This window comes from Capra hircus, chromosome 20 (assembly GCF_001704415.2).
Source record: "Capra hircus breed San Clemente chromosome 20, ASM170441v1, whole genome shotgun sequence".
In the NCBI taxonomy this organism is placed as follows: Eukaryota; Metazoa; Chordata; class Mammalia; order Artiodactyla; family Bovidae; genus Capra; species Capra hircus.
This window is the reverse complement of record NC_030827.1, coordinates 71,057,287-71,185,814: the sequence shown is the minus strand read 5'-3', so window position 1 is coordinate 71,185,814 and position 128,528 is coordinate 71,057,287. Positions and strand designations below refer to the sequence as shown.

The 128,528-nt window shown below is 64.6% G+C and overlaps 2 protein-coding genes across 4 annotated transcripts; one reads left to right on the top strand and one right to left on the bottom strand.

The window, feature by feature from the left end:
• NKD2 (naked cuticle homolog 2) lies at positions 26,884 to 48,587 on the top strand. Of its 2 annotated transcripts, XM_018065638.1 has the most exons (11): positions 26,884 to 26,970; positions 27,067 to 27,102; positions 27,408 to 27,505; positions 40,983 to 41,030; positions 43,286 to 43,346; positions 43,761 to 43,888; positions 44,211 to 44,306; positions 44,901 to 45,048; positions 46,484 to 46,568; positions 46,939 to 47,066; positions 47,171 to 48,587. In XM_018065638.1, the coding sequence occupies exons 1-11, from the start codon at positions 26,946 to 26,948 to the stop codon at positions 47,719 to 47,721; spliced, it is 1,404 nt and encodes a 467-aa protein (XP_017921127.1). In that variant the 5' UTR covers positions 26,884 to 26,945; the 3' UTR covers positions 47,722 to 48,587. The 2 variants fall into 2 exon arrangements, with proteins under 2 accessions (XP_017921127.1, XP_017921128.1); XM_018065639.1 differs by lacking the exon at positions 40,983 to 41,030.
• SLC12A7 (solute carrier family 12 member 7) lies at positions 52,342 to 89,354 on the bottom strand. 2 transcript variants are annotated; one of them, XM_018065636.1, is made up of 25 exons: positions 89,163 to 89,354; positions 74,299 to 74,393; positions 73,844 to 73,966; positions 73,470 to 73,616; positions 72,328 to 72,382; positions 71,023 to 71,153; positions 70,303 to 70,544; positions 69,559 to 69,770; positions 68,516 to 68,683; positions 66,916 to 67,014; positions 66,022 to 66,079; positions 65,553 to 65,727; positions 64,989 to 65,107; positions 64,797 to 64,895; positions 64,417 to 64,536; positions 63,698 to 63,802; positions 63,221 to 63,389; positions 59,170 to 59,365; positions 58,776 to 58,945; positions 58,074 to 58,205; positions 57,448 to 57,555; positions 56,991 to 57,169; positions 56,423 to 56,437; positions 53,989 to 54,122; positions 52,342 to 53,693 (listed from the first exon to the last, which is right to left on the bottom strand). In XM_018065636.1, exons 1-25 carry the CDS (start codon positions 89,284 to 89,286, stop codon positions 53,602 to 53,604), a joined length of 3,267 nt encoding a protein of 1,088 aa, XP_017921125.1. In that variant the 5' UTR covers positions 89,287 to 89,354; the 3' UTR covers positions 52,342 to 53,601. The 2 variants fall into 2 exon arrangements, with proteins under 2 accessions (XP_017921125.1, XP_017921126.1); XM_018065637.1 differs by lacking the exon at positions 56,423 to 56,437 and having other exon boundaries at positions 89,163 to 89,286.

The window sequence follows — 128,528 nt, the reverse complement described above, 5'->3', positions numbered from 1 at the left end:
TCTGGGGCTGGACAGGGCAGGCGTGGGAGTGCCTGGGTCCTGGGTGGGCTACAGGGGAGCTGAGGGCATCTGCCGATGGGCGGAGCATGAGGGGGTGCCCTCACCAGCTGAGGGCGTCTGCCGATGGGCAGAGCGTGAGGGGGGCGGCCAGGACCATCCTGGGGTTTCATCCAGAGGCCCAGAAGGAGGTGGGGGCTGGTTCCTGGGAGCAGGGCGAGCTGTGTGTGTGCATGTCAGTGGACGTACCAGAGGGGCACCCACAGAGGATGTCAGAAAAATTCATGTCTGCGGCCCCAGGGAGAGGAGCCAAGGTCATCACATGGAGGACCTTGGAGAGGCTGGGCCCCGGGAGAAGCGGTCAGCAAGGTGATGGGAGCCGAGAGCCGGGCAGCCGGCAGGCCTGGAGGCGGGCGCAGCCCTGTCAGCCCACCCAGGTCTTCCGAGATCACTGACTATTTGGACATTTCCTGTCATCTCTTAAATTTCCATTCTGTTTCTCACTCGTTTTTCTTATTTCTGCCTTTATTCGGGCTCACCTGATCAGAGGAGGGTCTCGTGGCCTCTCAGAGCCCCTGGTCTCCGCGTCCTGGCCCCTCACCCGCCAACACTTTGGACACTTCTAGTTCTGGGCTCGAGCTTCTTTCTTTTCTTTGGTCTTAATTTTTTCCTAAGACAACAATAAACTTTATATAAAGGTGTAGTTCTAGCCTTTCTCTTTTTCTTATCTTACAGCTTTTCTGGGTTTGTTTCTTTTTATTTTGAGGTTTCCTCCAAAAATATTTTCACTGTGGGTTTCCTTGGCAAGTCTTTTGAAATCTTATGAGAATAGCTTTATTATGCCCTCAAAATAGTTTGTCCTTTCAAGTACTGTGTACCTACTATTTCTACTTTCTTCCTTTTTCCAGGTATTTTTCTTTTTCCTATTGCTAATGTCTTCCCTTACTTTTTGAGGATATTTGTCATGCTAATTTCAAATAATTTGTCTGTCCTAACACTTCTGTTTCAGATGTTATAAGCTCGCTGGTTTGCGGCTTTCCCTTTGTGATTTTTAAACTTCTCAAGTGTTTAGATTCCTTGATTCAGGGCTATGTCCCCCGAGAAGTAAACCAAACGGTCTTTGGAGGAAAGTACATCATCCAAGACCTCTGTTTCCGTGCACTGCACCCAAAATACACCCAGTGTTTCCAGCCATACCAAGGACCAAGTGGCCAAACACAGCAAGACAGAAAGACAGAGTAAGCAGAATCAGCCGTGGGCAGACGCTGGACTTGCCAGTTGTGGGTTTCAGTTAACTGTTTTTGCTCCTCCTGGACCAGTTTTTAGCAATTAACAGTTTACTAACATATACACAGAGATAAGACAAGATGGACAATTTAACAGGAGAACTGGAATCATATTTTTAATTAGTAGAAATTCTAGAACTAAAGTCTACATTGATTGAAATTAAATACTTGAAAGGTTGAGACCCTGATGCTGGGAAAGATGGAAGGCAAAAGGAGAAGGCGGCGACAGGGTGAGATGCTTAGATAGCAGCAGTGACTCAATAGATGTGAGTCTGAGCAAACCCAGGAAGGCAGTGGAGGACAGGGAAGCCTGGTGAGCTGCAGTCCATGGGGTTGAAAGAGTCAGACACGACTTAGAAAAACAGCGACACTTGAAATGTGGGTTCAGTGATGCCTCAGAGCACAGAACAGAGGCCAGCAAGCGGGCAAACAGGTTGGCAGGAAAAAATCAGTAACAGAGCAAAAACGCCTGAGATTTAGTGAGAAGCCATGCCATGCAAAGGAGAGCCGAGAGAACAAGAGAAAGATTTGCTGGTGAAGAAATTCTCAAGCCAGTGGAAGATATCAAGCCGTATATTTGTGAAAATGCACGAGAACGAAGCAAGTGGACACTAAGGAAAGCACACCTGAGCACACTGCAGTCCAGCTTCCAAAGCGCGAGCGAAGGGGGCATTGCACACGGCGACGGGCAGCTGGCTTTCCACAAGACGGTATAAAGGGGGTATTGTACACAGCGACAGGCAGCTGGCTTTCCACAAGTCGGTGTAAAGGGGGCGTTGCACACGGCGACGGGCAGCTGGCTTTCCACAAGTCGGTGTAAAGGGGGCGTTGCACACGGCGACAGGCAGCTGGCTTTCCACAAGACGGTGTAAAGGGGGTATTGTACACAGCGACAGGCAGCTGGCTTTCCACAAGTCGGTGTAAAGGGGGCGTTGCACACGGCGACAGGCAGCTGGCTTTCCACAAGTCGGTGTAAAGGGGGCGTTGCACACGGCGATGGGCAGCTGGCTTTCCACAAGTCGGTGTAAAGGGGGCGTTGCACACGGCGATGGGCAGCTGGCTTTCCACAAGTCGGTGTAAAGGGGGCATTGCACACGGCGACGGGCAGCTGGCTTTTCACAAGATGATGGAAGGTGGGAGACAATTGAAGGGTGTATTTACAATCCCAGGGAAATAACAGCTCACCCAGAACTCTCTATCCAGTTAAAATGTTTTTTTCTTTTTTTTAAATAAACATAAAATGAAGATGTATTAAAATAAATATTGAGAAAATTTGTCAATAGTGATTTTCATTAAAGATAATGTTAAAGGAAAACTTTTAGGTAGAAGGGAAATATTGATTTTTTTAAGTGAGAAATTTATGGAAAACTATAGAAAGAATAAATGTGGAGGGAAACCTAGATGGCTACTGCCTGACTGTAACAATAACAATATCATGTAGAATTTAAATATAAGTAAAATTAGGATACAGAAAAAAAAAAGAAGCTAGGATCAGTGAATGGGATTCAAGAGTTGAGGTGTGTTTGCTTTGTCCAGGAAGCTGGGAGTACTAACTCTAATATATCAAGGATACATGTGGGAAATCACTGAAAGAGAAATAGAAAACGTATCTGGGGAAAATAATAAACTAATTGATTAGCAAAAATCTGGCAGAGGAAGATCCCTACAAAGCAAACTGTAACGCAGGAAGTTTGACACAAATATATCATTTATTTCACCAAAATAACACGCCCATTCTTTTGTTAAATAATTAAAGTACACTAATACTCTAACTGAAGACAAAGGTGGTCAGGCTGGATTACAAAAATGAAAGGAAATGAACAATTGTTTCTCCAATAACGCATGAAACGTGAGCATGCATATAAGGATGAGTGGGCAAGGGGCCGCGCAGGCCGGCGAAAACTGGTAGGAATGGTGAAGAGCCGAAGATCACGATGAACGGCTCTGACCTGGTCAGCATGCACACAGCCCTGCGTCTAACGGACGGCCGCAGTACACACTTTTCCGAGTGAACAAGGAACGTTTGCCAAAGCGGATGGCCTTTTGTGTCATTAAATCCCTCAACGAATTCTTAAGTGTTGAGAACAACAATGATCAATGATCACATTGAAATTGATCTAGAAATCAATAACTCAAAGATAGCTGGGGAAAATCTGAGATGTTTGAAAATAACACGCCAAAGTCCTAAATGATCCATTAGTCTAAGAGAAGTCTCAGTGAAAATTGGGAAACCTTTTGAATTGGGCGATATGAAGACTTGTGTGACTGTACTAAAGCTGTGCTGGAGAGAGAGTGCTTCGACTTTCACTTGTGCGTATTAGACAAAATGCTGAATATCAAGGAACTAATTACTTTATTCAAGAACTTGAGAAAAGGACAGGAAAGTAAAAATTACACTCAATAAATCAGAAAGAATACAGCAATGATAAAATCAGTAATTAATGAAATATAGAACATATAAGAAAAAAATCAGTAGCCAAATGTTACTTGCTTGAAACAGAATGAGAAAAACAAAATTATAAGCTCCTGGGACCTTTAATCCAGGGAGGACGCAGAGGCACGATTAGCAGCGTCAGCGATGAGAAAGGAGCCGCCAGCGAGGACCTCACGGATGCTCAGTCAGGAGAGGGCCTGCTGAGTGATTCGTGCCAGTAATCCTGACAGCTTAGACAAGTGGAGCGAATTCTGGAAGACGCAACATGCCAGAACTGATACAGGAAAAAGATTAAGTCCATACAGTCCTACTAAATTGGAGCAGGAAGTGGCAGCCCGCTCCAGTGTCCTTGCCTGGAGAATCCCAGGGACGGGGGAGCCTGGTGGGCCGTCTGTGGGGTCGCACAGAGTCGGACACGGCTGAAGCGGCGTAGCAGCAGCAGCAGCAGCAGCAGGCCTACTGAAAATATTCCCACAAAAAGTCCAGATCCAGTTGGCTTTAGGAGTAAACTCTTCCAGATGCCGTGGAAGAAATCACAGCAGTCTTATACACACTGTTCTAGGGAAGAGGGAAGAAAAATGTGATACTTCACAACTTGATTTACAAGGCCAGAATAACTTCATAAATATCTGACCACAAGATAGGAACATTGCAGCAATCTCCGACATGGGCATGAACACGAAAGGGCTTTAAGATTAGCAAATCAAACGGAATACAGACGGCCGTGTGGCGTGTTCTATACGGAAATACACCACAGCCAGCTGAAATATAATCCAGAGACACAAGGATGGAAAAACAGTGAAAAAGGAAATCAATGCGTCATCACACGCGACCGAGCAAGACTGCTGCAGCCCAGGGGAGGCCTGAGGACGTAACACTGAGGGAAATGCCCCGTCACAGGAGGACAAACGCGGGCAGCGCCGCCCGCCCCAGGCGCTTAGAGCCGCCGGCGCCTGCAGATAGGAGCAGGTGGAGGGGCCAGAAACCGAGGGGGCAGAGGGGGCTACCGCGTAAGGGTAAAGGGTTCAGACGCACAAGGTGAACAGCGGTGGGGACGGGTGGACGTGAAGGTCGCACAGCCTTCTGAGCAGACAACACTCAGGGTCAGTCGACGGGCTGTCTGGACTGACCCAGGAGAGTCAGCTCTGCCAGGAACGAGGGGCAGGAGCAGGCTCTCTGGGGCAGCGGGGCCAGAGAAGGAGGCGTTCTTGCTGATACCGACCGGGAGACGAGGCGTGGCATGAGGCCCGGGGCTGGCCTGCAGCAGGGGCAGCCAGGTGCAGCCCCTCGTGGGGCCTGCTCTGTCCCAGCGCATGGCAGACATCCACGGGGGAGGCTGCCCCGGCCAGGCAGCAGTGCGAACACCAGCTGTCCCCGTAGGACCCCCGCCTCACACCCTGTGTGAGATGGGGAGTGCAGAAGCGCCCCAAAGGGGAAGGCACAGTCCCCGCAGCTAACAGGAGAAGACGTCAGCCTGTCTTCAGTGCCTGGAAGCCGCTGACGGCAATGTGGAAACCTACTGAGTTTGCCTGCATTAAGGTTAGGTACGTGTGTTCCATGGAGGAATGAATGAGCTGTTTCCAGCCTCAGAACCCTGCAGGGCTCTGCCCTCCAGACCTCTCCGGAGCTCCTGACACTGCCGGGCAAGGAGGCGCTGGGATGTGGGCAGAGGATGTGGGTGGGCACGGGCTTTCAGGAGGGTGAGCAGCCTCACCGGTGAGTGGGGGGTGGTGGTCACTTCATGCTCACTGGCTAGGGTGGGGAGGGGAGGAGGTGGGGGCGGGGAGGCCCTGCAGGGTGTGGGGAGCGTCGCCCAGTGGGGATGGGCATCACAGCTGCTGGAAGGCAGCTGAGCAGACCTGGGCAGAGGGGGCTCACCCTGCCAGGGGCACTGTCCAGGGTGCAGGCGTGGGGTTGGCTGGTATCACTGCCGCCTTCTCTGTGGGGGGAGGAGAGTGGGGTCCCCAGCTGAAGGGACAGGTGAGGCAGTGCCTAACCCACCCGCATAGGCAATGAAGAGGGGGTGCCCCAGCCTGTGTGAGGGGCAGCCCCAGGCCCTGCCAGCCACCATCTGCGGGCTCGGACCAGATGGGTTTGCTCTGAAAACCCCAGGCTGACCCAGACGCAGTGGTTTGAGAAATCAGTGAACCAGCTGAGTGGACGGCAGCACGAATCTGGACGTGGCTTTAAAATAGTGTCGACTTTAGAAAATTAGCCACTAAGAGTTAGATAAATCACAGACATCAGTCATGGCACTAGAATCAAGTCAGGAAACATCCGGTGTGTCCGCATGGTTCGAACACAAACAAGGGCTTGCTCGGTCTCAGGGTCGGGGCTGAGTGGGACTCGCTGGAGGGATGGATGTCGGGGGGCAAAGCAGTGTCACTGAGCCAGAGGTGACCCTCGAGGGGGACGGCGCACGGGCCAGACCCGAGCGGTTCAGTGAACTCTGCGTCCAAGCTTGGGAAGTAAGCAGAAGGCAGAAGCGAAACCACTGGGATTAGAGCAAAGTACAGATGTCATCGTCAACGGACTGGTTGTGGCAGAAGACGCGAAGAGGTCAGGGTTGCCTTCCCCCAAAACGGCGCCGAAAAGCTCCGTCTCTTCACGCGCAACCTGAAATGCCGCCTTTACCAACAGTGACTCCGGAAACCCTGGGATCCACTGCTGACTTCACAGTCCTGCCCCACAGAGTTTCTTATGTTTTAACACCTTTTAGGGAGTCACTCTTCTGACTATTTAGGATTCCTTGGCTATTATTGGATTCTTTATTTTTTCTTTTTTAACATAAACTTAAGAATTATTTTGTTACAAGTTTCCACAGTGCCCCTTGGGGTTCACTTTACTAGTTCTCTGAAGGGTGTTCAGCTGGACTCCCCTCCTTCCCATGACATCAAGGCCTCTGAAGGGTGGGCTTGCCATGGCCCAGCCTCTGCGGTGGACCCCGTGGCTGCAACTGTGGTCTCCTCTCCGGCAAATAGCAGCTCTTCACAGTGGGGGGCCATCGGGGCCCCTTGTCAGCTCAAGACCCCGTCCTTGTCCACACAGCCCCGGTGGAAGGCAGAAGGGGACACCACGGTCTTGAGTTGGGCGTGCGGGTGCCTGGGGGTGGGTGAGAGAGCACTCGGCTCAGAAGCGAGGAGCCTGCTTCCTGCTGGCGGGAGGCTGGGTCTCCTCCCCAGTTGGGCCTCTACAGTTGCCAGGAGCAGGAAATGGCAATCCACTCCAGTATTCTTGCCTAGAGAATTCTGTGGACAGAGGAGCCTGGTGGGCTGCCGTCTATGGGGTCGCACAGAGTCGGGCACGACTGAAGCGACTTAGTATGCGTGCACGCATTGGAGAAGGCAACGGCAACCCACTCCAGGGCTCTTGCCTGGAGAATCCCAGGGATGGGGGAGCCTGGTGGGCTGCCGTCCATAGGGTCACGCAGAGTCGGACACGACTGAAGCGACTCAGCAGCAGCAGCAGCAGCAGCAGGGCCAGGTGTGGCTGCTGGAGGGGAGGGACAGCTGGGGGAGGACCCGCCCTGTCGGCCCATCCGCAGGGACCCTGCGGGCCTTGGGGACCGGCGTTCTTGTGGCACAGCTGCTTTGGTTTCTGTTTCTCCATGCATCTGTCGACGCGTCGGGCATTCCTTCCCCTCAGCAGGGGTGACAAGGGCAGTTCTCAGGCCACCGTCCACTCTCCCCTGAATGGCTGCCAGCGGGGAAGCCGCGAGCTCTGTGGCCGGCCGGGTCGCCTGCTTGTTTTGTGGGCACGACCTGCTCGTGCTGCCTTTGAGAACAGGAATAAGTCAGGAGCGTCCTCCTCCTGACTCTGGTGGGAGTCGCTTCCTCACACCACCGACCAGCTGTAACAGACGTGCCGTCGGGGGAACCGCCGGCCACTCCCTGGGGAAGCCATGGCCACAGGTCTGTAAAAACTGCCGAGCGGGATGTTTTCAAACAAAGGGCCCGATTGTGCTCATCTACTTCTGTGCCGTCTTGGCTGGAGGGCCTCGTTACACACTTTTCCTGGAAAACAATGCATTCTTCTCTCTTCTCCCGGGAGCCCTACGGCCGCCCGGTGTGGCTTACAAAGGGCCCTCTGTGGGGCCGGACCCGCGGGTGGTGGGAGGCAGGTTGGGGGGGCACATCCATCTCCACACCCACCCCCCCCACCCCCCCCAGCTTCCGCAGGCAGCCCCGGGCGCACAGGGCCCTGACTCCCGCAGCAGACCCCGGGTGGGGGGTGCAGGGCAGTGGGCTGCCCAGGCCCCTCGGGGCAGGAGAAGCAGGAGTGGCACAGGCCCCGAGGGGATCTCAGCCCCAGGGGCCACGGTGTGGACGGGGAGTCAAGTCTTTCCCACCCAGCGGACTGGATGTGGGCCCCAGAGGGGACCGCAAACCTTGACCTGTACTTCATGTCAAAACAAAAATAAATTCAAAAGGGATCTGACTCACGAAAAGGCCCTCAAGGCCCAGAGGCACATCTCAAACCAGAGAAAGCACGACTCAGGAAAGAAAAGAGGCACGAACTGGGCTTTATGGGAACTGAGAGCTTCTGTCTGTCTGAGACCCCAGGGAGGAAGCCCAGCCCAGGCTGGAGGGACGTGTGACACGCGGTCTGAGGAGCAGCCGGAGCCCGTGGGCACACTCGTGGCTCATCCTGGGGTCTTTCCAGCCCACAGCGAGGGCCCCGTGTCCTAGTGACCCGAGGATGTGGCCTGGACCTCAGCGGTCCTCTCTGTAGAGGCTGCCGGCTGATGGAGCCCCAGGGGCAGGAATGGGGGGTTCCCGGATGGGACAGCTCGCATGCCTCCCCCGGGGGCTGCACCCGAAGATAGGGGCTGCACCCCCACATGGGGGCTGCAGCATGACCCCAGGTGGAAACCAGAGTGGAGGCCAGCCGGCCTGCCAGGGTGGAGGGACGGACAGAGCAGCACCGGGTCCGCGTCCCGGGGCCTGGCCCACAGTGACCCCCGACAGCGGGGCCCGGGAGCCCACACCACTTCCGAGCCCAGTTACCGAGACACCCGGGGGGCCGCAGGCGCGAACGTGCACGCTCTGCTGGTCCTCCCAGGGAGCGTCACTGCGTCCCAGCGGCACGGCCCGCTCCCGCTCTGTGTGTGGGGCTGCTTCTGGCTCTGAGCGGCTCCTGCAGGTGAGACGACTGGGAAACAAAAAAGCAAGGCATAGGTGTTCTCAAAGGCAGACCCCCCACCTGCCGTGTTCATATCGGGGCCCCCAGGGCCGCAGGGGCCGACCCACGCTGCCCGCTGCGCCAGGCTTCTGCACCCTGAGCCTGGGCCTCGGGGCCCCCTAAACAGAAGCTGGCAGCGTCTCTCCCCAGAAATGGCTCAGCCCCCGGGACGCTCACTGCATGTGCCCCTCTGTCTCTTTGCTCGTCTCTGTCTCTGTCTCTGTCTCTCTGTCTCTCTCTGTCTCTATCTGTCTCTGTCTCTCTCTATCTCTGTCTGCTCGTCTCTGTCTCTCTCTCTGTCTCTCTGTCTCTCTCTGTCTCTATCTGTCTCTGTCTCTCTCTATCTCTGTCTCTCTCTCTGTCTCTCTCTATCTCTGTCTCTCTCTCTGTCTCTCTGTCTATTTCTCTGTCTCTCTCTTTCTTTCTCTGTCTCTCTCTGTCTCCGTGTCTCTGTCTGTCTCTCTCTGTCTCTATCTCTGTCTCTCTGTGTCTCTGTGTCTCTCTCTCTGTCTGTCTGTCTCTCTCTCTGTCTCTCTCTGTCTCTATCTCTGTTTGTGTCTCTGTCTGTCTGTCTCTCTCTCTCTGTCTCTCTGTCTCTGTCTCTCTGTCTCTCTGTGTCTCTGTCTCTCTGTGTCTCTGTGTCTCTGTCTGTCTGTCTGTCTCTCTCTCTGTCTCTCTCTGTCTCTCTCTGTCTCTCTGTGTCTCTGTCTCTGTGTCTCTGTCTCTCTCTGTCTCTCTGTGTCTCTGTGCCTCTGTGTCTGTCTGTCTGTCTCTCTCTCTGTCTCTCTCTGTCTCTCTATCTGTCTGTCTCTCTATCTCTGCCTCTCTCTCTCTGCGGGGAGGTGGCCCTGGGTCATCTCGGTGGTCTGGTGCAGTCACAGGGGTCCGTGCGGGCAGTAGGGGGACAGGAGGCAGAGTCTAGGAGGCACTGGGCCGTGAGCCCTGGGCTGGGAGGGTGTCCAGAAGCTGCGGGGGGAGCCTCGGGGTCCAGCCAGCACACCCGGAACGGAGCCTGTGAGCCCTGTTTCCTGCAGCCTCCAGAGCTGCGGGGTAGAAGACGTGGCGTCTCACAGCGGCCCCGGGTGCTCACCGCTGGTCGCCACGAGCTGGCCCGACAGCCCACACGGATGGGGCCAGGCGGGCGGGGAGGCCCGGGGCAGCCCTGCGTGCCCTCGCCCCTTGGGAGCCGCCCCAGTCCGGCCTCGGTGCCCCTCCTGCCAGGCCAGCCCGGGGCTCACTGGGCTCCCGGGGCTCAGGGTCTCCATCTCCGGGGTCCGCCCGGCCCCACACCCGACTGATCCCTGGGGTCTGTCTGCCCGCAGCAGTCCTCACACGGCCCTGACGTGTCGCACACGCATCCACTCTGGGTCTAAAGCGCTCTGCAGGCGCCGCTGTGGGCAGGGAGCTGCTCTGCGGGGCTGCCCTCCAGGGGCCAGAGGCCCACTCCACCTGGCCTGGCCAACCCCTGACCCCGGCTTGCCCCTTCTCACGGGACTCGGAGGAGCCCACAGCTGCTGGGGGGCGTCCCGCAGGGCTGCCAGGAGGGCAGAGCCACACGGCGACCCACTCCAGGCCCCCTGTCCACCCTGTGCCCTGGGCTCCAGCTGGCGCAGGGGTGGGGGCGGCCCCAGGAGGAGCAGAGAGCAACAGATTCACTCAGCCAACTCGGCCGACAGCCCAGCGTCCGCCAGCTGATGCTTGGATAAGCACGGAGCGTTTTGCTGCAGAGAGGAGCAGGCTCTGGAGCGACCCCGTCAGGGACGAGCCTGAAGCCATCGTGAAACAAGCCGGGCACACACTCCCCACCTGTGAAGTGCCCGGAACAGCAGTCGCTGGGGGTGAGGGGGTGCAAGGGGCTGGGAGCCGCCCAGCTTCTCCCGGCTCAGACAGCATTCCAGACTCGCCCCGTCTGCTCTCCCAGCCTCTGGGCCGGGAGTCCCCATCCTCGGCATCTGCCTCTGGTCCTGGGGCCACGGTCCACTGCCCAGGCCCCTGGTTCCCCCGCCCCCACTGTGAACGAGGTGCCGTCTCAGCACATCTGCAGCTGAGAAGGAAATGACAGCTTTTCTTTCCCTCCCGCTTCTCTAGACCACTCGTGTCTTTAGAGCCAGAGAGAGGCTCTGCTTCTTTCCCTCTACTGAGAGAGGAAAACCCACCCTTCCCAGGCTGGCCTGCGTGGCTGGTTTACGGAACCACAGCTGAAGACAGAGGTCAGCCCTGGGCCGTCCCTGCGGACAGTACCCAGCCCAACTCCAGGGTTGTCCGGGGGCAGACCTCGGGCTGGGGGCCGAGTTCCAGCCCCCGAAGCTCAGGTGTGGTCGCCAGGCAAGGTGGGGGCTGGAGCCTGCTGCTGGGGAGAACGTTGGCCTGGCAGCCCGGCGTCAGGACCTCTGTGTCAGCACTCACCTCGCGCATCAGCGGGGAATCTCGGTGCTTCTTCTCTTTGGGACTTGAAACCAGGTGAATGATAACGCTGTCCCACCAAGGCCATCGCCTTCGGCCACACGTTAGTCTGGAGAAAGCGAAGCCCGAAGCGCTTCCCTGGGGTGTCTCTTTCAGGAACACCCCTCCCCTCGGGCCCCTGCTCTGCCCGGAGCTGCAGAACCGGTCGGTTCCCTTAGAACCACAGTGGACCGCTGAGTGTGAGTTAGCCAGTTCCCCTGCCCTCTGAGCAAGGCGCCCCCGCAGAGGGTCCTGCCCCCAGCCCTGTAGCCTCACGGCTTGCTCCCTGGAGAGAGGGGCCCCCACTCTGCACAGGCCTCTCCTCAAACTTGCGATTTTTAAAGTTTTTCTCCATCTATTAAAAGACATGTGTTTATTGTAGAGGAATAAAAAGTCCAGAACTGAAACAAAAGTCTCCCCCCAATTCCACAATAGGAGTAACTTCTGCTAACAACTTGCTGTGTGTCTTTCCAGACATTCCCCACGCAAACGCAGATAGAATTATTTCTGCACAAGTGGGATCATGACCTCTCGGTGCCCAAGGGTGAATGTGACGCCTGGAGCCGAACTCCGCCAGCCTCCCTCCAAGCGACGTCCCCATCAGGACGGCCACCGTGACCCCGGGGCAGGCCCACCAGGTCTGAGGGACCGGCCCCGGCCATCCGGGGGTCAGGAGGCCCCTCAGTGGGACCTACGTGGCCGTGGCCTGGGAACTCCTCCGAGGGGCTGGCCCCAGGGCTCGGCCGTCGAGAGGCAGGTGGCCTGACGGTCATGGAGCTGGGCAGTGTGTCCCCACCGGGGGTCACCCCGCTCCCTGTCCCGTGCAGGGAGGAGGGACGCTTCCCTGGGCCTCCTGGTCTCCGTGGTCATCCCCCTCTGCTTTCTGCCTCTTTCAGGAAATTCTTCTGGGCGGTGCTTGCTGAATAGTTCCCAGAAACCGGCCTCCAGGCGGTGAGAGCCCAGAGCAAGGCTTACCCCAGAGCCCCGGGGAGCGAGACTGCAGAGGAAGTCTGAGAGGCTCCCAGAGAGGCCGGCCTCCACCTGAGAAGGTCCTGCTCTCTCCAGGAGGACTCACCACAGGATGCAGCCCCTCGGCCAGGGGCGCCCAGCGGGAGCCCGAGGACCTTAGCAAGCAGAAGGCGGCACAAAGGAGCCTCCCCTCCCCGCTGACCTCAGGGCCAGGCCAGAGAAGACCAGCCTTTCCCTGGACGCACAGAGCCATGGGCCTTCGCAATCCCTCCAGCCCTGGCGCCCTGGTGTGTGGGGGAGACACGTGAGGAAGGCACACCTCTTGAGAGCCCCGTTCGTCACCCAAGGCGGGAACCGGTACAGTGGGACAGAGCACCCTCGCGGCCCCTGAGAGGATGCTTCAGGTCCAGAGACCATCAGCTGTGGTCTCACGCTGCCTAGCCCCTTATGAAGGCTGATGTCCACTTGGAAACCGCCCAGGACAGCTCCCTGCCCCGACCAGAATCAGCCTAGTGAGTCCAGGTGTCTCCCATGGAATCACATGGGGACCCTCCTCCAGGCTGGACTTGAAATACCCTCAGTGTCTCCCCCAGACCCCCACCTCTGGTATTTAACTGCTTGAATTATAACATTTCCATGACCACGTGCCGGGGACTGGGTGCCGTGCCCCCCCCTCCCCGGTTCACCCAGTCACTCGTCCACCCATCCAGCAAGTGATTTCTGAGAACATGTCCTGTCCAGGCCGAGGTCCAGACACTCAGATTCCAGGCTCCATGGATCTCAGAGTGGCCGGAGTGAGTGGTCAGGCGGCGAAGAAACACGCAGGGACAAGGGGCCTTCCCGGGACCAGGGATGCACCTCCTGAGGGGAAGAAGCGAGAGGGGCCGTGGAGGTGTGTGCAAGGAGCTTCCAGGCGCGGGACACCTGTGCAGACCCCCCGAGGCAGGACCACGCTCGGCACACACTCTGCCAGTGACGCAGCTGGTATTGCTGGAGTGGAGGGACCAAGGACGCGGCACGGGAGGGCCTGGGGGTGGGGGTTCTGGGACAGAGGAGGCTCTGAGAGCCTCGGGGGGCACAGAGCGGCCAGCCAGGCACTGGGGGGCCCTGAGCGGGACAGGGCTGCCAGCTGGGCGCTGGGGGGCCTGGGGGCGACGAGGCTTCCAGCGGCACTGGGGAGCCCTGGGGGGGGCACAGAGCAGCCAGCCAGGCACTGGGGGACCCTGAGGGGGACGGGGCTGCCAGCCAGGCATTGAGGGGCATGGGGTCAGCGGCACTGGGGCGGCGGAGGTTCTGGGGGCCTGGGGGGCACGGAGCTGCCAGCCAGGCACTGGGGGGCCCTGGGGGGTGTGGGGCTGCCAGCCGGGCACTGGGGGTCCTAGGGGGCAGCAGTGCTGGGGAGGTGGAGGCGCTGGGGGGCCCTGGGGTGACGGGGCTGCCATCTGGGCGCTAGGGGGCCTGAGGGGCAGCAGAGGCGCTGGGGGCTTTGGGGGGCTTTGGGGCTGCCAGCTGGGTGCTGAGGCTCCCCGGCCCTACACTTCCATGGACACACCCCGCTGGAGTGAGGGAGACCCTCTGTGCCCCGCCTCCCCCACAGCAAGGGGTCCTGCCTGCTGACGGCTGCCCCTTTATCCTCACGCCCGTCTCTGGCTGGAGGAGCCATGGTGATACCTGTCCCTGGGTGGCAAGGTCTGCCCAGCTGCCAGGGCCACGGGGAGTCCTGATCCGGGATGCCCCTCCTCACGCTTGGCCGCGCACAGCCCGGCACCCCAGGGCTGTGAGAAACGCAGTGTGTAGCCCCACACTGTGACCCACCGACTCCGAGTCCTGGGACTCTGGGGGCTCCCCTCCCCCTGGGGGACCCAGACACGGTGGCCTCGGGAGGGGGTCCCAGCAGCATGAGGGAGCCGCCACCTGGTGCCACCCTGGGGCGGCCTGCCCTTAACTCCACACGTCTGTGCGCTGTTCAGGCCGATGCTCTGGAAGACTGGAGGCCTGGAGCATGCTGCAGCAGGCTGACCGGCCTCAGGACCCCGTGCTCCTGACCTCGGGGCGAGGAGGCTTCGCCCCGTGCAGCTCATGCCCAGGACCCGCCCTGTCCTGCAGGGCCCACCCCCCACGGCCATCCACCCCCACCCCACCTCCCCAGGACCCGGCCAGCGATCCCCTCTGCTGCAGGGGCTTCCCACACCCTCTGGGCCCTGGGTGCTCTCTGAGTCCCCAGGGCGGCCTCAGTGTCCACTCAGCCAGCTCGCCCCCTTCTGCAGAGGCAGGGGAGGAGGGAGAGAGGGGGCCCCTGGCTGCAACTCTTGCTGCACCAGCCCCTCTGATCACGAGCGGAAAGCTGCTCGCGCCCCTCCTGCACCCCTTCAGGGGCGGCCCCCACCCCAGGTCATGCCCCCAGACTTCCGGCCACCTCCAGCCCGGGCCTGCCTGTCCTGCTGACCCCAGCACGCTGGCCTGAATGGCCCCCGCTCCGTCTCCAGCCCTGCTCTGACCTCGTACCTGAGACGTGCACCCAGTCTCCTGAGAGTAGGGGGCCCACAGGGGGCTCAGCCCGCGGCTGACCCGCAGACCAGGGGTGGGTCCAGCTGCTCCCCGGTTTACAGCGGGCTGGGGGGACAGTGGTCCGAAGTGTGTCTTCCACCTTCCCGCCCCTGGCCGCTCTCGGTGGTGAGTGGGGCTCAGTCAGCACCCCATTTCCTGGGCCTCATGGGCAGGGAGGGCGGCACCCGGCCCCAGCAGTCAGGCTGTGGCAGGTAAGGGCTGAAACCCCCTTCCTGGGGGCGCAGAGGGAGAAGCCCACCCACCCGGGGGTCCTTGTGCGGAGCCCTCAATGGAGGTCCTATCAGCAAGACCCGGGGGGCACAACGGCGACAGCTTGGCCAGGCCAGGACCTGGGAAGCCCGGGAGAGGCCAGGTCAGCCCCCAGGCCCCTGCTGTTGCCCTGAGTGACACCAGGCCCCGCCCTCGGGGGTGACAGTCACCAGGTGCCAGGGGTGGGCCCACAGAGGGGGCTGAGCGGCACCCCTGCCCAGGTCCCCACTGCCCCCTCCACCACCACCTGCCCCGCCACAGGCCACATGTCCCGTGGACTCCAGGCCTAGTGGCTGAGGACACTGCCCCCGCCCCTGCGAGAGACGCCTGGGTCTGGGGTCGAGGTCTGTGCTGCACCCGTGGAGGAACAAATTCTGGAGGCCCAGCCTGGCTGCCCAGCTGTTAGCAGCGGGCCGAGCACAGGGCTGCCTCCGCGCCCGAGTCCAGGCCGTTCCGGCAGGAAATCATTGACATAGCTCTGAGGGGACAGAGGGAGGTCAGAGTTCACCACCGCCCGCCCCCAGAGGCGGGACGGCGTAATTTGTGGTCATTTCCTAACAACCTTGCGCAAGCGAAAAGCAGCTGGACAGCGGTGCTGATGGCTTCAAACCTGCTTCGGTTTCTCGGTCGATTCCACGTTTCAGAGCCCTGTGGGCACGTCGGCAAGCCCCGTGGGCCCTGTGGGCAGGTGGCTGAAGATCCCGCCACGGACTCGAGACAGCGGCTGCAGAGCCCCGAACAAGCGGGGGCCAGGGCACCGGGGGACGTGCAGAGGGCGGGGGACCCTGCAGACGCCGGGGTGCCTGTTTCCACTTGTGCGCGAGCCTGTCTGTGAGCACCCGTGTGTGCCAGTGTACAGGCATGTGAACGCGTGTGTGCTCGTTTGGGTGTGTGCACGCATGTGTGCATGCGCGCGTCTTGGAGGGGTGGAAGGAGGAGGCCCTCCTCCAGCTCCCTTCTGCTCCTGGACCTTGAAGAGAACACGGTGAGCCCACTGTGTGGGCCCCCCCGGCAGTTGCCCGAGAGAAGGCGATGTGGGCCGCTGGGAGGCTTACTGAGGTTGCGCAGGCACTGCCATGGTTGGGGGGGGACACCAGGGAACCTCTGGGGATCACGTGAGCAGGTGGCGTCATGACCACCTGGCCATGAAGAGGCCCCGGAGCAGACACTCGAGAGGCGCGTGTGGGCCCTCTCGGCTGGGCAGCGGACCTGGTCCCGTCCAGAGGGCCTGAGCCCAGGCCGCCCACCTCTTCCCAGCAGCTCCAAGGGCATGGGCTGACCGGACCTCCTCCCCGGAGCCAGGAAGGGCGACTCGGACCAGTAGGGCTGTGACCACTCCCCACTGCCCTGGGGGAGGGAGCACGGGTCCCCACCCGTCACCCAGCCCTGGGAGCTTCTCCCCTGGAGTCGGGGGGCCGGGCCCCTGGCAGCACAGGAGCTGGGTGGGGGCTTCTAAGGGCATCTGGCATGCGGGTGGGTGGCAGGGTCTCCTTCCTTCAGGGAAACCATGGCTGGGCTGGCTCTGCGGATGGGAGAGGGTCCCTGCCAGGCAGTGCAGGGGAGGCCCCCGCTTCCCCGTCTCCTCTGTCGGGGCCTTTGCGGGAGGTGGGATCTGGGGGCTCCACCCACAAAGGTCCCCCTCCGGCTGGACATCCTGAGCCCCGGCTGCGGGTCCACTCTGAGCCAGCTCAGCCTCTGGGACCTCGGGAGACGCCCTCAGGACTCCTGCTGGCCGGGGCTGGGCAAGCACGTGCAGAAAGACGGGAGACCCCTCAACCAGGTGCCCTGCCCCGGGGACACGCTCCAGCCAGGCCCCTGGCCCTCCTGGCCAGATTTGAGCAGCAGGTGGCCACCCTCACCCGTCCTGCCGAGGCTGCCAGTCCAGGGGAGCAGAGGACCTGAGCGCCTGCACAGTACTGCCGCACCTCCGGCCGCTCCAGGGGTAGACAGGGGCTTGGGGATCCGGGCAGCTGCCGTTTACAGCAGACTAGAGCAGCCGCTCCAATGCGCTAAGACTCTCCAAGGATAGAACACCATCCAATCACATAAGAAGAGAAGGTGCAGGTATTTTTTTTCCTACATAGAAATATTAAACTTCCATAAATCAGAAACAAAAAGCAAGTCTGAGAGCAAACTGAGCGAATGCTTGCAGCAAGATGTCGGGGCAAACAGGCCCTTCACATGCAAAGAGCTCGTTTAGTTGCCGAATCAGGCCCGACTCTTTGCGACCCAGGGACTGCAGCCCGCCAGGCTCCTCTGTCCTTGGGATTTCCCAGCAAGAACAGTGGAGTGGGTTTCCATTTCCTCCTCCAGAGGATCTTCCTGACCCAGGGATCAAACCCACCTACACTGCCTTCTGCACTGACAGGCAGATTCTTTCCCACAGGGCCGCCAGGGAAGCCCAGCAGAAGCCCAGCAGCAAAGACTATTCCATAACAGCTACAGAAATGCAATCAACGTGAACAGCAATACCAGTCGATCTCGATCATAGCCAAAGAAATAGATACTAGACAAAATAAAACCAAGCAAAAATGAGGCTCTTCCAGTTTCCATTGGTTTTGGAATGCCAGGGGCTTGCCTGTAGGCTGCTAAGGGAAGTGTAAACTTCGAGGGCTTTCTGAGAAGCGGTGTCGCTCTGGACATCACCAGCGTGAGAGTGATTCCACACCTCGGCTGGGCAGCTCAGGGGACAGTTGGAACAGGGTCAGTGGCTTGTGACAAAGGCTGGCGTGACTCAGCACCTACAGTCGCAGAGCGGGAACGCTGTGGCCGAGGCAGGAGGGAACCAGTGCCCGTCCCGTGGTCCTGCCAAGCAGCCGCAGGCAGGAACGCAGATCTTGCTGTTAAGGAACCTCTGGCTGTTCAGAGAGTGATCATGAGAAATTTTCAGTAAAACGAGCAGACACAAAACCGGCTAATGAAGTGGTTATTTTGGGAGGCGGCACTGGGGAAATTTTCATTTCCTTCTTCTTATTTAATTTCTACATTTTCTAAATTTTCCGTGGTGGTCAGAACTTTTATAAGGAGAAAAGGTAATGAACCTTTCTTTTTACAAAAAATACAACCTGGAAAAATAATTCTGATGAATGTGTACAATGTGCTGTGAATATTAAGAAACTTATTGATCCACATGGGCAGATCTCAAACACCCCAGGCATTGCTGCCAACGCACTGGCCCTTGGGCACGGCTCGGGCCCTGGGTGGCTCTGGGTCCACTGCCCTTGCCCGGCCCCTGGTGACCAGGGCAGGAGGTGGGAACGTACCTGGGTGGGGGCAGCTGGCTATTCTGTGCTGGAAAAACACGTACCCTCCACTCCTCACCATCCTGCTTGCGTGGAAACACCCAGCTACACTCAGCTCTGCTGATTCCAATGCACTCGGCAGCTGTGGTGGGAATCCCGCCTCCAGGTCCCTGGTCCTCTCCCGTGTCATCCTTTCTGGACGAAAACATCCATGAGGCTGCGTTTGCAATAACTTGAGTCAGCTCTGTGGTGGTGACCACAGAGAAAAAGGGGGTCAGCCCCACGCAGAGGCAACACGGGGCGGGGGCCTGAGAACTGCAGCCTTGCCCCCTGCTCTCAAGGACACTGACCTCGACTCTGACCTCTGTGCTGACCTCCATACTGACCTTGGCTCTGACCTCCATGCTGACCTCCGCTCTGACCTTTGTGCTGACCCCTGCTCTGACCTTGGCTCTGACCTCCATGCCGACTTCCGCTCTGACTTTCGTGCTGACCTCTGCTCTGACCTCTGCTGACCCCCACTTTGACCTCCACTCTGACCTCCGTGCTGACCTCCATGCTGACCTTGGCTCTGACCTCCATGCTGACCTCTGCTCTGACCTCCATTTGACCTCCGCTGTGACCTCTGCTGACCTCCACTCTGACCTCTATACTGACCTTGGCTCTGACCTCCTCTCTGACCTCGGCTCTGACCTCAGCTCTGACCTCCGTGCTGACCTCTGTGCTGACCTCTGCTCTGACCTCTATACTGAGCTCGGCTCTGACCTTGGCTCTGACCTCCGTGCTGACCTCCATGCTGACCTTGGCTCTGACTTCCATGCGGACCTCGGCTCTGACCTCCACTCTGACCTCAGCTCTGACCTCCATGCTGACCTCCATGCTGACCTTGGCTCTGACCTCCGTGCTGACCTCAGCTCTGGCCCGAGGCACTTTCAGGGCCCAGGAGGTGACCATGCTTCTCGGCGGAGGAACCTACTGATTCAAGTCCAGCCTCGTGGGCGTCTGGAAGCTGCACAGGAGAAGGAGGAGGGGAAAGAGGCGGCTCCCGGCCACGTCCTGGGAAGGTCCAGGTGGCTCCCCAGGCCGCAGCCCAACCAAGCACTTCGTCTAGGACACCACCCCTCCACGCGGCGGTGCGGGCCCGTGTCCTCGGGTGCGGGTCCCGCGGGGGGTCAGTGGGGGATCCTGGGGTTGCACTCGCGCCCACCCTGTCGCCGGGCCCCCACGGCAGCCATGGGCGGGCAGCCTGGGAATGCTGCCCGTCCCCGGGGCTGTGACTGTTTGTGAGAGCAGGAGCACCCTGCCCTGGAAGGGTCCGGGTCTGGCCTCCTCCGTGCTTCCTCCAGGACACTCTCCCAGTTAGCCAGCCGCCCACAGACCTGCTGGGTGGGGGGCAGTGGGGAGGACGGGACAGGGACCAAGGGTTCCCCCTCAGGCTCGGGCCCCTGCACACGCGTCTCCTCACCTTGGAGACGAGCCTGGGACCTGATGCGATCTCAGGAGGCGCTTTCAGAGGCTGCAGGGCGGCAGACTAATCACGGAGGACGCTGCCAAGCCCTGCCCTGCTCTTTGAAAGCTCTGAGAACCAATTTTATCGGCGGTGCAACTGTCCCAAAGGCTCCAGGGCCTGGAAGGGAAGACACGGGCCGGGGCGAGGACCCCACCTGCCCGCCTCCTCCTGCATGGCCGTCCTGGAGCCCGGAAAGACACGGCCGGGGCGAGGGCCCCGCCTGCCCGCCTCCTCCTGCATGGCCGTCCTGGAGCCCGGACAGGCAGGGCGGTCAGCGGCGCCGTGCCAGGCTCAGGCCTCTGAGTGAGCCTGAGCTGGTCTCAGCTGCTGGGTGGCCCTGCACTCTCCTCCTGCAGAGGACGAGCAGGGCACAGCAAGCGGCCCCGCCTGACCCACCGCCCCAGGGGCCAGGACACGTGGGGAGCCTGAGTCCAGCCGCGGAAGGCCCGCAGCAGGAGCGGGGAGCCCAGGGCAGAGTGTGAGCCCAGGCAGGAGGCTAACAGGGTCCCACAGGCAGGCCATGGTAAGGACAGGCCCTGGGCAAACAGCCCCGGGCTGACCTCGTGGGAAGGGCTGACGCAGCCTGGTAGGGGTCATACCGTAGCAGCAGCACCATCACGGGCACACAGCATGCCCACCAAATGGTGGACGACAAGGAGGGGCCCCAGGGAGAATCCCCCGGGGATGGTGACGGACAGCCCCATGGCCAGAATGGCGGGGAGGGGCTGAGCTGAGGACATCACGGTGGACGTCGACAGCAGGCACGGTGGCCAACACGGCCCCACAGAGGGTGGGGGCCACGCTGCCGGCACCACAGCTGGCGCCACAGCGGCTCCAGCCTGAGCGCCAGGGAGATGGAAGCACCAGCTCGGTGGGCGCCAGGGGCTGGTGACACGGCCTTGGGGGTCCCTGCCAGGCCCAGGGGCTGGGGGCTGCTGCATCCCAGAGTCCCCTCTGAGCTGGGATTGCTGTGGGGGGTGGGGGTGGGGCCCCTCCAGGACCAGGGTGGGTTGGGGTGTGGGCAGCGGTCTGGGTTCAACCCAGGGTGTCCCCCGGGGATCGGGCCCCTCTCTCCAGGTCAGCACCTGGCCCCTTGCTCACTGTCACAGCTTCTCGTCTAACCCCTCCTGCCAGCGGGGGCCTCACTGGGCGGCGGTGCCTGCAGGTGGCAAGCACTTAGTTGACCGGCCAGGGACACCGGCCAGACCCCTGGCATTGTCGCCCAGCTGCGGCTTTGGGCTTTGTGATGCTCACCTGCAGAGTCTTAACTCAAGGTGCCTCCTGAAGCCACACCCGCGCTGCTCAGCTGGGGGCGGGGGACTACTTGCTTACCCTGCCTCGTGCCCTCCGGCGGCAGGCAGGTGGCCTTTCCCAGGAGCCCAGGCTTGGCTGGGGGCCCACTCTCCACTCCGGCGGCAGCCAGCAGGACTGGGAGCCCGGTGGGGTGGGGGGATGGCCCCAGGTGGGGGCTTCTGCCTGCAGCCCAAAGACAGGGGAACCCAGCCTGAACCACTTCCCCAGAAAGGCCAGGCAGCTGGAGTCCAGACGGGGGGGTGCAGCCTCACCTCCCAGGCTGGGCGGGCTCGGTCAGCGACTGGCCGGGACAGCCCCTCTGGGGGCTGAGGCTGCAGAAGCCGGGACAGAGGAGCCTGGTGGGCTGCCATCCGTGGGGTTGCAAGGAGCTGGACTGAGGCAAGGGAGCACACGCGTGCTGAGGAGGCGGCACCCGCAGGGCCCGGCCGGCAGGAGAGAAGGCAGCTCCAGCGCCTTCTCCAGAGGAAAAGGCCTGCGGAGGACAGACTGCCTTCTGGCTGGTGAGCCCAAGCACCAGGTGGATGCCCCTGTTTCCCGAGCCGGGCTTCCGGCCCCTCTTGGCTGGGCTCCAGCGGCGAGGGCACTCTGAAATCCGGGAGCGGGTCTCTCCTCACCTCCCAGCCTCCTCGGGCCTGTTGCTCAGGCCCCTGGGGCTCGCTGGACCCTCGGGACACCCTCGACCCTGTGGGGACAAAGAGGGGCACACACTGGCTCCATGAGGGCTGTGTGTCACAGGGGCCTGACTGCCCCGGGCGGGGGCTTGCCAGTGGTGCAGACAGCCAGGCCCGGAGGCTGAGCTGAGCAGGACGGGGTCCCTCTAGCTCCTTGAGGTGCCCTGAGCCGGGAGCCAGGCAGACGAGCGGGCGTCCCTGCTGGGGCTGGCGGACAGCGCTATGGGCTGCAGGGTCCTGGAGCAGGACGGGGTCCCTCCGGCTCCTTGAGGTGCCCTGAGCCGGGAGCCAGGCAGACGAGCAGGCGTCCCTGCTGGGGCTGGCGGACGGCGCTGTGGACTGCAGGGTCCTGGGCTGGATGGCCTTTAGGCACCCCTGAGGTCACACCCCCCGGGTGAGGGAGTCTGCGCTCGTCCCACTCCAGATGCAGGAGGGGCCTCGTGGGGCCGGCAGAGCAGCTGTCACTGGGGGAACAGGAGCCCCGGGGGCCTTTCCGAGGAGCAGGCGGAGGTCCCCCAGCTGAGCTGACGACGGCAGCAGACAGCGGCCAGGAGGCAGGAGCAGCGAACCAAGGGCAGCCCGAGTCAGGGAAAGGGTCCCCAGTCTGCCGCCCTCTCCTGTGAACTGTCTGTCCGGCTGAGGGCAGCCAGGCAGCCAGGCAGGTGTAGCGGCCACTCTCTGGAGACTTCACTTCAGTTCAGTTCAGTCGCTCAGTCGTGTCCGACTCTTTGTGACCCCATGGACTGCAGCACGCCAGGCCTCCCTGTCCATCACCAACTCCCAGAGCTTACTCAAACTCATGTCCATTGAGTCGGTGATGCCATCCAACCATCTCATCCTCTGTCATCCCCTTCTCCTCCTGCCCTCAATCTTTCCCAGCATCAGGGTCTTTGCAATTGAGTCAGCTCTTCGCATCAGGTGGCCAAAGTATTGGAGTTTCAGCTTCAGCATCAGTCCTTCCAATGAACACCCAGGACTGATCTCCTTTAGGATGTTCTGGTTGGATCTCCTTGCAGTCCAAGGGACTCTCAAAAGTCTTCTCCAACACCACAGTTCAAAAGCATCGATTCTTCTGCACTCAGCTTTCTTCACAGTCCAACTCTCACATCCATACATGACCACAGGAAAATCCATGACCGAGGAAGCCCAAGTGTCCTGGTGGGTGAGCCCCCCTCGAGTCACCCCAGGGAGGCCCCACCTCCGCTCACCTGTGTCTCTGCCACGTGACCCTGCTGGGGCTCATCGAATCCGAGTCAAGAGTTCCCAGCACCAGTGACCTCGAGGGGCTTCCCAGGATATCTGGCTGTGCCCGCGGACACATGGGCAGAGGACCAAGCAGACAGACCGGGAGAGTGCAGAGGCGAGCCACCAAACCACGGGAAGCAAGAGACAAGACAGGCAAGCCGGAAATACTGGAGTCAAAAGAGCGCCATGAGAGCGGGGAAAAAGCCCAAAGATGGGAAAAGCAGATTTGCAAGTCGCATGTCTGATACGGAGCCTTAATCCATGATACATAGAGACCATGCACAACTCCACGGCTAGGACGAGGGTCTAGCAGACAGCTCTCCAAGGGCACAACTCCACGGCTAGGACGAGGGTCTAGCAGACAGCTCTCCAAGGGCACAACTCCACGGCTAGGACGAGGGTCTAGCAGACAGCTCTCCAAGGGAGACATGCAGAGAAGCACAGCAAAGGCTGCTGGGCATCGTCACCCACCGGGAAACGCAAACCAAGCCACAGAGACCCCAGCCACGTGCACCAGGACGGCTGGAGCCAGACGCACAGGGACAGGCACCCGCAAGGGCGTGGGCCTCCCCCACGGCCGGCGGGCCGGGAGCGGGCCGCCTGTGGAGAACTCTGGACCTCAGTGCGTCCGCTCCCCGCAATGTGAAACAGAGGGCCCTAGGGACGCTGAGAGCCCACCCCAGGTGCCAACCGAGAGAACCGGAAACCCATCCACAGGCTGGTGCGTGAGCGTCCAGAGCCCCCTGAAAGCAGACCGACCCAAGCGTACGTGGTTCGACAGGACAGGGTCCACTGCAGCACAGCACCCACTCAGGCACCAAGGGCAACGGAGCCCCGACATGCTACCACACAGACAAGCCTGGACGCGCTACGCCGCGTGGAGGAAGCCGGGCTCACAGGGCACACGCCACGGATTGCCCCTCACGTGAAATGTCCCGAATAGGGTGATCCAAGGAGGGTGGGCACGCCCCTGGCAGCTGGGCGCAGGAAGATGGGCGTGCCAGGGTTTCTCTCTGAGGTGCAAAGATGTGCTGAAACTGTCAGGGATGGTCGTGCACATCCATGGAAACACAGATGTCGTGGGCCGTACGGAGCATGGGGGCACACTGGGGCGTGTGCACTGAGGTCGAGGAAGCCAAAGAGTGAGCGCAAAGGATAACGTTTAAAGTTGCCAGCGAGTCCAGGTCCACGTGGACAGGGGTGAGGCTTCTGCTTTACGGTCCCGCTGCCCAGCGCTCTGCGACAGGGTGCCCGTGAGGCCGATGCCAGGCAGCCCCAGGAGGCCAGCCTCCCTCCCACCCTCCCAGGACTAGCTGACCCTGCACGCAACAAAGACCAGAGCCTCTGTCGGAAAGGACGAGGCTCGCCGGTCTCCGCCGGCACACCTGGCGGGCAGCCTCGCCAGCACCCCAGCACTGCGGGCACGCCAGGGTGGGTCCGCACGCTTGGTCACAGCCGACCCCCGAGCCGCTGCCCAGTGTGGACGTAAACACGGTGCATTTGGAGGGCTGCCGCCCCCACGCCGACTGCACAACACACCATGCTATTGTTATCGTCACAAAGACACGAACAGGGCGCGCGAAACCACAAGATGAGGAACCGCTGCACTCTCCTCCCCGCCTCTAGTCACTCAGCCGTGTCCGCCTCTCGTGACCCCAGGGACTGTGTCCCGCCAGGCTCCTCCGGCCGTGGGATTCTCCAGGCAAGAACACTGGAGTGGGTTGCCAGCTCCTTCTCCAGCTGCACTCTTGGCTGCCGGTTAAAGGCCGTGGTGGAGACGGAGGAGGGCAGGGAGAGCCAGGGAGCATTGCTGGGAGAGAGGGGCCTGGGCCCCCACCTGCAGCTGGGAGCCACATGGAAGGCGGCCACCACTGAGTCGGGGCAGGGCCACCTGCAGGGCCCCGGAGACCCTGCCTCCCAGCGCCAGGATGGGAGGCAGGTCCTGCCTGAAGGGTGGGGCCCCCTCTGGGGCTGGCCTCCAGCTGGGGTCTTTCGGAAGGGATGGTGGGAATGGCTCATGGGCCAGGCTGCCCGCGGCACTGTTCGTGACGTGTTCACACCTCCACGGGCAACTTGCTTCCCGGCTGAGGGTCGGCCTGGGTCAGGAGCAGGACTCCAGGTCAGCCTCCCATCCAGTCTTGGACCAGCTGTGCGATCGTGGTAACCGTGGGGCACCTGTGGTGGAGGGTTGTCAGCCACTCAGTCACGTCCAAATCTTTAGGACCCCATGGACTATAGCCCGCCAGGCTCCTCTGGCCGTGGGGTTCTCCAGGCGAGAACACTGGAGTGAGTAGCCGTTCCCTTCTCCAGGGGGTCTTCCCCACCCAGGGACTGAACCCAGGCCTCCTGCGTTGATGGCTCAGCTGGTAAAGAATCCACCTGCAAGGCGGGAGACGTGAGACTGACCCCTGTGTCGGGAAGATCCCCTGGAGGAGGGCGTGGCAACCCACCCCCGTATTCTGGTCTGGAGAATCCCGCGGGCTGAATAGTCCACGGGGTCGCAGAGAGCTGGACACCACTGAGCGACTCTCACTTTCTCACTTACTTTACCATCTGAGCCCCCAGGGGAGCCCCGGGGCACCTGGACCCTCTAAAATGAGGCAACAGCAGCACCCACAACCAGACAGCCCGGAGCCTGGACCACAGGGTACGCGTGGAGTGTCCCTGCGCTCGGCTGGGTGGGGGCTGGTCAAGGCCTGTTGCCCCAGCAGTGAGAGGTGTGGGGGGGCCTGGCGGGTGTGGGGGCTGCAGCCGGGGAGGCCCAGCCCCTTGAGGGGGGTGGGCCAGGCTCGGGAAGAGGAGGGACCTCACCCACGTCCAGGGCACCAGCACATGGGGCCGTGTGGGTCACCCCTGGAGATGGAGGTGTGGCCGAGCCGCCGGACGACCGGCGCCTGCTGGGTTGCAGCTGCTGCAGGAGACGCGGGCGACTGGCCGGTGAGGGGGCTCAGCCAGATCAGGGGGAGAAGCTGAGTGGCAGTGGCCCGCCGGGGTTCAGGGAGGTAAGAAGGGGCAGTTTCTGGGAAGGCATACTGAGAAGCTTTCCTGTAGGGCGGGCAGCGGCGGGCGGGGCAGTGGTGAGGGGAAGAGCTGGAAGGGAGCTGGTGGTGGTGGTGGACCCCAGGTCCCCGGCACCCCTCACTGCCCAGGAGTCCAGCCCTGGCCGCCCCGGTCCTTGCCTTCCTTGAGGTAGAAAGAGTCCGGCGGGTCCCCAGCAGTTGGGCCGGGACCGCAGTTGGCTTTTCCCAGAGACCCGGTCCCCACCTCCTGTCCTCCCAAAGGACGCCCCCACCCACGGGCCTCTTGACGTCCCCACCCCCACCCTCTCCCCGAGACCAGCTCCACCTGCAGCCAGGCGCGTGCCCTCTAAGGTCCCCTCCCGCAAGGGGCAGGGGCGCTGGGGTGCCTCTCGGATTGGGGGTGCCAGGACACGCCGTGAGAGGGTGGGGCTGGGAGCTGCCCACACAGCGCCCACCGCAGCCCCCGACTCCCGTGGAGACCTTCTGTCCGGGGTCCCGCCGCGGGCGGCGCCGGCCCCGCGCGCAGGGCTTGGCTCGCGCCCCCGCAGGAGGCGGGCTGGAGGCCGGGCCCGTGCGCTGCGGGCGGCGGCCGCGGGGGGCGCTGCGGGGGCCGCGGTTAAAGCCGGGGGCGCGGGCGCGCGCGCTCAGAGGGAGCCGGGCCGCCGCCGCCGCCGCGCCCGCCCGCCCGCGCCCCGCGGCCGCCCCGACCCCGCGCGTCGGGTCTCCGCGGCCCCCGCGGACGCCTGGCCCCGCAGCGGATCCCGGCCCGGCGCCCGGGCGCGGCGCAGGGAGCGCGGGCGGGCGGGTGGGGGGCGACATGGGGAAAACCCAGTCCAGGCACGGTGAGGCGCGGGCCGGCGGGCTGGCGGGCGGGGGCGGGCGGGCGCCGGCCACTCACTGCCCCTTCCCTCTCCCCGCGCCCTCCGGCCGCGCCGCAGCCGCCGCAGCCTTCAAGCGAAGAGAGAGCCCGGAAGGTGAGCGCGCGGGGCAGCGGCCGGGGCGCGGGGCACCGAGCCCGGAGCGCGGCGTGCGGGCTGCCCCCCGCGGCCTTGGGAGGCGGCAGGGGCCGCGGCGCGGCGCCCCCGGGAGCGCGCGGGCCCCCCGCCCGCGCCCCAGGCCCCGGTGCCGGCCCTGGGCCTGAGCCCCGCGCCCCTGGCCGCGCCGAGAGGGGCGGGCGCGCGGCGCGGCGGGCCCCGCCAGGCGCAGCGCCCGCGGGCTCACGGGCGTCTCCTTCTCTCCTCGGTGCCGCGTTCCCCCGCGTCCGCCCGCGGGCCCGCAGGGGACAGTATCGTGGTGTCTGCGTACACGGGCGGCCGCAGAGGCGCAGAGGAGGTGGGGCGGCGGGGCTGCGCGGAGCACGGCGCCAGGGACAAGCAGGTAGGCGTGGTGGGCCTGGCGGGCTCGGCGGGCTCCTTGGGCCGGGAGCACCGGAGCTGAGCCCCTGACCGGGACCCGGGGTCCGGGGACAAAGAAGGCGGCGGCGCAGATGGCCGGCAAACGGACTGCGGCGGGGCCTAGGGAGCCCCTCCCGCGCCTGGGCGGGGGACCTGTGGCCGCAGGGCCTGCGTATCCCAGGCGGGAGCTGGGCGCGGGGCTGGGGCTCGACTTTCTCTAGGATCCATGCGCTGCACAGCCGTGGTGGCGAGTTAAAAACCACCACGCTGCCCATCTGCTGTGTCGGGGGTCGCTGGGCTCACGGGAAAGCCAGGCTTCGGAGGCATAGCCAGGCCCCCCAGACTGAAGTTGCTGTCAGCATCAAGGCCCCCACTCGGGACCGGCGCCCCTGTGAGTGGGCGTGGAGGGTGTCCATCCAGGCCTGGGGCACCAGAGGGGCCTTGGGTGAACCAGACCCTGCCCGTCTGCCAGGGTGGGTGGCTCCGGGCACCAGTGTGCCCTGGGTTGGGGTAGATGGCCAGGCCAGACGGCTGAGACCCCTCCTCGCCCACTGCTCGCTTCCCAGCGGCCCCAGGAGTCCACTGAGGACAGAGCACGCCTGCTCAGAGGCACGGCAGCTCCCGTTTGGAAGGACACTCTCTGGCCAGCTGGCAAATGAAATGCTCGGAAGGTGTTTGTAAATGCTTGTGAGGGGCAAGACATGTCCTAAGATCAGGCCCACTTGAGTCAGGACTGCTTTTGGGGAGTCAGGTTTGAATCCCACACCTGTAAAGGCAGGAATCCCGTTAGAGGATCTGCTGGGCACGTCACAGTGCGGCTGGAGGCTGTGTGCTCCTCGGGGCCAGGGGGCCAGGGTGGGGCCGCCCCTCCTGTGGGCTGATCGTGTCTGCCTGGGGAGGTGAGTGTTTGTGACGGGGTGCTAGCTCCTGCCTGCTTGGTTCTCCTGCGCGTGAGGAGTCAGATGCTGGCAGGTGACGCAGAGCGGTCCCGGGCTTACCCCTCCTCTTCCTGGCGGCCGTCCACCTGGGGGCTTTTTCCCAGGCATGGGCACCTCAGGCCTTGAAACAGGTGGACGAGCCTCCGTCAGCTCAGGGTGTGGACCACACAGCAGGTCCCAACACGTAGCCCGAGCGTGTTATTTACGGAGATCGGAAACGATGCTCCTGCTGCGTGGCCGTGAGGTGGTAGAGCCCACTGTGCTGGCCTCTGAGGCCCGCGGGTCCCACGCTCCTGGGACGTGTTTGGAGGAGCGGTGTGGTGTGGACTCGGGTAGTTCCCTTGTGGTTTTGTTCTTTGCTGTGGTCTGAATGTTGGCGTCACCCCGAAATTCAGCCTCACCTCCCTCCATGTGATACCTTTGGGAGGTGGTTAGGGCCTAGGGTCTGAGCCCTCACGATGGATCAGCGCCCATGTGAGCCCCAGAGTGCTCGGTGCCCCGTCTACCACGCGGGGTGACAGGCAGCGGGCACCGTCTACGCACCAGGAAGGGGCCCTCACCAGATGCCGAGGTGGCTGGGGCTTTGGTCTCGGACATCCAGGCGCCTCGGTCTCGGTCCGGCCTCCAGGACTGTGTGGTGAGTTCCTCCTGCTCACCGGGTCCTGACTCGCGGTGCGCTGCGGCAGCCGGCCGGGCTGAGTCTGCGGTGCAGGAGAGTGGAACCTCAGAACAACGGACGGCCCCTTGTGTCTAGCACAGGTCACTGTTCCCTGTCTCCTTCCGTCCTTTCCTAGTTTGGCCGTGGGCTGAGAGCCTCTGCCCTGGAGGGTGGACCCCGGCCCGGGAGCTCAGGCGTCCTGCTGCCACGCTGTTGCCCCCTCTGAGCACCCCGCCCTGGCTCTCCCCAGCGCGTGTCGGTCGGGGGACTCTGGGGGGTCGGCTCTCCCTCTGTCCCGTCTCCAGCCCCAGCTTCGTCCCCGCCTCCCAGGGGAGGCTCCGAGGATGGCCTGCCTGACCGTGCTGTGCCCCCAGGACCTCCGACTGGGGCCGGCGTGGGGACACGTCCCCGTTCTCAAGGCCACTGTGTGCTTCCTTGTGGGTCAGTGCCGGTCGCCGTGTGGCCACAAGAACAGTGGCCAGTGACCTTGTGCAAATTGGGTGCACGTCCCCCCACCTAACCCACCTGCTCCCACCACACACACGAGATAGAGGGAACGAGGCTGACTCTGCCCGCGAGTTAGTGAGGCCGGCTGGCTCCTGGTGCTCCCCTTGCGCACGCCCAGAATGTCTGGTGAACGTTAGTTTCCCGGCAGGTGGACACTTGCTTCGCGAGCTAGAAGGGTCCTCCTTGTGAGTCTGAGAAGCGCTCTGCGTTGCTTCAGGGCCGCGTGTCCCAGAGGGCCGGGGCGGCCGTGGGGCGCTGGTGAGGGTGGCACCGAGGGTCCCGGGAGGGGCGGCCGAGTCTGCAGGTGCCTCACGGGGTCACGATGCAGCATTTGGTGACGCTGGTACCACAGGCGGGGCGGCGGGGGCTGAGGTCACGGGGGGCCGGCGGGGTCGGGGGGCTCTGTGGGAACCTTGCTGCCCCCCCAGCACACGCATGACCTGTGGGTTCCCAGCAGGCGTGTGTGGGCGTCTGGGCACCACGCCAGCCCCAGCAGGCATGTTCGGTTTCCTCTTGGGCCCCCTGGGCACCCAGGGCCTGGTGTCTGCTTTCGGACGTGGCCTGGCCCTGTGCAAGGCCAGCACAGGTGCATGCAGCCCTGGGGACTCCTCAGGGTTTGAAGGCACCAATCCTAGCCCTGGGGGCCCAGACCCTGCAAATCAGGGAATCGGGAACCCCCCGAGGTCGGGCAGCGTCCGTGTTCCTCTCTCCACCTAGGCTTCCAGAGTTGCAGATGGCCCCCTGGGACCCCACTCAACCTAAGGATGAGCTGGTGGTCCCAACTAACCCTCATCTGACGAACCACCCCTCTCGGGCCCCGGAACCGCGAGGCCGCTTTGTCGGAAATGCCTGGAGGGGCTGGGGGCAGGGAGGTGGCCTGAGCACCCTGGGCGGGGGCTGCTGTGGATGGGCGTGTCCAGAGCGAGTGCCTAGTGTTTGCCTGGTTCTCACCTGGAAACCGTGAAGGGGCTGCCTGCAGGTGGGCATCCTGGTGACACGCCCACCGGGATCCCCTCAGGACCGGAGGGGCGGTGCAGGGCTGGGGGTCACCTACGGGCCTGTGGCCAATGGCGCTGGACACCCAGGAGGGCCTGAGGGTGCCCGGAAAGGCCAGACACCAACATGCAGTACCCACCGCACCCAGGCTTCTGTGGATGGTGCCAGGGCAGCGTGTGTGCCCGTCTCTTTTGTGCTGAGGCACCCTCCCGTGGTGAGGCCAGGACTCTGGGGCGTGGACACAGCCAGGCTGTAGCTGGGGCCCCCGCCTTGGCCGCAGTGCCGCTCCAGGGGACCATGTTGGCCGTGGGGTGGCCAGAGGCTGACGGAGCCCTCCTGAGGGCGGGGCAGGAGGGGCAGCGCCCCCAGGATGGGCGGGAGATGTGGACCCACTGCCTGCCCCGCGCACACGTGGCATCCGCCTCCACGCCTCCACGCGTGCTCGGGGAGGGGTGCAGCCCCAGCGAAGCCCCACATGCAGACTGGGGTCGGTGCTCGGACGGAGGGTGGGGAAGTGCCGGGAGCACCCTGCTGGGGACACTGCTGTGAAAGGAGGGGCCCGCAGGGCGGGGCGGCTCGGGGAGGCCGGCGCGCTGCCGGGGGCTCAGAAACGCCAGCTTCCAGAGGTAAGAGACACGGCAGTGGTCACCCGCCCACTTCGGGATGTGCTCGGCCACCGTGGGATGGCGCATCCAGGCAGCAGGTGTCCTCGCCCGCCTCCCCACCCCCCGTGCAGAAGGCGCTCGAGTGACGCAGGGGGCTTCCGCTGCAGGGCTCCCTCTTTCCCTGGTGAGCTGGTCGTGGTCCGCATCCATGCTGCCCACGCTGGTCACCGCTAGCTGGCTGGGGCTTGAAGTGTGACGGCTGATGGGAGCCGGGCGTCTAACGTGGCTTCGTTCATAAATTTAAATGTAAGCAGCCGCGTGGGCAGCCCGGCTCCGGACGCTCCGTGTGACACCTCGCGGGCCTGAGCCCACCCTCAGTGAGCTCGGCGGGTTTCACATGATTTGCAGAATTGTTCACAGAGCGGTGTGGAGTATCCCGCAGTCCCTGCTCGCTTTTGAACGTGCTGGAGGTTTTGGTCGTAAAAGTAGCCGAGGTCCTTCCAGATGTCAGGAAGCAAGGCAGACCCTTGGCACTGGGGTTCAAGTGTTGGCTTGGCCAGCATGTGACGCGTCCGGCATCCATCTCAGACCACAGACAGGCTCGGTGGGGCCGAGGTGGAGGGCCCTGGTCTGGAACCCGCGCTGGAGCTGCTGAAGGGGCCGCTGGAGGGGGCGTCCTGCCACCCATCTGCCGGGTCACGTCTCTCCCCACGGCCTTGTGAGAACGCACGCCTGACTTCAGGGAGCTGGAGTCTGTGGTGAGGAAGAAGGGCGGCGAAACGCTGTCTTGCAGGAGAAGGTCTGGGGTCCAGCCTCCACTGGCATCGGCGTCCGCAGCTGCCCGGGCTCGGGACTGTGGGCTCAGGGCTCCTCTGGGGACGGCGCCTCCTGCCTCCCAGTAGGTGTCTGTCTGGTTTATCCGAGTCACATGCGGCCCAGGCTCTGCACACGAGCGAGGCAGGCCCCTGCAGGTCTGACCCAGAGCCCAGGTGCCCCTGAAGAGCACACAGGTGGGCGGTCACAGGGCAGCGGGCATCACAGGGCAGGTGGGGTGTCACGGGGTGGTGGGCTGTCACGGGGCAGTGGGCGGTCACAGGGCAGGTGGGCGTCACGGGGCGGTGGTGTCATGGGGCAGCAGGCGTCATGGGGAAGGTGGGCGGTCACAGGGCAGGTGGGCGTCACGGGGCGGTGGTGTCATGGGGCAGCAGGCGTCACGGGGAAGGTGGGCGGTCACTGGGCGGTGGGTGTCACGGGGTGGCGGGTGTCACAGGGGGAGACAGCTCCGCAGGGGGACCACAGTGCACGCGGCTGAGGCCTCCCAGCCTGTGTCTTCCCAGCTTTGGAGGACAGAGCTGGGGCCCTTCCTTTCCTTCCCTTGGTTTGTCTGAAGTGATTTACGTTGTTTTAAAACCGAGCGTGGCACCCACGGTTGTCTCCTGGCACGTTCCCCAGCCCGAGGCCTAGTTCCGGTTCCTTCGGGAGCTCTGTGGGTGGTTGCAGCCTTGAGTCGGTGGCTTCTGGGACCCTGTGGCCCCTGATCCTGCGGCCCCCTTGCCCCCGGGGTGGGCAGGTCGGTGCCCTCAGCCTCAGGCCCAGTGCCGCCCAGAGGGAGGCCCCGGCTGGGACCCGGTGCAGGGCCTGTAGTCAACTCCACCCTCCTGCCAGGGGTCCTCCCCCCGGAGGGCACCGAGGTGCTACGGCCCTGCTGGCTGCCATGAGGGGTCCCCAGGCCCTCTTCCTGCGCTCGTCCCGGGGAAGGACCGTGCGCGTCGTCCGGGTGCTGGAACGGAGGGACCCCCGGAGCTGCGCCGAGGGTCCAAGGGGAAACCTGGAGGAGGGTGGGAGGCGAGAGCAGGCCTCCTGCTCGGGGGGTTCGTCTGCTGCCCCCAGACCATGCGGCTGCCCCAGGCCAGGGGCCGCTTCTGAGACGAGGTCATCGTGTAACAGACGTTTTCCGAAGAATAAACGCGCGAGGCCAGCAGGTCTGTGGAAAGGTGCTGCGCATCCTAGTCATCAGGACTGCAGCGAGGCGCCACCTCCCCCTTCGGGACTGCTGCCACCAGAAGAACACAAGTGACAAACGCTGGGGAGGGCGTGGTGAGAAGGGGGCCCCCTCCCCTGCTGGTGGGGACGCAAGACGGTGCAGCCGCCGTGCAGAACGCTGTGCAGACGCCGCAGGAGTCACAGCAGAAGTGCCAGGTGACCCAGCAGGCTCCCCCGGGCACGTATCCGGACGTGCCAGCTCCAGGAGGTGACGTGCGGCCCCACGCTCCCTGCAGCGCCATTCACAGTGGCCTCGACAGAGGCTGAGGCTGAAGCTCCAGGACTTTGGCCACCCGATGCGAAGAGCTGGCTCCTTGGGAAAGACCCTGATGCTGGGAAAGAGTGCGGGCAGGAGGAGAAGGGGACAACAGAGGATGAGATGGCTGGATGGCATCACTGACTCGATGGACATGAGTTTCAGCAAGCTCCGGGAGATAGTGAAGGACAGGGAAGCCTGGCGTGCTGCGGTCCATGGGGTTGCACAGAGTCAGACACGACTTAATAACTGAACGACAACAAGACACAGAAGCAGCTTAAATGTCCTTTGATGGTGGATGAGTGGATGAAGAAGATGCCGTGTGTACGTGCAATGGAATATTTCTCAGGACAAAGAAAAAATCTTGCCCAAAACACGGATGGCCCTTGAGGTCATGGTGCTAAGTGAAGTAAGTCAGGCAGAGAAAAACAAATGCTATGTGACCTCTCACTTATGAGGACTAGAAATACGTAAATATGTTTATAAAACAAGCTCCCCGTTGCAGAGAATGAGTTGGTTGTGGGAGGTGGGGGCGAGTGGGAGGAGCGGGGAAAGGAGACTGGAAGGTTTCAGCGAGGCAAGCGCAGGTCTGCTCAGGACTCTCTTTATCTTCCACGGTGGCCTCGCAGATGAATTGCTCTTGAGTCAATTTTGGTTCCTGTTTGTGAAACCAGGGAGGGGGCGCCGGTCTCCGCTCCGGCCCCAGGGGTCTGGACGCAGCCGCAGAGCCGGCGGGTGTTGCCTCCCTGCAGGTGTTTCCACCTGAGGGTGTGCTGGTGCGTCCAGAGGTAGGGAAGCCCACATCGCTTCTCAGAGCAGCTCAGCCCTCAAGGTCTTGGGCTGCAATCAAGTGTAAGCCTTTAGCGTCTCCAGCATGCTTGCCTCTGCTGGGGACACTGGCGTCACGTGTGAACATGTGGGGCCTTCTCAGCTAAAAACACAAAGCTGAAAAGGTGCGGGGTTCTTCTCTACTTTGGAACTCATCTTCTTTTGAAATGGGAAACACGAGGCTTTAGTACGGACGGAAGGGAATGAAAGTCCAGTGGTTTTTCCAAAGGAAGAGCCCAGGTGGAGGAAGGTGAACCTGGTCTGCATTTCAGACCCGGTGGCAGGAAACCTCTCCTGCCCAAGTGCGTGGCGGGCACGATGGCTCCCACACGGGCGCGGGCGTCTTGTCGACACTCTGTGTGTGCTGTGACCTCAGTGGCCGGGGGGCTCAGAGGGGAAGGAGGGGGCAGGCACCGGGAGGTGGATCCCGGGGACCTTCCTTTCTCTGTGAAGCTCCTCCTTGTTGGTTCTGAAGACTGAGCCAGTAGTGGGCACGACGGGGAGAAAACGAAGTCTGCAGATTTGTTGCAGAATGATTTTGTGTTAAATGAAAAACTGCCAGGAGCAGGGGGTTTCCTGAGGCTCAATCCCACCTTTGCGTATGCCAAAGCCTCCTTCCTCATGACCTCTGCCATGGGCAGAGTTCCTCACGCTGGCTCCCGGCATCTCCCCCTTTTTTTTTACAAAGTTCCAGGATGCTGAGAATTGAAACCACTGAAGTTTTTAGCGTATGTTATGGGCACGTCTTGATTCTCTGTGGTAGAGGCTGTGTGCATCCATGTATATGTGGGTGTGCATGAACACACACACGTGTGTACATGCATATGTGCGTGCGTGTGTTTATTTGTGGATGCATATATGTATGTGTGCTCACGCATGTGTGTGTACATGTGTGTGCGTGCACGGGTGTGTGTGCGTGTGCGTGAATGTGCGTGTGCGTGTGTGCGTGTGTGTAAATGTGTGTGCATCTGTTGTGCTCGTGCATGTGTGTGTGTGTTCTGGCACACGGATATGAGCATATGCATGCATTTTTGCACATGCGCGTGTGAGTGTACACGGGTGTGCATGTGAGCACATCATTGTTCAGCTGCTCAGTCGCGCCTGGCTCTTTGTGACCCCATGGACTGTGCCCCGCCAGGCTCCCCTGCCCTCACGATCTCCTGGCGTTCGCTCAGGCTCGTGTTCCTGTGTGCTCATGCAGAATAAATAGGTCCACGTGTGTGCGTGTGCATCTGTGCACACGTGCGTGCGTGCGTATGTTGTTTGTGAATACATTGTATGTTCACGCACGTGTATGTACCCGTGTGCATGTACATACATGTGAGAGCATGCATGTGTGTGTGCGCGCATGTCTGCGTGTGTGTGTGCTTGTATATTGGGCATATAGGGCTTCCCCTGTGGCTCAGACGGTAAAGAATCCGCCTGCCGTGCAGGAGACCTGAGTTTGGTCCCTGGGTCGGGAAGATCCCCTGGAGGAGATCTCCCCTGGAGAATCCCATGGACGGAGGAGCCTGGCGGGCTACAGTCCACGGGGTTGCAATGAGTTGGACACGACTGAGTGACCGACTCTTCTGTTCACACTGCAGTTTCTCACTGGCTCTGCACACATCTTAGGGTGCAGTTATTTCCCCGCGGGTGACCTTAGTAACCCCACCACATAACTTGTCAACAGCCACGGGCTGTGGGCTGAGCTCCCGTGGTGTGTGTTTTCAGGCCCCCCTGCTGCACATGTGGAACCCTTCTCCAACAAGCTTCACGAGTGGGTCCTTGGGGACCTCTCTGGGATCAGGGTCTTTTTTGTGTGTGGTTGCCAAGAAGGAAATCCCCATAGACCAGGGCAAATGGGCGTGTGATACTGCTGCTAAGTCGCTCAGTCGTGTCCAACTCTGAGAGCCTGTGGACCGCAGCCTGTCAGGCTCCTCTGTCCCTGGACTCTCCAGGCAGGAATTCTGGAGGGGGTTGCCGTGCCCTCCTCCAGGGAATCTCCCTGACCCAGGGACCAAACTCGCGCCTCCTACGTTTCGGGCATTGGCAGGTAGCTTCTTTAGCGGATACACTCTGCCGGATACATTCTGTATTTTTCTGACCAAAATGAGTGAAGTTGTGAGCAGCTGTGGTGGGTAAGGGGTCCTCACCCAGGATGTCAGTTACGGAGCATGCTGGCCCGTTAGGTCTGTAAGTGTTTACTTTAGGAGACCCTTTGATCCCCAGAGAACTGTGTTTCTAGGCATAAATGCCAAATCTGGTTGTTAGGAAGTCTGGCTGAACGGCCCTCACCCAGGAGCTCTGCGGCACAGTCTCGGAACGCCCTCGGGTCCCGGAGCTGCGGCAGGAGCTGTTTGTGGGGACCCTGTGCACCCCTTCCCCGACGCTCCACCTGCCCTCACTGCACTTTAAAGCCAGGAGTTGACAGTCGCAGCCACGCAGCTCCTCTGATGGAGCCCCTCCGTAGGCCTCACTGTGCACGTGCTGGAATTATTAAGCCCCAGGCCTGCATCGCCCTTGTAAGGCTGTTTAGCCGCTGAAGCCGCAACTGCTGCTGTGCTGCCGGGCCTTTCCTGCAGCCTGTGGAGCAGCCACCATCTCCCTGGTGGTGTGTCCCCAGCAGGCCTCCGTCAGGGGTGCGGGCAGGCCCGCCTCTGCCCTTGACCTCTCTCTCCGAGGCCGCTGCCCCTCCTGGGCCTGCCCCTTCACCCCCGGCCACCTGCCATCCCCTCTGCTGCCTGCTTGCCCTCCCACTCTCCCCCCAGAGCCCTGCCCTTGCCTTCTCCTGCACGACCCAGTTTTTTCCACTGGCCGGGGAGCCCAGGCCCCCTGCCACTCATCCCATACCAGTCCCGCCCCGTCCAGCGTCCTGACAGCCTGAGCAGGAGCCCAGGGGCTCCCCTGGACCCCCACTTGGCCCAGGTCACCCTTGCATAACACATCGCGCCCTCGTCCAGCCCCAGGCACTGCCCGGAAGTGACCTCGGTACCCGGCAGCATGAGCCTGGTGGGCACTGCCCCAGGGTCCCCGCCTCTGCCCACTCTGCCTGTCCAGGGCGTTGCCTGTCAGGGCAGGAGGTGAGGCCAGGCTCTGTCTCTGATCAGCAGGCCCCCATGGCCGACCGCCCAGGAGGCGGGGCTGGTGTGAGCAGGCCGGGGTGGAGGGCCCGCAGGGCAGCAGGGGGCGCAGCCAGAGAGGGGAGCCGCGAGCCTGGGAGACGGCGGCTGGGGGTGGAACCAGCAGGAGGGAGCGCGTGGGGACACGCGGTGAACACACCTTCAGGACAGCATCTGGCACCCGGGGTGTGGGCACTGCAGCCCAAGCGTCCCCCCTACCCTGAGCGTCCACCCAGCACAGGGGCCACCCTCTCCTGAGGGACTTGGGGCACCTAGAGGCTGTTCCACCGGGAGCCGCTCGCTCTGGGGGGCACCCTCACCACCTGCGCCTTCCTCGCACTGTGCTCGCCCCTCCTGTCCCCCAGCCCCCTCTCCCCGTCTTCCCTCTCTCCCCTCTGCCTGGACTGCCAGCCACACTGGGCCCCTCCTGCCCCCCTGTAGACAGCTCACCTCGGGGGGACTCAGGAATCCGCCCCGCCCAGGCCTGGAAGCACCCTAGACCTTAGGTTCCTCGGGGCCAGTGTCTCCAGGACCCAGAGCTCCTGAGCCATAAGGGGACTGCAGACTCTGGACCGCCTGTGTTTGTGACGGAACGGGGCCCTTCTGAGGGCAGCGGAGGGGCTGGGGCAGTTCCTGGGGGTTGCGGGCAGCCGGGCTTTCCTCTAGGGACCCTCGGGGCTCTGGTCCTGGCTGCCCGTTCTCGGATCCGTCACAGGAGGCTGAGCCTGTCCTCCGGTGGCCCCGAGTCTGGAAGGCGTGCCCTGGGAGCAGGTCTGTCCTTGCGTCCCCGCCGTGACTGTGCCGAGGTCTCTCCTTGCTCAGGCCAGAGGAGGGGCCTGGCTTCTGCTGGGTTTCTGGCCGGTGTACTTCCTGTCTGTCCCCATCTGAGGGGGACGGTGCCCCGTGAGCGTGTGCACGGGTGGTGACCATACCCCGTCCTCGTGGGGTTTTGCAGCACCCCGTCCTCCGGGGTTCACCACACCCTGTCTTCTTGGGGGATCACTGCACCCTGTCCTCCTGGGGGGTGGCCGCACCATGTCCACGTGCTGTTGGAAAGGGGTGGAGGCAGTGGTCAGCGGCCGGTCCAGACTCTCGACTGGCTGGTGGCTCCCGGACATGTGGGGCGGCTCCCCGTCCCAGAGCCCGCAAGTGTGATCTTACTGGAAAGGGGTCTCTACAGATGCAGCTGAGTGAAGGGCCTCAAGGCTAGAGGTGGTCCTGAGGCCCTGACTGCCGCCTCCCGTCTTTGTAAGAAGGGCGGGCGCGGGTCCGACCTCGGATAGGAGATGCATACGCAGAGGCCGAGCGGCCACACAGCGGAGGCTGGGGATGCAGACATGAGCCCAGGGCCCCCAGAGCTGGAGAGGCAGGAAGGGTCCCTGCCCCCGGAGCCTGGGGGCTCCCCTCCGTGCCGTGAGTCCTGACTCTGGCCTCAGAACTGGGAGGCGGCACGTCTTCAGGTGGGAGCTGCCTGGCTGGGGACCACTTGTTACGGCCCTGGGACTCAGACGCACTGTCCCTCAGGCCCTGGGGTCCTGGGGGAGCTCCTGTCTGTTGAAGCCCAGATCCCCAGATCCATGCGCTGAGACCCCAGGGACAGAGCGGGAACCAGCCTGGGTCTGTGAACAGCGTTGGGAGGGGCCTTGAGTCCCGGCAGCATTGTGGGGGGGGTGGTCGAAATAATGAGGGCTCCCCCCAGGCTTGCCGCAGACGCGCTGCACTCCGGGGCCCTGGGTGGTTTTTCTGGGCAGGCTCTTTATCGGGGCGACGGTGAAGCGGGTTTGTAAAGGCCGTCTTCCCACGTGCTCCGCCACCTCATGGACGCACTGTCTCCCTCGGGGATCTTTCAGGGACTCTAGAGCCGGAGGGCCTCTACCCCAGCAAGAGTGGGGCTTCCTAGGGACCTGGCCGCCCTCGAAGCCCAGGAGCGTTTCCTGAGATCGCAGAGGCACCGAGTCCTGAAGGAACCTGTGAACCTAGACGCTGGAAAAGTGGATGAGCTCAGGGGGTGGTCGGCGGCGCCACTGGAGCGTCCTCCTTCCTACGCAGCTGGCCACCCCACGCCCCGTGGCCTCCGACGGGCGCGTGTGTCCTGCCCCTCGACCAGGCTGTGTGTACCCCCCGGCCCGCCTGCGGGGTGGACGGCCCAGCGTCCCCAGCTCCGGTGGGCGGAAGGGGACCCTGGCTGAGGGAAAGTGTGGCTGGGCCTCCTGGCTTCTCAGGGGAGGCGGGGGTCCAAGCTTTTCCGTGAACTCCCCTGACACCTCCGTGCCCATCGCCCCCACCTGGGCAGGTGGGCTGACCCCAGCCTTGCAGCGGGACCTGGGAGGGACCGAGAGCTCAGGGCTGCACCGTGCCTCATGGGGCGGACGTCCTCTGGTGTCTCGGGTTCAGGGCATTCGTGCCCGGGGAGGCGATGCTGGGCTCCCCGAGAGTCCCCTCAGCCTAAGAGGCTGGGACGGGGCGACAGGAGCCTGCAGCGAAGGCAGAGGCCGCTTGACAGCGATGGAGAGGGACGACCTGGAGGAGAAGGCGTCCAGTGCGAGGGCCTCGGCCCGTCTCTGGCAGCCCAGAGCACCAGGCTGAAGGCGGGCCCCTCGGACGCCGGAGGAGGGGGCGCACTATCTCCCCCCGCTGGGGGCCCCCAGGGTTGTCAGAAGGCCAGGCCCGGGTCTGAGCAGGCTGGGTGGCAGACTGGGTCACCCACAGCCCCTGCTGGTGGGCAGAGGAGCCCCAGGTGCCATGGGGACAGAGCCGTGTCCCTCAGCAGAGTCGGAGGTGGTTGGTGCCAAGGACCGTCCAGGATAGGGGGGCGGGAAGGTGGGGCTGAAGGGTTTGTAGGTGGAGATGCTCTCCCTTGAGGAGCGGGGGAGGGCATGAGGTGGGAGTTTGCTGCTGGGGAGCGTCTGCAGCTGGGGGCTTGGCCTGGGGACAGAGGCCAGCACAGGTGGGCCTCTCAGGAGGGGTGGGGCCCGGGCAGTGCCCGTGCGTGCGTGGGGACATCATCTGTTCGCCCCCAGTCTTTCTGGAAGGCCTGGGTCTTCCAGCCACGGAGGAGGTCGCCGGCGGGGCGGCCGCGCGTCTGGCCAGCAGCCTGGCGCTGCGTGTCCTACGTTGCAGTCCGAGTTCTTGGCCCTTCTGTTGCACTGCAGCAGTACAGGTGAAAGGGCATCTGTGTGACCAGGATGGATGGGACGGAAGTCACCAGACACAGGGCCAAGCGTGGCAGCACTTCCCGCAAGCCTCCTCGCCCCCTTGTCTGATGGCTCCGCGTCACAGAGACTGCTAGTGACCCGTTGGATCTTAAACCGGCCTGTCCTTCCGTCGGGGTGTGCGTGGAGGAACGTTCCGAGTGTCCTGAACCCCCAGCCCCGTTAGGGAAGGCGGGCACCGTCTGGGGAGACGGGCACGTCCCTTGCTGATCAGAGGCTGCTTGGTTTTGTCCTTGGTGTGTTTGCTATTGTAGCGTTGGGAGCATCTCAGGGTCCCACCAAGGCTCACGCAGACCCTGTCCTGACCCCTCCCCAGCCCAAAGCACGTCTGTATCTCGTCTGTAACCAGCACCGCCTACCAAAAGTAAGTGCTCAGATTATTTTAAAGCAAAAAGATGGAATTATTGAACTTTTGACCTTTTTAAGCTAATGTGTAGAGGCCGCGGGTGGGCTTTGCTCTTCCTTTGCGTGCTCGGCCGAGCCAGGCGAACAGTGAGGAGATTCTCAGGTCCCCCACCCCGTGGCTCTGGGGGCCGAGTCCTCAGGGCCAGCCTCCCCGCCAGCCCTGGGGCTCCAGCAGGTCCCCAGAGGGGTTTCAGGGCCTCGGACATTTCCCCACCGAGACTGGCTCTTTTAAAGAAAGGCTGTGCCCAGTTTGGTCTCAGATCCTTAGATCCCAGGGAGGTGCCTCCTGCGGCTCTTCTTGCCTCTGTAATTTAAGGAGGTGAATACAGGGGGCTGTGCTCCGGGTGGGGTTGTCAGGAACCACACTGGATCTGAGCCTCTGACCACCAGCCCAATGGGGAGGCTGGCCAGGCCCCTGGCGGGGGGATGTGGTGGAAAGTGGGCCATCCAAGCTGTGCGGCAGAGTCCTCGCCAGGCACGCCCTGCCAGTACCTGAGCCCCTGGGCCCGTTCGTCCGTGTTCTGACCCCGCAGCTCGTGGCAGGGACCGCAGGGCCCACAGCCCCACTGGACGCCGGCTGGCTCCGGCTGCCCCCTGTGACGCAGTCCCTGGGGCCAGCTGATCTGCCTCTGGCCAGGCACTGTGCCTGCTCCCTGCAGACACCCGGAACCTCTGCTTCGCAGCTCGCTTTGCTCTTATGGAAAAAATTCAACTGAAAGCCAGGGCCTTACGATTGGAATCTACCTCGGTGTCCACGGGGCAGAGCGCGCAGATTGGACTCCGTTTGGCTGCAGGGTCCTGGTGCTGGAGTGCGGGGAGGCCTCGGGGCCCTGGTGCTGGAGTGCGGGGAGGCCTCGGGGCCCTGCGGGGAGGCCTCGGGGCCCTGGTGCTGGAGCGCGGGGAGGCCTCGGGGCCCTGGTGCTGGAGCGCGGGGAGGCCTCGGGGCCCTGGTGCTGGAGTGCGGGGAGGCCTCGGGGCCCTGCGGGGAGGCCTCGGGGCCCTGGTGCTGGAGCGCGGGGAGGCCTCGGGGCCCTGGTGCTGGAGCCTCGGGGCCCTGGTGCTGGAGCGCGGGGAGGCCTCGGGGCCCTGGTGCTGGAGCGCGGGGAGGCCTCGGGGCCCTGGTGCTGGAGCGCGGGGAGGCCTCGGGGCCCTGGTGCTGGAGCGCGGGGAGGCCTCGGGGCCCTGGTGCTGGAGCGCGGGGAGGCCTCGGGGCCCTGGTGCTGGAGCGCGGGGAGGCCTCGGGGCCCTGGTGCTGGAGTGCCGGGAGGCCTCGGGGCCCTGGTGCTGGAGTGCGGGGAGGCCTCGGGGCCCGAGCTGGGCCGCCAGGTGTGCCCCTTGGTGGCGGGCTGCGTGGCAGAGGCAGCGGTGTCTCCGTAACCTGGTGTTTTGCTTCCTGTTAGAGCGAGCTGGGACACACCACCCGCCTGGCCTCTCAAGGAAACTGTGAAAGTCACCTGCTTCGAAGTGGCGTGACGGGGCGGGGCAGTTAGGGCCAGGGCCTCTGAGAGGAGGATGCTGGGGATGCCTGGGGGCCCAGGAGACAGATGGGCAGGGCCCCCTCCACCCTGGGCCCAGCCCCGCTCGCCCCGCGTCTGTTCTGACCCTGGGGTTGGCTCTGCTGGCCCCGGGGACTCAGTTCTGTGGTTTCCCAGCTCTGCGGAAGGTTGGTCCTGTTTTCTCGTAACTGGCCTCGGGATCGGCCGCGGGGGCCGGGGCCGGGTGTAGGGGGCGTCTTCTGTCTGCGCCCTCGGCCCAGCACCCCGAAGGAGGCGGCCCCTGCAGCCCCGGCCCCTGGTTCCTGGGCCGTGCGGGGGCGCTCCCTGGCTCTTGTCCAGCTGGGGCGGGAGGTGCCGTGTGCCGGCCAGTGAGCTCGCCTGTTCACGGCCCGGCTTCTGGTCTGTGCCAGCTTTGCTCAGCAGAAGCCGGGGTTCCTGCTGCCTCGTGCCCTCCGGTGAAGGCCGTGTCCTCGGTGGGGGATGCAAGCTCCGCTGAGAAGCACTGGCCCGACCTGGGCCCTGCGTCTCGCCCTGGAGGCGGTTCTGATGGAGCCAGCCAGCCCAGGGTGGGCGCCTGTCATGTTCAGAACCCGAGGCTGAGTGGGGAGGAGAGGCTGGTGCTCCTGCACCAGAAGCGTGGCGCCCAGGAGGCTGGTCCGGTGCCCGCCGCCGAGCCCGGGCAGGCGTCCACGGTCTGCGCCATCCCTTCTCCCTGCAGGAGCTGCTGGGCGAGGACCCCAGGGAAGGGCCTTTCCACGACGACCAGTGTCCCCTCGAGGGTGAGTCCCACTCCCCAGCTCTCACTAGCACCCCCTGCCCTGGACACCCGGAACCGCTCTCACCCCGCGCCCCTCCACTTACCCCCCAGACCCCGGCCAGCCCGGGCTTGAAGCTGCCGCACCAGGCGGGCAGGACAGGGGGCCGCCCCAGGTTGGGGTCATCCCGAGGGCCGCCCTGGCCTCCCTCCCAGGCCGCCTGATGCCCTGTGCCCGGACTCTCAGCTCAGACCCCCCTGGGGGGGTTCCCACCGGGGGGGGGTCCTACCCACCCCCCTGCCCCTGGGGACACCGGGCCCGCCCCCACCACCTGCCCCTGGAGACGCTGGGCCCATCCACCACCTGCCCCTGGAGACGCTGGGCCCACCCACCCGTGCCCCGGGCTGGGACGCTGGGCCCACCCCCAATCCCCCGCAGTGATACTGCCTCCTGAGAAGGCCGAGGCCCGCGAGGGGCCAGGACAGCTCTTCTGCTTGGACGATGGGGAGAGAGCGGCGAGCCGCGAGGGCGCCCGAGGGCTTGGCAAGCGGCGCCTGAACGTGGACGTAGGTCTTTGTCCCGAGCCCCCTCCTGTGGGTGCCCTAATGTGGGGTCCTTGTGGCTCCCGGGGCAGCAGGCCCTGCTGGGCGGAGGGATCCCCTGGTGCCTGGCCAGAGGTGCAGCTGTGACCCCACGAAACCCACGGGACTTTCCCGAGCTTCAGTGCCAGAGCTGCAGGAATGACCCAGAAGCCGGGCCATGCACGGACCGTCCTGTCTGCCTGCCCGGCCAGGAGGGGCGGGAACCGGTCCCCGGAGGACGGGGCAGGGTTGGGGGCCTGGCGTGTGGGCGAGGATGACCCTGTGCCCGTCGCCCCGCACCCCACAGGCGGTCCAGTGCGACGTCTCGGTGGAGGAGGACAGTCACCAGGAGTGGACGTTCACGCTCTATGGCTTCGACAACAGCGGCAAGGCCACCAGAGAGGTGGCAGATAAGGAGGCCTGGGCCCCACAACGGGGACACGGCTGGGCCCCGCAGGCGGGAGGAGAGGCAGGGAGTTTTCCGGGCTCTGGCTGCGGGGAGGGAGCCACCGCAAGGCAGGACCCAGGTCACCCAGCAGGGCCGGCTGGAGCCTCGTCTGTCCCCCCCATGCCCAGCCGCTGTCTGTGCCGTCCCTGGTGGAGCCCGGCACGCCCTTCTCTGCCCTGGCCAGCAGCCCCTCAGCAGGGCACTGCGGGTCCCAGGGGTGCCCCGGCATGCTGCTCTGCTGCCTTCTGTGACCAGGAGGGCAAGGGGCCCGCAGAAGGGAGCAGACGTGGAGGATGACCGAGGCAGCGTGTCTGAGTTAAAAGCGGCTCTGATCATTCGTCTGCTCACTAAGCTCTTTGAACTCAGACTCAGTTTAAACTTGAAAAGCTCAGAGAGGCATGGCGGCTCCATCAGGGCTGCGGGCTCAGGCCTCTCGGTGCCTCCGAGGTGCAGAGGAAAGGGGTGGGGAGGCAGGCGGCAGGCGGTGTGGGCGGTGTGGGCTGGCCCCCAGTCCTCCTGTGCCCTGACGTCCGCCCGCCGTCCCCCCAGGACATGTCCAGCCTGATGCAGACCATCTGTGAAGCCGTTGACGCCTCGGTCCACCACTGCTCGGGCAGCAGCAAGACCCTCCGTGTGAAGCTGACCGTCAGCCCTGAGCCCTCCAGCAAGAGGAAGGATGGGCCCCCTGCCGTCCAGGGTGAGGGCCTGGGCTCCCGGGCTGGCAGCTCCCTGCGCAGGTGCCCTGTAGGCCCTGCCCTGCGTGTGGTCCCCACACCCCCGCCCCACGCTGCCACCCCCCCCCCCCGAGGGCCCACTCACTGTGCGGGATCGGGGGGTGTTAACTATGACCTCCGCTCAGCGAACCCTCACGGCAGAGGGCTCCGTGGCATCCTGAGCACGGAGAGTGAGCCGAGGGCTGGAGACGGTTCCGTGAAGGAGAGTGAGTGCGTGCAGGAGGGCAGGTGCACGAGAGAGTGAGGCGTGAGCAGCACGAGTGGGCAGCGGTGGGCGAACAAGGGAGTGACTGGACGTGCGGGTGGACGAGGAGTGAGCAGCTGGACCGAGGCTCGAGTGAGTGGAGGCGCGAGTGAGTGAGTGAGCATGCAGGGGTTGGCGAGCACCTGAGCAGAGAGAGTGGAACGGGGAGCACCTGAGCAGAGAGTGAGGAACGGGGAGCACCTAACCAGAGAGAGCGAGGAACGGGGAGCACCTGAGCAGAGAGCGAGGAACGGGGAGCACCTGAGCAGAGAGCGAGGAACGGGGAGCACCTGAGCAGAGAGAGCGAGGAACGGGGAGCACCTGAGCAGAGAGCGAGGAACGGGGAGCACCTGAGCAGAGAGAGTGGAACGGGGAGCACCTGAGCAGAGAGTGAGGAACGGGGAGCACCTGACCAGAGAGAGCGAGGAACGGGGAGCACCTGAGCAGAGAGCGAGGAACGGGGAGCACCTGAGCAGAGAGAGCGAGGAACGGGGAGCACCTGAGCAGAGAGCGAGGAACGGGGAGCACCTGAGCAGAGAGAGTGGAACGGGGAGCACCTGAGCAGAGAGAGCGAGGAACGGGGAGCACCTGAGCAGAGAGAGCGAGGAACGGGGAGCACCTGAGCAGAGAGAGCGAGGAACGGGGAGCACCTGAGCAGAGAGGAACGGGGAGCACCTGAGCAGAGAGAGTGGAACGGGGAGCACCTGAGCAGAGAGAGCGAGGAACGGGGAGCACCTGAGCAGAGAGAGCGAGGAACGGGGAGCACCTGAGCAGAGAGTGAGAAAGGGGAGCACCTGAGCAGAGAGTGAGGAACGGGGAGCACCTGAGCAGAGAGAGCGAGGAACGGGGAGCACCTGAGCAGAGAGCGGGGAACGGGGAGCACCTGAGCAGAGAGCGGGGAACGGGGAGCACCTGAGCAGAGAGCGGGGAACGGGGAGCACCTGAGCAGAGAGCGGGGAACGGGGAGCACCTGAGCAGAGAGCGGGGAACGGGGAGCACCTGAGCAGAGAGCGGGGAACGGGGAGCACCTGAGCAGAGAGCGGGGAACGGGGAGCACCTGAGCAGAGAGCGGGGAACGGGGAGCACCTGAGCAGAGAGTGGGGAACGGGGAGCTGGGTGAGTCAAGGCTGCCTGCCCGCGTCCCCTGCTTTTAGACCGCGAGCCCAGTCGCTGCAGGGCGGAGGCGGAGCTCAGTGAGGACCCCAGGGTGGCCGACAGGAGGCTGTCTGCACATGTCCGGTGAGGGCCTGGGCCCCGGCTCTGCTCCCCTGGGACGGGAACACCCTGGCCACACCCCTGCTTCCCACAGGCCTCAAGGGCTGTCCCCTCGGGGTGGCCTCGGGCACTCCCTGCCATCGGGTGGGTGGCCGGCCCCCGGGTGGGAGCTGGGCAGGCCCAGTGTTGTCTGAGAGGCCGCAGGGCTTCACGGGCCCGCTCGCTTCCGGGCCCCGTGGTTCCACCCCTTGAGGGCAGCGGCCGCAGAGCCCTCGCCAGCTCCCGGTGACAACGGCGGCACCAGGACCTGAGGCCCTGTGGGCCCTGCTTGTCCCTGACCTCGCAGGTCAGAGCGCCGGAGACCAGAGCTATATCCCTCTCCTGCTCCTCGCAGGAGGCCCAGCGCCGACCCCCAGCCCTGCTTGGAGCGGGGGCCCTACTGCGTGGACGAAAACACGGAGCGGAGGAACCACTACCTGGACCTGGCCGGAGTCGAGAGCTACGTGTCCAGGTTCGGGCCAGGTGAGTCCCGGGCGGCAGGCCTGGGCGTCGTGGGTCCTGGCAGCAGCGGGCCCAGCGGGACAGAGCCAGCCCCGTGGAGGTCCTCACAGCTGCTGTGTCTGCAGGGTCCCCCCCGATGCAGGCCCGGCCGGAGCCCCCCGCCAGGGCCTCGCACCCACAGGGCCGGTCCCGCTCACAGGAGTCAGACGTGCACGCTGCCCACCATCGCCGCTGCCCGGGGCTGGCCGAGTTCGCCCTGCCGGCTGCTGAGCCACTGCCCCGGGCCCTGGACCTGCCGCCCCGGCCGAAGGGCCCCGAGCGGCCATTCCTGAGGTCCCCCCAGGGCTCGGGCCGGCCCCCTGGCGTGCCCAGCGGGCCCAGGCCTGGGCGGTCCTTCAGCTTCCACCCGCCCGCCCCCCTGCCACAGGCGCCCCTGGAGGCCCACCCCCTCCCGCAGCCGCCGCCCCCGCCCTACGGCCACCGGCGGTGCCGGCAGAGGGCGCGGGAGGGCCACTCGCCGCTGAAGGCCGTGCCGGGCCCGCCCGCGGCGCTGGAGCAGGAGCTGCCGCCTTCGCTGCTGGGCGAGGGCTTCGCGGGGCCGGCCGTCCAGCGGCATGAACACCATCACCACCACGAACACCATCACCACCACCATCACCACCACCACGCGGCCTAGCGCCCCCGGCCCGGCTGCCCTCCTCCACCACGCGGCCCAGGGCCCCACGGCCCACCCACCCTCCTCGCCAGCAGCCCGAGGCCACGCTGTCCCCCAGCCGAGCTTTCTGTGTCGTCCCTGAACACACGTTCGCTTCGAGATGCCTGCACCCGCTTCTGTCGTGATTCCAGCGTGAGGCTCAAGGGCAGGAGGGAACTGTCGGCCACTCCTGGCCTGTTTCTTTCCCTGCAGAGCAAGCGCTGGGGGGGCTTCACTTGGAGGGGGCAGGTGGGGGTGCGAGCCTTCTGGTCCCCCGGGACTGGGTGGACGGGGCCCTTGCGGCTCCTACAGCTTGTCTGTCATGAAGCCGGGAGGGCGGTCAGGGAGCCCCCGCTGCCCGAAGCTCCAGGGTGTGCGGGGCCCGCAGACGGGGGAGGCGGCTCCCCTTCAGTCGTCCAGGAGCCGAGAGGAGGTAGGCTGTGGGGGTGCCCCCAGCACCCTGAGAGGACGCAGAGGCCGCGGCGGGGCTGGGGAGGTGTGGGTTCCCCGAGAACGCATGTGGCGGAGGCGGCCTCCCGTCCTCCGTGGACTCGAACGCACCCCATGGAGCGCCGCACACAGCTTCAGCTTCGGGAAAGCGCCCTTCCCGCTGGCAGGCCCGGAGAGGGCTGCAGGGAGCAGGGCGCCCAGCACCCTGGAGCCCTGGCCTGTGACCCCCCGAGGCCCAACGCGGCCGCCGCTCAGCCCCAGGCGAGCCACTCGTGACTCCGTGCCGCTGGTTTTGTGTCTGCTGCCTTGGCACTGTCTTTACGGATGAAGCCGCTTGGTGGTCCACCTGTGATTGCGTTTTCCCGTCATAATAAAAATGCGTGCATTTGGTAACGTCACACCTCGTTTTCACGTGAGTTTTCAGTAGAGTTGATCGGTCCGCCTCTGCCAGCGTATGTGGCCACAGGTGGGGACAGCTGGCCGCTCGGCTGGGACAGGCGTGCTCTTCGGGGACACAGCGTGTCCGTGTCTGTGACCTGCAGGCAGGCCACAGCTCCATGTGTACGGCCCACTCTTGCCCTGCGTCACTGCTCCCCAAACGAGAAAAAGCCCAAGCCTGGAACTGGGTTTGTGCCACGCGTGCGCGCTCGCCCCGCTGCTTCACCATGTCTGACTCTGCAACTGTGTTGGCTGTAGCTACCAGTGGGCTGCTGTTTGCTCCTCACGGGATCTTCCTGATCAAACCTTTGTCTTGGGAAGACCCCCTAAGCCTGAGATTGCGTTCATGCTAAGGGGCCTCTTCGGCTGCCATCTGGGGGGCTGTGTGGACCGAGGTTAGGCAGCAGCTTTGGCTCTCTGTGGATGAGAATGTCTGGAGAAGGCGGCGCCCTGCGCCTCTGGGCCTCCCCCTCCAGACCCTGTGTTTGCAGCTGCTTGAAAGACCCCTTGGGGTTCCCCAGGAGCTGGTCGTCCGTGAGCTGTGGCCTGCGCACTCGGGGAGGAGCTGGGGTTTCATTTCAGGGTCTCGGGAGGAGCGGGCCGGGCCGGGTTGGCCCAGAGGCCCGCAGCTGAGCGGGCGGGGCGCGGCCTCCTCATGACCGCGTCTCGTGCAGTGGTGGTGAGCCCCGCTCCATGCGGCCTGCCCCTCAGCCTCGGGGACCCACAGGACTGTCCTCCCCAGCCCCAGCCTTCCTCCGTGCACAGACCCGCCCAGCCCTGCCGCTGCCTGTACCACCCTTGGGCACAAGCTCGCCGATCCGGCAGCAGCATGGGGAGGTCTGCACTTGAGCTGGAGCCCAGACCCTGGCTTTAAGGACGAAAGGTAAGGGGAGGCCACCCTCAGATGGAGCCGAAGCAGAGCGTGTCTGCGGCTTGTGGCTCTCCAAGGACGGACGCCCACCCCCACCGACCCCAGCACGGGTCCAGGTGGCGGAAGGGACAGAAGCCGCGGGACAGCCACCACGCATGGGGTCCTGTGTCACACGGACGCGGTAACCAAATGTCCACGTGCGGATGGCGCCTGTCTCCCGGACGTGGTGGCCTGCCCTGGGGCTGGGGGCTGGGCCCTGGGACCACCCAGGTCGGGAAGTGGACGCCCTCCTGGAAGAGGCTGTGACGGCCAGAGAGAGGTGGGGAGTCAGGAGGCCACATGCGGCCTGCTTCAGGGGCAGCCCCTGCCCGCTGACCGGAGGCCCCAGGGCCAAGTCACTCTCTTGCTCTGCACCAGGAAGGCCTCGTGGTGACCAGTCAAGGGAGGAGAGATGCCTTTTGTAACAGAAACAAACAAAAAAATGAACTTACTTGTTTAGACCTGGCTCCTGGATGACCTCAGAGCTGGGCCAACCTGTCTCACGTTCTCGAAGCTCCTCTGGAGGGTGGCTGCCAGACGAGCCTAGTGCTGAGAGGGCGAAGGTCCCTGAGACTGCAGTGCGGCCTCAGTGCCGCCCGATCCCCAGGCTGGCAGTCGGCTCGGCCACCAAGCCCTGGTCCCGGGCAAGGAGCTCTGGTGCCCCCGCCCCCTCCCATCCCCCCTGCCCCTTTCTGGACGGCGAGGCCCAGGTGCACTCCATCGGCAGCTCCAGGCGGGCCTGCCAGGCTGGCGCCACCCGTCTGGACCCTGCGGCCTGAGCTCGGGCCTGTGCTTCTGCCTTCCCAGCTGAAAGGCGAAGCCACAACACAGCCTGCGTCCCCGGCGTGGCCGTGCAGACCAGGGCCCGGCTGGCGCCCAGCCTGGGGGTCTCCTGCCTCCAACTCCCTCTGAGCACAGATGAGACGAGTCCTTCACGGCCACAGCCAAGGCCCCTGGTGTGGGACATGGAAGGTGGGCCTGCCCAGGGACCCCCAAGCCAGGACCCCACAAGATCCTGGCCCACCCCACCCCAGGCCCCACACGACCCCCAGACTCCACATGACCCCACATGACCCGGCCCAACCCACCCCAGGCCCCACACGACCCCCAGACCCCTCACGGCCCCCAGACCCCACACGGCCCCACACGACCCTGTCCAACCTCACCCCAGACCCCGCATGACCCCCACAGGACCCCACACGACCCCAGCCCAGCCCATCACCACCCTCCCTCATCACCCTCACCCCTCAGGCCTCTCTACACCTGAGATGACCCCGAGCCGCAGCCCACATGCCCCCACCCCATGCCAGCCTTGCCTGCTGCCTGGCCCCCGGCTTGTCCTGGACCAGGCCCCTCTCAGGAGCCAGTGTGGGGAGTGAGCGGGCAAGCATGTGGAGAGTGGAGGACACGGCCCCCCACAGCCTCCACACCCGAAAGTCGCCGGGTCTGGGCCTGAAGGGTGGGAAGGGCAGGCCCCCCGCCGGCATCAGCCAAGCCCTCCCTTGGGCTCCAGAGCTTCCGCTCCCACCCAACACCCCTGGCGCCTCGGGTAGGGTTGGGGGTGGGGCTGGGGGGGGTGGTCACTGCCCTGGGAAAAACAAACACAGACAAGGCCGGGGCCCCAGCCGCCTCTCCGCCCCCTGAAGAGCCTGATGCTGCAGCGGGTGGGCCACGTCCCCCACGGGACAGGCGATGGGAGGACCGTGGTCCACACGCACCACGGGAGGGGGTGGGAACACGGAACCTCCCCGGAGACTCAGCAAACAGCCCGGCAGGGACACAGAAGGGATGGACAGGCCGTCAAGGCCTCAGCCGGTGCTGCATCCCCTGGGGCGGTGGGGGGCTGTACTGACGAGAGCCCGGGGCTGGGGGACGAGAGGGGGTCTGGGGGGAGAGTACTGTTGAGAGCGCAGGGGAGGGGCAGGAAGGGGTCTGGAGTGCGGGAGTCAGGCGTCGCTGGGGAAACCGGGGAGGTGCGGACCCCAGTGCAGAGGTGGGGGACTGGCCTGGAGGCCAAGGGCTCATGTCCTTCTCGGAGCATCCTTTGTGACCTGAACAGACCGCACGCCCGCCCGGCCTCTCGCTCCGTCACCCCTCGTCTGCCCCATCGCCCTTGCCTGTCTCTGGCTCCATTTCTGTGGCCCGAGGGGCAGCTGATCGTGGCACCCATCTCTCTCTCAGAGGGATGCTCTGGGCTCCCTGAGGGCAGTTCAGCCCTGCGCCGTCTTCAGGGCTGACCAGCACCATCGAGAACACGGGCACGCCTGTACTCCCACATGGGGACAGCTGAGTCAGGAGGGACATGCTTAGCCACGCCTTCATGGAGTCCGTGTCCACCGGCTATTGCGTCCGCCAGCAAAACTGCTGGGTCACTCGGCTTAACCCCGAGAAGTGGCAAGAGCGGCCGCGTTGGTCTCTCCGCGTTCGGGCGCACCTGCTGGTCTCCCTCCCTCCCTCCCTCGGGTCCCTGTCTCAGGAGGGAGGGCCGTCGTAGCCCCAGCCTGCATGTCCATACAGAGGGCCCCTCGTCACGGTTCTCTCCCGATGATCACAGGTGGTCACCCCAGCTGACAGCAGGGCCTCATGGCCGGGCTGCCCACCTGGGTCTGGGGACAGCTCAGCCCCCCATCACCCGCTGTGGTTACTCTGGTCTGTTTTTACTTCTTTCAGCCAGTTCACACGGTCACTCTTTCAGCATCTGGGTTTACCTTGCTGATCAGACCTGAGGTCAACTCCAAGAGCAGCAGCAGACAGCTCTGAGTGTTTCCTTTCTAGGCTGTAAGAGTCATAAGAGATCCAACACATTCGGATTCTACACAGTTTTATTCTGCTAACAAAATGATTACAAACAACCTAAAAAAAGGAAACAAGAAATCAACTCTAAATGGCTTGCAGTTCCATGGCTGATGGTGGAAAGGCCGCCGGTGAAGACACAGACACAGACAGGGCAGGGGGCCGCGTGCCCCTGCCCCACGCCAGCCAGGGCCACGGGACTCGGGAGCGGGGCCCGCGGGCCCTCCCCAGATGCAAGAGGGGGCCAGAAGCCACTGGGCTGGGTTTCCCTGCTAACTCAGCCCTGAACCAGAACCCCGCCCACACGTGGTATTTGGCACTAGCTGTGGCCGCTGCACACTGCCCAAGCACCCCTCGGGCGCGTCCGGAAGCTCAGCCCCGCCTGACCTGAAATCCATGGACCAGGCCGATCCCTTGGGAGCCCACAGAAGCCAGTGGCAGCAAGGCTGGGCCATTTGGGGCCCCTTCCATCGAAGCGATCTCCGTACAGACAGCTTTTACCAGTGGACCCCCGCCCCTCAGTGTTTAAATAAATAAGCCGTAAGGAGAGTGAGGCACACAAGTTGCTCCAACACCACACAGTGGGTGTGACGGCGCGCAAAGTGCAGACACAGCCAGCCACTGGAAGGCGTCGCGTCAGTGGCCTGGGGCCACCCGTCAGTACTCTGAATGGGGCTGGGTGCCTTGGCCGCAGCCGGACCCCTCCAGCGTGAGGAGTGGGAACCTGGGTCGCCGGGGCAAGTGTGCTTCAGATGCTCACGCTGCGGGGCTCTAGGTCCCAAAGGCGTCCCCACCGTCTCCTGCCGTTTCCCGGAGCCTAAACCCAGGCGGGGCTGCAGCTGGGGAGACCCAGCGTCCAGGGCCACCCAGGGTCTGTGCGGCTCCTCGGGGGCGCCTGGGGCGGGGCTCAGAGTAACCCTAAGTGTGCATCAGCCCAAAGGCCCAGCTGGGGAATCAGCTCTGAGTCTCCGGGGGCTTCCCGCCTCAGGGAGTCAGTTCTGAGTGTCCATCCAGGTGCTTCCTGCCTCGCTGGGCCGCATGAGGTGGCTGCTGCGTTCCAGTCTCTGCCAGCCTCCTGGAGGGAGGGAGGGAGGGAGGGAGGGAGGGGCCCGGGGGTGTGGACACAAGGAAAGCTTGAGTGCGTGCCAACGCTCGGCCTGGACAGGAGCACCTGGGGGCATTCTAGCGACTTCCACGGGGTGCCAGCGCCAGCCAGCGCGCTCTGCAGCTCTATCAGCACGCCCGCCTGGCCAGCCAGCAGGATCAGGGCCCTAGGAATAGATGGTGACCACCTCCCGGCCACTGCCCCTGACCAGCAGCACCCTGTTCAGCCCCTCGGTCAGGACCTCGAGGAACTCCATGTCTGCGGCAGGGCTGAGTTAAGGACGCGCCGGCCCCAAGCAAACGCGAAGGGAGCCCCTGACTCCCCAGGAGCCGCGTCATCTAGACCCGGCCGGAGGTGGAGGAAGCTGGGACCCAGGTCCTTCGGGGTGGGAGACTGGGGGGGGGGTAGGGGCCCTGTCAGCCCACCAGGACCCCCCGTCCTGGGCTGCCCGCAGCAAGCGCTCCTCCGCTGACCCCCGCCCCGGGTGCCTCCTCTGAGCAGGGGGGCAGCGCGGCATGGTGCGCCCTGCGGGGACGGTGTCAGTGAAGGATACAGTTCTCATCCCCCTGCCGGTTCTTGGGGGGCCCTGGCATGTTCAGCAGGACCAGCTGGGCATCCTGGGACTTGTCGAGGACGACACCGTTGAGCCGCACAGCCGTGTGCATCCTCCTCACATTGGACTGGTTCCTGGGGAGGGAGGCACGCACTCGGTACCTCCAGCCGCGTCCCGGGCCCCGGCCCACTCAGCTCCCCTCAGGAAGGACAGGTGGGCACAGGTCCGACCCGCTGCACAGAGCGCCCCAGGGGCAGTGAGTCCACAGGAGGCTGTGAGGACGCCCGGGGAGAGCTGGTTTCCATGCTCCGAGCACAGCATGAGGCCCGCGGGGGAATTGTGGACCACAGCCTTTGATCAGCACAGCCCTTCGGCCAAATGGAGCCAATTACAGCCACCAATTACCAGGAGGGAAGCAGGGAAACGGAGCTCTTGGCTTCCCCTCTCCAATTTTGTCTGATAAAATTACAGGCTGGGCCTCTGTCCACGGCAGTCGGGGGTCTTTTGTTATAAGAACCATGAATTAGTTGCCGGGATGGACCACAATTACTAGTGTGTTTGGGGGCAGTGACCCCAAGAATGGGCATGTGGTATTAAAGGGTCTCTCTGGGTTAAGGGTCTGAAAATACATATAACCTAAAAATCAGGAGTCTGGGGCTGGACAGACCCAAGCCTCCCAGACGACAGGCCCCATGGAGGGTAGAGGCTGGGCAGCCCCTGAGTGTCCAGGGCACGAACAGAGACCAGCTGTGAGGCCACCGACAGGGACGGGCGGCCGGGAGCTGAGCCTGGCAGGGAGGGGCACTCAGGCCAGGGCTGTGGCGCGGGTGGGGGTGGCGAGACACAGGGAGGAGGACTCGTGGCCAGCCTGGGCGCAGAGCTGGAAACCAGATCCCCGCTCCGGATGGTGGCCCGGAGGACACCGGTGACCACACCCCCAGTTCACGGGGCCCAGGGAGGCCCCCTCGGGGCGGGCACGTGCTGTCAGTGGGCTGACCGCCACCTTCCGGGAGTCCCTCCTGCCGACTCCAAGGAGGCGCCTGGGGGAGGCCGTCCCTGAGCCCGCCTCCCACGCATCCTGCTGGCCCCCGGGGCACACGGGGCACAGGCCCAGGGCTCATGGCGCCTTTTGCAGGGACGGCCGCTCCTGCCTGTGTCCACAGACGTGTGTTTGTCTTTCGGCCAGGAGGCTTTGCGTGGAGAGCACTCTAAAGCCACGAGAGAACAGCAGGCAACAGTGTTCAGCCCTGCGTTCCCGGCTCGTCTGTGGGTCTTGTCCCCTCTGTGCAGCCCGCTCGGGTTTAGGGGCTGGAAGTGCAGTCCCAAACCCCAAGGCTCTGCAGGGCGAGCAGCCAGGGCTCCCGAGGCAGAGAAGACAGCCCGGAAGTCACAGGGCACCAGGGCAGACAGGCATGGACAGACAGCACCCCTGGCCTGGAGCCCCGGCTCCAGAGGTTCACCCATGTCCCTGCCCCCGAGACTGAAGGCACCGCTTCCTGGGGGCAAGGCGTGCCCGGTGCCGGGCAGACGAAGGACACGCCATCCAGCCGAGCCAGAATGTGGAGCCCGAGCCCCTGGCCCCGAGGGACGTGGGTGAACAATCACTGCAGTTTCGGGCACAGCTAGCCCCCGCTCCACTGCAGAGCCGCTCAGGGCCATCCTGGCCTGGTCCTCACGCACTACCCAGAGAAGGAATTTCGGGTATGCGCCCTGAGCGGCTCTGGACAGAGGGAGCAAACTAAACAGGAAATTACTGAAAGCCGGGGGGGGGGTGGTAGCAGCACATGTACACGGACACGCAGACACAGGTCAGGCGCGTGTACACGGACACGCAGACACACAGGTCAGGCGCGTGTACACGGACACGCAGACACACAGGTCAGGCGCCTGTACACGGACACGCAGGCATAGGTCAGGCGCCTGTACACGGACACGCAGACACACAGGTCAGGCGCCTGTACACGGACACACACACACAGGTCAGATGCATGTACACAGACACGTAGACACAGGTCTGGCGCATGTACACGGACACGCACACACAGGTCCAGCGCATGTACATGGACACGCAAACACACAGATGTGCACACAGGCCAGGCACACGGACACGGACATGCACACACAGAGACACACAGACGCACACACAGGCCAGGCACGTGTATACAGACATGCACACACATACGACCAAGCACACCCGCACACGCGGTTGCACGTCTACGCACTGACCCGCACGTGACGCCAAGTAAACACGCATAGACACACACGTGCACAGACCAGGCACACACACATACTCACGGAAGCACCCACACACTGGGCCCTGCGCACACGGGGCTGTGCACACACTCAGACATGCACACGCAATTCACAGGGGCTGTGCGTGCAGCGCATGCCAGGCAACCATGTCTACGAGGTCCGGGGTAAGGGGGCGACTTACAGGTTTCCCCATTCTCTACACGGGAGAGAAAACGGAGAGTGTGTTACTTCAGGAGAGCACACAGCGCGCGTCGCACAGCTTCTAGCTCCGCCAGGCCACCCTTCTTAGCCGACAGTGTCCTTCTCGAGGGGACGGGCCCCTCGGATCCCCCGGACCCTGTGGCCAGTAGGGCTCCGTGGCTCAGCTCCACCGCCCAAGACTCTGCAGATGCTGTCCTGGCCTCCCACCCAGGACCCCTCCATCTCCCAGGCCCAGCAACACCACACACTGGGATGGGGCCTGCCCCAGGGCTCTCAGCTCAACGCTGCAGCCATGAGCCAAGCAGGGCTTGGGCCCCAGGCGGAAAGGCAGCCCAGAGGGTCCCCACTGGGGCTTGGCCCTGACCTCTGGATGCTGGGACCCCCACCAGGAACACCAACCGCAGCCTCACTGGCCTCCTCACCCACATCCCTGCTAACTGTGCCCTAGGCTGGCCCCCCAATGCCACCGCTCACAGGCCGTGTGGGCTGTGGCTCCTGACGGACAGCGGGGGACCCCTCAGCTGCGGTTGGGGCAGCCTGACACTCACGGCTTCAAGCTGAAGAGGTCCTTGAACCCGGACACAGTGGCGTCCTTGTTCCGATGCTTCTCAGCGACCAGCTTCTCCTTCGTCCAGGTCATCTGCACCCTGTCGGGCGTGGGCGGGGCCTGGGCCCTGGCAGCCATGGCCGAGTGGGAGGCCGTGTTCCTGTCGTGGATCAGCTGAGCCTGGCGGGCGTGGGGAGCGCGGCCTCACTCACCGGCCCGCATGATCGAGGGCCCACAGGGCTCCCGAGAGCGCAGGGCTGGCCTGGGGCTGCAACGCTCTCCAGGACGGGAACGCACCCTCATGGGGAGAGCAGCCAGCCAGCCCCACGGACCCAAGACGGACACAGCAACACGGCCCCCGAGCCCAGGCCCATGAGGGCGTGACCTCGACCACAGCAGAGGGGAGGAGGAGGGCCAGGCGTGGAGGCAAGACGCCCGGAGACCAGGACCCCGCGCACCTCGCGCTCCCGCTCCGTCTTGGACAGCTGCATCTGCTTCAGCATTTGCGAGCGCTGCTCCATCATCAGCGTCCGCTCGTAGGTGAAGGCCGAGATGTCGCTCTCCACCTGCAGGCCCGAAGCACGAGGCTGACCCCCGCCCCCCCGACAGAGGGCCACGGCCCCCTGTGGGCGCAGAGCCTGGCCCCGGCGTGCCCGCCCCAGGACATCGTGACTGACCGCCCCTGCCCTTCCTGGGGCCCTGGTCACGGACACACGAGAGGCCCTCCGCCCCGGCTCTGGGCACAGGCCCACCCGCCGGCACAGGACCGATGGGAGCCTCTCACTGGCCACGGGGCTCGGATCCTGACTAGCGGCTGGTCCCGCGGTCACGTTCAGTGCAGCTGAGTCTTCCTGCGGCGAACTCACAGCCCAGCCACCCACAGGGAAAGCCTCAGGCAAAGCTACACTGAGGGACTCGCTGCAAGACGCCCAGCGCTTCTCGAAGCCAAGCTCACAGAGACAGACAAAGCCCGAGACGCAGACGCCCGAGACGCAGCCATCCGGGAGCCCAGGACGGGCTCCGGGGATGACTCGACCTGGGCTGTGGGGATCGGAGGCCCCGCCCAGCGCCCGCCGGCCCTCACCATCTCCACCACCTCCACCTCGGCGCTGATCCGCAGGTGGTAGAGGAAGGTCTGCAGGTCCTTCTTCATCTGGATGCTGTTGTCGTCCACCTGGGCCACCGTGAAGATGCGCATCTGACACTTCCTCCACACCTGGGGGCGGGGCCGTCACTCCTGCCTGCTGCCGGGACCGCGCGGGCGACCCCGCCCCCACGAGCCCGCCCCGGGCGACCCCGCCCCCACGAGCCCGCCCCGGGCGACCCCGCCCCCACGACCCCGCCCCCACGAGCCCGCCCCCCACGAGCCCACCCCCAGCGACCCCGCCCCCACGAGCCCGCCCGGGCGACCCCGCCCCCAGCGACCCCGCCCCCACGAGCCGCCCCAGCGACCCCGCCCCCACGAGCCCGCCCCCAGCGACCCCGCCCCCCACGAGCCCACCCGGGCGACTCCGCCCCCAGCGACCCCACCCTCCATGAGCCCACCCCCCAGTGAGCCCGGCCTCAGGCGACCCCGCTCCCACGAGCCCAGCCTCGGGCGACCCCACCCCCTATGGGCCCTACCCCATGTAAACCCTGCTCCTCCTGACCCTGCGTGCTCCCTGTGTGGCCGCCCCGCCCCGCCCGCGCCCCCGCCCCACACCCCGCCCCGCCCCGCCCCGCACCCCGCCCCGCCCCGCCCCGCCCCGCACCCCGCCCCGCCCCGCCCCGCCCCGCCCCGCCCCACCTTGTGCTGCCGCAGGAGGAAGGGCAGCAGCATGAGCAGGCCCCCGTCGTGGACGATCCACCAAACGTCGATGTGCCCGCCGCTCAGGCGCTGCTGGTTGTGCGGGAACAGGTCCACGTTCTTAGCCACCAGCAGGGCCTGCTGCGCGGCCGTGGCATCACGCACGGTGTCTGCAGGGAGGGGCGGTCACGGGTCACGCCCGGGGCCGCTGGGAGCAGCCGGGTGGGGTGGGCTGGGGTCCCCGGGCAGCCCCTCGGGGGCAGGGGCCTCAGGCCCACCACCCTGCGGCTGAGGCGGCCAGCCTGGATCCTCCCCCCACCGCCCCCCACCCCCACCCCGACCTCCCCGGGAACCGCGAGCCCCTCTCCGAGCGGGGCGGGGGCCGTGGACCCACCAACGAAGTTCCTCCAGGAGGAGGGGTTGTCCTCCTGCTTCCAGGCCCCGGGCCAGCCCACAAGCACCGTGTTGTGCTTCATGGCCCCGAGGCCGGCCGACTGGATGAGGTGCGACGTGCCGTCCCGCAGGCTGGACGACACCACCAGCTGGCAGAAACCCTTGGTCTTCTCGGCGCTCATCAGGGCCCGGATGTTCTGCAACACGGGTGGGCGGGTGGCAGTCAGCAGGGGGCTGGGGGTACCCTGTCACCCCCACCCCGGGCGCCAGGCAGCTTCCACACAAACGTCACAGCCTCATAGGCGGATGCTGGAGGCCGAGCAGCTGGAGCCCAGGTCAGAGCTGAGCACACTCAGGGCTGGCTGTGTACACGTGAGCACGTGCGTGCACGTACCCATGGGAGCACGAGGGCGAAGGTCATCACTGGGACCGTGCGGTCACATCCCACCCACCCCGGCACGACACCCTGCCCCGGCTCCTGCTTCCTGGGGGCCAGGCCAGGATGCGTGGGGCCCAACGGCTCCTCCTGGAAGCCTGTGGAGCCGGCGCTTCAGGAGGGAGAGGCCAGCCCCCTGGACAACACACCAGTGCCCGACAGGCAGCTCGATGCCCAGGGAGGCCACACGCAGGGACCAAGGGAGGCCTTCTGTCCAGACGGCCCAACCTGCGCTTGCCGGCCACCTCCTGGCCCTGCTGACTGGCCCTTGGGGGCCTGGCGTGGGCCCCGCCTGAGCAGGAGCACGGCCCTGCAAGGGAGGCCTGGACACTGGGCCTCTGGCCTCAGAGCCAAGACAGCCAACCTCACTTGTCCTGAGCCCCTGCTGTGGGCACTTGTGATGGACACCCAGGAAACTCCCACCAACACATCTCCCCTTGGCAGCACACCCCCCCCCCTCAACTGCCGACATAAGCGACCACGTGCAAGGGTCCCAGCAGCTGGGATGTGGCCCGGGGCCGCCTCGGTGCAGCCGCACCGCTGCTTAGGACCCCTGGACACGCGCTCCCAGAGACCAGTCCAGGGGCTTGGCCTCCCCGCTCAAGCGGCTCAAAGGCCACACGTTCCAGCTCTGAGACCGATGGTTTTCCAGATCACGGGCGGGAGTGCGGACCCGTGCTGGGGCTTCGAGGAGCCCCCGTGGGGTTCTGAGCAGCAGCGCTCTGGGGCCTCAGACCGCAGCCCCACGCTGAACCCGAGTGTCCACAGTGAGCCCTCCTGCCCCAGGAGACCAGCCTCACCCACACTCCCCCTACACCCGGCTGGCCCTCTGCTCACCGGATCATCTGACGTGGGCCCCTCCGTCCCCCCAGAACCAGAAGGGGCCCCCACCCAACAAGGCCGCCACTTCCAAGAATGGGCCGACACACAACGTATCAATTCAGGCCCACAAACACTGCCCAGGCTTCCGCCTGCAAAGCCGCATGGGTGCACCCAGCAGACGCATCCAGCACAGCAAACCTGGGCACCCGAGCACGGGCTGCCCGTGGGCCTCACCCCGAGGCCCCCGCGAGCGCCTCCACCAGCCCCTCCCCTGGGGAACCCACACTGGTCTGAGCTCCACCCCTGCCGCACACCTGGGGTGACCCCCAGCAGAGCCTCCCCTTCCCCCCAGCAGCGCCAGAATCCAACCACCGGCTTGGGACGGGACGGGGCCCTCGAGATAGACATGACGGAGCACCCGAGTGGGGCGTCCCGCCTCCCCGTAAACCACCACGGAGACCCGAACCGCACCCGAGACCCGCCTCCCGTAAACCACCACGGAGACCCGAACCGCACCCGAGACCCGCCTCCCGTAAACCACCACGGAGACCCGAACCGCACCCGAGGCCCGCCTCCACGTAAAGCACCACGGAGACCCGAACCGCACCCGAGGCCCGCCTCCACGTAAAGCACCACGGAGACCCGAACCAAACCCGAGACCCGCCTCCCGTAAACCACCACGGAGACCCGAACCGCACCCGAGGCCCGCCTCCACGTAAAGCACCACGGAGACCCGAACCGCACCCGAGGCCCGCCTCCACGTAAAGCACCACGGAGACCCGAACCGCACCCGAGGCCCGCCTCCACGTAAAGCACCACGGAGACCCGAACTGCACCCGAGACCCGCCTCCCCGTAAACCACCACAGAGACCAGGACCCCGCAACACTGCCCGGCCTCGGGCGTCAGGAACCACCCCCACGCCAAGGACGGCGGATTCCACAGAACAGGACTCAGAGCTCATCCGGGAAAGGAACCCTGTGCGGCGTTTGCTGAAACGCCACGAGCGCTCGACCAACTGGGAGAGCAGTGGTTAAAAGCAAAATGAGCGCGCTGGACAGTATTTCCAGAGTCGTTTGTTTAAAACCAGCAGCCGGGGAAGGGCCAGAGGGACACGCGGGTGATACCCTCAGGGCTGGAAGGGGGGCCGTGACTCTAGCTGTGCTGGGGCCGTTTCAGGCGGCGCTGAGCTCTGACCCCTCGCCCTTCAGTGCTGGGCCAGACGCCCACCTCCCCACCCGTCCCCAGAGACGCTGGGGGGCCGAAGGGGCCACGGTCAGAGAGAGAGAAGATGCTCTCTGAGCACAGCAATGCAGCCGGAGGCCACCCCGGCACTATGAGCACAGAGCCGGCCCCCACCGGGGCCCGGGCATCGGGGCTGGGGCGTCTTCACACCAGATGCAGGGGCTCCAGAAGACAGCGCCGACACACGGAGCCGCTCTGCCGGCGAGGACGCCACACGGCGTCCGTACCAGGATCGCCGCCATGACCCAGGGTCAAGCCCACGGCCACAGACTGGGGTCCACGCCCAGGATCACAGCCACAAACCCACCGTCTACACCCAGAGCCACAGACGACCCCGGGTCCACACCCACGGCCCACGGCCTCGACCCCAGTGTCCGCACCCACGGCCCAGGCTCGCCACCGTGATTTCGGCGTCCACACCCACAGCCCATGGCCTCAACCCCGGTGTCTGCACCCATGGCCCAGGCTTGCGGCCGTGATTTTGGTGTCCACACCCATGGCCCACGGCCTCGACCCCAGTGTCTGCACCCACAGCCCAGGCTTGCGGCCGTGATTTCTGTGTCGCGCCCAGAGTCATGGCCATGCCCACGGCGTCTACACGCACAGCTCACACCAACAGCTGCCACGTCAAACCTCTGGGTCATGATGACCCCAGAGAGAATGGCTGGAGCCCTGCAGACGAGGAAGAGGCCGAGACCTGTCCCCCACAGGCTGCGTCAGAGGCACCAGCCCCCAGGTGGGTCCCCAGGGCTGCCTGTCCCACCGCTGAGGAAGGGGGCGGATGCCTCAGGATACACGGGCTGAGACCCTCCGAGAGGCCGGGGCCGCTCCAGGCACTCTGGGGGACCTCCGGGCGCAGCCTGGTTTATAAACAGATGGACGCCAGGCAACCCACACGTGGGGACAGCAGGCGAGGGCGCCCACGGCGGCCCACAGCCCGCAGCTGGGCAGGGGTGAGCAGGGAGGCCGGACAGGGCTCGGGGACTGCTGTCACAGACCCCTCCTGTCTCAGAGAGAGAGGCGTAGCTGGGGAGGAAAGACAGCCGGTGGCGGACCGCCTGGAAATGCCGCTGGCGGGCGTAGGTGACGGGACAGGCCACGCGGGGACAGCCACACGGCGCAGTCACTGTCTGTGAGCCTGAACTGTCCCCAAGACAGGGTTTGAGAGTTAGGGAGACCAGGCCACCAGGGCTGCCCCAGACCCAGGGCCGAGGCCACGGCCGCTTCAGCGGAGCGTCCCAGTCGGAGGACGGAGTGCTGGCTGGCCCCCGTGGTCCCCTCTGCACGGGCCCTGAAGCAGAGCAGAGGGAACTTGAGCCAGTCCCGCCCACTGGGAGTCCTGCCCCGGGGCAGCGCCCAGCCAAGCCCACTGCCTGCCCAAGGCCTCAGGGTGTGCACTCCAAGTCTCAGTTCCCCTCCCTGCTTGTTCAAACTCAGAAACCACACCCGCTTGGAGACAAGAACAGAACCAGCACAACCCGAGGGACGGTGGCGGGCGTGCGGCGGAAACGCTAACAGGGCCGCCCGCTTCCCGGACGCTGGGCCGCCCACCTCCTCGGCCTGCTGGGCCTCCGCGTGCTTGTCCAGGAAGGTGCCCTCCAGCACGGAGCCCACGATGGTCAGGCCCTTGCCGGCCTTGAGCTGCGAGGTGAAGGAGAGCAGGCGGGGGTGCTTCACACGCTGCTCCTCGTCCAGGTTCAGCAGGACCAGCACCTGGGGCCTGGGGGCGGGGCGGGCGTTACCGCGGCATTGCAGCGCCAGCCTGGGAGAGCCCAGGTTCCAGGGGGCAGCCCCTCCCAGGAGTGCGGAGGTGGGCAGGCGCCCCCATCCATGGCGGGGCCCCAACTAGCTCGGCTCACCCCTGCACCCGACGCCCCAACCAGAGAGCAGACCCGAGCTGAGTGGCCGGCTGGGTGGTCCCGGCTCCCGGTCCCACAGCCCTGAAGAGTGGGCGCCGCTCCCCTCCGTGAGGCCTGACCTCAGGACAGGGCGGGGGGCCTGCCGAGCGGCGGGCGCGGGCCGGCTCACCTCCAGTTCTTGGTGTGTAGCGGGCCGTGCTCCACGTGGAGCAGGGCGTAGCGGGCGGCGTTCAGCGACAGCCCGCGGATGCCATCTCCCCACTCCTTCTCCGCCCTGCAGGGGAGGCGCACGGGGCTGAGGCCCGGCCCCCAGCCCACCCGGGTGGGCCCGCAGGCAGCCAGCCGGGGGCCGTGGGGGCCTCTCGGTGCCTCTGTGACAAATGGGGGGGCTTCCCGGGCTGGGCAGGAACGGGGCAGCAGGACGAGGGGCGACCTGTGCAGAATGGGGGTGGGGGGTGCAGGAGGGGCAAGGGCCCCAGACCCTCCCTCCACGCTTGGAAGAGCTGGACGGGGCCTTCAGGCTGCGCCCCTGGAGGCCTCTCATCGCCTCAAGCCCAAGAAGCCCCCAGGTCCCACCTCCCCAAGGCCTCTGCTCCCGAACGGGGCCAGGGTATCCAGGGAAAATGCCCCCGTGATGGACCCAGGGCTCTGAGATGCAAGTGACCCGCCCGTCGCTTAGAGTTCTATGGGGACCCCTTTAGAAACGCTGTAACCCGCCACACGCCCGTCCCGTCGTTAGATGGATCTCACGCTTAGAGACACGCTGCTGAAACAGCACGGCTTCTACCCTGGGACACGGACAAGCCCAACGGCAGGGCGAGACAAGCCCAACGGCAGGGCGAGACAAGCACGCGGCAGGCTTCGGAGGGCGCGCGGCCGCCGGCTCACCCGCGGTACTCGATGTACTTGTAAATGCAGCCGGCGACGAGCATGGCGCACAGCGCATAGTACCAGGAGCAGATGAACATCAGGGCAAAGCACAGGCTCATGCCCAGGAAGGACAGCGTCCTGCGGGCGCCAGCAGGGCAGCGCTCACCACCCGGCCCCTCGCCAGCGCCCGAGCAGCCACCCGGAGGCCTCCCCCACCCCAGCAGGAGGACCCGAGCCTTGGTGCCCGCCTAGGCGCGCCCGCCGAGGCGCGCCCACCCGGCCGTCCCGAGGGCTGAAGCAGCCCCGGGGCTGGGAGACGCCCGGTCCAGGAAGGGCGGCCGGGGCCCTGGGTGCTGCCCCCCACGCCCCCGGGAAAGCAGGAGCAGCCCCGCACTCACCAGTGGTAGTACTTGAAGCGCGGGCGCCAGCTGGGCGTGCGCAGCAGGGTCTGCAGGGCGCAGGCCAGGTTCACGAACATGTAGCACATGAGGAAGAACCTGGGCGCGGGCGGCAGCGTGAGGCCCGGGCCCCGGGGGTCCTCCCAGCCGCGTCCGCACCCCTGCGGGCAGGCGCCCCCGGCGGCCACTCACATGGACAGGATGGGGGCCACGCTGTCCAGGGAGGCGATGAGGATGCCGGTCTCGCAGATGAGGGCTGTGAGCAGCAGGGCCCATGTGGGCTCCCCGTTGGCCTTCCCGTGGCCGAACACCTGCCGGGAGCAGGGGGTAGGCGCCGGAAGAACGCTCATGTACGGGCCAGAGGCAGAGACACTGCGTTCAGCTCAAAGGAGGCCTCGGGGCTGCAATGCCAGGACGGACCCCACACAGCCACAGCCAGGAGAGGCCAGAGCGCGGAGCCCGGGGCTTCCGTCGAGTGCCGGCTGGGGGCACAGCCTGGGAGGGCCCCATGGGGACCGTGGCTCCTGGGAGGAAGCTTTGCCCCCCGCCTCCTTCCCGCATGCGGTCCGGGATGGGAAACCCAGAGCCTGGGGCAGACACAGAGCAAGACGAGAACATAGGCTCGGGGTGGGGTGGCCAGGCTGGAGGCAGGGACCTACGTCCCCCCGCCTTTGCGCTCAGGGGCAGACCCCGGGCCCTCAGAGGCAGGCTTCCTGGCCGGGGGGAGGGGTCTCACACATGATGGGGGGCGCTCACCTGCAGGAAGGGGACAATGGAGTCCCGGGCGATGGCCTGCAGCAGGCGCGGGGCCCCGGTCAGGCTCTGCAGGCCGGCCCCACAGGTGGAGAAGAAGGAGCCGATGACGATGACCCAGGGTGACGGCCAGGCCAGCATGCCAATGACGAGGTTCCCCTGCAGGGCCTCCCCGAACCTGAAGGGGCAAGAGTTTCCAAAGTGCAGCTGAGGACAGAGACCGCCTCCTAGCCCCCGAGAGGGAGTGACAGCCCCCCGGAGCCCCTGCACCCAGCTCTCCTGGAGGCCAGGGTCTCGGTGCGGGCTCTAGGCTCCAGTACAGGAGGGATCCACAGGCCTGACCCCAGCACGCTGGCCGCTGGGACACCCTGACACGCGAGGCTGGACACCCTGCCCTCCCCAATCTCAACGCTAGTCATCAAAGAAACCAGCGCTGGCCCAGGAGCTCCTGCAAGCCATGAGCGAAACGTACTTATCTCGCAAGATCACGCCTTCAATGCAGGCGCCGAAAAGCACGATGCAGGACAGGTCTGCAGCTGGGGTCAAGGACGCAGCAGGCAGCACACGCTGGCCACAGGCGGGCCCGCACCAGCCCCCGCCTGCCCACCCCACTCGGGTCGCGGCCCCCCTGGACGGGACACCTTGGGTCAGTCGGGACGGGCCTGGCCCTCGTCGTGACCACTGCTGGGACTAAGCGGGAACCCTCACCAGCTGGGGAGGCGTGAACTCGGGAGAAACGGCCCCACCGGCACGGCGACACCAGGGACCCCCGCTCGACAAAAGCGTGGCGCCGAGCACACACATAGCTGCACGTGATCACACGCCACAGAGCTGTGTGCTCACGTGCGGTTCCCAGGCAAAGCCACGCTCTTCAACCAACCCAGGCTGGAGTCCAGGAGTCAGGGCAAGGCCAGCCTGGCCCCTCCGAGGGCGGGGGTGTGGTCAGGGCAGCCCGACGCTGCCTAGAGGCAGGGGTGGGGGGCACCTGGAGGAGGCCCCAAGGGCTCGGCCAAGCGGAGGACGGTACAGCCGCCCGCCCTCCCACGCTTGGCCCCCACGCCCGGCCCCCACACCCGGCTCGGCCCCCACACTGGGTCCCCACAAGGGGCCCCCACGCCCGGCCCCCATGCTCGGCTCAGCTCAGCCCCCACACTGGGTCCCCACACTGGGCCCCCATGCCCGGCTCGGCCCCCACACTGGGTCCTCACACTGGGTCCCCACACTGGGCCCCCACACCCGGCTCGGCCCCCACACTGGGTCCCCACACCAGGCCCCCACGCCCGGCCCCCACACCCAGCTCGGCCCCCACACTGGGTCCCCACGCCGGGCCCCCACGCCCGGCCCCCACAATGACCCCCGAGGATACAAATGAAAGACGTGGTCACGATGGCCAGGATGGTCCCCGTGGGGATGGACTTCTGCGCATCCCTGAGGTCCCCGGACCGGTTTGAGCCCGCCATGATGCCTGTGGAAACAGAGGGTGGTGATGGTTCCCGGGCACACCTGGGAGAGGCCGCCCGCCCAGCCCCGTCGGACAGAGTCCAAGCACGGTGGGGGGCAGGGGGGCTTCCTCACAAAGTATGGGAGAGACCCCAGGCTGCACGGGGCGGCTGTCGGCATGCTGGGCCTCACAGACCAGGCTGGACCTCACCGTACGCCGCGAGACTGCAGGGCACGTGGGTGGGCACCCTAAGGTCCCCGACAGTGTCCGCAGGATCAGCCGCCCGGCCGTGAACCAAGTCACGGCACAGAGCAGAGCACGGCTCAGCCCAGGCTCAGCCCCGGGCACCAATGCCAGAGCCAGCCTCTGTGAGCATCCAGCTCGGACCTCGTCCCCTGAACGCCGTTAATCCCCGCAGCCGGGAGTGAGAAAGTCCCTGGAGGCTGCTGCCAAACGCTGACTCACCCCGAGGCCAGGCCTGGGTCAGTGCATGGCCCAGCCTCAGCCCCACACCCCCTGCAGGGAGCAGCCTCCACCTCCACCCGCATCGCTCTGTCCAGCACATAAACTCTAAGCGAGTCCACCTGAGCTCAGAGCATGTCCTCACGGAGGCACGTCTGTCAGCGCCTGTGATCCCGGGCGTGGCCTGAGCAGAGCCTGTGGGTGCGGTGCCACGGGGCGTGGAAACACCCGCACCCATAGGGGAGGCTCCTATGCCCTCGTCACTGACAAGCGGGGAGAAGGACCCCTGAGGGGCTGGACCCCACCCCAACTACCGCCTAAGTGAGGTGTGACCCACTTCCACGGGGAGGCTAGACACATGCCCGTCCACCCCAGGCTCTGAGCCGCAGGCAGGAGGGGAGCGGTCCCCAGCAGGCCAGCCTCCCCAGTGTGTGTGGACAGGCTCTGGGGAGCCTTGAGCAGGAGGGACCAACACACCACCACAGGCTGCTCAGTTGGCTGGGGGGCCAGGGGACCACGGCCAGGCTGAGGGCTTCCCAGGAGCAGGTGTGTGTGCGTGTACTCACACGCGTGAACCTACGGACAAGTGTGTGTGTGCGTACGTGTGGGGGTGGGGGTGGCCTGTACCCCAGTCCCTGCAGGAAGACTCAGTGGACTCTCTCCCGAGCACGAGGACGGCGGCCTCCGACAGCCGTTGCGTCCACTGCCAGCACCAAGGTCACAGGGCTTCTCTGCATAGCCTGGCCTCTCAGGAGAGCGTGGACGAACCTGCCTGACACCACAAAGCTTCCCAGGCCCCCTACTCGGGACAGATGGGGAGCAGAGACCCTTCGGCTCATTTCTTGAGCCAAAAGGAACCGGGGGGGGGTGCTGACCCACGGGGGCAGACGGGGGGTGGGGGGCAGGGGGGAACCTGACCCACGGGGGCAGGGACGGGGATGGGGGCAGAGAGGGGGGCGTGTGTGGGAGCCGGGGGGCCCTGACCGGCGGGAGGAGAAACAGCAGCGTGGGCGGGGGGGAAGCGGGGGCGGCGTGTGCTGGACCCCCGGGACTCGGGCCTCACCGGTCACAGATGGGAAGTAGATGCCGACCAGCATGGTGAAGTAGGTCATGATGTCGGTTAGCACGTAGGGCAGCCCGCGGGCTCGGGCCTCCTCCGGCACGGCCACCGAGGGCACCCCCTTCTTCTCCACGAACGCCCCCTTGTCCGCATACGCGCTCCACAGGTTGTCTGCGGGGGCAAGGGCGGCTCACAAGACCCCAGTACTGGCCCAGGGCTCAGCTCCCCAACGCTGACCCTGCCTGGACAGGGACGCGGACTCAGAGCAACTGAGCCCAGAGAGAATAACGTCTCCTGACAGCCGAAGCAAAGGCTTCAGTGCTGGAGTCTACAGAAGACACCCATCGCGGACAGCAGCTGTGCACCAACACGCTGCCCGACCGCCGCCCTCCACCTCTTCATTAACCCCCGACGGCTGCTCCGCAAGCCAAAAGCTGGGGGCGTAACGCCAGGGCCTGACCTGCCCCCTCCACGGCGTCTAAGCTTGGGGAGCACTAGCCCGGGGGGCCCAGAGGGTCAGCAATGGGGGACGCAGTCACACGGCCACCAGCAGGACAGAAGGACAGGGCCCCAAGGAGCGGGCGTGGATGCCCACCAGCAGAAACCTGCTGGACACTCATCCAGAGGACGGACACTCACCGGGGGGGACATTCACCTAGAAGGGGCCACTCACCAGCGGGGGACACTCAGCAGGGGAGACACTCAGCAGGGGGGACACTCACCCAGAAGGGGATACTCAGCGGGGGGAACACTCAGCGGGGGGGACACTCAGCAGGGGGGACACTCAGCAGGGGGACACTTACCGGGGGCAACACTCACCCAGAAGGGGACACTCAGCAGGGGAGGACACTCAGCAGGGGAGACACCCAGAAGGGGACACTCAGCAGGGGTGGGACACTCAGCAGGGGAGACAATCGGGGGGGACACTCAGCAGGGAAGAGACACTCACCAGGGAGGGACACTCAGCAGGGAGAATACCCAGAGGCGGACATTCAGCAGGGAGGACACTCAACAGGGGGGGACACTCGACAGGGGGGGACACTCACCCAGGAGGACTCCGCTGGCCACACCCGGGATGCCCTGGATCTCGGTGACGTTGTTGTGGAGAAAGTACTGGTCACAGGAAGTGCTGTCCGCGGAGCCGTTGCAGAAAACGCCCCAGAGCGCGGTGGTCGCCGAGATGTTGTTAGCGGTGTGGACTTTGGCACAGACGTCAAAGCCGCGTCGGGACAGCGTGCGGTTCCCCAGCAGACAGACCCTGGTGGGGGCGGGCAGTGGAAAGCCTCTGCTCACTGTCCCCCTCTGTAACCAGCGCAGCTCAGGGGTCTCTGGAGGAGCTGCTGATGCTCTCCACTCAGCCACAGAGGTATCCATGAGCGGCATGCCCGGGCCTGTCCCACCACCGCCCTCTGCCCTGGGGGTCTCACATGGTGCAAACAGCTCGCCCACAGGTGCACAGCGGCACACAGGAGCTGGGGGAGGGGGGGAGGCCAGCACCTCGCCCACCAGGCGCCCCCTGGACCAGCCCCACGTGGGCGGCACTGGGGCTCACTCGCTCGGTGACCGGGGCTGCCGCCGTCAATCCCAAAGGGGACAAGGAAGGAGCCTGCTCAGGGGCTCCGGTGAGGACAGGCCTCGGCCGGGACCACCGCGGTGCTGCCAGACGGGCCCCAGGCCTGCCAGTCCGTCTTCAACCCAGCCAGAGCGCCGACGGCTGTGGACACGGCCCAGCCCCCGGCCCAGCCACCACGCTCAGCAGGTACAGCCCCAAGATCCGGGGGAGGACTCACGGGACGTCGGGCGGGTCGAAGGCGGTCTTGATGACGCCGGCATAGATGGCAAGGATGGAGAGCACCACACAGGCCAGGAACACCAGAGCCAGCTTGTTGACGTACTTGACGCCCACGAAGACCACCGTGGCCATGAGGGCCAGCGTGCAGGTGCCGTACGCGCGCATGTTATGCAGCAGGGCTGTGGCCTCGCCCCCCGCGCCCGCGGGGTGCACGATGGCCGCGCCGGGCGAGATGTAGGTCTGCAGGGCGCAGGGCGCAGGGCCAGGTCGGGAGGGGCACCCCCCCGCCAGCGGGACCCCCGCGAGCAGCGAGGGGCACCCCCCGCCAGCGGGACCCCGGGAGCAGCGAGGGGCACCCCCCGCCAGCGGGACCCCCGGGAGCAGCGAGGGGCACCCCCCCGCCCCGGGAGCAGCGAGGGGCACCCCCCCGCCAGCGGGACCCCCGCGAGCAGCGAGGGGCACCCCCCCGCCAGCGGGACCCCCGGGAGCAGCGAGGGGCACCCCCCCGCCAGCGGGACCCCCGGGAGCAGCGAGGGGCCGGGGCGCTAGCGCCTCCCAGAGGGCCATCTCAGGGGCTCTGTGCTGGGTGTCCCCCCGACCCCATGAGCCCCCACACCCGCAGATGCCACTGGGACAGACCCTTGAGTCACCCGACAGGGACGCTGGATGCCCACCAATGTGCCGGACAAAGGAACCCGGGCCGAAACAAAGCACTTACCAAGAAAATCTCAATGGTCCCCAGAATGTACATGGCCCCTGCAAACGTGGTGCCCAAGTAGAAGCAGAGGCCCACGGCCCCCCCGAACTCCGGCCCCAGAGACCTCGATATCATGTAGTAAGAGCCGCCCGCTGCAAGACATGCCAGACGGGACCCGGCAGGTTACACACGCGCCAACGGGCTCATTCCGGAACGGGGCGCGAGGCGGCGGGCAGGGGGCCCGCGTGGCATCCACGGGTACCTCCTCCCAGCTGGTGGCCGACTTTGGCCACCGTGACTGAGGAGGTACAGCTCCAAGCAGGGCCCAGGGCCCAGGGCTCAGGGCAGAGAGCTCGGCGGCCAGCACCTGCATTCTAACTTCACCCGAGAACACTTAGGAAGCTGAGTCACCTGCTCCACGTCTCACCTCTGGGCGTGGTGGCACCCAGCTTGCCAGCCCACCCCTGTTCCTCCTGCTGGCGGGCTGAGATCCCACTCGGACACTGACCAGGGGCCGTGCATGGCAAGGGGCACCTGGAGGACACCTGAGGGCGCACACCCTCCTGAAGAGTGGCGGGTCCCTCAGGAGGCTGACCACAAGGCCCTCCTGGGACCCCCTGGCCACCTCCCCCAGCCCCACGGCGCTTTGGCAATGACTTGCCTCGGGAAGAGAACCACAATCTGCAGGAAACCAGAATCCAGAACCAAAGAGACACCACAGCTTGTGGGGCGCCAGCGTGAACAGGACAGGAAACGCCACAGAGGCGTCTCGGAGGAGAAACCCAGTCTCACAGGGACCCTGGGTGTTCGGGCTCCAGGGGATGAGCCGCAAGTACACACCCCACCTGGCCTCACAGAAGCCCCGACGTGCCTGGGGCTGGGGACATGGTGGGCAGGGGGGTTCCCTGTTCAACCTCCCTGTTCAAGCCCTGTCTCCGCCCACAGGGCCCCTGGAGGTCGAGGCCCCCTGCCATCTGCCCCTGGGGAGGCAGGCTCCCTCCCGCCACGGGACTGCTCTCTGCTGTCCCGAGGCCACCTGGTGGTGGGGGTGCTTCAGTCACTCGGTCGTGTCCGATGCTTTGCGACCCCGTGGACCGCGACTCCTCTGTCTATGGGATTCTCCAGGCAAGAACTCTGGAGGGGGCTGCCATTCCCTTCTCCAGGGACCTTCCCGACCCAGGGATCCAACCCGGGTCTCCCGCACTGCAGGGGGGTTCTTCACCACTGAGCCACCTCGGAAGCCCGAGGCCACCCAGGGTGCAAAGGTCACAGGAAGTGGCCACGCAGCCCCTCCCCGCCTGGCCCGGCTGCCCACAGCTCCTCTACCTGGGACCACGCCGTTGGTCGCGATCGCACTCATGGAGATGGCGGTCAGCATCGTCTGCGGATAAACAAGGAGCCCCTCAGAAGACGGACGGTTTCCAAGACACCTCAGCACGAAGATGGCGCCAGGCCCGGGCAGGGACACCTACAGGCCAGCTCCCAGCTTCTGACCACAGAGGGACCAGGCAGCCGCGTGGCTGGAGCACTCAGGACCTCGGCTGCTTGACCCCCAACGTCGAGCTCCTGGGATCACCCAGGGGTTCCCCAGCTCAAGGCCCTCCTGCCCTGAAGGGCTGGCTTCTAGTGGGTGCCCACTCCCCGTGGGAAGCAAGGAGCCCCATTGAGATGCCCATTTCCTGGGAGGATGCAGGGGAACCCCGTGGAGGCACACCTCCTGTGATGTGCCCAAGACCCCATCTGTGCACCCCCACCCTTGGGCGGAGGACCACGGGACCCTGTCCAGGGTGGGCCGCCTCCCCCCACCATCTGCACAGGGGGCCACACCTGCGGGCTGCGGGGCAATCACTTCACAACCTGGAAACCGGATGGAGCAGCCCCGGGAGGCTGGAGGGGTCGGCAACCCGCCCGCCGGGTCCTGCTGCGAGCGATTCCAGCTCAGGAGGCCCTGCTCTGTCTCCCGCTTTCAGCGGTTTTGGGGGAGATTCTTCCAAAAATGCTCCCGGGGGCACTAGGTGCAGAACAGCATGGCGCGACCCCACCGTGACCCCTCATCTGCTCCCTGGGTGCTCTCGGGCTGGTGGCGCTCGCGGTCAGGGCGGCTGAATGGCCCTCCGCCACAGGAATGGAGGCAGGGGCGGGGCAGGGGCCAGGGGCCACCTGAGAGGGCCTGGTGCACCCGGGTCTGAATGCGTCACCAGTAGGCGTCCCCTCCTGCCAACAGGAGCCCCGGGAATCACCCAGAGGCTCCCAGCGGGCAGGGGAGCTGCTGCAAGTGCAGGGCGGCCAGCTGGGAGTGGTGACCGTCCAGGGGCGCTCACTCACCCTGCTTTTGTGGAGACCTCAGCAGCCCCCAGCCCCACCCACCTGTCAGCAGCCAAGGGCCAACCTGCCCACGGGCCGGCCCCCCACGCACAGCCGAAAGTGGGGGCACCCTCACAGGGCCCCAACGCCCCCCCCCCACTCACGCAGGTGCAGCACATGGATACGATCAGGAAGGACTCCAGCACGCCAGCCGCCCCCACGATCCACGTGAGGCGCAGGAAGAGGATCACGCCCAGGATGTTCTGCAGGCAGGGCAGGTAGACGCCGATGAAGGTGCCCATGCCGGGGCTCTGCAAGGGGGCGGGCGCCGTCAGGGGGGACGGGGAGACACGCAGAGGCCGCCAGGGCCAGGCCGGCCCCCTCCGCCGGGGCATGGGGGGGGGGGCAGTTGCAGGCCAGGGGGCCCGGGGTGGGGGGGCACCTTGGGCTGGGGGCTGGAGCCTGGGGTGGGGGGCACCGTGGCCTGGGGGCCGGGGCACGGGGGGCAGTTGGAGGCCGGGGCCTGGGCAGGGCTCACCTTGGCCTGGCGCCGCCGGCTGTCCTCCGCTTCCTCGTGCTCCACCACACCCTGACTCAGGTTAGTGTAGTTGGCCAGCTTGTTGAGCAGCGAGGACACCATGGGGTTACTGTCCATCTCCTCCTGTGTTGGGGCCGAGCCGTGGAGTCAGTTGCCCATCCCCACCCCGGAGACATCGCCCAACTGACCAAATCAACCGCCCGGGGGTGCCCCCGCTCAGCTTGCCCTGAGCCCCACATATCCGAAGTCGGCAGGGGGCTCAGGACACAGCCCAGGGGTCAGGGGTTCGAGGTCAGAGCTCCGGGGCTCCCAAATGGCCCGGGTCCAGCCCCTCCGAGGGGCTCCCTGATGCCTCGGCGGGGACCCTCCGTTCACCGTGAGGCCAGGGTTGGGCCTCTCGTGTGAAGAACGGCTTCTCCTGCCACCTCCCGCTCAGAGGGGGAAGTGAGGTTCACCTCAAACAGCGCCATGTTCTTCCCTTCGTAGACGCTCTCTGTGTCCGCCTCCCCATGGCTGATGAACGGGCTGCTCTCCCTGGGGTGTCCGTCTCCTGCAGGGCAGGGCTCGGTCAGACGGGGCGGGAGTCCCAGGGAGGGGTGAGGGGGGCGGTGACAAGGGAACCGGCCCCTCTCGACCTGGCTCTCACGCCCTTGGTGATCTGCCCAGTCGAGGGCGCCAGGCAGAGATGAGGCTGAGGGCAGAGCTGGGTCCAAGAGCTTGGGGTCTGGCTCCAGCATCACAAGTTCCCCCAGGACAAACATCTCCTGACCAGCGGCTCCCGCCAGCCTGGCCTCGAGTGTCCGCGGGGACCGGCCTTTGTAAGGAGGCTCTGCCCTGACAGTGCCTCCGTCCCCTGGGCCTGGGGACCCCGCCCGCTGGGAGCCCCCCCTTTGTAAGGAGGCTCTGCCCTGACAGCGCCTCCGTCCCCCGGGCCTGGGGACCCCGCCCGCTGGGAGCCCTGCCCCGTGAGGGGCCTGGAGCCCACACGCAGCACCCACAGGCGGGTGGCCCACCGCGGCCCTGCCGTCTCCGCCGCTGTTCCTGTCGGGAAGGCCTGGGCCGCCAACCCCACTGCGAGTGTATGGAGACCACTGGCAGCAGCCGTCCACAGAGCAATGACGGGCCAGCCCAGACCCTCAGACACGGGCCTAACGATGTGCTCCAGCGCAACATGAGCAGAAAAACCAGGTGGGCACCGCTCTCAGCATCGCCCTGGCTCAGGACCAGCGCCGCTCTGGGAGCCGCCCGGGACACAGGCGAGCTGGAGGAGTGGCCGGGGCCTCCTGCACGTCAGCACCACCCATGGGCCCGCCGCGGCCGACCCGGCCCTGCTGAAAGGACTGGGCGGGGACTCGGGGAAGAGGCACCCAAAGCTGGCTTCTCTCAGGCCCCCGGGCCAGCCCCAAGCCCGGCCGCGGCAGAGAATCACCCACTCACCAGGCCCTGTCGGGGGTCGGGGTGGCGGGTGGGGGGTGACTCACGGGTGACCCCCAAGTCCCCAGAAAAAGCCCAGCCGAGACACACAGGGCGAGCGTGTTCCGTCCGTCCACGTCCCCACGCCTCGTCACGAGACAAACAGGGGCTGCTGAGGCCCAGAGGCCGCCCCCTGCCGAGCCCCCCAAAATCCAGAGGCCCCACTCAGCTCCACGCCCCACCTCCCAGGCCTCCTAGCCCCTCCCCAGAAGCTGCCCAGGGCCCAGCCCGTGGAAGCACTCAGCGGGCAGAGCCCTGGCCCCTGCTGGATGGACCCGCACTGCCCGCTGCCAGCCCCGGGGACCACCGTGGGGGCACAGGTCCGTGGGGCCCAGAGATGGGGTCAGTGCTTGCGGGGGGGGGGGCATTGCCAACAGACACTGGGAGCATGGGTGAGAGCTGGAGGCAGGGACAGGGCTGCCCATGGCCCCTCCAGCTGCCCACATGGCAGGGGTGGGCGCCCAGACGAGCCGACCACCCAGCAAACCAGGGTCAGGTGAACGCGAGGGTCACGGGCTGACGACACCCAGGAGAGGACGCGCCTGCTGGGGCTCCTGAGCCCCAACATGAGCTGAAAGCCAAGTGGAGACCACCCTCCTCAGGAGAGAGGCCACGGGGGACAGAGGCCGGCTCCATAAGGCTCAGGAAGGTTCCAGAAGGGGGCGAAAGAAGATGGAGGCGGGGCGTCAGGGTGCAGAGCACAGCCCGGCACTTTTCACGAAAGATGTTGTTGGGCTGATGGCGAAACCCAGGACCTGCACTCACTCACTGCAGGTCCTGGTGCCTGGGACTGGACCGCAGGGCTCGCGAGAGGAAACGCGCCTGTTCTGGGAGCCGCAGACGGCACAGCGCCGGCGCCTGCTCTCGGCAGATGGGACGGAGCGCGAGGAGGGGCACCAGGGAGCGCGGGGCGGGAGGGCCAGCGCCAGGGGGACGCGCAATCCTGCGCTGAGTGTGCTCTCTGAAGCCGAGGTTCTGGCGTCAGGGAGCAACAAAGCCCACAGCACACACCTATGGACCCCGTCTCCTCCCCAGGGCGTCTTCCCGACTCGGGGGTCGGGCCTGCGTCTCTGGCGCTGCCTGCGCTGGCAGGGCTCTCTGCCAGCCGCGTCGCCCGGGAAGCCCTTGAAGAAGCACAGCGGCCTTCAGCTGCCCTCAACCGGGCGAGCACTCGCGCCTGAGCGCCGCCCCCCTGCCCCGCCTCGCTTGGCGGGCGTCTCGGGCAGCGCGGCCCCTCCCTGTCTCCCTCCCGCCGGTCACTCAGCGTCCTTTCCCGTCCCCAGGACCGTGCTTTTCTGGTAATCACGATCCTTTTTCTGGTAACGAGAGGCCAGCGTTTCCGACTGAGTCTCTGGCGTAAACGGAAGCTGCAGAGAGCTGTCTGTGGACGGGACGCTGGAGGGCATGCAGGCAGGCCCAGCCCCAGGCGCCGGCCGCCCCCGGAGGGGTGTCGGGTTCCCCGTCTGCCCGACCTTGCACAAAGTCACGGCCCCCGCCTGGGTCTTGTATTTCTCAGCCGGGAGAGGCGTCTGCCCAGCACAAAAGCCCTGGGGCGCCCACCCCAGCCCCCACCTTGGAAGCACAGCCTGTGTTGGGGGTTCTCTGGCAGGTCGGCCTGAAAGCCCTTGGGCACAGGGCGGCCGGGCACCTGCAGAGGGTCTAACTCCCAGGCACGGCTGGGAAAGCAAGCGGCGACCTCAATCGGGAGCTGGGACAGCCCGCCCGTCCCCCCCGACCGAGGGGGCTCTGAGACCAGAGGCTGGAAGGGAACAGAAGGGGCTGGGGCACGGGACAGGCCACCACCAGGTGCGCGGACCCGGACCAGGTGGATGTGGCAGCCACACAGGACGACGTGGAGACTGGGAGATGACGCCACGAACACCCCGCAAGCCGCGACGGGCCGCACGCTGCAGGCGGGCGAGTGCGGCAAGGGCTCGTACACAGGAAGCCTGGCGCCTGGGGGGCTCTGCTGTCCCACCTGCGGCTTCTGACCACGGCGTGGACGCCACGCGCAACGTGCACAGAGGACGCGGACACACACAAAACGCACCACAGGCACGGCAGCACACCCCCCGAGCGTCTCCTAAACCCCCTGGAGGCCACCCCCAGCACACCGCGAGCCTCGGTTCCCACGGGGGACCACCGTCTGCTCCGCTCATCCTCAACCAGGACTCGCCTGCCCCCCCTCCTGGAGACGGGGGCGGGGAGTCAGCCCTCGAGGCGTCCCCAGGGTTCGGGCCCAGCACCACGGAGACAAGCGTGTTCCCAAGCAAGCGGCGGCCACGGGTGCGGGGCTTGGACCGGGCCGGGGGCAGCCTTCTCCTCAACCCGCTCCAGCCAAGACCCCTAACTAAAGGTCAAAGAGCAAGTGCCTCCTGGGCCCCCCGGCAGCCCCGGGGTGAGGAGCCGCCTGCCAAGCAGGAGACGTGTTCCAGCCCTGGGCTGGGAAGACCCCACGTGCGCTGGAGCCTGTGGTCCACAGCAAGAGGGGCCGCCACAATGAGAAGCCACTGCTCACTGCAGCAGAGAAGGCCTGGGCAGCAACAGAGACCCAGCACGGCCAAGATAAAGAACGCAAAACACCCACGCACAGAGATCAGGGTCGCAATTAAAGGAAAAATCCAACGTTTCCACCTGAGGGGCTCACCTGTGCTTCCACACGACGGAAACGCCCGTCACCCTGAATCACTATCGCTTCTGGACAGCGCCCACTTTTACCTCTCAAGGGAGCAGCAGGTCACAACTCCTGCGTGCACGGAGGAGTCCCTGGCACGGAGACCCCCAGGGCCTGAGCCCTCCGCTCACGTGGGGGCTCTGAAGGGCGGGGGTCCTCCTGGGGCCCAGACCCCGCTCCGGGCTTGCAGCCCCATGCTCACTGTGCTTGTTCGTGATGACGGGGCCCCAGGACCAGCCCAAGCAGAGGGAATCCCGGGGGCCCCGAAGCATCCATCCTCCGGGGGCAGGTCCCCGGTGCCCCCAAGGGCCCAGCGGCCTTCAGGCCATGTGACGAGGGCGCCCCGGATGCAGACCAGGTGTCCAGGGCCAGGCCGGGCGGGAGGGCAGGCCCCACCCTGCTGTCCCCAGGCATGGCGCTCAGGACAGGCAGCCCCACAGGTTAACGTGTGGCAGGTTAACCCCACAGGCAGGCCAGGCTCGCGTCCGACGTCTAATCACAGAATGGCCTGGAAACCGTGGGGCGGACCCCCACTGCCCCCAGCAGAGCTGGCCCATCTGTCCGTTCCCCCTCACACGCACAGCCCACCTCGGCTCACAGGCGAGGGCCCCTCAGAAGCCCCCAGCGTGCCGCAGCTGGGGCTCACCCCGCACGCTGACCCACCCCGTGGCCTCCACGCTTGTCATCTGCCCTGCAGCTGGCTTCCCCTCACCAGTTTCGATGCCCCCCTGATGGCTCCACGAGATGGAAACTGAACCCCGGATCAGTACATGCGAGTGGGGACCAGGGACGTGTGGGACGCAGGGCCCCAGACTCGGCCGGGAGGTCTGCACAGCGCTCTGGCTCCTGCTCCCTGGAGGAGACTGGGCGTCCCTGTCATGATCGCGGCAGGGCCTTCCGCAGAGCGTGGGGGGGCGGCCGGGACCAGGCGGGGGCAGAGCCTCGGTCAGAGCCCTGCCCGCCGAGGCCCCGAGGACAGCAGCTCCTCCGCCTCCGTGTTTGGGGTTCAGCACGAGTCTCGGGAAAGGCCCCCAGGCTCAGGGCCAGGGGCGCTCCCGAGGGTCAGCTGGCCCACGATGGCCCCCTCCCGCCACCAAGCATGGGCGGCTTGCACAGGGGTGCAGCCGACGGGGGCACCCGGCCCTCCCGGGGGGGGCAGGGCACCGCCAGGACAGCAGCCCCGCCTGCCAACCTCGTGGTGAGCCCGGCTGGCCACTCCCTGAGCTCCCCATATGGCCACAGCCCCCGTGGCGGGCTCTCCTCCAAGTCACCCGGGGCTCGGACTAGGAGTTTTAGGTCCCACGACACTCAGAGTTAACGAGCGGCCCCTGCCCTCCGTGCTCTGTGGCCAGGATTGACGCTGGATCTGAAATCCAGGGCCTGGACACCAGTGCACGCCCCGAGGGGCAAGGGCCAAGAAGGAGCGCCCTGCGATCAGGCTGGAGAGTCAGGACCGCTCGAGCCCGGGGGCCACGCTGCTCCCACAGCAAGCCCGGGGCTGCGATCAGGCTGGAGAGTCAGGACCGCTCGAGCCCGGGGGCCACGCTGCTCCCACAGCAAGCCCGGGGCTGCGATCAGGCTGGAGAGTCAGGACCGCTCGAGCCCGGGGGCCACGCTGCTCCCACAGCAAGCCCGGGGCTGCGATCAGGCTGGAGAGTCAGGACCGCTCGAGCCCGGGGGCCACGCTGCTCCCACAGCAAGCCCGGGGCTGCGATCAGGCTGGAGAATCAGGACCGCTCGAGCCCGGGGGCCACGCTGCTCCCACAGCAAGCCCGGGGCTGAGGCAGTGACTCGCTCTGCGGCAAAGACAGAGGCAACCCTGAGAGGGGAGCAGCAGCCAGGCGCCCCCACGGCCCCTCCAGCCGACACCGCCCCCGGCACGGCATCTCCCCCAGCGTCCGTCCTGGAGGGCCAGCCGGCCTTCCCACCCGGGGCTCCGGCGGGAGACGGACGCTCCAGCCCACAGCTGGGAGCCGCGAGGGGGGCGGCAGGTGGATGGGCTCCAAGCCCCCCAGAGCCTCCGCAGTGGGGACGAGACCCCTGGACCCTTCGCAGGGGGGACGAGCCCCCCAGAGCCTCCGCAGGGGGGACGAGACCCCTGGACCCTTCGCAGGGGGGACGAGACCCCTGGACCCTTCGCAGGGGGGACGAGCCCCCCAGAGCCTCCGCAGGGGGGACGAGACCCTTGGACCCTTCGCAGAGGGGACAAGCCCCCCAGAGCCTCAGCAGATGGGGACGAGCTCCCCCAGAGCCTCCGCAGCGGGTACGGGCCCTGAGTCCCCCAGAGCCTCCGTGGGGGGAACGAGCCCCCCGGAGCCTCCACAGGTGGGCACGAGGCCCCTGGAGCCTCCGCGGGGCGGATAGGCCCCGAGCACCAGAGCCTCCGTGGGTCTCCCTGACGCTCGCTCTTGGCCTGCGAGGCCCCCGTGCCATCTCAGGGAGGACCAGACGCTGAGACACCATGTGCTACGGGCCTGGCCGGGGGACCCCTGGGTTGGCAAATTTAGTCTCTCTCCTGTGCACCCAGCCCTTCTGCCCCGGCCCGAGATGACCCCACCACCAACACAGCCCCCCTGCCAGAGCTACAGGCAGCGTCGTCCCACGCCCGGACCACGGTGCAAGGCAGGAGGCGGGCCCGGCACCCTGCCCCCACCCGGGAGTGCCCTCCACACGCGTGCGCCTGGCATCTGGCTGGCCACCCGGAGCCAGCGCCTGGTGGGCGGGGGAGCTCAGTGTGGAGAGGCAGGCAGGGCCTGCTCACGGCACCTCCAAAGGGCCCTCGTGAAAGGACACTCACTCCCGGGGGCATCCCACCACCAGCACCCTGGCATGACCAGGAATGAGCTGAAACCCGCAGTGGGCGGCAGGGCCACCGGCCCAGCTGTGTCCCACTCACCGGCTGCTAACCCACCACCGCCGCCTCTCATGCTGTCCCACAGAGCCCAGGGACAAAGGTGCTCCTGCAAGACACCTAGGACGGGGGGCACTCAGAGAAGGACTCAGAAGGCTCCGGGGCGGGAGGAACACGGCTGCCCTTCAACCAGGCCCGAGGCCACGGCCACCCCAACAGTTGGGCCGCAAACAACCTGCTGAGACGCAGCTCCGGGCATCTTGGCTGCCAAGAGGCGCCAACACCGAGAAGCAGCCAGATACCCGGGGTGCACACAGCCGCATGGCCAACACGCGCGTGTGGGACGGGGCACAGCTGGGCCCTCCAGAACAGAGTGTGTTCCAGGGACTTTCCCCCCGTCTGGACATGACCCTGTGCCGGGTGGTGAGGGCCGCCGGTGGACTCAGGGAGCCTGGCTCCCTGCCACCTCTCCGTCACGTGGGGGCCACGGCCGCTCTGGCCACTCCTTTCTCGAGGATCCGCGGCTGTGATCCCAGCCTAGGTGGGGCACAGAGCTGGCCCAGCCAGGGCCGAAGGCGGGAGGCGGGCACCCCAGCAGCCTCCGGGGACCGCTCCCATTACCAGCGCAGGCTCCATCTTGGCTGTGGTCAAGACCCTCTCAGAGAAAGGAGGAAACCCAAGAACCACCTGGGGCTCCTCTCCTCTGATGCTGGCTCCACACGATCCCTCCCCAGGGACCGTCCCATCCCGCGAGTCTCCCGAGAACTGGGCCTGACCCAAGGGCCACCTCTGGGACAGGCCGGCTCCAGGGCAGGAGAGCAGGCAGGGTGAGAAGCCTCAGCAAGGTGCGGAGTCTCTGAGGGGCCTCCCGACCCCCTGGGGGACAGCCCACTCCAGGGGACACATGAGAGATGGTACCCTGGGGGACAGCCTTACACTAACCGCGTGCAGACCCCAGACAGGCTTGGCTGCAGAGCAGCTACAGGCCCGCAGGGCCGTCCAGCTCCCCTCCCAGCACGCAGCCTGAGGACAGGTCATGGGTCCCACCCTGGCCACACGAAGCTCAGAAACGGAACTTACACCTCCCCCGACTCTGTTCTCAAAAAGAAAGCACCCCAAAAAGAGGAAACTAAGGCAGCGGGAGCCCGCCTCTGGGCTCGAGCAGAGACGCGGGCAGCTGGCCCTGTACAGACGCCCAAGGCCCCAGGGAAGACCCAGCACCAACAGCTCCCACCCACCCTCCGGGGGCACGGCTGCGGACCCCCGCCCCCCCAGCCACAAGGGCACCTGGACGGGGCACTCACTGGGGCTCCTGGCAGCGGGCTCCGGACCCAGCACAGCGTGGGCTGCCGTGGACGGGGCAGCAGCCATGGATGGGGGAGCCAGGGCGTCTCATTCCTGGGCTGGTCCCACCACAGCACAGCTTATCTGCGCAGACCAGGCCTGGCTCTCGGGGAGCGCCCGCTTTCTCATGGAAGAAATGTGTTAACCCTTCGTGCTCTGCTCTCTGCAGACAGCGCTGCTCCAGGCCGCCCGCCGCAGCCCGCAAGGTCCCAGGCCCAGCTGCCAGGCCCAGCTGCCAGGCCCAGGTGCCGTCCGCTCCCGCCAGGCCCCAGACCTGGCCTGGCCTCCGTCTCATGGGCCCCAGGGTGGGGGGTCTGCTCCCTTGAGCAGAAGGCAGTGGCTGCAGAGACAACAGCCCACACACCGCCGGACAGCAGCCTCTGCCCTGAAGCCGCCCACGTGTGCAGCTGGGGACGGAGACCCCGGGCGGCCGGCCAGCGGCACACGTCCACCCACAGCCTGTGCCTCTGATTCCCACCCTGAGCCCAACCACAGGCCCGGGAAAGGTACCCCCGCCCGAGGCCGCAATCCCCCCGCACAGCAGTGCAGGCCAACCCAGGGGTCACCCGGCCAGGCACCAGGGCCTGCCGGGGTCGGCTTGAGACTATGGCCGCCGGGTAGAGCCCCGTCCCCACGGACAGGTTCTCCAGGAGTCAGGAAGCAGAGGGCAGCCCCCTCGCCCACGGTGTTAGGCCTGGCAGACACCACTGGCCACCCCTGTGACGCCCTGAGCTGCAGCAGACCCAGACCCTGGGGGACCACGGCCCTGATAGGTCCATGAGCTCATCACCGCCCCTGGCCGGCCCCCAGCGGTCCAGCGAGTCTCCCCCATCCCCCTCCTCCAGGCAGAGCTTGCCAGCCCACCGCCCGCCTCCACGCAGGGGCTGTGGTGTGCTCAGTGACACAGTCGTGTCCGACTCTCTGTGACCCTGTGGACCATAGCCCGCCAGGCTCCTCTGTCCGTGGGATTCTCCAGGCAGGAATACTGGCGTGGGTTGCCATTTCTTTCTCCAGGGGATCTTCCCGACTCAGGAATCGAACCTGAGACTCTTGCGTCTCCTGCATTGCAGGCTGATCCTTTACCACTGAACTTCCCTGGTGGCTCAGACAGTAAAGAATCTGCCTCCAATGCAGGAGACCTGGGTTCAATCCCTGTGTCGGGAAGATCCCCCGGAGGAGGGCATGGCAACCAGCTCCAGGATTCTTGCCTGGAGAATCCTGTGGACAAAGGAGCCTGGTGGGCTGCAGTCCCTGGGATCACAGAGTCAGATGCAACGTAGCAACTTCACTTTCTTTCCTGTCTTTCCTTTGGCGCTAGCACCACCTGGGAAGCCGGGAACAGCAGACATCTAGAGTCAAGCACTTGAGTCCCCTCCAGTCCCAGGGCGAGAAGGGGACCCTACTCTCCAGCAGGACTTGGGGCGCCATCAAGCAGCAGGCCCCAGGCCTGGAGCAGCAGCGGGTCCCTCCAGCCCAGCCGGCCGCCCCACCCAGGTGCCCGGCCTGGCACACTGGGCAGAGTGGCCCCTCCACACACACACCCTGCTGGCCTTCGGGGCCCCTTCTTCCCTGATGGAGCCCGTGGAGCACACAGGCGCCCCTCTGCCTGGGGCTGCCAGGGACCCACACACCGGGTAGCGCTCCAGCCAGTGCCCCAGACACGCACAGACACGCACACACACGCACAGACACGCACAGACACGCACAGACAGAGATACCAGAGAGACACGCAAAGACACACACACAGAGACACACAGAGACACAGACACGCACAGACACACACACAGAGACACACAGAGACACAGACACGCACAGACACACACAGACACGCACAGACACGCACAGACAGAGATACCAGAGAGACACGCAAAGACACACACAGAGACACACAAAGACACAGACACGCACAGACATGCATACACAGAGACACACACACCAGACACACAAAGACACACACACAGAGACACACAGAGACACACACACGCACAGACACGCACAGACACGCACAGACAGAGATACCAGAGAGACACGCAAAGACACACACACAGAGACACACAGAGACACAGACACGCACAGACACACACAGACACGCACAGACACGCACAGACACGCACAGAGATACCAGAGAGACACGCAAAGACACACACACAGAGACACACAGAGACACAGACACGCAGACACACACACAGAGACACACAGAGACAGACACGCACAGACACGCACAGACACGCACAGACACGCACAGACAGAGATACCAGAGAGACACGCAAAGACACACACACAGAGACACACAGAGACACAGACACGCACAGACATGCATACACAGAGACACACACACCAGACACACAAAGACACACAGACACGCACAGACACGCACAGACACGCATACACACAGAGACACACACACGACACACAAAGACACACATACAGACACACACAGACACGCACAGACACACAAAGACACACACAGAGACAGACACGCACAGAGACATAGAGACACGCACAGACACACACAGAGACATGCATACACACACAACAGACACGCAAAGACACGCAGACACGCACAGACATAGACACACACACACAGAACAGACACAGACACGCACAGACACACACACACTCACACGGCATCAACCCCGACAGGACCCGGCGCCCTGCCGGCTCCAGGCCGCCTTCCCGGGGAATCCCCCTGGGTAGGCTCACTGTCCCGTGGCTTCAGGCCCTGAGTCACTGCCCTGAGGTGGCGGCCTCAGGCCAGGCTCCCCTGCCCCCCACTTGGGGCTGCATCCCAGGGAGCTGAGTTTCTGGAGGGCAGACTGCAGGTCTGTGTGACTGTGGCCAGCCTGCCTCCCTTCGCTCTACTCAGGCAGCCAGGCCCAGCAGAGGACACATGTGCCCCCAACACCGGAGGGGGCCACACTCGCAGAGGGTGTGTCTGCAGGGCCAGCCGTTCCCGGCTCGAGGCCACAGCCCACCTATGAGCAGAGGCAGGTGGGTGCTGTCTTCCCCCGGATGGAGCAGCTCCCAGGGCAGGGGGCCTGCAGCTCAGAGGCCCCCAGGGGGGACTGTCACAAGGCCGGGGCACAAACACCCACCAGATCGGCCCGCAGCCCCTGCTCTCTACGTGGGCAGCGCCGTGGCTCCCTGCCAGGGCACAAGCGGCCCCTTGAGAGGCCACCCTGCCGCCCAGCGGCTCATGAAGCTCCAGTCTCCCCTTGCACCCTAAACCACGAGCTGGTTCCTACAGCCACCCTCGCCCAGGGCGACACAGAGACACCGTGCTCACTGATGCCCTGGACCGCGACGGACCAGGCTGGACGCTCCACAACCGCCACTGAGCAAACTGCCGCTGCTGGGAACTAGTGCCCAGTGGCCCCAGGCCAGCCCGGGCCCTGGGGGGCTGCTGTCAGAGGCAGGCCCTCGGGAGGATCTCTCACACCCACTCAGGCGGCCAGCACCGCTGCTGTCCACGGCCCAGATGCCCACCCAGCATAGTGTTGAGATCAGGGGTCTGGGGGCGTTCCAGAGGAAAAGACCCAGGGCGGGGTCTAAAGCTCCTCACAGAACTTGGGGGCAGGTGAGCGGAGACCGGCCTTGGAACCAGGCACAGGCGTCTGAGCGGGGCCAGCACAGCCCACGGGGGACGGGCGTCCCCGGGAGGCAGCACCTCCAGCCCTCCGACCAGACGCAGGCACCCCAGCACACATGAGCCAGCCCCGGGGACTTCCACGGCGAGGCCCGCACACGCCTGCAAACACACACACATGCAGGTCTGCAGGGCTCGGCAGGGAGATTCAGAAGGCTTCTCCCAGTTTCCAAGAAAAGGACCCGTGGCCTGGAGGTGGCCCCGGAGCCTCGACGGGCACGGGGAGGCCAGGACGCAGGCCACCTGGCCGGTGAGCATCCAGGCCTGGGCTGTCCTGCGCCTTTAAAGATGGAATCTGGCCCTCCCACCCCCTCCATCCAGCATCACAGACTCCCTGAGCGAGGTCCAGAGCCCAGACCGCCCACAGATTCCCATGGCGGGGGTGCCGGACACGGGCCGGGGTCAGCCCTTCCTGCTTAGCGTCCGCAGCCCTTCCTTCCTGGAGCCCAGCGACGGGGCAAGGCCGCACGCCTGACCCGCGGGACAAGACCCACAGGCTCGTCTCGGGCTCCTGCAGCTGCGCTCACGTCCTGCGCCTGGTCGGCCCGTGGGACCAGCCCCTGGACCAGGCAACAGGCAGCACAGAGCCTGCTCCCCGGACCCCTCAGTCCCAGCAGGACCCAAGACGATGCCCCCAGGGCTTCTGGGGTAGGAGGCTCGGCTGCCTTCACAGAGGTCAAGGAAGCCCCCAGGTGACCCTCAGGGCTTGAGCCACAGAGCAGGAAATCACAGGAAAGGCATCCAAAGAGGAACAGCCAGGAAGGAAAGGGAAGTGAGAGCAGAGCTGGGGGAGGGGAGAGTCTGCGGGGAGACGGGCAGGACTGAATACCTGGGGGGCACACAACACCTCCCAAGTACTGGACGCCCCCCCCCCCCACTGCCTGCAGGCCTCCCCCCAGCTCTAAAGCCCAGGCCTGCCAACTCGACTCAGCCAAGGTCAAAACAACAGCAGCAGCGCAAGGTTAAGACTTGGGTGTCGGCTGCCGCACCCCAATGGAGGCCCGGGCCTCGGACAGCCAGGAAGCAGGCCCTGGCTTCACACGCTGACCACAGGGCCCCACGCAGGCCTGGCCCAGAGCATGGGGGAGCAAGCAGAGCGCCGGAAGCAAAGGCAGCCTGGGCCGGCCTCCACACGTCACGGGCTCACGTGCCAGGCCCGTGGGCTCGGGTGGGCAGACTTGGGCTGGTCCTGCGGCCGTGTCAGCCAAGTAGGCTGCAGAAGTGAGCCCAGCCCCTCCCTGGGGGCAGCCCTCCCCCAGCCCTCAATCTCCAGCCTGCTCCAGGTCAGGGAGGGCCTCCCTGAGCTTGTCTCATCAGCACCATCAGGAGGCCCACCCAGAAAGCCAGGTGCCTCCCCAGGGGTTCAAGGGCCAGCCACAGAGTTGGGAAGGATCTTCAGTGACCCTGTGATGAGTAGGCACGGCCCCGGGCTGGGCCAAGGAGGCAAGGACCCCGCACACGGGTCTGCGAGGGGCTCCACCAGCAGTTCCGTGCTGCAGGGTGGGCCCCTCAACAAGCAGAATGTGAGCTGCTTCCCGGCCGCCCCATCACACTGGCAATGCCTTGGCCATCACAAGGCCTCTCTGGGCACCACTGTGGGCTGACGGCTTCAGGCACACTCAAAAGGCAGCAGCCCACCTGCCTGCAGGGTCACAGGGGCTCAGCGCAGCGAACCAAGGCCTCCGCGGCCACTCCTCTAAGGCAGCGCGAGTGAAGGACAGAAGTCCCAGGTTCAGTTCTGCGCCAGCTCGTTGAAGTGCCAGGCTCAGCTTAGACCCCGGAGGGCTCGTCAACAGGCACACGAGATGCCCACATGTGGCGTTCGCCGGGGTCCCTGCCTCTGAACACGCAAGCAAACGCGATTCTAGACAAGCCCAAGGCAGGGGCTGAAGTGGGCTTGGTGGAGAAAGCAGGAGCCTCAGACGGAGGGCGAGCAGGGTGCTCATGGCCCCCCTGCAGCCACGTCCAGGTCTGCAGACAGCCACTGAGGCCCGCCTGAGAAGGGGCCAGCGTGTGGGGGAGCGCCCTCCTGGGGGGCAACAAAGGGTCCCCTGAGGACCCGATGGCTCCCGGGGACCAGGGAGGTGTGGCTCACCTGGGAAGGCCACTGGCCCGCTAGCCGGAGCCGCAATAGGGGGGGCTGGGCTCAGGGACTCTACCTGCAAGTCCCGCCTGCTTTCCACCAGGCGGGCGGCTGGAGCCCTGCCCAGTCCCATGCCTCTGTGCAGGGGAAAGCAAGCAGACCCCAAGGGAGGGGGCAGGACCCTGCGGAGCCGCCCTCACCGGCCGGGACGGTGCACAGCCCCAGGAGGGATCCGGCCTCTCGTCCTGGAGGCGGCTCGAAGGACCCGTCGCCTGCCCTGGCGTCACCGTCTTTCCTGCCTGGTCACCCGCTCCCTGATGCTGCAGTGACCCCAACTTCGACGGGGCACTGAGCCCGGAGATGAGGGGAGCCCTTGGGCGATCCACCCACCCCCTGTAGGGAAGTCAGGGCCTGGAGCCCGGTGATGGAGAAGCAGGCCAGGGATCCCCACCCCACCAAGAGAAAGTGAAAGTGCCAGGGACCTCCAGGCTCCAGAAGCAGAGGCAGGAGGGCCCGCGTCTGAGCACAGCTCTGTGGGGGCGATGGAGGCCTTTTCCCGCCCAGCAGGGACCTGCTGTCCTTCCAGCTCAGGACCCCACAGGGCAGTGGGCTGGTCCTCCCGGCAGCTTATCTGCCTGGCGGCCCTTTGCCCCAGAGCGAGCGGAGCGCAGCGGAGCAGAGGCGGCCGGGAAGGAAACCGACAGGCACTCCGCCCCCTTCGGCCTCTCCGGGGGTGGAGGTCACACCAGGTCACCTGGGGGGCCTGGGGACGCTCTCGGAGAGACCCCCCTCCGTCTCCACAGCTACCTAGGGCGTCTCGCACCTCCTCATGAAACCTCCCCGAATTGGGGAAAGGTGCATTCTGCGTCCCGGGCCGGGGCGGCGTGGGGGAGGGACATGGGGGCGCAGCACATGCGGGCCCACGGCCCCTGAAGCCTCCGCCCTGCGCCCCGCTCCACGAAGCTCGGGGAGGGCGCCGCGGCGGGCAGCAGACGGGGCGGCCAGAGGGGACCCGCAGGGGCACGCAGAGTGGTGGGCACTAGCGAGGAGTGAGAGGAGCCGGCGGGCCCGGGAGCGGGGCGGGAGCAGCCCCACAGCCCTTCCCGGCGCGCCGTCCGCCTCCCCGCCCCGCGGCCGCCCCTCCTCGCGAGCCGCCCGCCCCTCCGGCCCCGGCCTCCCCCACCCGCCCGCCGCCCCGCGCAGCCGGGCCTCCGCCTTTGTCCCGCGGGCAGGTGCGGCCGCGCTCACCCAGGCTCGGGCAGTCGGGCTCGCCGCCCTCGGGCGGGCCTGGCGCCTCGTTCGGCTCCGCCGCCTCCTCCTGGCCGCCGTCCGCCCGCGCCTCCACGGGCACCACGGTGAAGTTGGTGGGCATGGCGAGCCCGGAGCCCCGGCCCCTCTGCGCGCCCCGCGCGGCTCCGCCCGCTCCCGCCGACGCGGCCGGACCAGGGCGCAGGGGCGGGGTCCGCGCGGCCCGCCCCCGGCCCGCCCGCCCCACGTGACCGCACCTGCCGGCCCGCCGGCCCCGGGCAAGTTCGTGCGCCCGCAGCCGCGCCGGGCGCCCTCCGCCGAGAGCCCTCCCCGGCCCGCGCGCGGGGGCCGCCGCCGCCTCCGGGCCCCCGGCCCGCCCCGCCCCAGCGGCTGACTTTCGGTTCCGGAGCTGCCCGCTCGGCCAATGTCCGGCGCAGGCCTCTGGCCGCTCAGCGCCCTCGCTGCCAGCCCGCTGCCCGGAGCTGGACCCCTTCCGGCCTCACTGCCCCCTCACCCGAGAGGGCGTCTCCCCTCCCCGCTGTCTGACTCACCCAGAGCTCGATTTAGGGAAGCGCTTCCCGGGCGAGCAGGGGGCTCCGTCCACAGGGGACACAGGCGGGACACAGGTCGCCAGGCGCTCTGCCACGGGGCCCCAGGCCCATCCCTGCGGGCTCCGGGAACCCGCCCTGCCGGACCCTGGCGGTGTGGTCTGGGGAGGCTCCTGGGAAAGGGAAGCTAGGGCATGAAGGGCACAGGTGAGCCGCCAGACCCAGGGTGCCACCTGCCAGGTGGCCTCCAAGCACCCTGTAAGTCTCTTAAAGACAAGAAATCTGGCAACGGCTGGAAGTCCATCGAAGAGAAATGAGTTCAAAGAGTTGTAGCAGCGGGGTGCTGTGGGCCACCCCAGGAACGTTTTTACAAAAATGGGGTGAAGCGCATTTGGTGTGGGCAGCGAGGCCAGGGCACTGCAGTGAGTCAAGCAGGCCCAGATCCTGTTTGGAAAGGCCTGGGGCTGCTCCCGGCCTCAGGCAGGAAAGTGAAAGTGTGAGTTGATCCGTCTCGCTGACTCTTTGCTACAGACCTTATGGGATTCTCCAGGCAAGAATACCGGAGTGGGTTGCCGTGCCCTCGTCCAGGGGACCTTCTGACCCAGGGGCTGAACCCGGGTCTCCTGCCCGGCAGGCGGGTTGTTTCCTGAGGCCTGGGGGTTGCTACAGACCTTAGGCAGGAGGCTTTACCTTGATCACTGTCAGGGATCTGGCTGTGCACTCCCCTGCCTTGGGCTCTTGTCAACAACCAAACCGCAGAGCGCCAGGCCCAGAAAAGCCGGTCCCCATGGAAGACGAAAGAAGCGGTGAGGCGGTCCAGACTCCCAGCCCGGCCCCGGATGCCTGGGCCCTCTGGGAAGGCTCCCCTGTCTCCCGCCCCTAGCCGGCACCAGCCTTCTGAGGAGGGGTGCAGCTGACCCGGGCCACCCCCGCAGCCCAGCCTGTGCAGAGGGGGCTCTGCAGGCCTGTGGAAGGGGCCGGCACGTCAGATGGCAGAGGTCGGCCTTTTTCAGTGTCAGCTGGCTTCCAAATGAACTTCCTTGTTCCGGAGCAGAGTCCCTGCTGGGACAATACTGTCAGCCAGTCTGCCCCTGAAACTAGGCAAACAGTTACAGTGAGGCCCCCAAACACTAAGGCCGTAACTCCTGGAGGTGACCTTCAAGGTATCTAGTGATTGAGAAGGAAAGGACTCGACAGGAAAAAGCCGAGCCGAGGCTCAAGCTCCGGGCTGCGGGTGGTGCTGGGCGGCTGTCCACCCCCTGCAGGTCGGGGAGGGTCCCCAGACGTTCTCTGGGAAGGGCCAGCTCCCTGGCGAAGATGACACCATGGATGTGGGGCTGAGGGGTGGGGGCAACAGACCCTCTCCTGCCACCCATGAGGGCCGCACACCGTGGCTCAGAGAGGGGTCGCCCCTGCCCCAGGCCTGGCACCACCCCCCCACACACACACACACCAAGCCAGCCTGGGGCCTCCTCCAGACAGCAAGCTCCCCGCCCGGAGAGAGCGGCAAACCCAAGGGCTGACCCCAGCCCCTGCCGGCGGCCTCTGGCCTCAGTTTCCTCATCTGGAAAGCCAAGGGGTGGACCTTCTGGCAAGCTCCCGGGGCCACCACGAGCTGAGACCCGCCCGGCCTGTGAGGAGGCTGGCAGGCCTCCTGCCCTCTGGGCCCTGCCAGTAAAACCTCCCCGCCAACCCGCGCCCAGAGGCGGCAGTAACTCGGGGTGGCAGTCGGTGCTGAGTCTGCAGAAGCCTTTGTTGGTGACCCTGCATCCAACCCCGCCACACACGGTGACCCCGAGTCCAGGCCCCCCACCGGGGGCTCCCCCTTGGGGACCCGAGTCCCGCACACTCAGGAGCCCTGCATTTCGAAGCCACCAGCCTGGCCCCAGCTCGCTCTGCGTCCCGTGGAACAACGCCTGGCTCCTGAATCACGTCGTTGCTACCTGAGAAGCAAACAAAGCCCAGCCCTCTCTCCAGGTGAAAGGGCTGAAGTGGGGGTGGGGGTGGGGGGTGCGGTGGGTAGGGACCGCACGGGGCACGTGTGAATCCTTGCACGTTCCTGTCAGTTTGGGATTTTTTCAAACTAAGATAGTTCTATAGCTCTCGGTAAATAAGATTTCCTTTTTTCACTGTGTGTAAGAGACAGAAAACATCAAGGACCTACTTACATAGCACAGGAACCTCTGCTCGGCGTCTTGTGATACACTATGAGGGAAACAACCTGAGAAAGAGCGTGTGTGTGTAACTGCACCGCTTTGCTGGACACCTGAAGCCACCACAACTTTGTAAATCAGCTGGACGTCAAGTGAGACAGCCGAACGGACAACAGAAGCGCCTCGTTTCCAAGGGGCCTCGCGGTATCTTGGACGCTATCTCCACGCCCTGCTGTCCCCCGGGGAGGCCCGCCCCGCCTGGCCCCGCCTGTCCCAGCCCAGGACGTCAGCTGCCTCCTGGCTGAGTGGCCGGCTCATCCTGGTGCCTGGATGTCCCAGGCCCGCCCACCCTGCCCCTCGGCCTCCTCCGGGGAGCTCAGCACACACAGCAGTGGGCGGCACCTCCCTGCAAAGTCCCTGTCGGGCAGCGCTGAAGACCAGCAGACCCCCGAGACCTGGCGGGGCAGAGGAAGGGAAAGAACACATGGCTTAGCAAGCCCAGGGCCTGAGCGCTGGAGGGCTGGGAGCCAGTCGCCCAGCAGACCATCCGGGAGACCCCCACGGGGCCGGTGGGGCATCTCACCTCCCGCCAACCAAGGCTGGGGGCCCTCACACTGGCGGGCAGTACCCTCCTCGCCATTATTGTGACCTCACCCCCAGGACTCCCGAGTTAGAACAACCGAGGGCTTCCCACTTCCTTTAAAGTCCGAGACGCATCCTGTCCTCTAACTCCACAAGTAGCCTCTTTTCAAGGAATCTTGAACAAAAACGTTCGCCGTCAGCTCTGGGAGCAGTCCTCACAGGCCCTGGCCGGGGTGGGACGTGGGCGGGGTGGGGGGAGCACAGCCTCGGGTTCCCGGTTCCTGCCCGCGTTCCACCAGGAGGACCCAGGGCCCCTGATGAGAGAGCGGCATCCCCACCCCGAGAAACTCGGCCCTGTAATTTGAGGACTTTGCAAAGAGCTTTCCAAACTGCAGAGAAGGGATGGGGCTGGCAAAGAGAAGCGCCGGGCCCCACGGGATTCTTGGCCCTCCGCCCGCAGGGCATTCGGACGACTGGACAAGCTCAGCCAGGGCTGAGGAAGGCCGCTCTGGGCGTGGCGGACCCTGCGACGGGGACGCCCCCACCAGGAGATAGGGTGGGCCTGGGCAGAGGTGGGACGGGGTGGGACACGGCCAGAACAGGCCGGGGCGAGGCTGAACTGAGCTGAAACTCCCGGAGGCGCCGGCCGTTTCTGGGGGTCATTTCAGCAGGTTTATTGGGAAGAGGGTCAGGGCCCAGATCTGCCAGGGGGCAGAGGGGGAGGGGGCCCAGCTGCCTGGAGCCCCAGCGCCTTCAAAGAGGACGCCCACTGCCCACCTCGGGGAGGGTCCTGGGGGGGCAGGGCCGCACAGGACACCTGGTCCAGCAGGCCGGCCCTGCCGCTCTTTTCTGAAACCAGATCTGGCCTGTGAGACCCTCCCTGGGAAAGCACATGTGCTTGTCTGGACCTCAGACTGCAGACAGGAGCTGAGAGGTCCCAGGCAAGCTCGAGGAAGTCCTCCCCAGTCCACAGGGTGCTCGAAGTCTCACCGTATCACTGAGGGCTGCACCTCTGACAACACGGCGCTTTTCAAGCAGCAGGACCCGGGGGTACAAAGGCCAGTCCTGTGGTCACTGCAGGCCCCACCTAACCCTGTGCTGGGGCCCCAGAGGGGCTGGAAGCCCGGAGCCCTCATCACCCCAGACCCCGACTCCCGGAGGGCCGTCTGCCCCGCAGGGATCCTGGGAGCAGCCCCCGCCCTCGGCCATGCCTGTGTGTGACGCCACCTCCCATCCACCCTGGTCCACAGCTCCCGTCTTTTCTCACCCTCAGCCTGGCTGCCAGGAGCAGAGGCGACCCTCAGGGCCTCGGGGCTCTCAGCCCAGTCTCTCGCCCCCCTGCCCTCCTCTGCCATCTTCGGGCAGCCCCCAGCCCAGGCCTGGGACGGCTCGGGGCAACATCAGGGCACAGCCGCCCTCGCCGGACTCCCCAGGGAGTTCCCGGGTGGGCCGGCACCAGCCTCCTGTGCCAGGACGAGGTGAGAGGCTGGGGGGCTTGACAGGAGTGTCAGCTTCAAACTCTGGAGCCCCTGAGCTCCCTTCAGGCCCGACGGCTCCCCTTCGCTGGTTGGTCCTCCCCCCTGGCCCCGCGTGCAGGTGGTTCCCAACAGCAGTCCTCCTGAAGGGCGTCAGGTTCCACGCGCAGCACTGGGGTCCCCTCGGACCTTCCTGCTGACGCGGTGACCAGGCTCCCATCTCACCCCTCAGAGTGCCGTGGGTTCCCTCAGGGCTGCGGGCAGGACACCCGTGGGGTGGCTCCGGGCTCACCATCAGGGAGGCCCCAGGCCTGCAGCCTGAGCTTAGGGCTGCAGAACACAGCCGTGCTTAGCCGTATTGGACTCTTTGTGACCCCATGGGCTGTCCGGGCCAGAATGCTGGAGTGGGCTGCCACGCCCTCCTCCGGGGCCTTCTCGACTCGGGGACCAAACCCACAGCTCCTGTGCCTCCTGCACTGGCCGGCGGGCCTTTCACCGCCGAGCCTCCTAGGAAGCCCACTCAGGAGTGGAGTGGAGGCTGGGGACTCTGTCGTGACCTGGGACACTTTTCACGAGAGGACCCTAAGTGGTCACTGGGGACAGCGACCACCTCTGTGCTTCACAGACACGGCTGGGGCGGGAAAGTGGGTGCAGAGCCCACGGCAGCCGCGGGCTGGGCAGCCAACCCAGGCCTGTGCGGACCCTGGAAGGACCTCAGCAGAAGGGCAGGCACCGGGTGGGCGAGGGCAGGGCACGGGGCTCCCCGACTGGCAGGTGTGCAAACCAGGCTCTGTCACCACCCAGAGATTCCACAGTACCGTGTGGGCCCAGAGACACCCCAGGTGTTCCCAGCAGCAGGCCGGGTCGGTCCACTGCAAGCAACGCACAAGCCCTGCCCACAGCCACCGGCGAGCGGGGAGTGGGCCCTTGTGGTGGGCTGTGCAAGGCAAGGAGGCCAGAGGGGCCGCACCGTCTTGCCCGCGGTGGGCTGTGCGAGGCGGGGAGGCCAGAGGGGCCGCACTGTCCTGCCCGTGTGGCAGCCGGGAAGGAGGACCAGCAGCCGGCACAGACCGCTGCCGGGATAGCGAGCTGTACGGGGCTGGGTGGGGCTCCAGTGTGGACTGGGGTGAGCAGCCCTCACCGGAGGAGAAAGACCATCGGACTCTTTACCATCTGAGCTCCCAGGGAAGCCGCCTGCTAGGCAGGGCCCCACAAATACTCCGCCGTGTTCATTCACATAAGCGCGTGGTTAAGCAGCCACTACCACCATCTCCATTTCTGGGACTTTCTCATACTGCAAAACTGAACTTTTCTCCCTTAAACATCAGCTCCCCACCCCCGCCCCACCCCAGGAACCCACCGCCCTATGCTCCGCCTCTGTGGGTCTGACTATCCGGGTCCTTAGCCGGGACCCGCTCAGTGCCTGTCCTTCCCTGACAGCAGAGCCTCGAGAACCTTCCATGCTGGGGCCTGTATCAGAAGGTCTTTTTGTAAATAATATTTATCTATTTATTTCGCTGCTCTGGGTCTCAGCCGCAGCATGTGGGATCTGGTTCCCTAACCAGGGATCAAACCCAGGCCCCCTGCTTTGGGAGCTCGGAGTCTCGGTCACCAGATCACCAGGGAAGTCTCAGGCATCCTCGGAAGGTGGAATCCCATTCCAGAGTCTGAATGGGCCGCTCTGTGTTTATCCATCAGCCACTGGCAGACACCTGGGTTCCTTCCACCTCTGATCACTCACCTCACTTCGTGCTCCCTGTTGGGGTCGTGGGGGGCGCTTCCCAGGGTCTGTGTCAAGTAAACATGAGCATTTAAACTATGCTCCCTGTGGGGACGGGGCCGCAAAGGTGCGCACACGTGCACACAGCCCCCAGGAGACAGGAGGCCTCTCAGTGGCCGACTCTGACCAACAGACGGGGGTGCCAACTCTCGTGGGACACTCCTCTGGACCTGCTGCGTCTGGTGACATGCAATGGAGACAAAAATACCTCACAATCTTTTAAATGAAACAGCTGCTGAAGCCCGCAGATAAGTGGGCCACCCTCAAGTGCCCAGGGCAGTGATTTCTACCCTATTATTACCCACAGCGCAGATAGCGAGACCAGGACCTGCCCCAAGGTCATGCCACCCGTCCTGGGCCCAGAGAGAGGACTGCAGCCGGGCTGGGGGCCGCACGTGGCTCTGGCTGACTCCCAGGCACGAACCTCTGAGGGACGCTTGTGCGTGTCGCAGGGCGTGGGGACACACGCAGGCCTGGCTGTGGCCAATTCTGCTAACCGTTCCCCACACGGGCTGAGCCGTCACCCTGAGTTTCAAACTTCGGATCTGCTCTGGCAAATTGAACCAAACCCACCTCTCTTCTTGGCTTTCTTTGATTCCCTGAGGAGAGAGAGAAGGGAAGTGCGTTTGATGGACAGTCTCTGGGTTGGGCAGCTATCTCTCGGCTTAATGACCTCATTCAAACCTTAAATGCTGGGCTCGAGTCACGTGAGCATGGAGAAGGCTGTGCTAGCTCGTAAGTCCCGCCTCTGTCTACAGAGAACGGCTTTTTGTATAAAAGCTACAAGCCATTAATTTCTATTTTCTCACGGCAATGAGTTAAAAATACATTTTAAAAATAAGCTCTGATTGCCGCTGAGGTTTGCCAAGGTCACACAGGCCTCAGACTCAGAATCCACCAGCTCAGGCTGTGCCCAGCACAAGATCCGAGTCCTTCGAGAGACAAGCTCGGCGGGTCAGACCCTGTGATGTGAGGGAACGCTGAGCCCAGAGGAAAACAAAACCCAGGGCCAGACCGTCTAATTGCTACACTCCCGAGGAGAAAAGGGACGCAGGACAGGAAAGCGGAACCAGAAAAGCCCCGTGACTGCAGCTTGGGAGGGGTCACGGGAGGGGCCGGGCCAGAGAGGAGGGGGTCACGGGAGGGGCCAGGCCAGAGAGGAGGGGGTCACGGGAGGGGCCAGGCCAGAGGGGAGGGGGTCACGGGAGGGGCCGGGCCAGAGGGGAGGGGGTCACAGCAGGGGCCGGGCCGGAGGGGACAGGAAGAGAGTTTCAGGCACCCAGGGACAGCAGCTCCTCCAGGCTCCCACGCCAGCAAGGATGGGCATCGAAAAGGAAAGACGCACACGCCCCAGCGTTCACTGCAGTGCTGCTCACAGCAGCCAGACACGGAGACAGCCCAAGCGTCTGGACAGAGGAATGGAGAGAGACGTGGCCCGTAAGACAACAGAATATTGCTCAGCCGTAAAAGCAGGTGAAACAACGCCGTTTGCAGCAACGTGGACAGACCCAGAGATGACCACACTAAGTGTAGTGAGTCAGAGAAAATGTGTCGCTTACACGTGAGTCTAAAAAAAAGACACAAATGACCTTATTTACAAAACAGACACTGCCCCCCGCCCCAGACAAAGCAAACTGAGGGTTCCCAAAGGGGAAACGGGGGGTAGACTAGGGGCTGAGGATGAAGCGACACCCACTGCTGACACCACGGCGCCCAGCAGCCTCCATCTCGGGGAAAGTCGCAGCCTGACGGGTGGCCCGGAACTGGCGTGATGGAGCCGCAAGAAAATACAGGACCCCGGCCGGCATTACACTCACAGAAGCCAGGGACACCTGCTTCCAGTTCAGTTCAGTTCAGGCGCTCAGCCGTGTCCGATTCTTTGCGACCCCATGAATCGCAGCACGCCAGGCCTCCCTGTCCATCACCAACCCCCGGAGTTCACTCAGACTCATGTCCATCCAGTCAGTGATGCCATCCAGCCATCTCATCCTCTGTCGTCCCCTTCTCCTCCTGCCCCTAATCCCTCCCAGCATCAGAGTCTTTTCCAATGAGCAAACTCTTCGCATGAGGTGGCCAAAGGACTGGAGCTTCAGCTTTAGCATCATTCCTTCCAAAGAAATCCCAGGGTTGATATCCTTCAGAATGGACTGGTTGGACCTCCTTGCAGTCCAAGGGACTCTCAAGAGTCTTCTCCAACACCACAGTTCAAAAGCATCAATTCTTCGGTGCTCAGTTTTCTTCACAGTCCAACTCTCACATCCATACATGACCACAGGAAAATCCACAGCCTTGACAAGACGGACCTTAGTCGGCAAAGTAATGTCTCTGCTTTTGAATATGCTATCTAGGTTGGCCATAACTTTTCTTCCAAGGAGTATACGTCTTTTAATTTCATGGCTGCAGTCACCATCTGCAGTGATTTTGGAGCCCAAACAAAGTCTGACACTGTTTCCACTGTTTCCCCATCTATTTCCCATGAAGTGATGGGACCGGATGCCATGATCTTCCAAGGCCTGCATTATTCCCCTGCCCCGAAACCAGGTGATTCAGAGGCAAAGATGCTGGCTGTCGTCAGAGGTCGGGGACCTGGGCTGTGCCCTGTCACCTGACCCCTGGGCCGAGGGCCTGCGGGTGGGGCTCAGCCCACCAGGGGCGGGAGGCGGGGACGTGCTCGCTGGGGCAGCCCAGGGCACAGGACTCTGCTCTCCCCTGAAAACCCAAGAAGCCTCTGGTGTTGCCTGAGGACTTCCTTTCTGGATGTGATTCAGAAAACAGGGTGAAAGTCGCTCAGAAGTGCACCCGTTCAGGTTGCAGGAGTCTCATCTCGTGACTCTCTGCTGCCCCACCGAGGTGGCCGACGTGGCAGCTCTGGAACCTGCAGAGGCCCCGGCGCTGGCTCCAGCCAGGCAGCCAGCAGGGCCCCCGGGCGAGGCTGACTGCGGGGAGGTGCCCCCTCGCCGAGCACCAGGGTGGGCGCTGGGGAAGCTTCACGGGGCAGGACAGCAGGCAGGGGGCGAGGGAGGTTGGGAGGGCTCAGCTCAGGCCTCCCACGCCCAGGAGCGGACATGCCGGGCCCAAACCTGCCCAGCCTTCTGCCTGGTGCCCCCGAGTCAGGTGGGAGGACGCGGAGAACTTCTCCCTGCCCTGAAGCTGCAGCCTGGGACACACGTGGGCCTCAGCCAGGAGAGGTCCCCGGGGAGGAGGCGGGGAGGCGGAGGACTAGGGCTACCAGGGTGCCTGGGGGGAGAGGGGGCGGGAGGGGGCGCACGGCCCAGCCTTGGGGGGGCGGAGCTTAGGAGGACCCCGAACCAAGGGGGACCCCCAGGCTGGTCTGATGGGGGCAGCCGAGGGGGCCTGAGGGCGGGCACCACGGAGCCGGCAGGAATCTGTCTGGTGAGGGTGGTCTGGGCAGGCACTGAGGTGCAAGTGGGGAGACACCGAGCTGAGCGGGGACTGGCCGGATGGGAGAGGGTCTGGGCGTGAGGGTGTGCGGCGGGCTTGGAACCTGCTGGAACGCCTCTGCCTCCTGGCCTCCTGGCAGGGTCTGAGAGGAGCCAGGCTGAGCAGCAGAGGCCCAGGAGGCCCATGGACAAGGCAGCTCCCCCCGGGGACGCGGGCCGGAGGCAGAGCTGGGCAGCAGGCCCGGGCACAGGCTGGGGCCCCCTCGGTGCCCTCCTCGCCCCTGCTGGCCGTCTGTTACTCGCCCGACAGTCACCAGGAGGCCCAGGGGCCTGGATGCTGCCCTCCGGCGCTGCGGCCCCTCTGGAGCGCTGAAGAGGAGGCCAGCACTGGCTCCACTCGGGGAAGGTTCTGGAAACTCTCCTCCCTTCTCGCCAGGCTCCAGCACGGGTGAGCTCTGAGGACCCCGTGCTCGGTGACATGCACGGGTCCCAGGAGGACAGACCCTGCGACTCGCTCACACAGGGGCCCAGAGGAGTCGGGCTCCTGGAGGACAGGGGGTGGCGGGCGGGGGCGGGGAGTCAGTGTTCAAGGGGACGGCGCCCCAGCCTCACAGGACGAGGAGGGGGCGCACGGAGGGTGGTGTGATGGGGCTGTGTGCTGAGAACGTTTCGGGTGGTAAACACCGGGTCGCGTGTATCTCAGCACAAACAGGAAGCAAGGCTCGCGTACACGGCGGCAGGAAGGGGTCGGTTCTGCTGGGTGAGGAGCCCACATGTGGCCACAGGGGCCGCGGGGACCACGGACGAAGGCGTGTGCACACGCGTGTTACCAGCAGGCCCCATGAGTGCAAACCTCAGTCCCCCTGCGGGGGGGGTCGCCAGAGCCCAGGTTCCAGCTTGAGCGGCCAGAAACCGCCCCCCTCCCGCACACACACCTGGCCTGCCCTGGGGCCGGGTGGCAGGCTGAGCGAGGCCTGGCAGCTCAGCCTAGGGGCTCCCGGCGTAGTGACAGGGCGGAGCGCGCAGGTGGTCAAGAGCAGGGGCCAGCGGGGCCCGGGGGACCCTGGTCAAGCCAGGCAGGGCGCGGGCCACGTCTGGAACGGCCACGGGGCCACCGCATGGGGGGTCAGGTGCGCCTGGCAGGCAGGCAGACAAGAGAGGCCGCAGCTCCCGTAGCTGGTGGGGGGCTCTGTAGCCCCCAACTCAGGGCCAGGCCACAGGTGAGCCCCCAGGCCCAGCTGGCTCAGCCCAGGGCCAGCAGGCCGTCCCAGCCCTCAGCCTGCTCCCAGCGGCCTCCCCAGAAGGTCCCTGCCCCCAGGCAGACTGCACAGTGGCAGGAGGAGCTGTACCCAGGCTCCTGACCCCCAGTTGGCCGCCCCCAGGGTGCCCGGTCTCCCCCAGACGGTCCTCTCGCTGCTGACACGGCCCGTCCTGTGGGAGGCCAGCCTCCTCCGCTCAGGACATTCCCCATCCAATGCCTCCTGAGGCCCTGCCTGTCAGACCAGGACCAGCGCAGCCCCTACAGACACACGGACACACAGACGTGCAGATACAGACACACGAACACACATATGAACACAGACGTGCAGATACAGGCACACAGACACACACTGATCACACCGATCTCCCACACGGACCCACAAGTGAACGCACAGACCCAGGACACCCCCACAGACACAGACACACCACCGTGATCCGGGCCTCGCTCTTGTATCCCCACGGGGGTGCCCGGCGCCAGCCTGGTCTCCACTCACTGCAGACACCCTCCCGAGGCCTCTGCCGCCCAGGGCAGGGAAACAGTGGGCCAGGGCGGGCTGGGCAGGCCAAGCATCAGGGGACACCAGGGCAGGGCTGTGCCCTTGAGGCAGGTGGGGGCCTGGGGGAGTCGGGAAGGAGCCTGGGGGGAGCAGCCGCAGGTGCAGATGACGGGAGGCCCAGCAGCAGAGCCCCCACCCCACCCTGGCGCAGGGGCCAGCGGGAGGGCGAAGGCAAAAGGCACATGCATCCGGGGGGTGTTTCCTCCACTTTGTGAACCTACAGGAAGGAAGAATCCCTCCCCAGGCCCACAGGCCTCCCCTGGGACCGTGGGGCCGGGGCCGTGACTGTGACTCCGACTGGCTTGGGAAGGCAGCCTCTCACGCCCCTCCGGGGCCTGTCTGGGGGCTGAGCTGATGGTGGCGGGGGCTCCTGACTACATCTGCAGCGGTTTCCCAGGAACAGAACTGCAGCCCCAGTCACGAGGAGGCCCGGGACCCGGGCGACACTGGCTCAGAGTGAGAGAGAGAGGCTGGCGTGGGCCATCCAGGAAGCCCACGGGCAGGGGCGTCCTCCAGGCTGGTGGCCAGCCTGACTCCCCTGCTCTCTGTTAGGCGGGTCTCCCACGGGGGCTGATGCCCCAGGCCCAGGTGTCACCCCGCAGGTTGTGCCCTGGCGCCTGCAGCCGCGGGGACTTTGCTCTGGACTGAGTGCCACTCAGCAGGGCCAGCCACTGTGCCTGCGTTTCCACCCTCCTGGGCCCCCTGGGGCTGACTCTGCCTCCACCGTGGGGCTGTCCACCCCACAACCATGGGGGCCACATGCTCCTCTCCGGAAACCTAAAAACAAGCCCCCGGCTGAAGCACTCTGGTCCCACCCCGCGTGGAGCCCCGTCAGCAGCGTGGAGACTCCGAGGGGCAGGCGGCCAGCTCACAGGAGACCACGGATGCTCGGCCCACAGCCTCTGCCTCCGCCAGCCCAGGAGCCAAACCACAGCCTCAGCGGCGACGGGCCCCCGCGGCCACTGATGCGCCTTCCAGCTCAGGACCAACCACCGGGGTCCGGGGCTCCTCTCACCAACCTGGGGGGACGCCGGCTCCCCGCCCCGTCGGTTTCCCTGGCTGTAGCCTGGTCAGGACACCTGAGCCCCCGCCCCCCGCCCCCGGCTGGGATGCCCTTTCCCCTCCCCTCCCTCCCAAATGAGCGCCACGGCGGGGCCGACCCTCGCCCCTGGGTGAGCGCCATGGCGGGGCCGAGCCCTCGCCCCCGGAGTCCCCACTCCTGTTCACAGCAAGGCCTCTGCGCTGCCGCGCTTGGTGGACAGTGGCCGCCGAGGCCCCTCCTCCTGCCAGCGGCCCTTGCAGCCAAGCCCTGCCTCCCACCCCCTTCCGTTTGAGAGCATCCTCAGGACCCCCGGCCAGGGGCAGGGAGCTGTGCCCCCCGCGCCTTAACCAGGACCCCGCACACAGCAGGCAGCCCACCCCCGGCCGCATTTCTGAGACCAGCAGCATTTCCCACCCCGCAGCATCACCTGCCCTGCCTTTAGGTTGGGATGATCCCCAGGTTGAGGCTTATGAAGTCCAGGCAGACACTGCTCCGGGCAGAAGCCGGGGCACCATTCTCCAAGTGGTGGCCTCATGGCGCTGGGCACCTCGCTACCTCGGGCGGTCCGAGGCCCTCCTGCCACCCTCGCCCACCTTGCTCGTGTCCCCTGGCCCTGCCTGACCCGTTTGGACCTTCGGTGACCACTCCCAGCCTCTGGGGCCAGTGAAGTTGCCCCCAGGGAAACTCAACCAGCTCGGTTCAGTTCATCCGTGAGTTGTGTCTGCCTCTTCGTGACCCCACGGACTGCAGCATGCCGGGCCTCCCTGCCCATCACCAGCTCCTGAACGTGTGGGGCCCCTCGAGGACTGCAGGCTACAGTGGGACCACTCCCTCGCGGGGGCTTCTCTTGATTCGAGGGCCTTCGAGGGGGGCACCAGCCCTGGCCCCATGGGAGCAGGGTTGGGGGGGAGCCCAGCCGCTCACGGGCCGCACGTTGCGGTCAGGTCTGCTCCGGGCAGCAGGTCCCAACAGGCCCTGTTTCCGCGGGCTCCTCAGTCACCCCTCGGCCCACAACAGGACACAGCCACCCCCTCCGCGGGGGCCCAGGGTCACTTGGCGGGGGTCTCCTCCTCCTCCTCCTCCTGGGGTAAGCGGATGGGGTGGGGGGGTGTCCCCGGAGACAGAACCAGGCTCTGGTGACGGAAGAGGAGCCATCTGGGGCCTGAGCTACTTTGTCACTGAAGCCTGAAGAGAGGCTTGCCCTGGGGGGTCTCAGTGGTCAGTGATCTTCAGGGAAGGGAGAGAACAGGAGCTAAGGGTTCAGTGTAAAGCAGTCTGAGCCCCTCCCGAGGGCCCGCCCCGGGCAGGGGAGGACGGTGTTGACCAGGGTGGCTTCCGTCAGCTCAGGCCTGAGGTCTGTGGACTCTGCCCCAGTCCTAGGCTGAGTGCTCTGCTCAGGCCCCTCCGTGAGCGTGCCTGCGCCCTTAGTCTAAAGCACCCCAGTCTCGTCGTCTGGGGGAGACCCCAGGGCCCTCCTCACTTGCTGTGACACCACATCCTTCCTCTCCCGCCCGGTGACTTTTGGCTCACACCCACCAAGAGGTTCCAGATGTTCAGGCTGGTTTTAGAAAAGGCATAGGAACCGGAGATCAAATTGCCAACATCCGATGGATCATAGAAAAAGCAAGAGAGTTCCAGAAAAAACATCTACTTCTGTTTTACCGACTATGCCAAAGCCTTTGACTGTGTGGATCACACCAAACTGCGGAAAATTCTTCAAGAGATGGGAATACCAGACCACCTGACCTGCCACTTGAGGAATCTGTATGCAGGTCAGGAAGCAACAGTTAGAACTGGACATGGAACAACAGACTGGTTCCAAATAGGAAAAGGAGTACGTCAAGGCTGTATATTGTCACCCTGCTTATTTAACTTATATGCAGAGTACATCATGAGAAACTCTGGGCTGGAAGAAGCACAAGCTGGAATCAAGATTGCTGAGAGAAATATCAATAACCTCAGATATGCAGATGACACCACCCTTATGGCAGAAAGTGAAGAGGAACTCAAAAGCCTCTTGATGAAAGTGAAAGAGGAGAGTGAAAAAGTTGGCTTAAAGCTCAACATTCAGAAAACGAAGATCATGGCATCCGGTCCCATCACTTCATGGGAAATAGATGAGGAAACAGTGGAAACAGTGTCAGACTTTATTTCTGGGCTCCAAAATCACTGCAGATGGTGATTGCAGCCATTAAATTAAAAGACATTTACTTCTTGGAAGCAAAGTTATGACCAACCTAGATAGCATATTCAAAAGCAGAGACATTGCCAACAAAGGTCCATCTAGTCAAGGCTATGGTTTTTCCAGTAGTCATGCATGGATGTGAGAGTTGGACTATAAAGAAAGCTGAGCCAAAGAATTGATGCTTTTGAACTGTGGTGTTGGAGAAGCCTCTTGAGAATCCCTTGGACTGCAAGGAGATCCAACCAGTCCCTCCTAAAGGAGATCAGGCCTGGATGTTCACTGGAAGGACTGATGCTGAGGCTGAAACTCCAATAGTTGGGCTACCTGATGTGAAGAACTGACTCATCGGAAGAGACCCCAATGCTGGGAAAGATTGAAGGCAGAAGGAGAAGGGGACGACAGAGGATGAGATGGCTGGATCATCACCGACTTGATAGACATGAGTCTGAGCCAGCTCTGGAAGTTGGTGATGGACAGGGAGGCCTGGCGTGCTGTGATTCATGGGGTCACAAAGAGTCGGACACGACTGAGCGACTGAACTGAACACCAAGAGGCGCCACCGGTTTTGGGGCGACACCGGGACCACCCCATGAAGCCCTCGGGAAGGTGGGTCCAGGGAGGCCGTGCTGGCTCCTAGGCAGCAGGGGCGGTGCTCAGGAGGGGGCAGGGCCTGGGCTGGGCCTGCTGCCCCCAGACCCCTCCGGCCCTGTACTTGCTGTCGGTGGTGCCCCCGTGCCCAGCCACACCTCCCAAGCAGCGCGCACATGAGGCCTCCTGGAGCACGGCCGTGATGATGCTGCCCAGGGGTAGGCCCTGGTGGGTCCAGCGAGGCGGCGTCGGGCACCCAGGCTCCTCTGCACCGCCCCGCAGGGCCAGGGTGCACCTCAGACAAACCCGCCCAGCCCCGCAGGCACCCCTCGAAAGCGGGGTCCTGTGGGTGCTGAGACCTGTAACCACGGGCAGGTGGCCTGACTCAGAAACGTCCGCTCGGCTCTGGGGCTGGAGGCTTGCCTGGGGCCGGGGCTCAGGGGAGGGTGCGTCCTGCCTTGACCAGCTGCAGGACAGCCAAGGCTCTGAGGCTGCAGGCAGGCCCTCTGCCCTCGTCTTCCGTGTGCCTGTCTCCCCCCCTCCATGTCTCTCCAGGATCCTCGTCTTGCAGCCAGGGCCCTCAGTGAACCTAGGACGCCCTCGTCATCTCCAGACCCTGAACCACGTCTGCAGAGAGCCGTTTTCCAGGAAGGTCCCAGGGGTCAGGGCAAGGATGTGTCTTTAGGGATCACCATTCAGCCCACGAGTAGCATCAAACCTGGGCCCCACACCCCACCACGTGCCTGTAGCAGGGGCTGCGGGCCACACACATGGGGTGGGCAGGGCAGGACGCGGCGTCCAGAGCCCCCAGCCCCCACCAAGGGTGCACAGGTCAAGGAGACTCTGCACACCGAGGCCTGGCCCGCCCAGCAGACGAGGCTGCTCTGCAAGGTGGTCTGCCTCCCAGACGGGCCATGTGACCGCGCCGGACACCTGGGCAGCCAGGCTCCACATTTGCGACCTGGCTTCAGGCCTGCATATCTTACGAACGTCCATAAGCCCCCAGCCCTGCCGTCCTAGCCCCCCACGTTCTGACGCCTTCACAGCCTGCCCTGAAACAGCATTTCCAAGGGCACCTGGGTACACACTCCAGGCCTCCAGACGCTGCACCGTGGCCGGGAATGTCCTCGCCTCGGTGCATCGAGGTCGGTGGGCACAGACCCCCCTCCCCGGCCAGGCTGGTCCAGGCTGAGGGCCTCATGGCTCCCCTGCAGTGTTCAGCAGCCCCCCGAGACCCAAGGGGCCCCCCACACCTGTCAGACTGGGAAACCCTGCAGGGCCGCGAGGCCCAGGCTGTGTTCACAGGTCAGGACTCCGAGGAGGGTGTGTGGTGGAGCAGGATCCGGGGGCCTGGGGACCCCTCCCTGCGGGCCAACGGAGGGCCCTTGTCCACGGGAGGGCGGGGTCTCTCCTCTCGCAGGTGCGGGGCAGGACCCAGGCCCCTAGGACCCTGCGGTCCCCGACCTGCACAGGTTCGGATGGCGGTGGCCGGCTCCACCCAGCGCTGGAGTCCTCCCGACCACCGTCTGGATAGCAGCCACATCTGTGGGTGGTCACCTTCAGCTTACTAACAGCCCTGGGCGGGTGGGCACAGGCGTTCGGGCTGGAGGCGGGTGGCTGGCATTACCTGCAGGCTCCACACCCTGCCCCGCACCCCGGGGAGGCGTCCTTCTGTAAACAGGGGACGCGGGCCCCGTGCGCCCGGCACAGTCTTGCTCAGCGTCGCTGGCTGCCTGCTCTGCTCGTGAATCCAGGGGGACGGGAGTGCTCGCGTCTCCAGGCAACGAGGACAGGAGCCGGCCCTGGGGAGGGTTCAGGTGGCGGGGACGAGGGGGCAGGAGCCTTGGTGCAGGTGAGGCAGTTTCCGGACACCCGGCCTCGGGGGCCCCGCGCCCCGTGGCCGCCAGAGTGCCCCGTTGAGGAAGCAGGGGAGCCACCTGGGGGCTGAGGGCAGCACAGAGCCGGAGCACGGGGCAGGGTGCGCGGGGAGGTCGCCCCTCTGTGTGCCTGTGTCCCGAGCTCCCCGTCTCATAAGGACAGTCGGGACGAAGGCCACCCTAGTGACCGCATCCACCTTAACCGCCTGTTTAAGGCCCGTCTCCAAACGCAGTCATGTTCTAAGGTCCTGGGGGTCAGGACCCAGGCGGAGGAACGCTGGGGACACCAGCCAGGCCGGCCCGCTCGTCGGTCACCGCAGAGCCCTGGGGCATCCGCCCACCGCCGGTCGTCCCGCAGGCCCTGCCTGGCCCCTCCCCCGCGGCATCCCGGGCGCCCGGACCATTCGGCTCAGCAGCCGCGGAGCACACGGTTAAGTGTCTCGTTAAACTAATTAAACATTTAAAGACTAAATCCTGTTCCTGGGTTGCGCTGGCCACGTTTCAAGGGGTCAGCGGGCACCCTCTCCGCCCCCTTCTCTCTGCGCACCTTCCTGTCTCTTCATCTTCCTGTTTCTCCGTCTCTCTCTGTCCCCCAGCCCCGGGCTGAAGTTACCGCCCAGGGTGCCAGGCAGTGAGCTGCCCGCTGACCCACCCCCACGAGCCCCGTCCCTCCACAGCCCACACTCTGCCCTGTGGATGCGTGTGGAACTCAGTGCAGACAAACCGGCTGAATGTCGAGAGAGGAGAATGGACTTTACTTGCCCGTTCCCCCCGCGGAGTGGCCGCCGGGTCCTGGGCGCTTGCTTGCAAGGCCAACAGCGGCCGAGGCGGCTGCGGCCCTGTGCCGACTCCCCTGAGGCCTGGGGGTGCGACCCGCCTGTGCAGGGGCAGGGCTGGGGAGCCTCCAGTTCCCAAGAAGTCCCCCTGGAAGGGGGCGGCCCGCACAGCCCGGGAGGTGAGCCCATGGGACGCTGGAACGTCCCAAGCACCCCGTCAAACAAAGCGAGAGAAGCCCCGAGCTGTGCTGTGGGTGAACCTCCCCGACTCGTGGCCTCTTCTACCCCAGTGCCCCCTGCTCCCTGAGCTCAGGGCAGGGAGTCAGGGAGGCTGGCACCACACCCTGCCTCCACTGAGGCTGCCAGAAAGCACCTGCCAGCCCCACAGACAGCAGGAAAGAGGGCGGGCTGGACCGGCTCTGAGCCCATCACAGGGCCCTTGGTGCCACACACGTGCACACACAGACACGTGCACAGAGACACACACGCACACACATGCACACACGTGTCCACAGACACGTGCCCACAGACACACGTGCACACACAGGCATATACCACACATGTGCCCACAGACACACGCAGAGACTGTCCACACAGACACACATGCACACACACGTGCACTGAGACACACACGCACACACACGCACACACGTGCCCGCAGACACACGTGCACACACAGGCATATACCACACATGTGCTGACAGACACACATGCACAGACACGTGCACAGAGACACACACGCACACACACGCACACACACGCACACACGTGCCCACAGACACATGTGCAGACACACGTGCACACAGAGACACGTGCACAGACACACACACACGTGCCCACAGACACATGTGCAGACACACGTGCACACACAGGCATATACCACACACGTGCCCACAGACACACGCAGAGACTGTCCGCACAGACACACGTGCACACAGACACACGTGCCCACAGACACACGTGCGCACAGACACATATGCCCACAGACACATGTGCCCACAGACCACACACAGAGACTGTTCACATAAACACACGTGCACACATAGGCACACTCCCTGCCCATGGCCAAGACACAGCACAGAAGTCAGCGCCGGGCCCTGCCTGCCTGCTGGGCCCCGCCTCGAGCGCCTGCACCCAGGCCCCTCTAGGGCACGAGGCTCAGCCCACCCCGGGAGGTTTGCTGCTTCCCGGGCGGAAGTGCAGGCAGCTCCCACCCCACTCTAAGCAGAGGACAGATGACAGCAGAGGCTGCGAGGAAGGGCGAAGAAGCTGAGAGGCCACGAGCACCCAGAGCCCGCCCGCCCTTCCCTCTGACAGACCCGACCTCCCGGGTCTGTGTTGGGGACCGCCAGCGGGGCTGGGGTTGTGGGAGGGGGAGTCCAGTCTGTGCCCCCAGCTGAGGGCAGCCTTGAGAACCCCACACATCCAGAGAGGAGGGCCCCGGGTGGGTAGGGAGGCTCGGGGGGATGCCGCCCCTTCCCGCCGGGGGCTCGGGCCCATGGGCAGCGCCAGGGGCAGCAGCATGGCTGGGCCGTCCTGACCTGTGCCTGCCCCTCCAGGACGGGAAGGGCCTCAAGGGGAGTCCTTTGCGACAGGAAGGCCCGTGACAAACACACTCTTGTGAGAGGGCTGAATGCACACCTGCAGAGAGCAATTTAGACTAAAAAGGACCACTCCTGGGAGGGCCTTGTGGTGTGAGTTGAGTTAATCAATCTGGCCTCTCCCGGAAGACGGAAGACAGGAGACCAGGGTTCTCTGGGCGGAACAGAGCCTGGGGAAGGACTGACTTTTCCTGTCTGCCCAGCCCTTCTCCTGTGTTTCCATTTTGGGGGTGTTTTGTTGTACTGTAAAATCTATATGGCATGAAACAGCATTTTCAGCCATTTAAAAATGCACAGCTCACTGGCGTTAAGGACACCCACACTGTTGTGTGAACACCACCCCCACCCCCAGAACTCTCTGGTCTCCCCGAGGGAAACTCTGTCCTCAGCATCGCTGACCCCCCTCTCCCGCCCCAGCCCCCAGCCCCACCTCCCTGCTTTCTGTCCCCGAGACCAGGCTGCTTGGGGGCTTCACAGAGGCAGAGTCCGGCAGGCTGTCCCTTCTGTGTCTGGCTCAGCTCACTGAGCACAAAGCCCTCATGGCTCGCCCGCGCTGTCGCAGAGGCCAGAGCGTCCTCCCGTCCCAGCTGGAGCCACATTCTCTCCTGCGTGCACACCACGGCTGTGGGTCTGCCCGTCCGGCGATGGCACCGGGCTGTTTGCACGCCGCCGCTGTGGACGCAGGTGCATGGAGTCCGTCTAGGCTCCTGCTTTCCGTTCCGCTGGGTCCACAGCCAGGAGTGCAACCTCTGAGTCAGGCAGTAGCTCTGTTTAGTTTTTTGAGGAATTGCCTGGCCGTTTTCCGCTTCCATCAGCCGTGCACAAGCGCTGCTATTTCCGCATCCTCGCCAACACTTGTGATTGTCTGAGTTTTTTTTAACAGCCATTTGGATGGGTAAGAAGTGGCATCTCTGTGGTTTTGATTTGTGTCTCCCTGATAACCAGCACAGCTGAGCATCTTTCCACATGCTTACTGGCCATTCATGTCTTCTTTGGAGAGATAACTATTTCAGACCTTTGCCCATTTCTCAGTGCTTGGATGTTGTTGCTATTGTTGAGTTGTGGGTGTTCTCTGTATATTGTGGGTACTAACCCTCATCAGACGTACGAGTCGCAGGCACCTCCTCCCGTCTGTCGGCTGTCTTTTGACAGTGTCCCTTCATGCCCCGTGTTCCCAGCCACCCCTTTCATCACTATACTGGGCCAAGAGTCAACCCTGTGGACACACCTCTGGAGTGCCAGCCCAGGCCTGTTTGGGGCCACAGCCCTGCTCACGGGGACAGGGGCCAGGTGGGAGGGGGAGGGCAGGGGAGCCAGAGGCCAGGCAGGCACTGCCCACGGGCACAGAAGGGCAGCCTGGGGTGGGAGGCCACAGGGGCCCCGTGTGCGCAGCCGCCAGTGGGCGAAGGGCGTCACGTGGCCACCGACAGGGACCCCCTTGAGCCTGTTTACAGTGTGAGCTGGCACGTGCGGGGTGGGCAGAGAGGGCCCACCAGGGCGTTGGGGGCCGGGGCCCCACCATGCCGCCTGACACAGGCTCTGGCTCTTGGGGGCTGAAGCTTCTATTTAAAGACAAGCTTGATGGGTAAAGGGAGCTGGTGCCCCAGAACCCGTGATGCCCCTGCCCGGCCCCAGCCCCGGAAAAGAGGCCGAGATGAATGTCCCGTGGCAAAGGGAACCCAGGGGTGCGCTGGGGGTGGTTTAAGCCACAGGAGGAATCCTCCCCCAGCTCCCACAGGGGCCTGTACACGACACACACACACACACACACACACAGCTGCACGCCCGTGAGCCTGGCGCTGGGCACTTACACACTGACACACACAGACACACACACACGCACAGACACACACGCATGCACAGACACACAGAGACACACACATACTAGACACACAGACAACACACACAGACACACACACAGACACACACACAGACACACAGACACGTAGACAACATGCACACAGACACACACACACACACACACAGCTGCACGCTCATGAGCCTGGTGCTGGGCACTTACACACTGACACACACAAACACACAGACACACACAGACACACAACACACAGACATACACGACACACACACACAGAGAGAACATACACACAGCTGCACACTCGCAAGCCTGGAGCTGGGCACTTACACACAGACACACACATACTAGACATATAGACAACACAGAGACACACAGACAACAGGCACACACACAGACACACACAGACACACACACACATACTAGACACAGACACACAGACACACACACACAGACACACACACACAGACACACACACAGAAACAGCACAAACACACTCCCTCGAGTGCTCAGAGCGAGAGGCCGGCGCTCCACTCCTCCAGGCGTGACCCGGGGAGCCTGCAGGACTCGCATCCCACCAGCATAGCCACCCTGCCTCCCGAAGGACCCGGAGGGCCAAGCCCTGATTAGGCGGGGTGATGCCGGGGGCATGGTCCCCCGACGGGGGAAGCCAGTCTCCCCACCCCTCCCTGGCCTCTCCAAGGGCACAGGCCAGGGCTGTCCACGAGGCAGGCAGACAAGGGTGCTGACCTCCCCGGAGCCACTCAGCCTCAGGCCCCTGGGCACCTCCCACCCCCAAGCCTGCACACCCACCCAGGCCAGCAGCAGGAGGGCAGGGAGCCCAGAGCAGACAGGCAGAGGCCAAGCCCACGCTGTGGGCACCACTGAGACCCTGGCAGAGGCCCTGCCGCGCCCTCACCTGCCTCCTCCCGGGGCAGCCGTGCAGCTGACGCTGTGGTGCCCGCCTCCCCAGGCCCAAGGCAGGCCCAACCAGGCCGAGTCCCTGAGCTCCCGCTGCCCAGATGGACAGGCTGGCGGGTGGTCCTCACAGCCCCTTGGCCAGGCAGGCCCCACCAGCCCAGCGGGAGGCCCCTCCTGGAAGTGACGGAAGTGACAGGCCGCTGTCCACTGACCCTGAGAGGCAGGGCCTGGCCCCCACTTCTAGAACCTTCTGCTCAGGGCCTGTTTCAAGGGCAGCCCACCCCGGGCCACAGAGATACGGAGGTGGCCGAAAGCAGTCTGGCCTCTGAGAGGCGTGGCCTCTGAGTGGTGTGACCCTCAGGGTGGGGACACACGGAGGAGGGTAGGGGGAAGTGGAGGGTCTGGAAAGCCTACCGATCCCACCAGAGGGCCTGCCCCGGGGTCTCTCTGCAGCACCCCTCTCCCGGGAAGCCCCCATGCTTGCTGCCAGCCGGGTCCTCCCCGACCACCTGTGACCCTGCCCACCCCCCGCGCCGGGCCCCTTCTGGGCGAGCTGTGTGGCCACCTACCCGCCCTGCTCGAGGGACCAAGTCAGTGACCAGCCCAGCCAGCAGCTCCTCCAGTCAGTCGTCAGCGGCCGGGAGGCCAGGGAGGGCTCCCGACACAGCCTCGGCCTGGACCCTGCCATGAGGAGGCGCCCCCGAGTCACCCCACCACCTGTGGGCGAAGGGCAGCTCAGGACAGGAGCCCTCTGAGCACTCCCTGGCTCGGCCCCGGCGCTGGTGAGACCCGCACTTGCTGCTTTCAACCTGGTCTGCGCTGCCCTCTTAACGGCAGCGTCAAAAAACAGGGCCTTTGTTCTCATCCAGTGGGAACGACAGAAAACCGCAGGACTGGTCCTCGGCTGGTGCTGTGCCCGTGAACTCCGGCACCGCTGGAGCCTGGCTGTCTGTTGGCCGGGCAGCCAGGCAGTGGCCCCGGACTCAGTGCGGTTTCCACCCCCGAGGGCTGGACTCTGAACGGGCCGGGGGAGCGGAGAGCCTGAGCCCAGACAGCTGCCCCACAGGAAGAGGTGGGTGTGGGCATCCTGGGGTCAGGGGCCCCCTTTCTCACACCTGCAACATCGAGGACGCTGGGCGGTGCCCTTCCTGCACATCAGTGTGAGCACGGAGACAGCAGCAGGCCAGCGGAGGGTGTCCCCAGCGGCACAAGCCAGCACAGCAGGCACCGAAGGTGGGCATCACAGTGGGCGCCAAAGGTGGGCACCACAGTGGGCGCCGTGGGTGGGCATCACAGAGGGCGCAAAGGGCATCACAGAGGGCGCAAAGGGCAACAAGGAGCGAGGAGGGTTGGCAGGTCAGCCTGACCCAGGCCACGTCCCCCTGCTGGGCCCTGCCGGGTAGGAGAGCAGCCCCATGCGGGACGGCACCCATCGGGGTCCAGCCAACAGGCCAGGCTGAGGCCCCTCGGCCCAGGCCGAGGCTGTGTTGGGAGCCCTCCCTGGGCGGGGGTCCGCGGGGAGCCTGGTGCCGAGCCTCTCGCTGCTGCAGCCCCGGAAGCATGCACCCCTCTGCCCCGGTCCCCCAGAAGGGACGCAGGCTGGCACGGCACCCCACAATACGGAGTGGCTCTGACACGCACCGGTCAGCGCCTGCAGAATCCCCACTCAGGAGCAGGGAGGCCCCTCGGAGGTGGGGAGGACCCCCTCTGGTTCTGGGGTTGAGACTGCAGGCAGGTCAGTCATCAGGTGAGTACCCCCACCCCCCACCCTGGAGCCCAGGAAATGGCTCCGGGCCGAGAGCGGGGCCGAGACCCAGTGGCCTGACCAGTGTCCGGTGAACCAGCCCTCCGAGTAGACGGGGCGGCCACCGGTGCCTGGGCCGTCTCCCTGGTTCGGGGTCTGGAGGCTGAAAGTGAGGCGCAGACAGGGGTTTGGGGGTGAAAGGCAGGGGTGGGGGCGCTGGGGAGGACACAGCGGGGGCAGGCGGGGGCTGGCAGCCCTCCAAGCACCTCAGGCTGCTGGAGGGGCCCGCGTTTCCTCGGTGGTCCCCGAGTCCCCGCCCCTGCACACCACAGCTGACTTGGCCTGGACCCCGCACTCCCAAAGCGGTGATGTCACTGGGAGCCTGGGGGTGTCGCCAGCCAGCCCCAGGGACAGCGGCCCAGGACGGGTTCCTGTTGAGCCCCGCGACAGGCACGCGGGCCGCGACGACGGGCGCTAAGCCAAGGCCCTCCCCGCCCTCCCCCCGGGGAGCAAGGCGCACGGGCGCACCAGGTGAACCCCAGTTCCACACCGCGCAGCCACCCGCGGCGGCCCCGAGGTCAGCGCCCCGGCCGCCGCCTGAGCCGCGCGGCGCCGGCCCGGCCCCGCGCCCCGGACCGGGGGAAAGCGGCGCCCCGGACGCGGGGGAAGCGGCGCCCCGGACCGGGGGAAAGCGGCGCCCCGGACGCGGGGGAAGCGGCGCCCCGGGGGGGGCGCACCTACCGTAGTAGCGGCTCGGCTCGCGGCAGTAGCGCAGGATGGGCAGCGCGTCCACCGCCGGCGGCTCCGGGGAGGCTGCGGGGTCGGCGTCGGGGCCCCGGCCGGAGCTGCAGCTCTGCCCGCCGCCGCCCCCGGGCCTGGGCCCCGCGTCCCCCGCCCCGCCCGCCGCGGGGGTCACCACAAAGCGCTGGGACATGGGGGCCCCACCGGCAGCCCCGGCCTCCGGTGCGGGCGCTGCGAAGGCGGCGAGGACGCGGGCGCGGCCCGGGGTGCGGAGCGCGGGGCGGGGCCGGGAGGGGCGGGGCTGGACGGGCTGCACCCGAGCGGCCAATGGACCCTGAGCCCCTGGGACCCAGGCCGGCGCGGGTGCGGGCGCCCGGGGCCGGCCGGGCGGGGCAGCCCGGAGCGCAGAGAGGGGCGCGGGCACCGCGGAAAGCCGTCGGGCGGTGGGCAGAGGCTGTGCCCACCTTCGCAGCGCGCCCCTGCGCGTCCCAAGACGCTGAAACCTTGTTCTGGAAGCCAGTACTGTCTCTTTAGAAGAGCGCAGCCGCGGAGTCTCCTTGCAAAACCTCGGAGACCCCGCCCCAGGCGCCAGGGCTGGTCTGGGGAGGGACAGGCCGGGGACGCTGGAGGTCCGCTTTGGTATGGGGAGTGCGGCCACCCCCAGAGGCAGCCGGTGGCCTGGGGACCTTGAGAATGCCCACTGAGGGCCAGGACCAAGACTCCCCAGTGCCCGAGGGTGGAGGTCTCCCACGCGGAGACTCTGGGGGCTGAGGACCCTGGCCTGGCATTTGCTAGCCCCACTCTGGCCTCTTGGCCACCAGGGTCTAGCCATTCAGCCCGCGAGGTCAGGCAGGTCGCCTCCCTCAGAATTCTACCTGGCAGAAGCCCCAGGAGGGCGGGAGGGCTGAGGTGGGGCTGGGGAGGCAAGGGGGCCCTGGGCAAGAACCAGCCCCCTCTGTCCTCGGGTGTCCACGGCAGGGCCCCCGGGGTGCTCGTCTGCGTTCCCTCCAGCCTCAGGCTCATCCCCCGGCACTTCGCCCGTGTGCAGCGCCTCACTCACTCACTCATTCACGGCATGTGTGTTGGTGCCTAGCAGAGCCCAGCCCTGGGGTGACGCAAGGAGGCAGGAGTCCCTGGAGCTTGAAGCCTGAGATCCATGCAGGAGGCAGCGACAGAGCTCCGAGGAAGAGACACAGAGAGAAGGGGTCTGGGGGTGAGACTTTAAGTGAAGTGCCGGGGCAGGGCCAGCAGGCGGTGGCATTCAAGCAGCGGCCTGAAGGAGGCGGGTGTTCAGCAGCGCAGGGGCTTCCTTTCACTTACCTCTTTTTCCATCATGGCTGCTCCTGGCCCAGCCCTCACATCTGTATTCCAGCAGAGGAGGGAGGGGACGATCCGCACCCCTCCCCAGAGCGTGGCCCAGAAGCCAGACACTGCACCGTTAGCCAGAAGGTGATCGTGCGGCCACACCTGCCTGTTGAGAAGGCTGGGACATGGACCCACCAACGTTTGGAGCTCTGCTAATGAGGGAGGATGAGAAGTTAGGGCTAGAGGCCCCCAGGGCACAGGAGGAGGGGTGGAGAGCTGTGGGTGAAGACTCCCCTCTTGCACTCACCCTCTCATTATCTCCCCTACCACCAACCACATAGCAGCAGAGAGGGTGAGCAGAGCCCTGTACTCACACCTGCAGGCACACCCAGCCACTCCCATCTCACTCCCGCTCACACCTGCAGGCACATCTGGACACTCCCATCTCTCTCCCGCTCACACCTGCAGGCACACCCAGCCACTCCCATCTCTCTCCCGCTCACACCTGCAGGCACATCTGGACACTTCCATCTCGCTCCTGTATGGCCTTCTTGGCTTTTTCTAGGTGCTCAGGAGGCCCTCCTGGCAGAAGTGGGGTCTCCACAGACCCTCTGTTCTCCGTGATTCACTGGGACGTCTTTCCTGCCTCCGCCCCCCCCACCCCCGGTCTTCAGTATTCTCTAGGCCATTCAATTTTGCCCTTCAATTTTTTCCCCTCAAGACGAATGTTTGAATCATTGTGGAAAGTTTTTCCCCAAGTGCCTTCATGTTCTGATTGAAAAGGCATTCACTCAGAAAGCAAATCTGCGGGAAACTGTCTTTAACGCGTCTACTCTGTCCACTCAGGTCCCGCCAGTCTTTCTCGTCATGCTAATTCACGCGTGTTCTCATTCTTTGTTGCTACTGTGATGGGTCTTGTAATTATGCTGAAATGTGAAAACCAAAACCAGACCAACACTACTGGCTGTTGTGTATGTGTTTTGTAACCTGCCACCTCCCCGAACTCTAAATTCTGGTATTCACTTGTTTTCCCAGCTTCCCCTGTGGTTTGCAGGGTTTTTTTAACCTGAAAAGAATGAGCTTTTGTCTTTCTTTGTTGCTTTTATTTCTTCTGTTTTCTTCCCTCCTTTTGTTCTTATTTTGGAATTTTCTAGAAATTCCGGGGAAATACGAAATAACGCCTTTTCCAGAACTGAAAAGGGAACAGCCCTGGAGGCCATCAGCAGCCATCAGAAGCACCCAGCTGGGAAAGGACCGCCGAGCCCTCCTCTGCCCTGACACTCCACCCTGAGGCCAGAGGCGGCTGTAGGCAGGCTTGACCCCAGAGGCCTTCTCTTCCCTCTGTCCGGGGCCCGTCAGGTGAGGGGGCCCTCCCGGCCTCTGCCTGGGGACAGCCTGCGCCCCCAGCCTTGCCTCTGCGATGCCCACAGCGGCCTGGCCCAGCTAGGCTCCCTGTCTGCGGTCCTGGAAGTCTGGAAGACTCTGGGGCCACGCTGACCTTGGCCGGTGGACCTCGGGTGAACAGGCCCACCGTACCCCCAGGCCCTCTGGGCAGGGGCTGTGTTCGGAGGATAAGCATGGCAATGGAAACGGACAGTTGCAAAGCAGACGTTAACAGTGGCATCCCGGCCACACAAGCGTCCTAGGGGCGCGCGCGCACCCACAGCCTAGCCCAGAAGCCAGGTCTCCAGGCGGCAGGCGTGGTGACGCTCGGGCTCTGCAGGGGACTCGAAAGGCAAGTCTCAGAGTGGTTTGTGGACAGAAGGTGATGCGCTGGGCCTGGGAGGGGGGCTCTGGGTGTCTGCAGCAGTCACTGCCGTCGGCCACCTGAACGGAGCCACGCTGCCCGCCTGACCGCCTGGCGGTCACTCAGGAGCTCAGGCGGCACTGGCCTGTCTGACGGGAGTGGCCCTCCTCGGCGTGTCCCACTGGCCCTGCCAGGGCAGCCACAGGGTCAGACCAAGGAGGGCCCCTGCGGGCTGTGGTCCACGCCGGCCCAGGGCACCCACTGTCACCTGGAGCTGCCCAGAGGCCCCGCTGCACCAGGAGGGACAGGACTGCTGTCATCCGAGGAGAGGGGCTGACAGCTTGGGCGGTGGCCTGTCTCCAGGCCCCCTCCGGACGGCCTGGGCCCTTTGGAGCCATCCTTCAAGACGACATGCGTGTGAAAACACACGCGTGCACACACACATACAAGGCATCTGGGGGCTTCACTCCGTTGCCAGGGAGGCCCGTGCGTGGTCAGAGGCCTGAGCAGTCACCGCAGGGGGCTGGACTCTGTCTGGTGGGAGACCGCAGGGGGCTTGTCACTGACCTGGAGGCCGCGCCCCTCCCCATCAACAGGTCCTGTGAGCACCTCAAGGAGGCCAGCGTCTCCTTGGAACGTTCCCCCGCCCCCCCACCCCCACCCCGGAGCAGGCTCGCAGGGAGAGAGGGCTGCAGTGTGAGCAGAGGCTGGTGGGGAATCAGACAGAGATCGAGGCCGAGAGAGCGATACGGCGAGGCGGGGGGCAGGGCCGTTGGCCTTCTGCTGCGCCTGAGCTGGGAGGCCTGCACGACCCCCTGAACAGCTGCGCTCAGGCCTCAGGACCCCTCTGGCCCTCGTGGGGCTGACCTGCCTTTGGAGATGCAGACAGGATGGCGGGGCAGGAGGTGAGGGGCGTGCAGAGCCGTGGGGGTCGGGGGGCTGCCCCCAGCATGTGAGGCAAATCCCGAGCACCCACAAGCACCCTTGGGGCTGAGCCTCCCCGGGGAGGTGCCCCTGGGGTGGAGGGCTGGTCCCGGGGGCTTCTGAGGTCTCAGGCTCAGATGACCTCTGCCCGCCCTTCTCCAGTTTTCTTACCACTGACCGGAGCTTTCGATTTTGTTCCGCCTGTGACTGTATCTGTAAACATCAGTGGGAAGAGCCTGCTGCCTGGGCCTGGGCAGTGGGCTGAGCTGGGTCGATTCCCAGATGCCTGGAGGGGAACAGCGGACCCGACCCCCCCGGGCCCAGGAGCAGCTGGCGAGCCTGGGGTGGCGGGAAGCCTTCAGGAGTGGACCTGACCCGGCCCCGCGGGCAGCCACGAGGTCACACGGGGCCTGTCTGCAAGGTGACTGCGCTGAGCCCCACGGTCATATCCCTAGGTGGGCCTGCTCCTGGGGGCAGCGAGGAGGAAGCCGTGCAGCTGGGCGTCCCTGCTGGGGACCAGGACTCACTGCAGGAGCAGCGCCCTCACAGGCATCCCCTGCAGCGCTTCTCTGCAGGGGTCTGACCGTGCGAGGCAGACGGCCTGAGCTGACGCCTGTCCTGCCCAGGCTCAGCCGCGTCCACCCCACCCGTCTTCCTGAACGATTCCCAGCGTCCCAGGGTCTCACCTGCGAGCATCCAGATGGCCTTGCATTTAGTGAACCCCCTCCCTCCGTCCGTGGACTCAAGCCTGATGCTCTCTAGCTGCCCGAGACCACCCCCACCTCCCAGAGGAAGGCGTGGCCGCTGCGGGGGGGGGCGGGGGGGCGGGGGGGAGGGTCACCGGGTCCTCCCGCTCTGCAGGTGGGCCCTGAAGTGGGCGCTGCCTCTGCTCCTCAGCCTCTGCCTCCTAGGGCCCCTCCTTCCTGTCTTCTGAGCCAGGGTCTGGGATCGCCTCTTCCAAGTTCACAAGGGAGTGACAGTGGGGAGAGCGGCTCCTCAGGTGCCCTGAACGACAAGCCTTTTGGAAAGTGTGGCGGGAGGCGGTCCGTCCTCTCCAACAGATTCGTCTGCCAGCCTAACGCTCCTCTGAAAATAAAGCCCACGAGTGACAACGTCAAGCGGAAGGGGGAGCGCGAGCGTCCTGCGTCCACGGGAAGGCCTCCTCCAGAAAGGGCAGGGTCCCCCCGAGCCGAGCCCCCCGCATGCGCATGACAGACGGTGCCCACTGGGCCCGGCGGCCTGAGGCGCCCGTCCTGCAGCCCAGCCAGGGCCCGAGGGCACGTGGCCTCTCTGGGCCGGACACTGGAAGGGGACTGGGCCTGCGGTAGCTCCCACAGGGACGCCCACCTCCCTCTCAGGCTGCAGGGGTGCCACGAGGGGGCTCCTTTGCCCGGAGCTGCAGGCTGGGGCCCGGGGCAGAGGCGGGCGGCCAGTCTGGGCCGGCTCTGCTGTCTTGGCCCCGCCGCCCCCGGTGGCCGGGGTGCTGAGTCACAGACCGCCCTCAGATGGTGAACGAGGCTCCTTCGTCCCCCAGGGCGGGGGCATCGTGCCCCCACTGTGCTGGACTGCCCAGGCAGCCTTGCTCCCAATGTTGCCGCGACAAGCACGTGCCTGGCCGGCCTGCAGGCCCCAGTGGAGCACAGCCCGGAGGGCGCTGGACGTGCCCGAGGCCTGGGGCCACAGCCAGCTGAGGGCGTATGAGCTGGGCAACCGGGGCCGCCTGCCGTCCCAGGCAGGTGCCCCCAGGGCCCGGTCAGGAGGCGGGGGTGACGCGGCGCCTCCCGCGGGGCCGCTCCAGGGCCAGGTGGGTCAGGTCCCGGGAACAAACTGCTCAGCGCAGCAGCAGCTTCCAGCCAATGGCCTGCACCCTCCTAGTCCTGCAGGGCCAGGTGAGACGTGGGCCGCCTGGGGGTCCCAGCCCCGCAGAGTCCGGAGGCTCCCTCTGGGTTAGGGCTAGCCCTCCCCGCCCCCCAGGGGCGCCGCAGGGTCGTGCCCTCTTGCCCAGGAGGCGGCTCCTCGAACTGCCTCCGGCCTCAGTTTCGCTTCCTTTGGGGCTCCAGGCTGTGAGGGCAACGCCCGCCGAGTCAGCAGAAGATGAGTCTCGCTCTGGGCCCACCGCCCCTGTGAGACCCTCTGCAAGGCTGGGCCCCCACGGCAGCTCTGAGATGCTTCCCAGCGAGGGGTGGGCTAAGGGTTGGATGTGTTTCGGGGACAGCACTGCCCTCGGGAAAGGAGGCCCCTGCGGCTGCAGGACGCAAAGCCCCAACTTGGGGGGACGGTGTCCTCAGCCCTGGGCACCCCTCCCCTCAGCTAAGGCGGACACAGATCCGCAGCCACCACGTCTCACTGACTTCGGGATGCTCCTCTGGGCCCTGGCCAGCCGCCCAGCCCAGCCCTCTGTGGCCGCCCATCAGGAGTCCACGGGCGGGTGCAGCGGAGGAGGGGGCTTCGGGGTGAGGCCGGGGTGGGGGTGGCGGAGGCGCAGACTGAGGGGTGATGGGGAGCTCAGCAGGGGTCACGGAGGTCCCTGCATCTCTGAAAGGTGATGCCAGGCTGCAGAGTCCTCACTGCCAGGAAGGGGTGCCCCAGGCTTTCTGGGGAAGCAGAGCTGGACCCCAAGCACGCAGGGCCCCCTGGACAATACCCGGAGGACTGGCTTCCTTTTTGTGTCCGTCCCCCGCCTTCAGAACGTCCTCTTCAGGCTCTGAGCCACCCCAGTGCCCAAACTGGATGGTACCCACCAGCCCAGCAGGACTCCGGGGCACGGCAGCGGCCTGCGGCCCTGACTCTCTGTGGGCACCTCCCTATTATTTCCTGCTTCGCTCCAGCACCCAGGACGATGCGCAGTGCCTCAGACATTCAGAAACTGATGTGGAATGATGGGTGGATGGCAGGAGGGTGGGTGGAGGGAGGGGTACAGAGACGGTGGGTGGGGGGAGGGACGGGTGGTGGTGGAGGAGTGGACGAAGGTGCAAGGATGGAGGGGTGGATGGGGGATGAGGGGTGGACGGAGGGGGATGGGGGATGGAGGGGGGATGGGGATGGAGGGGGATGGGGGATGGAGGGGGGATGGGGGATGGAGGGGGGATGGAGGGGGGATGGGGGATGGAGGGTGGATGGAGGAATAAATGGGGGGAGGGGTACAGAGATGGTGGCCGGGGCGGGGGGGACAGATGGTGGCCGGGGGGGGAGGGACAGATGGTGGCTGGGGGGGGATGGGTGGTAGACAGAGGCGTAGATGGAGCATGGGATGAGGGAGGGTGGATGGACAGATGATGGGTAAACGGAGGGGCGAGTGGGTGCAGGGGCGGTGGAGGACTGGATGGATGGTCCGTGGGTGGGTGCCGGGTGGAAGGATAAATGCCTGAAACGCCCCTTACAGTGCAATTGTGCTTGGTCGTGCAGTCGTGTCCGACTCTGCGACCCCATGGACTGCAGCCCGCCAGGCTCCTCTGTCCATGGGATTCTCCAGGCAAGAATAGTGGAGTGGATTGCCATACCCTCCTCCAGGGGACCTTCCCAACCCAGAGATTGAACCCAGGTCTCCCCCATTGCAAGCAGGTCCTTTACCACAAACTGGCACTCAGTAAAGGTCAGTTTCCATTCTTCTTTTCCTCTGAGACCTGTTGAAATGGCTATTATCTGCCCTGGACCCTCAAGGATGTTTGGCTTAAGTTCCCGTTTTCTTCCTTTAATTGTGTGCTGAGCACGGTGGTGGGGGAGGTGGGGCGGAGGGAGAGAGGGGCGGGCACACAGGCGGTGGGCTGCAGCCGGGCACCCTGGAGTGAGGCAGGACGGGTCCAGGTCCGGTGGTGGCAGGCTGGCCCCAAGGCTGCTGAGGTGGTCCCGGGCGGGACCGGACGGGAGACCACCCAGCAGGGGGGGTCCTGGCGGCGGGGGTCCCCGCGGCCCCGTGTTGCCCCATCCTGCTGGGGATGCCCGCGTTTGCCCAGGCACCACCTCTCTGCACAGCCTCCCGCAGGTGCTAAGGCCCTGAGCCCAGGCCTGAGCCCTGCCCCCCGGCCGCTGCTGGTTTGGCCACGGTGGGTGATGAGGGCTGGCTGGTGAATGGTGGTTGGGGGTGGGTGAGGGCTCGGGGGACATTTCTGCAGTGCCAGGGAGGAGGCCCCAGTCAGGGGCATCTTCTCAGGCCAGGGCTGGGGGGCTCCGTCGGCGGCTGGCAGGAGGCGGGCTTTGTCCTCACTGGGGACCCCCCGAGGAGAAGAGTCCTGAGCTGTGGGGGTTTGACCAGCCTTGGCTGGGCTGCCCTGGCTCTGGAATCAGGCCCAGGGCCCCGGGTCAAGGTGCTCAGACTCCCCAGTGGCCCTTCTCTTGCCCCCCGACCCTGTCCCCATTGCTCCCGGGTCTTGGGGTCAGCCCCCAGCTGTGGGCCCCTCCCCACAGCCACACCTGCCCCACTTTCGACTCACGGACACGGAAACTTCAGCCACCTGACCTGCCACCTGGCCCAGCATGGCCACCTGATACGTTGGGCTCCTCCCGCCCCCACTCCCTTGGGAGGTCAGGTTTCCTGGGCTGGGCATCTCAGCCGGCTCCAGCGACGGGGCCTCCGGGTAATCCTGGCCCCAAGCCTCCCCACGGCGCCTCCCACGGCTCCAGGGACAGGTGGTACCCGGAGCCAAAGACCTTCAAGCCTCAAGGGACGGCAGACCCCAGCCAGCCCTGCCTCCCACACCGGGTGGCCTGGGCACTGCCTGCAGGTGGGTGATCTGAGCTGCAAAGAATCCTCATGCCACGGCCAGCTGGCTCCTGGAGGAGCTCTCAGACAAGGCACCCAGCTCACACAACATCTTTGCACCATCCAGCCATCCATCCACTCACCAACCAGCTGTTCTAGCTCGCGATGGTCGAGGCAGGCCTTCCAGAGCCAGGCCTTCTGGGCTTCAGTCCGCAGTGGCCGCAGGCAGCAAGCGCCCAGTGTCCTCAGAATCCTGCAGTGGTTATAAGAGTGAACAGCAACCCTTGTCATCGCTTCGAGAGTCCAGCACTGTGCTGTTGGCAGGAGCCTGGAACCCGGGAGAACAGCTGGGAGGGAGAGGGCTGGGCAGTGGGTCTGAAAGGCCGCCTTGCAGGGAACAGGCTATTTTGGGGTCCTGCCGCTCTGAGGCCTGCTGGTCATCAGTTCGCCATGGTGTGTTTTTTGGTGACATTGGTAGATAAATGATGACATTTGAGAATATGGCTTTCAGTTCGGTTCAGTTCCTCAGTCGTGTCTGACTCTTTGCGATCCCATGGACTGCAGCACACCAGGCCTCCCCGTCTATCACGAACCCCCAGCCTGTTCAAACTCATGTCCATTGAGTCGGTGATGCCATCCAACCATCTCATTCTCTGTCCTCCCCTTCTCCTCCTGCCTTCAATCTTTCCCAGCATCAGGGACTTTTCCCATGAGTCGGTTCTTCGCATCAGGTGGCCAAAGTATTGGAGCTTCAGCTTCAGCATCAGTCCTTCCAATGAATACTCAGGACTGATTTCCTTTAGGGTGGACTGGCTGGATCTTGCTGTCCAAGGGGCTCGCAAGAGTCTTATCCAGCACCACAGTTCAATAGCATCAGTTCTTCAGCACTCAGCTTCCTTTCTGGTCCAGTGTTCACATCCATACATGACACTGGAAAAACCACAGCTTTGATTAGACGGACCTTTGTTGGGAAAGAAATGTCTCGGAAAGTAATGTCTGCTTTTTAATATGCTGTCTAGGTTGGTCATAGATTTTCTTCCAAGGAACGTCTTTTAATTTCATGGCTGCAGTCACCATCTGCTGTGATTTTGGAGCCCAAGAAAATAAAGTCTGTCACTGTTTCCATTGTTTCCCCATCTATTTGCCATGAAGTGATGGGACTGGATGCCACAACCTTCATTTTCTGAATGTTGAGTTTTAACCAGCTTTTTCACTCTCCTCTTTCACTTTCATCAAGAGGCTCCTCAGTTCCTCTTCACTTTCTGCTATAAGGGTGGTGTCATCTGCGTATCTGAGGTTATTGATATCTCCTAGCAATCCTAATTTCAGCTTGCGCTTCATCCAGCCTGGCATTTCACATGATGCACTCTGGATTTAGAAAAGGCAGAGGAACCAGAGACCAAATTGCCAACATCAACTGGATCATTGAAAATGCAAGAGATTCCAGACAAACATCCACTTCTGCTCTGTTGATGACGCCAAAGCCTTTAAGTGTGTGGATCACAACAAACTGTGGAAGGTTCTTAAAGAGACGGGAACACCAGACCCCCTGACCTGCCTCCTGAGAAATCCGTATGCAGGTCAGGAAGCAACAGTTAGAACTGGACATGGAACAACAGACGGGTTCCAAATTGGGAAAGGAGTACGTCAAGGCTGTATATTATGACCCTGCTTATTTAACTTATATGCAGAGTGCATCATGTGAAATGCCAGGCTGGATGAAGCTCAAGCTGAAGTTAGGATTGCTGGAAGAAATATCACTAACCTCAGATACGCAGATGACATCAGCCTTATAGCAGAAAGTGAAGAGGAGCTGAGGAGCCTCTTGATGAAAGTGAAAGAGGAGAGTGAAAAAGCTGGTTAAAACTCTACATTCAGAAAATGAAGGTTGTGGCATCCGGTCCCATTACGTCATGGCAAATAGATGGGGAAACAATGGAAACAGTGACAGACTTTATTTTCTTGGGCTCCAAAATCACAGCAGATGGTGACTGCAGCCATGAAATGAAAAGGCACTTGCTCCTTCGAAGCAACCTAGACAGCATATTAAAAAACAGAGACATTACTTTCACAACAAAGGTCCATCTAGTCAAAGCTATGGTTTTTCCTGTAGTCACGTATGGATGTGAGAGTTGGACCATAAAGAAAGCTGAGCGCCAAAGAAATGATGCTTTTGAACTGTGGTGTTGGAGAAGACTCTTGAGACTCCCTTGGACTGCAAGGAGATCCAACCAGTCAATACTAAAGGAAATCAGTCCTGAATATTCATTGGAAGGATTGATGCTGAAGCTCCAATACTTTGGCCATCTGATGCGAAGAACTGACTCATTGGAAAAGACCCTGATGCTGGGAAAGATTGAGGGCAGGAGGAGAAGGGGACGACAGAGGATGAGACGGTTGGATGGCATCACCAATGCAACGAACAGGAGTTTGAGTAGGCTCCAGGAGCTGGTGATGGACAGGGAGGCCTGGTGTGCTGAAGTCCTTGGCATCACAAAGAGTCAGACATGACTGAGTGACTGAACTGAGTGACATGAATTCTGCATGTAAATTATATAAGCCTTGACGCACTCCTTTCCCAATTTGGAACCCGTCTGTTATTCTGTGTCCCCTTCTAACTGTTGCTTCCTGACCCGCATACAGGTTTCTCAGGAGGCAGGTCAGGTGGTCTGGTATTCCCATCTCTTTAAGAACTTTCCACAGTTTGTGGTGATCCACACAGTCAAAGGCTTTGGCATAGTCAATAAAGCAGAAGTAGATGTTTTTCTGGAACTCTCTTGATTTTTCTATGATCTAATGGGTGTTGGTATTTGATCTCTGGTTCCTCTGCCTTTTCTAAATCCAGCTTGAACATCTGGAAGTTCTCAGTTCACGTACTGTTGAAGCCTGGGCTTGGAGAATTTTTGAGGCATTATTTTTGCTAACATGTGAGATGAGTGCAATTGTGCGGTAGTTTGAGCATTCTTTGGCATTGCCTTTCTTTGGGATTGGAATGAAAATTGACTTTTTCCAGTGCTGTGGCCACTGCTGAGTTTTCCTTATTTGCTGGCATGTTGAGTACAACACTTTAACAGCATCATCTTTTAGGACTTGAAATAGCTCAACTGGAATTCCATCACCTCCACTAGCTTTGTTAATAGAGATGCTTCCTAAGGCCCACTTGACTTCACATTCCAGGATGTCTGACTTTAGGTGAGTGATCACACCATCATGGTTATCTGGGTCATGAAGATGATTTTTGTACAGTTCTTCAGTGTCTTCTTGCCATATTTTCTTAATATTTTCTGCTTCTGTTAGGTCCATACCAATTCTGTCCTTTATTGTGCCCATCTTTGCATGAAATATTACCTTGCTATCTCTAATTTTCTTGAAGAGATCTCTAGTCTTTCCCATTCTATTGTTTTTCTCTATTTCTTTGCATTGATCGCTGAGGAAGGCTTTCTTATCCCTCACTGCTATTCCTTGGAACTCTGCATTCAGATGGGCATATCTCCTTTTCTGCTGTGGCCTTTTGGTTCTCTTCTTTTCTCAGCTATTTCTAAGGCCTCCCCAGACAGCCGTGTTGGCCTCTTTGCATTTCTTCTTCTTGGGGATGGTCTTGATCCCTGTCTCCTGTACAATGTCACGGACCCTCCATCCATAGTTCATCAGGCACTCTATCAGGTCTAGTCCCTGGAATCTATTTGTGGCTTCCACTGTATAATTGTAAGGGATTTGATTTAGGTCATACCTGAATGGTCTAGTGGTTTTCCCTACTTTTCCTCAATTTGAGTCCTGAATTTGGCAAGAAGGAGTTCATGATCTGAGCCACAATCAGCTCTCAGTCTTGTTTTTGCTGACTGTATAGAGCTTCTCCATCTTTGCTGCCAAAGAATATAATCACTGACTGATTTTGGTGTGTTGATCATCTGGTGATGTCCGTGTGTAGTCTTCTCTTGTGTTGTTGGAAGAGGGTGTTTGCTATGCCCAGTGCGTTCTCTTTGGCAAACGCTGCTAGCCTCTGCCCTGCTTCATTCCGCATTCCCAGGCCAACCTTTGCCTGTTACTGCAGGTGTCTCTTGACTCCCACTTTAGGTGTGGCTTTAGGTTTGCTGACTTTTTTAAACTTAAGAGAATTTGGTCACGCTTGGAACAGAAACAAGAACCAAAACGCCACTGTGTTCAAAAGAGGCGTCCCCGTCACGGTCCCACCCAGTCTTCGTGCCTGTGACCTCGCGTCCATGTGGGGGCAGAGAGGTCTGTACCAGCCACCAGCCAGCTCTCTGGGTGTCCCTGGCTGTCCCTGTGGACACCGGCGAGCAGACAGCTCACACAGCGGTTCACTGACCCGGCAGGAGCTGAGGCCCGCCCTTTCAACGTCAAGCAAAGCAGGCAGACATCATAGCAGCCTCTGGCCCGCCCTCGGAGCTCCCCCTAGCAGGACCCCCAGCAGGACCCCCAGCAGGGCCCAGAGGGCAGGGGCCCCAAGGCCGTCCCTGCTCTTCAGCTCCCCTGGGCCTTTCCCCGGGGACAGTGCTGCCGGGCAGAAGGCGCACACAGATCTTCCTGGGTTTGATTACCCCGTGTGAGCCCAAGGTCCCCGTCAGCAGGGCCATGCCAGCCTGCACGAAGCCCACGACGGATTCCAGTGAGGGCCACGCCGGTGGCGGTGGGACGTGCACCCTCCGAGGTGGGCAGAGGAGGGGGAGAGCACGCCCAGGTGAGAGCACTCAGGGGCCAGAGGAGGCTGATGGGGGGCCAGAAGGGGGCGGCCCACGAGGTGGGTGAGGCAGCGCCCGGCCCCCTGCGGTTGGTCCTGAGCTGGGGATCAGTGGAATCAGGGACGTAGGGCTTGTAGAAAGGTGAATGGTTCCGGGCAGGCCGTCACAGGCCCGGGGCCGAGTTCTGCTCGCACGGCTGGTCTGGCCGCTGTCTGTCTCCATCGGTCCGCCTCTCACAGATTAAAATAGACGGCAACATCTACCCCGTTTTCTCAGGGTGAAGGAAACCTCCCCTCACACTGTGAGCCCCCCCACCGCTGCTGTTCACAGGGCACAGGTCCAGCTCCCCTCCACCCCGGCCAGCGGTCCCGCCTCTTCTCTCGCTCACCTGCAGGTCTCAAAAGCAGGCCGCTGGTCCCTTTCCGAGCACCTGCCCAGGCTTCGCTGGCCAGGACCGCAGCACCAGGACGGGGCTTCGCCTGGTTGGAGGGGTGAGCAGTGGGCAGGGGTGAGTATGAGGAGGCCGTGCGTGATGAGGAGGCGTTGAGGGTGGGTCGTGGTGACGGTGGGTCGCGGTGACGGTGGGCGGTGTTGATCGGTGGGTTGGGGTGGGGGTGGGCAGTGGGCGTGGCAGGGTGAGCAGTGGAGGGCTGAAGGGGTGGTGGTAGGAGGGGCGTGAGGGGTGAGGGGTGGGCGCGGTGAGGCGAGCTCTTGTAAAAAAAAAAACCGTGGGTGGTAAGAGGGAGGGGTGAGGCGGTGGCGGGTTGGCGGTGGCAGGCGGTGGGCAGGTGGAGCAGTGGTGAGGCTGAGGCGTGGGCGTGGCTGCGACGGCTCTGTGGGAGGGGTGAGGGTGAGGCGGTGTGAGGGTTTATCCGCTAGGCGGGGTTAGTGGGATTGGGCGGAGATCCCCCGAACCTCTAGAGGCGGGCCTCTTAGAACCCCCGCTT

What these genes read in the sequence shown, in the direction of transcription:
- NKD2 (XM_018065638.1), top strand. Translation starts at nt 26,946, where the DNA reads ATGGGGAAAACCCAGTCCAGGCACG. An exon ending in ACCAGCACCGCCTACCAAAA is followed by an intron (nt 41,031 to 43,285) that starts GTAAGTGCTCAG and finishes TTCTCCCTGCAG; the next exon opens with GAGCTGCTGGGCGAGGACCC. An exon ending in GCGGCAAGGCCACCAGAGAG is followed by an intron (nt 44,307 to 44,900) that starts GTGGCAGATAAG and finishes CCGTCCCCCCAG; the next exon opens with GACATGTCCAGCCTGATGCA.
- SLC12A7 (XM_018065636.1), bottom strand. Translation starts at nt 89,286, where the DNA reads ATGCCCACCAACTTCACCGTGGTGCCCGTGGAGGCGCGGGCGGACGGC. An exon ending in TATCCATGTGCTGCACCTGC is followed by an intron (nt 72,383 to 73,469) that starts GTGAGTGGGGGG and finishes GTTTATCCGCAG; the next exon opens with ACGATGCTGACCGCCATCTC. An exon ending in GGCGTGATCTTGCGAGATAA is followed by an intron (nt 65,728 to 66,021) that starts GTACGTTTCGCT and finishes TTGCCCCTTCAG; the next exon opens with GTTCGGGGAGGCCCTGCAGG.